General features: G+C 36.6%; 1 protein-coding gene and 1 pseudogene across 6 annotated transcripts; one reads left to right on the top strand and one right to left on the bottom strand.

The window, feature by feature from the left end:
* Window positions 1-2,738: 2,738 nt before the first annotated feature.
* NXPH2 (neurexophilin 2) lies at window positions 2,739-112,141 on the bottom strand. Of its 5 annotated transcripts, XM_079135693.1 has the most exons (4): window positions 111,573-112,141; window positions 35,531-35,723; window positions 12,102-12,234; window positions 2,739-5,180 (listed from the first exon to the last, which is right to left on the bottom strand). In XM_079135693.1, the coding sequence occupies exons 2-4, from the start codon at window positions 35,554-35,556 to the stop codon at window positions 4,437-4,439; spliced, it is 903 nt and encodes a 300-aa protein (XP_078991819.1). In that variant the 5' UTR covers window positions 35,557-35,723; window positions 111,573-112,141; the 3' UTR covers window positions 2,739-4,436. The 5 variants fall into 5 exon arrangements, with proteins under 5 accessions (XP_078991819.1, XP_078991820.1, XP_078991821.1 ...); XM_079135694.1 differs by lacking the exon at window positions 35,531-35,723 and having other exon boundaries at window positions 111,573-112,140; XM_079135695.1 differs by lacking the exons at window positions 35,531-35,723; window positions 111,573-112,141 and adding an exon at window positions 23,799-23,967.
* Window positions 112,142-133,095: 20,954 nt separating this feature from the next.
* Window positions 133,096-133,889, top strand: LOC306656755 (transcription initiation factor TFIID subunit 9-like; annotated as a pseudogene). Its single transcript has one exon. The product of its transcript is annotated as a transcription initiation factor TFIID subunit 9-like (transcript).
* The last annotated feature ends 10,290 nt before the right edge of the window (window positions 133,890-144,179 follow it).

Genomic DNA, 144,179 nt, shown 5'->3' on the forward strand with positions numbered 1-144,179 from the left:
AGGAATGAAGAGAAAGGATGGCTTTATCTAGGCTGGAAGAACAATAAGAATAACCAGGCTGTTAATCCTCATTAGGTTTCCATTTCTTTTGCTGATAAGCAAAACTTACTGTAGATGAATTCCAGAATTGTTTCTAACTTTTAAATGTTTGTGGTTCTGGGAGCTAATATTCAGTGGATACTGTGTTCAGCTGGAGCAAGGTTTTGGTATTGGAAATGGTGCAAGATAACTCTCACCTTGTGTGAAAAGAGTGTGTCTTAAATAATCATTTTATTACACTGGAGATTAAGAAAATATCAAGTAATAGATGTTGATTCACCTGTAATGATCAGTTTTATCTGTCACCAACACTGGATTGGGGATACTCTGATGTTTAGCTGGAAAAGCATTATTTCTGGATGTTTCTTTGAGGGTATTTCAGGAAGCAATTAGCACTGGAATCAGCAGACTGAGTAAGAATCCACCCTAACCAATATGGTGGGCATTACACAATGCATTTAGGGCTGGGATAGAATGTGAAAGTGGAGGAAACACAAATTCATTCTTTGCTTTCTGAGCAAAGACATTCATGTTTTCCTGTCCTTGAACATGAGGGCTCTTTAGTTGTTACACCTTTGGCTTTGGACTGAATCATAATTCCTGCTTTTCTGGCTTTCCAGTTTGCAGGTGGCATATCACTGGAACTTTTTGGTTTCCATAACTGTGTGAGCTAATTCAAATAATAAATATCATATATCCATACATAGCCAATGAGTTCTGTTTCTCTGGAGAATCTTAAAACACTATTACAAACTATGACACTTTGCCAGGTTCTGTGGAGGGCACCTTCTTTTAGAGAATAGATTACATACTATTTGTGGAGGAAGCCGAGTTGAATTAAGAAAAAAGGAAATTAAAACAGAATGGGATGTGTTCCCAGAATTCCAGAACTCAGTATGGAATAGAAAATTGGAATAGATATGAAATGATCCTTGAATACCTTCTAGAGGTTAGTCTAGAAGATGAAAATACAAAAAATAATAAAAAGGAAAAAAATCTCTAGTAGGAATTTATTTTCCTGTGATTTGCCTCTTACATTGGGTCATATTAAGTTTCCACTCATTGAAAGTTCTGATTAACTTTGGGTTAATTATAGTTTTATTACAAATAAAAATATAACTCTATCCTCTTATTTTATAGTTAGGTCAATTAATTTAATATTCTTTATGAGGTAAAATCAGACCTTTAGGCAATCAATATATTCAATACAACTTACCAATTTCCATGCAAACATATTCTCAGGTGCTGTAACCATCTGAAAACTGTCAAATGTAGTGTTCTACTGCTATTAATTTTTAGCCAGGCATAGCTCTAAAATATTCCAGGACTCTGATCTTTGGATATAAAGGCTCTATCTTTTGTTTTATTTTATTTTTGAATTGGGGATTGAATCTAGGGGCACTTTAATCACTAAGCTACATGCCTAGCCCTCTTTCTTTTATTTTAAGACAGAGCCTTTCTAAATTGCTTAGGTCCTTGCTAAATTGTTGAGGCTGGCCTCTAACTTGCCATCGTCCTGCTTCAGCCTCTGGTGTCACTGGGATTACAAGACACGTACTACTGCACCAGCCTTAATGGCTCTCTCTGCATTTTACTCTTCTACAGTTGTAGTTTGTAAAAATGTATTCTTAGGGAAACTGTAATCATGAAGATTTCAGAGGGAGAACATTTTAAGTCATTTTTGTTTAGTTTGGGTTTCGGGGTCATGTATTGTTATAAACTCACTGTAATTATTTTTGCTGCTTAGCATACCTGCTTCAAGCTGTCTTTCTGATGGAACATAAGACCTGGGCTTCGAAGTCAGGAGAAATGCACTTCAGTCAGGTTTGCCACTCACTACTGGAGCATCCTTTGCCTTCATGGGGACTTGGGTATAACTTTCTTCAAATGTGGGGATTGTAACAGCAGTGTAAGGTGCACTCTTTAAAATATTACCATCTCTTTGTTGACACTGGACTAGCCACTTTTATTTAGTTAGTTACTAATATGCCCATTAGTTTAATTTTAAATTCTCAAAAGTTGTGTTTCTTAATTTTTGAACAATTTGTAACTGGGAGCAAAATTAGCTTACATGAGTGTCCTTCTTCTCATCTGCAGTACGAAAAGGCAAGACTGGCTTTGTAGAAATGTGTGCATTTGCATGTTTAAATAGGGTCTGATTTATACTGCGCCAAGTGCCATCACTGACAATTACGTAGGCTTGGAAATAAAATTATGACTTAGAAATACATGTGGCATATGTTCTACTCCAATTTAAAAATATGCCTGTGGGAAACTTTAAAAAAATTTCATAAGCCCGACTAAAATCCACAGATTGTATAAATCAATTTACAGAGGTATTTTTCCTTTGCATGGAAATAATGTTTATATCTCTCAACATTGGAACATCAAATAGGCTTTAAATCTCATTTGATGTTGTAGTAATTACAATCACAATGGCAGCTCACATTTATAGTTTCTTACTAGGTGTCAGGCTCTGTACCATATGTTCTATGTGAATTATCCTTTTACTCTATAATCTCTATAGCCAAGATGCCCTATTTAATATGTACATTAAGAAAATATTAATGCTCCACTAATATTACACACACTCACACACACACACACACACATACACACAGAGAATAAATTCTTGAGAATAGAAGAATAAAGACTCTTTAAAATATAACCACCCTGAAATCATGTGACAGATCTAGCAAATTCTTTTTATTTACATAGAAATGTGTACACACTCTCTGTACACAGAAAATTCTAAGTATATATACATATATGGGTCCCACGTATTTTACAATAAATAGTATTCTACTTGTGTTCCTAAATGAAAATAAAAAGATGCCTCAAAATATTACTTACTGACCACAAAATTACAAAAGCACCTGATGAACTCAGAGCAAAAACTTCAAGCCTATACTACCACACACTAAGCCTAGTACAATTTTTACAAAAGACAAAATCGAACACTGTGCAGATATCACACAGGAAGAGAATGGAGATGTAAAAATAGAGAACAGAGCTGTTGGCTTTCTGAACAGTGTGGTAAGGGCATTTTTGTTGGTAAGGACTTATCTTCCTTTAGTCCACGATTGAATGTTTTACTTTAATTGACATTTTACAGATAAGAAGGGGGAAAGAAGTTAACATCTATTGTCAATAGCAAGCCATTTTACAAGCCCAAGTTCTAGAAGTCTCTTTCCTGGCCAAGCAGATCCTCTTTCTGTGCTAATCCAGTGATCATCCAGTCCTACCACACAGGGTTGCCATTGAACCGGCAGGGTATTTAGGAAGGGCATCAGTTATGAGTGACATTAATTTAGAAGTAATTTCAAAAGTCAAGTGAGCCAGGTATCTTGGATATCAGCACTTAATAATATAGAAATGTTCAAATATAACTCATTATTACCACATAGAATTTCATCCCTCTCTCTAACAATTAAATGCAAGAACTTAATCTGAGAGGTTAGAAATTATGAATCCACAATCCTGAAATTTCTTCCCTTAGCTTTCATTTTTATTTTTTACATTCTAGTCTAAGAATCAACCACTCTTGCTCAATTTCAGAGTTGTTCTACATATATATAAAAATCACACTATTAAATGAATAGAATAAGGGCCTAAGCTCTGGGATGAATAAAAAGTTTGTCACTTCTGATAATCTCACAGCATTGAAATTGGTAAAAGACTCTACAGACAACATGGTCTTTTATTATTGTTGAATGGACATACCAAATTTGCTTTCCAGTATTACTACTCAGGTGAGAATCATAAAGGTGGGGACCAACACAGGGCTAGGTGCTTGAATTACATTCCACTGAACTGTTCAGGTTACTCCACTGTGGCACTGAAACTTCACATATAGGTTTTGAAACAAATTTTACCCCTGCATCTCTCATATCAATACCGGCACCAAGGTGGGGAAAGAGAACAATTTTTTAAAAAAATACCTAATGTCAGAAACACAATTCATCTATCAAAGATGATCTTTTTAGGTATTTTACTAAATCTTTACTGAATTTGAGGTAACTTTCCAAAATATATTTCAAAGGCAGGTTCATTTCAAAAGCAATGTTTATCACATGCGTAATTCACTTCCTTCTTTTTCCCACGTGGCTCCCATTGATGCTGCTTTTACAGAAAACAGTATTTCTAGAACTTAGCCATCTTACATGAAAGTGATGGTTTTCATAAACAGTTTGACTCTTTAGATAAAGGTACTTATGATAGAAAACACATTTCACATTGGAATATGTTTCTTTTTCTTTTAATTTGGAAATGTGATAGGAAATGATGGTTCACTGACAGAAACAAAAGGGATCCTTTACTATGAAAAGTTGGACTTGTTTCTTGTTCATTCTAATTAAATATACATAGGTCTCTCAGTTCCATTATTGTGGACAGATTCAGCCAGAAGATAAGTATGGGGTCTCGCTATGATAGTTGTAGTCAGGACACACCTTCTGCACAAGTTTATAATCAACACTGTAAAAGGCAATGTAAATGCAGATGACCTTGAAGGGCTTGGAGCATAACCAAGACACATGGCTCTGAGTCTGCTCCTGGTAGCAAATCTTGGATGGGTCAAAGTTGCACAGGGCGGTCTTCTTTGCCCGGTCTGTTTTTTCATATTCAATGCGACAATTGAAAGATTTGGATTCCTTGGTCTCTAAGGTAGACTGGGGGGAAACTTCAAATTCCACCACTTTGGAAGGAGGTACCAAACTCACTGAAACATTGCCCAGGCCTGTTGAATTATGTCGGAAATAAACACTGAAGGTTCCATTTCCATGGTCGACAATTTTCCCTGTGATGAGGAGGTTGAGTTTGACAGTTTTGATGTTGGAATGAAAGTCACCCCATCCAAACATTTTCTTAAATTTTCCTGTTTTCACTATTGGCCGCCGCTTAGTTCTTGCTAGTGGCTCCTGAACCTCTGTGATGTTGGCCAGCCAATCCCAAAAGTTTTCCATGCTGTCTGCATACACCATGGGACCTGGCTTTGGCACTGGAGACTGTTTAACAAACAGGCGCAGAGGACTGATGATCCTTGAGTGCACCACGTTTCCAACCAATGTCCCTGGGGCATCTTTGTCTTCCCAATCCAGACCTTCTGTGGCATGTACAGCCTCTTTACCATCACAAAATAGCTGTGGGAAAAGAAGAAAGAGAAATAAACTTCAGGTAGGCTTTGAGCCTGTGCACAGACTGAAGGCAAAACATAAGAGAGAGCTTCAGTATTATTTGGAGTCTTGTTCGATAGCATTCACACACACAGCTGGGCTCAACAGTATTATGAGATGAGCATTTAATTCCAACTGTGAATATAAAAATTAAAATGGTAAGATTAAGAAGAGGGCATTTAATTTTGATTGGTTGATGTGATCTCACTTTCTGTTTCCGCATCTTCACAATTTTCTTTTCCAGATTGTGAAAAGAATCATGTTTTGGCCCCCATTTGATAAAAACTGTTAAATTTGTGAGGTCTTTTCTGTTGGAAGACAACTTAAATGCTGAAAATTTCTCCCAAGGAGCTATAAAGCATAAAAATACAAGATATCAATAAGTCTAGTAAATATATTTGAAAATACTAAGGCTATTATTATATTCAAAGGCTTAAGACTCAAAATTTTATAATTTTTTATATAATTCCACCTCAAACTGTTACTTAAAAGGCATGTGATTAGTATTGAGAAGTTTTACTGGTTTTAGTTAAAAATAATTATGCATTTAATAGTCTTAATAGAAACAGAAATTAATGTTAAAAGTATAAATTGATAGACATGATTTAATTCATTTTTTATAGCAATATTATAATCAAAAGACAAGATTGCTAGGAAAGCATCATGCACATGTTTTACTGGTTCTACAGCCTTTTAGTTCAAATCTTAGCCACTGAAATATAGTACATTATTTGCATTTGATTTTCCTTTTTATTCCTTTTGTACTATAAGGGTCCTTACAATTGCTAAAAGTCATTTAGTTAAGTCAATATGGATTTTTGAGGGGCATAATCATTACATTTGAAACTGTTGACTGGAGTGAATATTTATGGATGAGTTATAAAGTCTGGAAAATAGAGGTTTCTAGTGGAAACACAGATAGTCTCTTATCTCTAATGGCACAAACCACTCCTGTGATGATTCTACAGAGAACTGTCAGCATGATGAAAAGGATGAGGGGAGAAGAGGGCTGTGTTTATGTACCGTTGCTCCAGTCCTTTCAAACTTGGCAAAGCACTTGATAGAACTAGTCTTAAATTATTCCAGAAATTATTGCTTTCAATACAATTTTGGAAAAAAAAAAAAAAAAAAGACACAGCCTGGATTATAAATATTGCACTCAGCTATATGGTGTACTTTGATAACATGAGGTCCTCTTTTGTATGTCCATAAAATTTTAGAGGTCTAAGTTCTAAAAGAACCTTGTGAAAAGTGTTTCCATCTATACTTGTTCCCAGGATCACTTTAGGGGTGGAATTGTGGGCTTATTTTTTCCATGATGGTAGTGGTAAAGGGGTATTGCATATATATTTCTCTCTTTGATTAATTTTCCAAAGCCTCTTCTTCCCAATTTCTAGAGTTTAATAAAAAAGTCTTTTCATTAAAATTACTGATGTTGGCAGAAAGGCAAATTGATATGATGCATAAGCTTATTACATTTTTAAGAACCCGTATGACCTCTTAGGGACTTATATATCCTAAATTGATTACTTCTTTGTTTTTGTAAAGATGGCATATTCACCAGGGAAAGAAGGATAATCCTTAAGGATTTGTGGCTCAAAATATGTCTGATACTATAACTACAGTTTTCTAATGCTGAGCACTCTTAATTATGAAGTATGTCGATCAACTGATAGCAGCCCATGGAGTTCCGTGCTCTGGATCCAGTTCTGACTTGAGTTTCCTGAGAACTGATGCAGACCAGTCTAAAGACATGTCCTGGCCTCACTCCAGACAGCACCAAAGTCACATGAGCAGGCAAGAAGCCCCTTGCTGATCAAGGTCTGATTTCTCTTCTCTGTGATCATGATTCTTTTTTCCCAGAGTCTGTCACCTATTTTTCACCTGTCTCCAATAAGATTTGTCTTGCTTGGGAAATGTTGACAGATAACATCTACCATTCAGTCAGCATCTGGTGTATAAGAGCTGCTCTTTTGCCTCCCCATTGCTACTCCTTGATTCAGTATAGCTTTCAAATTTCCTCCCTCATTCCTGCTTTCCTTCCTCTCTTTTATAGGGCACATCCTTTCTGACATGCTACCTTCTTAACATGCCTTTAAAAACCCCTCCATTCTTATTTTTACCACCACTGTGCTAATTAATACTTCATTAGCACAACTAAGATACATATTTCCATCCAAAATATTTATTCAACCACATGTACAAAAACATTCATTGCTACCACCAGCAGCAGTATACTTTTTTCTTCTCCTCAAAGTGTTTGTTTTATGTTATATAATTTCCTGAAATTTTTCTGCCTGGAAAATTTCTCTTGATTCAGTGCTTTGCTTGATTTTCTCCTCACTCTACTGTTGAAAACCTATAAACATGAGTCCATCTTTCAATGATGAGTACGTTTGGCAATCACATAGTCTCAGCCGATTTTGATGCATTCTAGAAGAGATGATAGACCTCCAACATCTTAAGAGAGTTTCCCTTTATTTTTAGAACTTCTGTTGTGATGGATCTGAGACTGTTCAATAATAATAATGTGTGACCAGTTACTGAAACTTTTTTTTAAAGATCTGAAGATTTTCCTGAAATTCATTTATGTTGTAACAGAACTTCACCCAAACTTACTTAAGAAATAGGAGTTTGAAACAAAACAGAACAAAAGCTAACTGAACCTATCAAACAGATGAATTGAATATGAATTTTTTATAAAGACTTTAATTTCTCAGAAAAATTCTTCATGTAAGAACTTGAAATGGAATTCGATTTATAAAAAATTCACTCTAACATACTACTCTTCAGGTCCAAACCTGCTTAAGGAGCCACTGATTTTAAAGTTGGTCTATATAAAAAATAGTAATATTGAGCTAGTAGCACAGATTTATAACATTTCTCTCTTTTAATTAAAACACTAAATGGCAGTTCCTTAGATAAAATGCATACACACTGCATGTTTATTTATTATATGTATAAGTTTATGTAAACTTATACATAAGCTTCCTCCCTCTCTCAATTTCCTTTCCCTTTGGTGTACCTTGTTCTGGCAGCCCCTTGTTAAAAAATCATCACTTTATAGCATCAAGGCAGAGAAGGTACCCTTTCCTATACAAGACTAAATCACTGCATGACCTAAGTCTCCAAGGCTCATGATTAATCTCAGGAGAGCTAACGGGGGAACTGAAGGTTGCTGAGCCACACCCCGCACCCTCCCACACCTGACTGGGAATCAGCATGACATGGTAGAAAAAGCAGTTTTGGTACCTGATGACATCATCGCCCCTTGCTCAAGTGCAAACCAGAATCCCAGTTTTCTCATCTATATCTCCTTTGATGGTTGGTTGTAAGGGCTAATCAAAAGAATGGATGGAGCCTAATTCTTGGCAAAAGAAACTCAATGATTGACGGCTTCTCCATGGTCCAATGGGCAGCCTTCTGCCTTCCACTGTCTATGACCCACATAGCCAAAGGATTACATGGATTTTCAAACCTCCAGAAAACTAATTAATGGCTAATTGAGCAACTTGTTTAACACTGTGTGATAAATTAACAACCAAGTAGATGTCAACCTTCTCAACCCCCAAACATCAATCAAATGCTTTCTCATGGTTCCAGTCCCATTGGTCTCTGAGTCACACCCAGATCACAAACACAGGTGAACTCTCTTTGCCAACAAAATGTGTTTGTGGATCTTTGATTTTAACCTACCAAATGAGTCAGCAAAGGGAGCTGAAAGGACAAAGTGTCTGGCAGGTGCCCTCATTCCTGCACAGAGAATTTCTGTGATGTAACTGGGAGAAGACTGCAGGTGTTTTTGAAGCTGTTGGCAACTCTCTCTGTTCAAGGCAAGATAGATGTTATCTAAACACATGGCTGTATTCCCCTGCTTACGTTTTGTGCTTGCTGGGGCTCTTCATGCTAATTTCAATATCACTGCTGTCTTCTGCCCCATCATATTACAATAATAATGCAAAACATTTAACCGCAAGCACAAAATGGAGTTTTAAACAGGGGAAGAAAGAGGAATTGCTGTGCTTTATCTGTTTGAACATTCCCTGATTTCAACACATTTATCAAAGCTTAAGTAATTTATGTCTTGGCAGGGTGTATCAATTTCACAAAGCACACACATTAGCTAGATACAATGATATCATATTAGCTTTTTCTGCATCTTACAGAAGAGCTCAAAAAGATTAATAAAAGCTCAAACCTTCATCAATTAAATGAAGCAGGTGGAAGGAAGGGGTAGAGGAATAAGACTGTATTTCATTTCAGTTCTTTTGTTTTTTTGGGGGGGCTGACAGGTTCAAATCATTCATCATAACAAGCTGAAGTTGAATTTCACTGATAATTAAATGCATTTTTTCCCAAGAGGCAGAGAAGCTGCTATGAATTTTATAGTAGCAGATGTGAGAACTGTCACGAATTATGGAAATAATTTATAAACTAAAAGGCATCTTCCTCTGCAAACATCATATCAGAAGAGCCTTTTTTCAACTGTATTTGCTGTGTTTTTTAATAAACATTTTATTTTGGAATAATCTGAGTTTACAGAAAAGTTGCATAGTACAGAGAGTTGTTCCCACACACCCTGTTCCCAGTTTCCTCCACTGTTAACACCTAACACTACAGTACACTAGTAACGCCCAATGAATCAATACTGATACAGCATTATTAACTGACTCCTACACTTTGTTCTCCTTACTTTTCCCTTAATGTCCTTCATCTGTTCCAGGATCTCATCAAGGATTGCATGTTTCATTTGGTCATTGTGAATCCTTGGGGCTTATCTTGGCTATGACAGTTTCTCAGGCTTCCCTTGTTTTGGATGATCTGAAAGTTTTGAGGAGTACTGATCAGGCACTTTGTAGAATGCCTCTCAATTTGGGTTTCTCTGGTGTTTTTCTCATGGTTAGACTTGGGGAATAGGTTTGGGGTAGGAAGAATCCAGATGTAAAAGTTTACTTTCTTTGCTTCATTTCAAGCGTACGTGCTAGCAACATGGCTTACCCCCTCTTGAGGCTAATCTTCATATCTTGGCTTAAGTAGAAGAGATTCCTTAAAAAAAGTTTTGTTTTCAGAATTCTCATAAGGATTATAGACTTTTATTATCATAAACAGTTTAATTTATATTTAGTTCAGTGGTACTTGGTTAAGGATTAACATTTTAAAGTCAGAAACTTTATTTCAGTTTATAACTTCACAGCATCACTGAATTGTCTAAAACAACCTCAGTTGTTTAGGAACTCACAGATGATTTCTAAATTCTGGCAATTTACATGTTATAAACGTTTGTCAACATCACTACTAATATTGCTTTTTTATTTTTACTTAATATTAATTCCTTAAAAATTTGGTCCATTTTGATAATTAATAGCTCCATAAAGAAAAGTTTATTCTACAAACATCTTGTACAAATACTTGCTGACTATGTCAAATGACCCTTCTTGGTTTAGGAACTAGCCTATTGCACAGAAATTAATGCTATATATCTAATGAGAAAGTATCAAGCTTTAGATGGGGCTTTCTATCCAGGCCAAACAATTTACCAAAGGTAACAGTGAAAGACACCTTCACTAAGGACTCTTCTATATTCAGTGCTCTGGGTGGTAGAACACCATGAATGCTTGTTTGACTTCCCCTGGGTTCCATGACATTCAAAGCTTTGCCATACTGTGGGTTAACCCTTTTCTATAAATCCATCATTGTGATTGCTTTGCCTCTTCTTGGTAGCTACATGGGTCGTCAATTGTGGGGGAAAATGATTTTTAAGCATTTAGTTAATAATGAAAGGGAATTTGAAATCTTTAAACTCTAATACCTATTATGCCATTATCAGTGTGGGTAGCTCTGTACTACAGCAGTCCTAAGAGATGCTATTTTTTCCTACTTGAGGGGACCCTAAGGGAAGAGAGATCACCACTAGCCTTGCTGTCCTAGGCCAGGGCTTGACAATTCTAATTGACACATTTATTTAGCTCTTATTGACTCCTCATTTAATGGCAACAGGGGATAGGGGAGACCTGGATTCCTTAGGTAATTCCAGCTGAGTCCTTTAAGCCCACTGCTTCTAAATATGCTTCTCCTACTTAGCAGGAAAAGACTAGAAGAAATTATTATTCCGTATTCAGAAATAGCTTCACAGAAATATTATTTTATTTTTAAGAGGATTAAGTTTGTTGCTTACTGACTTTTATCTATACCTGCAATCATGGGAATGCTACTGGACTCCCTCACTGCCCTCACAGTCATTTGATTGGAAGAAAAGGAAAAGTGGAATGTCCTAGTCAAGTCTGTCCCTATTGTAGTAAACTCTAACAGGGCTGTGGTTGTGGCTCTGTGCCAGAGCACTTGCCTAGCATGTGTGAGGCACTGGGTTAGATCCTAAGCACCACATAAAAATAAATGAGTAAAATAAAGGTATTATGTCCATCTACAACTAAGAAAATATTTTTGAGAGAAAAAGAAGAAAGAAAAGAGGCTACCATACCCATCAGTGGCTGAATTTACCCAATCAGAAAAATTTTGCCAAGAGTTAAAGAACTAATTAAAGAAGCAGGGCAATGAGCTCATTCAGGACATGTTGGATCAAAGAAAGAAGGGAAAAGAGAGATGAGAACAGCAGTGGTAGAGATTTGATTTACTAGATGAACTTGAGGAAAATAGAAACAGACATTTGGCACAGTCACTTAACCATCTAGCCACAGCCTTCTCTGGGCCTGGTTTTCTTAATAGTGAAATGGTATAAAGCACAGAAGGGATGCACTTTGCAGATGGAGTCACCTAGTGGAGGAGCCTATGAGACAGACAGTTAATAAGCAAACAGATCTGTGGCAGGGTCTCTGTAAGAAAGTGAGCACTGCAGTGCAGAGAGGCAAGGAAACCCTCAACTGTGCTCACCAATGCCCTCACAAATGCCCATGCTTGTTCTTCACTTAACACACATTTTTCAAATTTATCTGGGTGCTTGTATGTATATTCTCGGCCTGGTATGATGCTGAACAGGACACACATAGTTCTGTCTTTATGCAGTCTGTACAAAAGAAGTGGGAAGAAACATTAAAGAAATAATCATACATAAATAATAATTTACTTATTTATAGTTGTCATAAGGGCCTACATGTATGTGTAAATGCATCTTGGTATAAGGGATGGGGAGTGCTGATACTCATTAAGGGAGCCGTGTAAACAACAGGGAAAGGATTAAACTGAATTGAGCAATTAATATCTTTATTCAGATGAGAGAAATGAAATCCAAGATTGACCAGTTGATAGCTGATAAAGAATGAATTAGTGACAAGAAAACAAATCGATCTCAGAATTTATATTCCCTTATCACCCGATCTAAATTGTTTATTGATTTGTTTATAATTACTAATAAGATGTGATAACATTATAAGACTATACTGATATTTTTTCTAGTGAAAGCCTCAGGATGAGTAGGCTGTGATATTGAGTCTGCTGAATTCTTGACTTGCAGCTTTGGTGCTAGGAAGAGAGGACCTCAGCAATACAGGCGTGTCTTTTACTCTTAAATCTCCAAAGAGCTATGAGAAAGTTCATAATATATATTCTTGGGTCGTGGGATAGTGAGAGCTTTGCCATGATTATGGTATAATTCTCTTTTTGGTTATGTAAAATTAATGTAATATATCAAGGCTGTTAATGATAACAATAATCAATAATGAACTATGTATTCTCTGAATGAATAAGAATATTCTTCAATAATAAATTTGTTTTTATGTTTATAGGTGTCTTAATAATCTAAAAGACAACAAATCTGGCTAATGTCCATGACTATCACAGGGTCTGATGAATGTTCTAAATGAAAGTAAAAACAAAACAAACTAATTTTTCAACATAGTTATAATATCACAGAGGCACTATACTTCATGAGAGTTTGCAGTTTTCTGTTTGCACTGAATATAAAATATTTATAGTCTATACAGGCTTACTGTGAAACACTTGGTGTAACATACAGTACACAATGCATAGATCATTTACCATCAAAAAAGGAAGGCTGTAACTATTTTATAGTACACCAAAAATACGTACTACTCTACCCGTCAAAGAAGGGGATTTTGAAAAATGAGCTGTGTGTTCCAATATGTGGATTTATAACAAGTTAGGAGAGTTGGCTTTTCCTTGACAAGAGGATTGGCATACACTGCAAAGAATAAGTCGATACAGATTTGTACAAATATTTTTAAAGGCAGCTGGTTTACTGTATCATCCCTAAAAGAAAGGGGGACAGTAAAATGCCATGGGCCAAATGCCTGTTCTCTGTTCTCCAAAACCTAGTCAGGTTAAGAGAATAAGAAGCGGAAGCCTGGGCCAGAAAGTTAAGATACATATTAACTTGAAGGACACTGACTTTCTCTTATGCACACTGGGACCTAAGGCAAGGTGGTGTTACCTGTAGAAAGCTACTTTGTCCATGTGTACCAGCACAGTTCTCCTTGGGATGATGCACATGCAAGCAAACTAAGCAAGTTCATTCTAATTCTGCAGCCTAACATAAAACTCCTTTCTGAGCAGGGCCTGGCATGGACCTAAGGGCACCATGGAAAGAGTATGTGTCACTCATTCAGTCAGCCACCATAGGACTAAACACTGTGAGAGAGGGGAGGCACTGCTTGGCAAAGTACCATGAGACACTGCTGTGATGTCATCCTGTTGCCACTGAACTCTTGGAATAGTTGCTGATCTCCTGTAAACTTTCCCCAATAAACCATGTGTCTCCCATGATGTCTCTGGGAACTTTCTTTGGCCCATTTGCAACATACCCCACTGCCCTGGCACTTTCCCTTCTTGGATACTTTGGAGGCCTTTATTCATATTCTTTAATAATGACAACCATTCCTAAGTGCCACTTGGGAAGAATGAATGCTTGATGAATTTGTTTGTAGTGGTAATGATGGAATCTGTATTGCTGACCATTAATTATTTCACTGGGGGTATTAGTTTAAGCCAAGAACCCTAAAATGACCACTGTTATGCAACCTGGAGGTGACTTGCAGATCCCTTTACAGCTGGAAACTTAGAACCAATAATGAGTGGTGATCCAAAGCCTTGCTTTTGTTGCTTACATACAGCTTACCTCAATGGATTGCTTTAACAATACTGTCCTATATCCTGTAGTTTAAACTAAATGACAATTTGTTCAGCAGGAAAATAAAAAATAAAAAAAAAAAAACAAAGACCTACGAAAAACAACCTTGCCATGATCGAACTCAGCATCCCATTAAATTTTTTGCTTGTAAATAAATCTTGGAAGGCATTTTCTCTAGGTAAAAATTTTACAGAATATTATCCCTGCTGACAAAACAGGAACATGTATCTGTTGGACAACATACAATCCTATATTGATGATTACTAGTATGGTTTGCCCTAGAGTCATATTTCTGGTGCTCCATTACAGAACTGTCAGAGCAGATTAAAAGAAGAACAACAAAAAAGGAATGAAGAATGACAGAATCAAACATCTTTCAATGTATTAATTATACCTATTAATATTTTGTGGCATGATGTGGCATTATTTCAAAATTTATTTTGCAAGTTAGAAAACAAATGATTGCTTAGGAGAAGAAAGCTAAACAATGGACATCCTTTCTGCTGAGAGTAGCAATTCATTTTACCTTCCAAATATCTTTTAATAGCTACCCTTTACATTTTTCTAAATTGATACAGGAACTAACAGGAAACATAAATGTGAAGACAGAAATCTTAGCAGTAAGAGCCAAAAAGCTAGATTGCAATGCTTGGCAGCAGTCTTATTGCTAAGGTTAAATATGGCAATTCTTATTTTATCTTGAAGACAGTAATCTGGAATATCAATGACACAAGTATCTGCAAAAAAAAAAAAATCAGTACACACACCAATGCACACTCACACATAATATGACACACAGAAATCATGCACATAAACACTTGTGTGTGTGTGCACACACCAGAATTTTCTATAAACATTTAAGAGGATTATGTGGGAAAAACTTAGACTTCATTTTATATTAGAAAGCTGAATAAAAAGGACTCTTTAAACAAGTTATAAACAGGTTGGAAGCAAATGTTAAAGATGTCTTGTGATAAGGGGCTGCTAAATATGGTATGATCACGTTTTCCAACTAAAACAGGGTCAGGAGGCAATCTCATTTAACACAGTTTATGCATAGTCAAGCAAGGGATTTTTTTTTTAATTTAACAGACTGAAATGGTCCTTTTGTTACTGAGTAAATGAATTAGCATGTTAAGTGGCCCCTGTCTGCTTTCACTGGGGGTCCTTTAAACCCCATTCAAGTTTTCAATGAGAGAGATGCTTCTCATGATAGGAACACATAAATACAACCAAAATACCTTGGCCTGAGAGAGACAACACAAATCTGTGTCTTGACCGCTAAGATTTGATATTTAAAAAGGAGAGTTATAACCAGGAGAAGAGCAATCAAATGAGGAGTGGAAATGCCAGATTATTCTATTTCCATGTCAGTTTAGGCAGGGTGTCAATGAGAGATGAGAAAATGTGTGGGGAAGTGGGGAGGAGGCAGCGGGCCAGGGTTAGAACTGTGTGTATGTACAGCTTTGTATCTTACTATCACATCCACTTGGTATTTCAATCTGTAGGTACCATTGATTTGGCAATAAGCCTACATTAGCTGTCCTGGTCAGCTCTGTGTCAACTTAGCTATTAAGCACTAATGTAGGCACTGGTGTGAAGGCATTTTGTAGATAAACTTAACATCTATATTAGTTGACTTTTTTTTGTTGCTATTCATAATGTTAGCATTTATTGGTTACATTCTTTCACCAAATGTGACATGTTAGTTTAAATAATTTTTCAAATTGGAGTAGACACATAGTGTAATATTTCACTTAAATGTAACATTCAATCTATTGGGGACTTTCACAGGATCCTATATAAATGTGCTGCTTGATTATGATTCAACTTAAATATGTTTCGTAATATTGGAAATAGTTTACAAACTGTAAAAAAACTACCTAATAAAAAATAAACACACATAACTTGTGTATATGAAACTGATAATTATGTTAAAATATTTTTGCAATAATTATTCTTGATATTTATATTGAGAATTAGAGTCTTCATAAATAATCCCATTTTATTCTTACATTTACCCTGAAAGGCATCTAGGGCAAGAAATAACCTTAGAGAGGTTAAATGACTTGTTCAAGGTCCAAGTATTAATAGGCATCAATAAATCAAGAAATTGGGGTTTTGGGGTAAAAAGTCAGTTATTTCTACACTAATGGTCTAATGGATCTGACACCAAAACACACATGCGTGCACATACACACACACTGAAATATTTCAATTAACGTAATAAAATGTAATAAATTTACCTAATAGATTAAAAATTGTCTTTATAATGAGGTTTATTCTAGAAAATAAAAGTGAGAAAAATTAAAGTTTGATAACTATTACTATTTAAATGTTTAAGTCATGGTTTTCCTCTACATAATATAAATAATATATATTTTCTATATTATCTTTATTTTTAAGAAAACTATAGTCAGTTGAATTATAGTTTAAAAACCCTGGAAGAAAACAAATCTTGCTATTATGATGAATAAAATCTAAATCCAAATTAATGTTGATTTTCTCTAGATCTCTTCCCTAAACCTTGGATAAGGCTTTCTTGTTATAGCATTTATCATCAAAATGCAGATAGAAGGCTCCTGAATGGTTCTGGCAGGAGCAAGTTCACTGTGTTGGGCCCACTGGCATGGAAGACTTGCCCTCTCAGCCCAAGGAGGTCCCATCTAACCTGGTCTTTGTTCCATGGTTCTGTACTCAAAGTTTCACTTTCTCGGTTTCTTCCCTTCTCTGTCCCATTCGGTCTACGCTGGCAACATTACTGGGGGTGTAAGGTTTTCAACTTCTTGTCAGTCTTCTGTGCAGTTCACAAGAGTCCAAGTCATCAAGAGGGTCCTCATATCCCAACTCCTGGGTTCTGCTAAGGTGGTGGATTAGATCCATGTGTCATATACCTAATGTCTCTAGCAAATGTTGTTCAGTCACACCTTTACTGTTTTCTCCAGAGCAATCAGTTGACCTAAGTAAAGTGGATTACTCCTCATAATGCAGGTGCACTGCCTCCAATTGGAATGCCTTGAAAGCACAACTGAGCCCTGAGAATGATGAAATTCTGCCTTAAAACTGAAGCACTAACAGATGCCTGAAGGTTTCCAGCCTGCTGGCCTGCCCTGTGGATTTAAGGCTTGTCAGTACATTGTCACATGAGCCAATTCCTTGAAATAAAGCTCTTTACATATTTATTTCTCCATTCTGTTGGTCTGTGTCTCTTGAGAACTCCCATGATTTTAATAATTATGTGTGTGAGTATCATTTTTTTATGACTCAATTATGCCCTTGATTTCTATATCCTCCACAGAACATAGTATGGTACTTGATGGTGACTTAGTTGTCACAGGTTTAGATTTTGAGTTAAATGTCTCTATCTGTTGCTCTTAGGGTAAACTTTGGAAGTACACGTCACCGCACTTGTCACATTTTTTTTATTATCATTTTTGTTGTATATGCACACAATACATGTACATATATATATATGTATGCATGTATATAGATATAGGTATATATTGTGTGTATGTATACACACATATATGCTGTATACACACACACACACAAACTACATAAATACACATACACTGATTTTGTTCTTTTTGGTTTGTTTTGCAGTGATGGGGACTGAGCCCAGGGCCTCATGTGAGGCAAATGCTCTACAACTGAGCCACACTCCCTCACAACTACTATAGCTTACTTATGTCTCCAGCCCCCTTTTACAGTGCTTGATTCAGAATAAATCCCCAATAAGAACAGAGAAAATAATCTGATTGACAGTGTATAACTTCCACAACCTTTCACTGTCCTAGACTTCACTATTTACTTCCTTAAGCTTTATTTTTAGGCCATTTTGGGAAATGTTTCAAATTCTAATTGAGATTTAGTCAATAAAGCAGTCAAGCAGGAAAAATAATGGAGATGAGAGGCAAGAAGTTAGACATTGGCAGAATGGAATAATAAGTCATGATAATTTGAGATAAGTACAATTTAACTTATATCAAAACATTTAAATAGAACAAGAGAAAAGGTAGGTAGTAATTATTTAAAAGATTAATTGACAAAGTGTAATAAAAATAACAAGGTCTATTGCTTTCCAGGGATGATTATCCACCACCTGTGGTCTGAGATTGACACACAGATCTCTACCTTTAGCCCAGATCATATTTATCTAGTTTTTGAATAAATGGATCCGCTTTAATTGAACCATGAAAAATATACGTCAGTTTTGCACTTTGTGAAACACATGTGGTTCCTCTGTGGTAGTAATTAATAATTAAAGATGAGGACAAAATTTTTAAAAGTTGAGAAGGAGAGATTCTGGATTCTACGTGAGAACTCAAGTGACCACAGCACTTCCCTGTAGGAGCTGAACCTGGCTGGAGTTTTGCTTGTACAACTAAATAGACTTTCCTACCTTGCTGACAACAGACACAGCTAAGTATAGCTGTGGGGAGCTCTTTCCAGTCCATCTGGTACCTGGCTGAAATGGGTTGTGGTTTCTTTATTGGCATCTGCAATTATTTACAAATGAGATACAAATCTCTTGTCTCTCTGGTGACATTCTAGTGGCTCTCCCTTCTTTCTCACCCAGACTGCTCTCCACACCTGCTTCAGAAGTCCTGGGAAAGGTCAAACAGAAATTTACAGGGATTAGATGGCTCAGGGGGAAGGCACAGACTCAGTCTGCCAGGCCATGTGGCTCAATGAATTTGTAATAATGCCAATCTGTCTGTGAGACCTCCTGATTTAAAGCCCATAAGTAATAGCTCCCTATTATCCAGAACAGGGATTTCATACTTTCAGTGCCATGGAACATTTTTCCCCCTTTTGTAGAATTCCAATGTATACAAGACACATGAATGCCATTTATAATGTATAATTATATGTGGGTTCAAATGCATAATAATTTTCATTAACAGCTTTTGAATGAGAATCATAATGATCTTTTAGCAAACATGAACTTGAAATCAGAGGTTATACATGATCACTAAAGTCACATCTCTCTCAAAATAGCTCATAGCAGCATCTCTTTCATAGCATCTCTTGACTACTGATGGACTTGTTCACTCCCTCCCCACATTTGGGTCCCCATCATTGTACTCCTATAATAATGTTTAAACTGTGTGCGTCCCTCCACTAGGCTGAACTCAAATATAAGGACATCTTATTCTTTGCTGTATTCCCAAGGCCAACACAATGCCTAAAATTAAGTACCCATAGTTGGCTGCATATGTTGCTGAAAATGTCATGAAGTTCCAATATCATTACAGTATTGATTGAATGGTTGGTTAAAATTTCCCTTGAGGTTTTATGTATTGCCAAATTATTCCTGGCTTGTACTCAAATGACTACATAATATTTTAAAATTATTAATAAATTTAAGAGGCTTAAGTGACTGAGGCTTTTGTAGGAAACATGGAGCATGTAATCACATTTGAGGAGGGAACAAAGTGAGATGCTGTAAGTAATTTTTGATGGGTCTTGGCAGTTCTGGACCTTAGGGAGTCAACAATATTCCTGGAGGTTCCAGAGGAGACTGGTTGCTGAGTTTGGTTGAGAGGCATAGTCAGATTCAGGAAGGGTCCTGGAAAGGGGAGGCTATGATTTGCCCTTGTAAAACAGAGAGAATTTACTGTGAGAAGAATTTTCTGATGTCCTGGGGAGAATTAGCACAGGACCCACTAAATTTATTAAGTTTTCCAGGAGGGTTCATGTCAAAGTAAAGAAATAAGGACAAAGTTACTCAGACAAGTCATAGTATTGTAGGAAAGAATGATTGTTTCAGACCAAAAGTGTTCTGGACATAAGTCACATAGGAAAATGCTCTATTTCTCTCTATACTTCATTTGGCTTTTATATACAAATTTAACAATTGAATAAGTAAACTAGGATATTTAACAATCAGTGGAAACCTCCCCAAAGTGTTACTGAGGTGGAAGGAGCAACCAGTGAACTAGGGGTCTTTACAGAGAAATATCAAGACATGAACTCATCAACTGGGTAATTAAACTCAGTCTACTTTGGTGCTGACTTAGCAAATATGATGCACAGACCATACTGGTGACTTCCTCTGAAAGTAAGAACCTGCAGTGAAATGCATGAGGCAGCACATTCAGGGAGCAGCTTGATATGGTGGCAGAGGGAGGAAGAAGTCAGAAAATAGTAACCAGTAACTGGGAAACCATCCTAAAACCTCTCCTTAACAATGTCATCCCCTGTGCAATGACAAGGTCTTATTTTTTGCTCTTATTTTCTTTCTGATATCCCTCTTGCAAATGTATTCTCCTCTTCTCTAGTGCATCTTCATTCACCAGTGCTCAACTCAGAACCTCAAGTTCTTATTCAGCCCTCCCTTGTTTTCATCCTCCCACATCTAATTCATTACTAATTCCTATAGTCTAGCCCCAAGTTATTTTATTTTTAACATTATTTCTTTTTCTCTTAAATTTATATTTTATTTTTTCTAATTAGTTATACGTGATAGCAGAATGTATTTTGACACATCATACATAAATGGAGTATAACTTTTCATTCTTCTGCTTGTACATGATGTTGAATCACATTGGTCATGTAATCATATATGTACATAGGATAATAATGTCTGATTCATTCTACTATCCTTCCTACCCTTGTACCCCTCCCCTCACTTCACTCCCCTCTGCCTAATCCAGAGTACCTCTATTCTTCTCTAGCCCCAATCCCTTACTGTGAATTAGCATCCACATATCAGAGAAAACATTTGGTCTTTAGTTTATTGGGATGGGCTTATTTTGCTTAGCATGATATTCTCCAGCTCCATTTGTTTACCTACAAATGTCATCATTTCATTCTTCTTTAAGGCTGAGCATTAATCTCCAGGATATATGAAGAACTCAAAAAACATAACACCAAAGAAACAAATAACATAGTCAATCAATGGACTAAGGATCTGAACAGATACTTCACAGAAGAAGAAATATAGTCAGTCAACAAATAGATGAAAAAACGTTCACTATCTCTAGCAATTAGAGATGCAAATCAAAAGTACTCTAGGATTTTATCTCTCTTTAGTCAGAATGGCAATTATCAAGAATACAAGCAACAGTAAATGAAGGCAAGATTGTGGGGAAAAGGTACACTCATACATTGCTGGTGGGACTGCAGATTGGTGCAACCACTCTGGAAAGCAGGATGAAGATTCCTCAGAAAACACAGAATGGAACCACTATTTGACTCAGCTATCTATCCCACTCCTTGATTTATACCCAGAGGACTTAAAATCAGCATACTACAGTGACGCATTCACATCAATGTTTATAGCAGCTCAGTTCACATTAGCTAAACTGTGGAACCAACCTAGGTGCCCTTCAACAGATGAATAAAGAAAATGTGGTATATACACACAATGGAATATTACCCAAATCCATTTTAAATCTAACTCTCTAACCTCCATTTACTCCTCTATGAGCAATAGGATCTCTCTCCTAATGTGTTCAGAGTTCTCTTGTTGAATCTTATCTTTTCAATCACCTTCACATACAGTATCCTGAGTGAGCTTCACACAACCAGACTCTGTCTCTCCACTGCTCACACTCTTCAGTTCATTTACTGCACAGGGAAATTCAGTCTCCTTAAGTGGTCAAAAAGGTTCTTTCACACTGACTCCTTCTCTGCCTTTTCAACAAGAAAGTCTTTGAATTTCTTTCAATTCTTCTTGAAAACCCTTGGAGAACTTTGCTCATGGCTCTCTTAAGGAATATTAATAATCTGCCTCATTTTACCTCTTCTCACTGGAAGTTAGCCGAGTCTCTAACAACAGCCTTACTAACACATATTTTGAGCATGCTGCTGTGTTCTAAGCACAGGGACACAATGGTGAATGAGGCATAGCTGTTAGTTTATTAAGTATAGTGTCTGGTGGAAGAGAAAAAGAGGAAACTTGTAAACAAATGCATTCACAAAACAGAGGAACTGTGAGACTGCAGAGAAGAAATCCAATAGGACTGTATCAGAGAATAGGATCACTTTAGAATGGGTGGGCAGGGAAGATGGATGATCTTGAGGAGGTAACATTGAAGCTCATGCAGGGAGAATTAGCTGGAGCTTTTCATTCAAACACTAGAGAAGTGCAGGGCAGAGGGGCAGTGTGTGAAAGCCCCAAGGCCTGACTAACCTTAGTGAACTGCAAGAGCTGGATGAAGATGTCAGTGGGGAAAAGGACACAAGGTGATATTGGAGAAGTCAGATCATTAGAGCATGAGATTGAGTGGGACACTTATTTGGAGGTGTTTACTAAATATCTAGCATTTTCATAAGGTGAACATACTTCAACTGCAAAATTATACAGGCAATGATACCAAGGCCCTTAAAATTAAGAGAAAAGTCTAGAACTGAGGTCTCCATATTCCCAGTTAAGTGCTATGTCTAGTATCACTATAAATAATGTTCAGTAACATGAAAACATGGAGGCAGACTTGAGAAGGGATTACATGGCACCAGAAGATGACCAGCACAGATTCTATCATGCACAGATGAAATGTGACTTCCATATATTATTTTACTGTCTTTTACTGGAATGTGTCTTCTGGAGTCTTTCTTAATTCTGTCAACAATTACTATTAATAGCATGAATGTTCCTTTTGTAAAATTACCCCCTTATTTTTTTCTCCATCAGGGAAGTGATTCCTCATTGAGACCAAGTTGTAATCTCTAATACAGGCACTCTTGGAATCCAAATAACCAGGTAAAGAGTCTAATTACCTTACTAGAAAGGTCATGTATAGAGTCTGTGAAATTAAATACAGAAGGAAAGGTGCTCGGCTGAATTAAAAACCCAAACATCTTTTCCCAAGTATCAGGCAAGTGAAGGAAGTCATCCTGAGCCCTTCAGACCAGTTCCACTGGCAGATGCATGTCCTTGAGCAATCCTAGTTAATGCTACACAGAGTTTGAGAACCACCCCAGGAAGCCCTGTTCAAGATTCTGACCCATAATATCCTGAAATATAATAAAATGGTTGTTGTTTTAAGATATCACATTTTGGGGTTGGTTTTTAATGCAGTTAATTGCTGAAACTTGGGAGCCCTATGTAACTCTATGCAAATGTAGAATAGTAGCCACAACACACGGGGGTAAAGATCAGAACTTTGCCCTAGAGATGATGCTGTCTGAATACTGAATGCCCTGTGGGAAACTGCCTGGATACTTAATTTGAGTCCTTCTAATTTATGCAGCTCACACAGAGTCATGTGGTCCATTTAAACTCTGACTCCAAGATGTCATAGTTATTTTTGAGGCAGATTCTTGAAAGGTCCATTATTTAATTCCGAGGTTTTCCTGAACACTGTCACCCAAGTGTAAACTGGTGATATGAATTCTATAAGAGGCTAATGTCATGTTTAATATATACCAAGTCACCAATTCTAGATCTTCATCAGCCACTGCAGAGCTTTGGTCAATTTATATATAATATTCCAGTGATATTCAATATACGTATAAGAGAAGCTCGAGTAACTAACCTCAGATGCTTAAATAGTCATCTCTTTGTTTTGTTTTGTCTAAGAATTCCTATCTGTTTTGAGTCTTCATCGGGTATCTTTTTGTTGTGAAGAGGATTCTAAAAGATTAATTTTGTACAGATACCTAAAGAGAAAAAAATGTAAGGCAAACATTGCCAACCAGGCCAAGAAAAAGTAGATGAAACTCATGATTGTTAAATTGCTTTTTTTATATTATACATTTACTTAATATACTCTACATAGCTTAGTTGATCATCAGCTATGTTTCACTTCTCATCTGGCTACGACCTAATTCTAAACAGTGTGTGCCTCACAGTACTTGGAGATTGGTAATATTCATTAAAGAATCACATAAGTAATCACAGAGGACAGAAGAAGAAGCAGTTAGAAGAAGCCTAAATCAGTTGTCAGAGTCTCAAGAAAGTCTTTCTCAAACAAATTAAACTGCTCTCCTGTTTTGTACAATATATTTGTATTTTATGCTTATTTTCTTTTTAAAAGAAGTCTCAAATGTGGAATTAATGGATTACTAACGTTTAAGACTTGCTGACCCCTTTTCCATATTTTCTCTTTTTCCAAATGTCTATGCTGGATGTGCCTTCATGGTTTGCCCCATGAATGTTCTGGCTTCTCATGCTTTGTCATTTAGCATAACTGAATCACTTAGAAGTGGCCATCTGTTCTGGTCACTATGGTCAATCACCAGAGGGCTAAAAACTGTAAATGCTGATCACTCATTTCCTCATCAACTATGTACCTGTAGGAGATAACTCCCTAATAAGAAAGTGTGCAGGTCACTCCTTTACAAGCCGTTGGCCAGGCTAAAATCATAAAGCAAGGCCATGCCAGGGAGTAGACTGGGTTGGAATGATAAAATCAGCTCAGGCATCCTGATGCCATGTGAGTCATAAGAATTAGGGACTGACTCCTGATGCAATCAATGAAAATCAGGACCAGGCCACTCAGAACTCACAAGCCCAAGAGTCCAGCTTTATTGTGCACATTTTTAAAGTACCCTCCATGAATCAGTAATATGAGGTTGTTGTATGAAAAAGGATTCTTTATTATGGGTATGTCTTATTGTTTTCATCAAATATGAGTTATTTTGGTATTATCTGCATGGCTGTCCAATAGCAGCCAGATGAGATATTTAGTGATCTGCCCTAGGCCTACATACAGAGAGAATAGGTAGACTGTGGCTAGGTGAAAGGAAGAGAATTCTCACCATGACAACTGCCCATCAATATGGTAGCCTGCTCCTGTGATGGTTTTATGGGTTGAATTGTGTCCTTCCGAAAGGCATGTTAAATTCGGTTAAAGCAAAATTAAAATGGAGACCAGCCCTGAAAAATTCCTGAGCAAACAAAACCAGCTAGACCTTAAAAATAGCCTTAACCTTGCTTAAACTGCAAACATAAGCAAAATTTAACTTGGGTCATTTCTGGTAAATGCCTGCGTGAAAGAAAAGCAAAACCTAAACTTAGTCATCAGAAATAGCCAACCAGCATAAAATTATAAGATCAGGGACTTCCCAGTAAGGTAAACCAAAAATGTCAATTTTATAACTATAACCAATTAAATAATTGCATTAGACTTCTGCGTTCACCCAATGCTTTGTCAGCAGAGCACTAAACCCTTTTGGAATGAATGCTTCCCAATTCATGAATTGTGGTTTACTCAAACTCTTAACATTTTTATTTTGCTTCATATTTTTCTCTTAACAAGTATTAACCCTGGCCTCCTGTGATGGTGACCTGATGCGAAAATAGGGATTTTGTAGATGTTAATCAAGTCAAGATGAAGTCATTAGGGTGGGTCCTAATTCGATACCACTAGTGTCTTTATAGGAAAGGTGAAGTACAAAGGCAGGAGGCCCTGTGCCTATAGACAGACACAATCTCAGAAGACAGCAACAGAATGGAGCCAACCTGTCCCCTGTCAAGAATGCCCGAGGCTACCAGAGGCTGAAAGAGTCAAGAAAGAATCCTTCCTAGAGAAGGTCACAGAAGGCTGTGGCCCTGCCAACACCTTAATTTCAGACTTATGGCCTGGAAACTGTGAAGGAATGAATTTCTGCTGTTTTAAGTCACCAGTGTGCAGGACGGTAGTCCCCATTTACCTGTAGTTTCATTCGTTGTGGTTTTGGGTACTTGTGGTCAACCATGGTCTGCAAATATTATTATTTGTCTCGACTTTTTTGAGAGTGATCACATTCACATAACTTTCATAACAGCATATTGTAATGATCATTCTTTCTTATTAAGTTTTTGTTGTTAATCTCTTACTGTGCTTAATTTATAAATTTATCATAGGAACATATGTACAGGACAAAATATACTATCCACAGGGTTCATGTATGTAGGGTTCAGTACTATCTGTGGTTTCAGGCATCCACTGGGGGTCTTAGAATGTACCTCCTGTGGATAAGGGGTCTACTGTACTTTGTTATGGCAACCTTAGGAAACTGACACAAATACTGGAGTTTGCTTCCTTGTCATTCAAGATGTTAAAGCACAGTGCCTACAGTTACAAGGGAAATTCATAAACTCATTTAGAATTAAGGTAGAATATTTCTATATTTTGATTCCCAATAATCTTCATTTTAAATATAGTTTTGTATGTTCTATAAATTCTATTTGTGGTTTTAAGACTATGTGCCTACTATTATTTTAATTATTTTGAACTGTTGCCAAAGTTGTAGCCTATTCAATAAAGCACCATGCAAAATAACTGGAAAAATTCCAGGTAACAAAATGATTAAATTATCAGTATCCACTAAGAAAATAATTTACAAATAGAAATTCCATGGATAGCAAATTAAAATGATTCCAAATTGATATTAATCTAGCCAAGAGGCCAGATGATAGAGCAATAAGCAAAAATAGTTTCCTATATTTTAATATTAACAGTATTAAAATGTAATTTGACAAAGATGCTGGTCATATTCATAAAGTTTAACATGTATAAAAATAAGCCAAATAAGAACTATTTGCTTCTGTAAGTTTACAGAACTTTACAAGAAAAACAAGACTACACTAAATAGAGACATATCATGTGCTAGTCTGAGAGGAATGGATAGTGTGAAGATAGCACTTCTACCTAAATACATGTATTTATTTCATGCAACTTGATTAAAAAATCCTGAGGATTTTTATTACAGACTATTAAAAATGATTCTAATGTCTATTCTGAAATAAATAAATATTAAATGACTCATGATATAAGTCTAACGAAGTTAAAATGCAAATAAACTGATAAATTATTTGATATATCTATGTATAAATGTGGTAGAAAGGTTCCATATCCTTATCATTTAAACAGATTATAAATACCAAGGAAAGAAGTAAAGTTCAATTTTGAAATATACACAAATGATAAAAACACACATTTCACAAGATATACAAATAGACAATGAATATTGTGATAGTACATGAATATCCATTTTAAAAGAGTGATATAACATTTTCCAAAATTTAGTTTGACAATTTCTTCAAAGTAAATCTACCAGTGTTGAAGACTGGGAAAGTGCCTAGAAGAATGAACACATGTAATCTTACCAGAAAGAAATTCAGGCGTATTCAATATCATTAAAAAATGAGACACCCTTTGAAACCAGTATTCCAAGTCTAGGAAACTATCCTAAGTCAAAAATGACGCCCAAAGGTATTGGCACATGTAATGACAGAAAAATGAAACTGAATGGACATCCCAGAAATAAAACCATGTATTCCAATAGATTTTTGATTGCCAAACTAAATAAAAAGGGAAATAGTTTTTCAACAAATGGGGTTGAAACATCTGACTATCTACATGGAAAATGAATGAATTTCTTAGACCATACACAAGAATTAACTCTAAGTGGATCATATACCTAAATTTAAAAGTTAAAAATTTAAGACTTCTAAAAGAAAAAAATTAAAATAATAATAATTGAGATCTTAGTATATAAAAAACAAGTCAGAAGTAAAAAAAAATTGATAAAATTACATGTCATCAAAATTAATAATGTTTGCTCTTTGAAAGACTCTGTTAAGAAAATGAAAGACAAGTCACAGACTGGGGAAACATTCATATTTATCCAACAAAGGGCTTGTATTTAGACTGTAATAAAGAACTCAATCAACCGCACAATAAGAAGATAAACATCTAATTTTTAAAAATGGAAAAAAAAACAGTTGAATAAAAGAAGATGTATTTCACTAAAGGCACAAGTGTCCAATATGCTCATTACAAAATGCTACAACTCTTTAGTCATCAGGGAAACAAATATTAAAATCCACATGAAACAGGACCTATGTACCCACCAAAATGGCTAAAATTAGAAAGACTGGCAGCTTCAAATAGTGGTAAAGATGAGAATAAATTAAGGCCATAATACATGGCTGGTGAGAAAATAAAATGTAAAAAGTAATTCTGGAAAAAATTATTTTATATAAAGTTAAAGGTATACTTCCAATAAGACCCTGCAACTTTAAGATATCTATCCAAGAGAAATGAGAATGTATGTATATATATGTGTGTGTACTCATTTCATATGTATGTGTGTGTGTGTGTCTATGTGTATATATTCACTTCTCTTTACATACAGACTTTATATATAGTCTTTAAATATAGACTTTTACACAATATTTACAGCACCTTTGTTTGTAAAAGTCCCAATTGTAAATAACCCAAATGTCCAAATAATGGACCATCAAATACAGAAAATTAAACAGTGAATATCCAAATGTAAAATAGTGGATAATTAGATTTAAAAATGAAATTTAATAAAACAGATAAAAATGTGTCATAGAGAAAATATTAATAAATAGTTTCATACAATGGAATCTTATAAAAAGCATAAAAAGAACAAAAATTATTCATACCATGCTCCCAAATGAATGAATCTCAAAAAGATCTTGGAAATTAAAGGATATTACTGTATGATTGCACTGATGTACAATTCTAGAACTGGCAGATCTCATCTGCAGGCAGATCAGAGGTTACCTTTGACCAAGCAGGTGGAGATGCTGACCACAAAGGGACTTAAGAGAATTGTTTGAAGATGTGGAAGCTCTATATCTTAATTCAGATGGTAGTTACACCAATGTGAACATTTAAAAGTTGATGAAAAATGTAAAAAAAAATGATCTCACAATTTATGCACAAGCATGTAAACTGTAGAATTATTCATAATGGAAAAATGTAGTACAGTGCATATATTTAATAGAGCATTAAATGTAATTTATTTGGGAATCTTAAATTAATGTACATAAAGAATAATAATATGAAAAAAAATACTGTTGAGTGGAGAAAAGTGATACACTTTTGTAAAAAATTGTTTACATATGTTACAAATAATTGGAAAAAGGGAAAAGATTAAAAAATGATAAAAATTATTGGCAGCACATATATCAAAATAACTGATTGTCCTAGGATAACAGATTCTTGGTGTTTCTTATTATCTTCTTTGTACTTGTCTCTATGTTTCACTTTCTATATTAAGCCTACATTGCCTTTCTAATCTGGAAAAATAAATCATTCAAGCTATTGGAGAAAAACAAAATAAAAATAATTGATAAAGTAAATCTTTTTAAAGGAAATGTAAATGAATAACATTAACATTCAGTAAAAAGTACAACCTCTACTAATCAAATAAGTACTAATCAAATTAAACAACAGATGCTTTTCTGACTAACAAATTATCCAAAATGAAATGTTTGAAAATACAATTATTTTTTAGAATAAAATAAGAATATCTACTGTGTAAAAGGATATTTTCTCGTTTGTTATGATAATACAAATTAATAGAAGATTTCCAGAAAGCAATTTATAATGTGCTCAAAGAGTCCTAAAATTCTTCATTCCTTGTGATTTAATAACTTTGAAGGTTTAACCTTAGGAAATTTTCTATAACATCAATCGTTATTGATGCACGCACAATGAGTTCATTATAATATCATTTATACTATGATAAAGTGAAAAATGATCAAAATCTAAAAAAAACTAAGAAAATTGTAAAGTGATTTTGATGTATTTAGTTAAAGCTCGTCTGGGGTTTTAAAATAACAATGAGTTTTAATAGGATGGAGTAATGCTTATTTCTGTAATGTTTGGTTAAGATAGCTACAAGATTGTAAAAGATACTATTTTGATTGCATATATTAAAAATGAATGGAACAAAATTAGAATGAATATCCAAAAGTCCTTAGGTTATAATAGGGCAGAAAGGTCACTGAAAATTTCTCCCTTTTTTTTAATACATTCCTGTATTTTGAAAAGTTAATAGTAAGTAGGTGTAAATTTAATTAACTTCTCCCAAGTAAGATTCAGAAGCTAAAATATGTCTAGACCAATATCAACTGTTACAAGTAACTTGCTATCTACCATAGAATCATTTAGACTTCTCGTTTCTGGCAAAATTGAAAAGGGTATAATTAATTTTTGGACTCAAGCTACTCCTATGCCTGGAGAGTAAACAATTCATTAGGCAATTAACAAACTTAGATTTGTATATGTGATGCCTAGCATAAAACCTGGCTCACAATCATTAATAAATATTCATTACAATGAACAGAAATGAAAAAAATTAAAGACATATGAATATGTGTATGTACATAAACAAACATATATATATATATGCACACATAATAAAAGATGTTCTCCCAAATTAATCAACAATATGTAACGAAGTTTCAAGTGTACAAGTAGAGAAAACTGGAATGAATACAAACCTATTTTGCAGTTGTCAGTAAAGTAAAGATCTTAGTCTTTTGTGGGCAGAAGGAATAAAAATTATCTACTGAAATAAAAGTGTTGTCCTACAGCCTGGGAGAAAACAGCAATGGAAGGTTTTCTTTTCCTCCCCTCCCACCTTATTCAATCACAGCTGGCCCCAGGGTAGAGTTGTGAAAATAGAGAAAGTAAAGAAACAGTACAACCTGGGTTACCAGTTGATACCTTGTGAATAATTCATTAAGAAGGCTCACCTTTAATAGTGCCTGGGAGGAGAGCAAGACATTCCCCCTTGGCTTTATGTATTATCTAGCAGTTACTCTCTGTTAGAGTAACTTGTGGACCTGAGATGGCCAAGAAGGCTTAGGGCAGCAGGGACAGGGTTAACGATGCGAGCCAAAGTTGGGGTTGGAGAAAGATGCTACCCTATGGTGGAGGTGGAAGTGAGGGCAGGTCTGGCTGTGCCCACTGTGAGAGGGCTTGATGCTGGCACAGAGGAAGCATCTTCTGCAGGGATTAGACTGAGTCAAAGCTTTGTGTGAGCAACTTTTCTACCTGATCCATCAGTCTCCTGCTGGGGTGCAAAGCACCAGCAGTGGAAATATGTTCAAATGTATTTCCTTGTTAATACCAACCTTTAATTAAAAATTCTGCAGGAGGCCAAAATACACTAAGAAACCATGCTTAGTGTACTCACATGTGGCAGGTCTTCCTCAATGCCTGCTCCATGGAATATTATGACATTTTCCCATTCAAGTGCTCAATATGTCCTTGTGCTAGCCCATGCAGTTTGAAGGTATTACCAAATTCTTTTTCCCTATTTCCCAGTAAGCCAGGTAAGACAAATGGTAATAACCTCATTTTGTAGATGAGAGATCAGGCCATAAAGAGTTTAAGCAACTTATCCAAGTTCCCCAACCAAGTGAGGCCTGGATAATAAGAAGAGCCAAGCACCCTTTATTACCCCTACAGGGATGTATCTAACAGTTCCTTTCAATCCAGCATTCGAACCATTTTTACCATTATTTACAGCTTTTCCTTTAATTGAATAGGCTGCATAATGACTAAGTCCTCAGTAAAATACATATTTAGCCTTATAAACTTAAAAAAAAAAAAAAACCCTTCACAATTCAACAATCTCGCCTATCAATATATGGTTTCTAAAATTTCTATTTTGCTGAAACGGTTTATGATATTGCTATCAATTACTGTGGGGTATCATGCCACATAAATATTTAATGATGCCATTAATTTCTGAAAGAGAAAAAAAAGAACTTGAGATTAGGTTTAAATGGATAAGCAATAATTTTTTTGCTATATTTTGCACTGATATTTAATTTGAGGTTCCTGGATTTAAGCTTCACAGCTATGACTGATTAGATTTTGACATGGCTCTTTAAGCATTTCTGTTCACCTTTAAATATGGGCTTCCTTCCCCTTTTATGCAGCACATAAAAATTGGAACATTCAATTCTCTCAAACCAGCACCTGCTGACCATCCGTCTGTTGGACTTCTTACTTAATGTCCTCCCTCCTGCTTGTTTTTTGAATGCCTGGGAGATTTCACTTTACATTTGCTAAGACTGGTTCATTAAAATACTAATTTTAAACTGTAATTATCTGTTGGTTCATATCAGTGGTTGAACCACAGTGGCGCTGATATCTTCTAACTGCAGGAGAATTTCACATCTGTTCTCATCCCCTGGAGCCTCAAGCAAGAGTTACTGTGGTGCAGTTGGAAAGACATGTAGAGAACTGTGTTTTAAGAAAAGCAGCAAAGGCAGGCAGGAAGAATTGTAAATATGGTAAATCAATTCAATTGTAAAACTATTCATGATAATACCTTCTAGGGGGAAAAAAAAGGCATAAGCAATCACATAGGAGCAGGCCAGGTAACCGTCCTGTTGTCAATTTGGGAGAATTTTAACTATGCAATTGCTAATCTAATTCCAGGAGAATATGCAATCTGTTGGCTCAAGTGGGTGGGAAGTGGGGTGGGGTGGGTGATTTCTTGTTTTACGATAAAGGTCAATGATATCTTTAGGCTGGAGTGGCATCAGCCAGCTGAGGGAATGCCCATTGGTTGGCAGAACAGAGTGCGATTCTCAGATTTAAGGTATAAATATATGAGGAAAAAAAAAAAAAAAGGCAAACAGGAAAACAGAAAGGGTTTCAAAAAGGAACTAGGGATAAAAAGATGGATAGGAAAAAGGAAGACAGCAAGGAAGAGGAAAGACATAGTATGGAGAGGAGAAATTGTATTTTTTTTTTTTTTTTTTTTTTGAGCAGTTATTACACCAGAACCTGAAGGAGGGAGGTTAAAAGAGACCATTTGCTGTGCCAGGGAGGTATTATCCACATTATATAGATGAGAAAACTGAGCTTGGACAGATCAGATTCTGGGTGCAAGAATGGAATGTGTGGGAATCCACTGCAAAATATTTCATTTCTAAATGAATGCATATTAATTATGCCACATATTCAGGGAGATCTAGCTTTTGTGGGGAACAGGCCCTGTAGGCTGCCTATCAGGGGATAGTAGAGGTGAAGGCACACTGTCTTTTACTCTGGTTTAAGGCAAAGGAGGTGTGCAGGAACATTGGGCAAATTCTCTGCAACACAGAGGTCACCTACCATTTTCCAGAGACTATTCTTTTTTTTTTTTTAATCCATTAAGTTGCAAGTTTTCGATTCTGTGCATACTTCAATAAAACTGAGACAGTTGCATTAAAACAGATTGGAAATCACAATCTACAGTTTATATATTATTATATTAATTAACATTAGGTAAAACTATATAATTATTTAAATTTTTACAGGTGTTTCACATCTGGACTGATGGGACAAAATGAGTTAATATATTTTATAAAATTATAAAATATTAGGTTTTAGTCTTCACAAGATTATAAAATTGATCCACAGCCTCATGAGTAACTACCCACTCACTATCAGGAGCAACTACAGAAGATTCTCCCTCCATCCCTCACCCTACCATAACCTGAATAAAATTAACCTGAAGGAAAAAGAATTAGTGGCGGAAGCAGAGTAACAAATTAGGCCAGAGGGGTTGATTATTTATTTGACATAGTATTCAGGGCTTCACAAATAGTAAAAAATGGTGTTGCCTTTGTCTATGTCTGAGAAGTAAACTGCCAGGTACAAACAACAAAAAAGAAAAACTAAAGAGAAACCTTTAAATTTCTGAGCAGACATAAGCTTTTTAACACTGGCAAAGAAAAAGAAAAACAGAGAAAGAAGTTTAGGAAAGGAGGAAGGGCAAAAGCATATCTCCTCTGTTCTGAGTGTGGAAGGAGGTAAAGCAAGCAAGGGCAAAATCAAGCTTAACAAGAGTGGAATCAGGGGATGCTCTACTTGCAAATTAATTTAGAAATAATTTGAGAAAAAATTGTGCTTCAGTTCTTATTTATATCTGCTGGAGAGAATGGGCCACATACTCTCCCCTGTGTTAAATAACACATATTTAACCCAGGAACTTAAAGTCCATTTTTCTTTTATATCTCCAGGACCCAGGGACTAGATTGTTAATAATTTAGCTAATTGAGTAAAACTTAATGCTTCGAGTCTTGAAGCAGGGAAATAAAAATTCAAGATTTCCTGTAGATATGGGATGCATAATATTTAATGCTTCAGAGATCATTAGTAAAAGAAAATATTACAGCCATATACACCCTCTGAGAGTCTAACTAATGAACGTCTCCCAGCTGCTGTTGGAAAATCAGCAGCAGCATCAGTACCAATTTCAAGACAAAGCACAGCTGACAGATGTTTGAAGGGATAAATCAGGCTGTATGAGGATTAAAATAATAAGTCCCTAGTGCCTTTTAAAGGCAGAGGTGCCACAGCTATCTATTTCCATCCACGGGAGTACAACTGAGAGACGGATCCTGGGGGTCATTATTGAGAAACCCAGTAGGTGTCTGAGTGGTATATTACTAAAACCTAGCACAGGTTCTATCTTCACTGAGTTTTATGTAAGAACAACCTTTGTTGATACCTCTCTGTTTTAAAGCAAGTCTCAGGGTATCTACTTTGGTTATAACATTCGGGACACGATGTAACTAAATGTGAACTGGGCAAAATAATGAAAATCAATGACGCTGATTCTTTTATTTTTTATGTACATTTTAATGAATGCTTAGCAAGGTGAAATAGTTATTACAAAAAAATTATGGCAAACAACCTCCTAATTGAGAAACAGAAATTTATCGAGAATACATGTCTACTCCTAATCCGCCTTTAACAAGGTGGGTTGGGGAATGTTTTTTACAGTACAAATGGTTGGGGGTCATTCCAAATGTATGGACCCCCTGGGGAGTCACAGGCTTTCCCTACACCACATGTCTGGACATGACTTTGTTACAGCACATACTGACTGCATTGTCATGGTTCCAATGCACGCTAGTTATCCTCTCTTACACAAATTTGTGAACTTATTGTGGGCAAAGTCAGGATCTGAGTTACCTTTTGTCTCTGAGTCTGAGATTATGCCTGAAATGCAGCATAATTAATAAAGGTCTAGCATTTTCTAATGTGCATGAAATTTGCCTAAAGTGGTCCTGACTAAAAAGTGTCCTCAGGCTAAAATATTCAATTCTAGAAGATATGTAAGAAGTCATGGGGAAGGCAATAACTGACAGACAATCCAGGCTCTCTAAACTCTGGCTTCATGTTAGAATAAGTACTCCTTAAAGTATAATCCACAAACTCTTAGCAAACTCCAAGATAAATACTTCTCTGTTCAGAAATTTTTGTAACAATTTGACACTGCAACATACGAAGTTGAGATTTTTTTACTTTATAATAGCATAGGATTGGAACTTAAAAAACAGCAACTACTGGTCACTTATACAGATGGTTTAGAAAATAATTATCCTACAAAGTTTGTGCCACCTTAGACCAATTAAATCAGAAGGAGAGCAATGTCTCAACATCTCCAGGGAATTTAGTTCCTCAGGAAATTCTAATATGATATTGGCTGGTCCAGCATGGATACTAACCGATTGGAATGGAAGTTGGTCAGCATCCACCAAGCAGAATGGAGGCAGGTCAATCAGTTCTATTGCACCAGGTTAAGCTCCAGGTCATCATTTCATGTTCAAGCCTTCACAAAGAAGTCTACTTTGGACAGGTGCAACCACAGTGAAGAGGAAGATACTTTCCTTTTCTCTGTAGCTGTACCTGAAAGGGATTCTAAAATGGAAATTATGGGTATCTGATGGTCATGATGTAGAGTAAAACTCCCTCATGGAACTGATAAAAGATATACTGCGTGGGGCTCAAATTATATCCCTCAAAACATGACAGCTATGGTAGAGTTGGACTATTGTCTTGTTCCTTAATATGAAACAAAGGGATGTCAACACTACTTAATTTCTGCACTCGGAGTGCTACAACTACAGCATGTGGATTTTATTTCACAGGGTAGGAGCCATCAACATTTCCCATGCTTCTCAGAGTAAGCACTATTAAGCATTATCAACCTTATATATCTCTTTCAGATTTGTAGGACTCTGAAATTCATATAACAAATCTTCACATCATAGAGATATTAAATATCTTTTCCATAAAATAATATTAAGATATTGTTTTTCCTTTTCAATTTGAAATATGTAATTATCATAAACATATACATACTTAAGTCATATTTTGGACATCTTGAGACAATAAATAATGATTCATTTTAGAGGTAAAATATGTTTTTATAAGTTAAGATGAAGCATTACATTAGGACTACCCTTATTTTGGTAATCTAAAACTCAAGAACTGTCTTCTGTCTATGAATTCCAAAGAACATCTTGAATGTGTTCCATATCACCACTGCAAGTTGGCCATCCTGTCCCTGTCTGAACATGTCTAGTGACAGAACTAACTACCTCCCAAGGGAGCCTATTTCATCTTTAAATCCTCTATTAAAATTCACACTTCTACTAAGCTGAAATTTATCTGCCTGCAACTTTATTTGACGGCCCTAGTTCTTGCTTTCTGGAGTCTTACAAAAGAAACACAGTTATTCCTCCATATAATAAATATCTGTGGATAATAAACATTCAAATATCTGTGAATGTTTGCATCACAAATCACCACTTCTCAGACCAAATGCTTCCACTTCCTTCAATCATAAACCATCCTTGATTCCCATAACAATTCTCATGACTTTACTCTGATTATGAACTCGTTTCTTTATGTTCCCCACAAAAAATGTTACTAGTTAATTCCAGAAACATTTGTTGGAAGCTCAAACTGTAGGAGGGATCCAGAGTTGAAAAAAATCAGGATTCCTGCTATATAGGAGTTTGTAATCTATTATGTCAGAGTGGGGGGAAATGTTTTAAGGGAAAAGAATCTATTGCTTGTCTAACCATTAAAGAACAGATTATGACAACTCATAAAATAATAAGGAATATTTACTGAGAATTTTCTCTGTGCTATGGACTATGTTATTTCATTTGGACCCTGTAAGAGCCCCATGAAGTCAATGGTATTATTCCATTATCCACATTTAACAGATGAGGAAACTGAGGCTTCAGGGACTAAGTTGGCAATGTCAATAAGGAGTAACAGAGCAATGATCTTTTGTATTAAAATGATTTACTGTAGAAAAGTGAGGGTGTCCTTAAGCCTGATAAACAACTGACCAGATTAACAACCTCTTCCATGGGTCCTGATAACCAACTGACCAGATTAAACCCCTCCCATGGGTCTTGCTGAGGCCCTTAGCACACTGAATGCTCAAACTGTGGGGTTTTCTCCAGTATCCATCTACTTCTTTTGAGCTTTATGGGAGCTAGCTATTTGTTCCCATCCTGTTTATGTCAGTTATATATCACTTTATGTAATTTAATAAATTATTATATAAGCTGATGAAATATGAGAAAAAAGCTGTATTAAATATCAAAATTAAATTGAATGCTTGGAGAAAACTTGCATTTGAATCTCTTTGCAAATGGTTATTGAAACAAGTAAGGGGGAAAATTATAAAAGGAAAAGATAAAAAATTCTAGAATAATTTGGACTGATTAAGAATGTTTTTAGGTATTCATTCCACTAAAAAAGGAGAAGCAATAGCTAGAAATCTTAGATGATTTTTAAAGGATGAGGAGGCTTATGACAAAATTAAAAAACTCCAGTTAGGGATCTCATCATCAGAGCAATAATATTCCACATATTATAACCAATTGGAATACACAGCAAGCAAATGAGAACAGAGGCCAATCACAAATCAGATATGGCCATAGAGTAAGGCTCAATCCTACATAAAAGATCTGTGATGAATGAATACTCAGAATGCAAGCTAAAACATTTAATGTACCTTGAATATTTTTGTAACCCATTTGTGGTCCTCCTCTGGTGAGGCAAGCTTCTACTATATTCCAAGATGGAGCTAGGGTCTGAAACATGGTTGACCTCAAAGAGTATTCACCTGACATCTGTGTATACTGCCTGCAAATGCTTTATGCTATCACTTTCCTCTCACTAAATACCACAGTCTATTAATACAGTTGGGGTTGCATAAGCATTCTGGAAAGCTTATGCACATTTGGAAAGCTTTCGCCATATTGATGATTCACAACTTTAGTTTATTTTCAACTAAAACTTTTCCATACTTGCTATCCATATATCCTTTATCCTCTGGTGGGGGTGTCCTTTTTGAATCCAAGTGCCAGACCTTGAAATTATCCCTTTTAACTTCCTTCTTTCTGGATCTTGCCCATCATTTTAGTCTGCTCAGATCCTTTTGAATCTTGTCAGCCAACATATCCCTTCTCTCTCTGAGACTCATGTCATCAGCTAATTTAATAAGTAAGACTTGTGTCTGCCCTTTTAAAATGTGACCTTGTCAGAAGGCTCCCTGGGCAGTCAAGCTGATTGCTATAGATACTTCTTCCGTTTCTTTCTTACTGGAGTAATTTATGATGGCAGTCACAAATCTGAGTGTCCCAAGATGCCAGGGCTGTCTTCTCTTGAAAAGGCTCATACATGGCTCTGTGTCGCTTTGTCGGCAATTGCATTTAGCTTAATACACAGGGCACTTCATAAATACATTTAAATTAGAGAATTTCATTCTTTTCAACAAAGAAGGCAAATCTGTGAAGTGGCAATAAAAAAAACTGCTTCTACGTCCCCAGCTTTCAAACATACTGCCCACTTCACAACTATTATGAAACCAGGAACCCACACTTAAGAGTAAAATAAACATAGATAAATCCAGGAGTTTTAGAAAGTTTCTGACCATATAATTGTGCCAGTATTATTTTTCTTCAAGATTTGGGTATTGTAAACAACTGTACTGATTGCCTAAATCTAAAAATAATTTTATTAATGGAGGCAGATGTAATGAGATTTAATATGCAAATTAATTCTGCATTCACAGAAAAAAATATTAAATTAGCCCATTTAGCAATTTGACTGAAATTTGTTAAACAAATTTCGAAGCAACTTCCTTTTCCTTCCACAATCTTACTGAAAACTTTTGAAAGACAATAAATGTCTTTTAGTTTTGAATATTCTACAAAGCAGTCCAGAAATAGGCCCAAACTAATGTGAGGTATAGTGCTTATTATTCTTTGAATGTTCTTCTAAATTAAGGAGACAAGTTGCCGAAAAGTTAACCACTGTGAACTGGAAAACCTCCAATTAAGTAGCTAGATTCCAGCCTCTCCTTGATTCAAGGGCTCGAGGACACTTATCAAAGCTTGGGGAAATCAAGACTGAACACAAGAGATGCTTTGGACAACAAAATACTCTGATTCATTCTCTCCATGTTGACAAAATAGACTGTGCCCACAAACCTAAGCTGTGGCCACACACACACAGACCAGTTTGAAACAAAAACAAGGGAGCATTTAAATTTAGACCAATTCTGACAGCAAAATCTGTGTTGCCTGGCGCATTACCAGATGAGGAGTTCCAGAAACAGGCACTTCAAATATCCCCCTGGTCCATGTGTGTATTCTAGCAGCAGGGCCTGGCAGTGGAGTTAAGTCCAATTAGCCAGGAAACTGTTCAAGTTCCACAGGACTGTCTCTGAGTGCCCCTGGGGGATGCTGGGTGCAGCAGCTCCTTCACTCTCTCAGGGCAACTGGGCAACTGCATCAGGGAGGAGAGGAGAGTCCTCAGCAACCTGTGGGCTCTGACTGTGTTTTCCCTCTTACCCTTGACCCTAGAGCAGCCTTTGCAGACTCTCCACAGCTTCCCCAGTACTGGGGATTAAAATCAGGGGACTTCTACCACTGAGCTACATCCCAGCCCTTTTTATTTTATGTTTGGGACAGGATTTTGCTAAGTTGCCGGGGCTGGCCTCAAACTTGTGATTCTCCTGCCTCATCCTCCAGAGTTGCTGAGATTACAGGTGTGAGCTACTGCACCTGGCTTCAGTCACTTTTAAAAATTTTTTTTCCTTGTTTTAAAATATATATGACAAAACAAATTTTTTTACAGACTATTTTTTTTAAGTTTTAGGTTCACAGCAAAACTAAATGGAAAGTACAGAGTTCCTGTATGCCTCCTGTCCCCACAAATGCATAACCTCCCCTATTTTCAACATCCCCGCTAGAACGATACATTTATTATAACTGATGAGCCTACATTGACATTGTCACTGTCCAAAGCCCGTCATTTACAGTAAGGTTCACTTTTAATGTTGTACATTCTATGGGTCTTGACAAATGTATAATGACATTTTCACCATTAGGGTATCATGTAGAGGAGTTTCACTGCTCTAAACCTTCTCTGTGCTCTACTTATGCATGTGGCCTGCTGCCTAACCCCTGGCGACCACTGATCCTTTTACTGTTTCTGTAATTTTGCCCCTTCTGGAATGTCACATTGAATCATACAGTAGGTAGATTTTCAGGTGGATTTTTTCCCTTTGTAATATACCTTAAGATTCCTCCAGGTCTTTTCATAACTTGATAGGGAGTTCTTTTTAGCACTGAATAATTTTCCATTGTCTGGATGTACAATAGTTATTTCCACTTACTGAAGGACATCTTGGTTGCTTTCAGTTTTAACCATTTTTATGTGTATCAATTATATTCACAAAGTTGTGTAACCATCACTGCTGTTTTCCAAACTTTTCCATCACAAACTCTTTTAGCCATTAAGCAATGACTATTACTCCCAGCCTCCAGAAATCTAGTTTCTGAGTTTCTTTATTATTGATATTCTATATAAGTGAAATCACACAATATTTGTCCTTTTGTTTCTGGATTATATAACTTAGCATAAGGCTTCCAAGGTTTATCAATGCTGTGGATGCATCATAATTTCATTCACTTTTTATGGCTGAATAGCAGTCATTTGTATGTATAAACCATGTTTTATTTATCCATTCATCTGTTGATGGAAACTTTGGCAACTGTGAATAATGCCACAATGAAGATTGGTGCACAGATATCTATTTGAGTCCCTGTTTTCAATTCTTTTCGGTCTATATCCAGGAGAGGAATTGTTGAGTCATATGGTAATTCTATGTTTAGCTTTTTAAGGAACTGCCAAACTTTTCCCAGTAACTGCACCATTTTACATTCCCACCGACAACACACAAGAATTCCAAACCGCAGCTTTTTTAGAGACTCAGTGATTAGTTCAAATGAGAATTAACTTGAACTTATCTGGCCTTTTGAGTAGCCAGCATATTTATTCCACCTGAGACTCTATAGGATACATTTTACTATAAGCTTTTATAATTTACCAGTCTCCAGTTCTCCACTGGAGTTTCCCTCACTAGGATTTTGGTTTCTACGCCATGGGTGTCCTTCTGCTAATGGAATCCCAATTCTCTCTCATCCTCTGGTTCGCACTCTGAAGTAGTGCAAGCCATTAGGTTCTAAACTCACCCCAACCACCCAGGCTTAACACTTATCCCAGCCGGCAGCTTCACCCACTTCCTCAGTCTTTGCCTGACTTTCCTTGGGCCACTTGGCGTTTCTTGCTGATAGCCTCTTTGCTCCTCAGTTAACATACCTCTTGCTGCCAGCATCTTAGGACCAGGTTCCCCTTCTTAAAATGAGGTGAGATGCTCCTTTTGACCCTAACATTGCACAATATTGTCTTGCACTGGCACAGAAATTAGAAAATAAATTATAAAAAGGCTAACTAATTAATGAACACTTTAACAGAAGTTTCCTTCTCATTTTCCTTCATGTGTACCTTCTTTTCATTCATCCATCTGCCTCTATCCTACTTGAGTCAGTAATTATTTCATGACAAGAGCTTCCACACTTATGTCTTTGCTTTTAAATTGTACTTCAGTACACTTCTGTCAGCTGCCTAGTATTTACAGTACAGATTATTTTACTTGATTCTATTAGTTGTTAAGTTCCCATTCAGTATAATTCAAAAGTGTGATTCATGAAATTCTGGCCTTCTGCAATGGCCCAACCCACCTTTCTCCTACCATTTCCTAACAGAAGTCTCCTGTCTCGCTCTTGCCTGCCTGCTGTGTACCTCCCTTTGCATCCGGTTCATGACTTAGTCTTTGTGCTTCTCATGCCCCATGGTCCTTTGCTAACAACCCTCCACATTCTGTTCAAGGATCCAGTTTCCTTGATAACTGTGGCTAGAAGTGAAATGTATATGCCCTGCTCATCTCACGTAGTTTATAATATCTGGCTTATACTTTGCTTGATCTGAAAAGCTTTCACAAGCTTAGCATGCAACTAAAAGAGGGCAGATGGCTGGAGGCCAAGTGGTCACATATCCAGCATTCACCAAAGGCTAAGGTCTCATTCTCAGTCTGGTAGAGTGGGGAAACATGAATTTGGATTACACATTCTGGTGAGATTGTCTCTCAGGAATGAATACACATTACCCGAGATGATGAAACTGATGGGTTTATGTGTGCGTTACAGAATGCCATTAACTTAATTAATTTATAATGACAGTATAACTTACATGAACTGAAGCATGTATATTATATAAGTACAAGAGCTTTTCCCCAATGGAGAGATTTACACTGGAGGCCAATTTATAATGGGAATATCTAGTGAGTAGGAAATCAAAAGAAACTGATGGCTTGATGAACCACAATGGGGATTCCTCTGTCATAGAGGCTGACCTGCTCACGTTATTTGACCAATGATTATGCCCCATATCTGGACTTTGGAGTTTCCCCTTATCTGGGTTTGATCATTGTGTAAGTCAGCTTTTCATCACTGTCACCCAAATATGTACAAGAACAACTTTGTGGAGGAGAAGTTTATTTTGGCTCACAGTTTCAGATGGTGGACTGACTACATTGCTCTGGGCCCAGTGTGAGGGCCCAGAAATCATGGTGGAGGGTTGTGGTGGAGGGGCACTGTTCCATTCATGGTGGTAAGAAGGCAGAGGGCAGGGGAGGGTCCGCAGGAAGATAAATCCTCCCAGGGCACACCCCCAGTGACCACCTCCTCCAGCCACATGCTTACAGTTACCACCCAGTCAAACTAGAAGAGACCAACTAGATCACAGCTCTCATAATCTAATCATTTCACCTCTGAATATTCCCTCATCAACACAGGAGTTTTGCGGGGGACACTGCATATCCAAACCATAACAACCATCTTCTGTTAACATGCAGTCTTACAGTTTTACTTTCAACAGCCAACAATGCCATTCAGCACATTATCCTACACCCTGAGGCTCTAAGGTGACTTTGGTACAGCTTTGCTTCCCCCAAATCCTGCAGCAGCACATGATTTTGGCTTATATCCAAACCAAGTTCAAACACTGAAATGTGCCTAAGTGTCCTTTCCCATTTTAACCCACTTCTTTCCAGAAGACAAAGTGTATCTTCCCTCCTTCTCTATGTTCTTGGGAATTACTTTGTTGTTCTATCATGTAACCACTAACCCAGAGGCTGTCCTAATAAATATTCTGAATAAATTACTTCTACTTTTTTCTTCTCCCACTATGTCTGCCATTAGCGATTGTCTTGAGATAATTTTAAATGTTTGTTGTTCTTGATGAAAATGTTCTCAATGAAAAAATGTTAGATCAATTACATGATTCTTAAATAGTTGGTTACAAAGTAATCCAAGGAGGTTATCTGTGACAGAACACTGGACTGAGAGATCATTCAGGGTCTGCTAAGTGGCTCTTCTTTCCTGGACCTGTGATTGGGCTCTTGATTGCTGCCTTTCTGATTTGGGTCTGACCACCTTGAATTCAAGTAGCAAGACTCAAACGTTACAGGTCAACTTGCTGAATGTTCATGCATGTGTTGTTAACCCAAATTATCTGAAGAGAGACCCTTAAACATTGGAGGTAAGATTCATTTCCCTGGCTATCTTTCGAAGCTTCCAAAGGAAGGAAAACGACATAAACGTCAAGAGGGTTTTGCCTTCTACTTTGCCACATGGTGCTGGTCATCTGCCATCCATTTATTTCTTGGTTTTAGTGAGGGAAATGAAAGGAATAGGAAAGAAGAACAAAAGAAATATAAAATTCGTTCTAAAGACCGCTTCAACAGCACCTAGATTCAAGTGTAGAAATCTTTTTTAAAAAATTGTAAAACTGGTGTATGCAAAATCTTCATTTGCCCAGGACCCTAAGAGAATCTCACTGCATGTTCTGTGCTGGAGTCATGTGTCCAGATCAGTAGGCTGGGGCTGGACTGTGGGCACAAAGGAGCCTTTTGTTTTGCACCAAGTCACAGCCTACCCACCAGGGGAATCCACTGTGTTTCTTATCGAACCTTTTTGTTTTCAGTGTGAATTACTGAAATATCCTCAGATACTGCATCTTATCTTCTCACAAGATAAATTTGAGTTTCAACCAGCACATTCCTATTCAGTGCTGCACTTCAAATATGTAAATAGAAAAAACAATCCCAGAACAATAATAAAAACCAACCAAACAAAATCCAGCTACATTTAGTGGAACAAAACTATGCAGAAAAACCAGTCAGAAGGGCTTCCCTTTTTCTTTGTTACTGTAAAAGGATAGGAGATTAAATATATGTCTTAACTTATTAGATGTACAAGAGAGCACTCATTTGGCCTTATGCTGGAATACATCACATTTATTTTCTGTGCCTGTCCCTCTCTCTTTCCACGTATGTTTATGCTGGGGTAGAAGACACATTGGATCACTCCTCCATGATATTTTAGTACTATTGGTTCCCTGTTTTAAAAGGATTCATTCTGTCACTTTTTATTCATTCAACAGATACTTATCCTGTATATGCATTGATGGTGGACATGTCCTCATTTAGGAGGACATGCTGATGGTGAACATGTCCTCATTTAGGAGATCTTCATGTCCTGACATGGAGTCTCCCTCCTCATATAAACACAAGATCTCCCCTTTCCCAGCACCACAGGAAGCACCTTGGGGGCTTTTGAAGAAGATACACAAGAGGAGACTGCTGTAATCTTGTAACACAGAGTCAGGAAGCATGCTTTGTTCACCTTCTCCAAAACTGAAAATAACATACTTTTCTGCTACTGTCCTGATAAAAAAATAAGGGTGAGGGACTAAAGAACCAAGTCCACCTTTTGGGAAAAGGAAGTCGATTCAATTGAACTACCTGCTTCCAGTATGTCTTCCTGCCAGATTTCCTATTTTTTTCAACAGATTTACACACACACACACACACACACACACACACACACACACATAATACAGGAACAAAAGTTCAGCACCTGAAAAATTAGGCAATGTACTACAACAATCTTTCATTCCAAATATTAAAACATCTAAAAGTATATGTATGCCTGTGTATGTATATATGTATGTCAAATTGATGTTCATGAGCTTTAGCTCTGTGAATTCTTTATCCACAGCAATGGAAAACTGAAGAAAGCATTATATATGTGCCACACAGCCAGTAAACCTACTTGTAAAGTTAGTTAAGAGGCTTATTAGTACATTTCCTCACACTTTTTAATGTAGATTTGTTGTGGCCAAACAAATTAATTTGAGAAGTTAGAAAAGAGATGTTGGACTAATACGGAAAAAACCAGAGAGGGTTATTTTCACTATATTAAGATGATAACTGAATGATTCCAGTTTATCTTAATTTACCAAATTCTTTCCTTCTATGATCATTTACTTTTGATATAATCACTCATGGTTTCCCAGTACATAGCTAAAAATATTTCATAAAGATAACTGCTTCCAGCAATATGCTAGACCAGGTGTTGTTCTGCAGGACTCATCTGCTGTTGTAAGTTCCTAGTTAGAGCATGCCTTTGGATGATCATAAAAACTGAACTAGGAACTGTCCAGAACCAGGACTAGATGGCAAATGATAGGGGGCAGGTGAGGGTTGCCTTGAGGTCTTATACCTACGGTAACACAGTAAATTAGATATTGAACTGTGGGCCGACCCAGACAAACTGAGCCTGAGACTCTCCAAGGGGCCAAATGGTCCCCTATTGATGGAGACCCTCAACTCAGAGCAGAAGTAGATACAAATACTCTCTTGAGGAAAGCATCCCCTTAGACTCCCACAAAAGAACAAACAAAAAATTTGCAAAGGTCACCAAGCACAAGAGGAAGCAAGTTCCAATGGTAAGAGTCAGAGGAAATGACAAGGAACAGATTTGTCCCTCAAGGACTGCAGAAACTAGATCTGTCAGATACAGAATACATGCTTAGTTGTGTGTGAACTATTTAAAGAAACAATATAAGAATTTAAAAAAAAGAAACAGTTGGGAATTAGTAGATATGACCATGTAGACTTGTGAAAGAATCAAACAGAAACTCTAAAAATGAAAAAAAAAAAAAAAAAAAAAGGGAATAAAAAAAGACAAAAGTGCCAGTTGGATTGAGATAGAATTAGTAACAGAGAGTTGAAGAAAATATCATTAACATAGAAAGACAAGAAGATGGAAAACAGGAAAGAAAAGTTTAAAAATATGAAGTGAATGTGGGATTCTAGCATATGTCTAATGAGAATTTCAGAAAGAGAATAGAAAGGGTGGAGAAGAAGAAACAGTTGAAGGGGTAAGGCTTGAGAATTTTCTAGAACTAATGAAAATGGCATGAGTCTGCAGATAATAACACAATGAGAATGAGCAAAACAATTCCATGTGTAGGTGCATCGATGAAATTTCTGAACACCAATGACAAACAGGAGATGTAAAATCTGGAAGTGAAATCTAAAGCATAATATGAATTATTCATCAGTGAGGTGACACTGATGTTCTGATAATTGTAGGTACACTCACCCAAACATGCTGAAAAGAATTGTGTTTCATGGTAAGTCCTATAGTTCCTGTGTTATTTTACTTCAGTACCTGTGTGTTTGTTAAAATTGACTACAGGCTGGTACATAAGTTCTTATCTGTTAAATGGAATTAGAATATGATTTTTTATTCTCAACTCAATTTTATTTTATTTTATTTCATTTTACTTTTTTTTTTTTTTTTTTTTTTTGGTACCGGGGATTGAACTCAAGGGCACTTTACCACTGAGCCACATTCCTAACCCTATTTTGTATTTTATTTAGAGACAGGGTCTCACTGAATCGCTTAGCCCCTCACCATTGCTGAGGCTGGCTTTGAACTTGCAATGTTCCTGTCTCAGCCTCCTGAGCTGCTGGGATTACAGGCGTGTGCCACCGGCCCGGGTTCAACTCAATTTTAAAAAGAGCAGAAATCATTTTTTTTCAGAACACAGTGGAGTTCAGTTCTTCAGAGTAGGTTTTCTCAACCCTGGCTACAACTTAGAATTGCTCAAGGAGGTTTTATAAAATACCAGTGCCTGGGCCCTTCCTCCAGAGATTAAATTGATCACTATGGGAGTCCATATACATCAGCACTTTTTAAAAATATATGAAATAAAACATAGTGCCATAGCAAGATTAATTACCACATGACCACACTCATATGGTTGGTTGTTTACAAGAAGCTTTCTCCCCTGAATCAGAGGGCAGAACACAGGTGTGTGACAGGCAGGTTTCCCAGGGGAGTGCAGAGGAGCCCAGGCATCCCTGCAGTGGGCCAAGGGGGCCTTATTCTGGCAGCAGAAGGCTTTTCTGCTTTACTACTGTAGAATCACTTCCTTTTTATTTTCCTTCATTTTCTGAATTGATATCTGAAGTCATAGTAATTTCCGTTTCTCTTCTCTGGGGGTTCAGTTCATTTCTTAGGATCTCTCCCTGATCCCAACAGTCACCTACTGTTTAAAGAACAGGTGGTGAACTTCACATCCAGGCCAGAAACTTTCCACATCAGCTGACAGTCACCTCTGCACACGAGGTGAGGGTGAGGAAGTAGCTGGACTGGCTGTTTCACAGTAGGTTCTTAACTTGATACCTTAATATTCCTTGATATAATAATATCTAATATTCTTTAACTTAATATCTTGGTGTTTGCCTCATGATCTGCTTTTTGCCTTTGTCCTTAATAATTTGTATGTGGAGTTTCTTGGGGAGCTTTTTTGAGAAAAACAGCTTTTATCTCCTGTTTAGTTTTTGTATACTGCTTTCCAAATTTCTTGACACTTTTTGGGTAACTACTAGTTCCACTTTTTTTTTTTTTCAGTATTGATATAACTTTGCATTGTCTGTATCTTAGTAAGACTATGAAGGATAAGAGGTAGGTAGGTGTTACGCAATGTATATTTATGTCCCTGTAAAATTTATTAGGTTGAAATCCTAACCCCTAATGAAATGGTATAAGAAGATGAAGTCTTTGGGAGGTAACTAAATTTAAGTGAGATCATGAAGGTGGAGCCCTGTGAAGAAATTAGTGTTATAAGAAAGGGAAGACGAGAACTTCCTCTCTGTATCACATGAAGATTCGTCCAGAAGACAGCTGCCTGCAAAGTAGGAAAAATGCTTTCAAAGACACCAGACCTGCCTGAGTCCTGATCTTGTCTTCCCAGATTAGGAGAGATGAGAAATAAACATTTGAGAAATAAACACCTGTGGTTTAAACCACTCCTTTTTACAGCAGCCCAAGAGGGCTAAAGGTATCCTTTACTTATCCTGAATAGCCCCAGTGATATGTGCAAAATTTAGATATTTTACCAGTCCCACCAAATTAATCGCGCAGCTACTGTCCCCTCCAGAGGACACAGTGAAAAGCAGTGCAACCCAGTGGAGGGAATGCTGGACTCAAACTCTTGAAATGACAGCCTGCTCCACACTCTTGAACAAACATCTTATGTAACTGTGATCACCCATCTTTCCCGGGATTTTTCCTCCCATTTAAAATGGAAGGGCAATTTATTGATATTTGTCAAAATTAAAAATGATTTAGTTTTTGAGTATATAATCCTTCCCTCAAGAATTTATTTTGTAGATGTAACTGCACATGTGTGAAATGGTAGACGAATGATATTATTTATTGTGATACTGCCCTAATACTGAAACTATTCAAGCATGCAAATCAACAGGAAAATAGTTCAATAACCATAGTACATCCACACGACTGAGTACTATGAAGCTTTAAAAAAGGAGGCACTTTACAAACAATGATAAGGAAAAATCTGTAGAACATATTACATTAGATGACAAAAACCAAAGTGAAGAAGAATGCATATCACCATACCTGCCTGATGACTCGGCAGTAGCAGCCTGAGTCTTTACCTCACATAAGAATCACCTGAAGGTGGTATAGCACCTCAAGGCAGCCTACAGGATTCTTATAATCAGACAGCAGAAGATCAACAAATGTCAGGAAATAAGTGGAAAAAAATTAACCCTAGAAATCCTAAATATTATCCTTAGAAAAATTAGCGAGGCTATTATATAATATGCCAAGAAAGATTTTTTTGGAAATTAACAAAGTTGATGGTCTACCACATATTATGGTGCAGTTAAAAAAACTAAGATATCAATTGGAAGCGTAACCAAGAAATTTTCAGTTGCTCCGAAGAAAAAAACCAACCAAACAAAAGAGACAGAAAAATTAAAAAAAAAAAAAGTTTAGAAATATAAAAAGTGGAGCCCAGTGAAGATCCAAGAGATGCAAATGAATAGAAAAGAGGGAGGACAAAAGGGAAATAGGAAGGGAGAGGAAACAATGGTGGAATAAAAATATCTTAGACTGAAGAAAAATAAAATTCTTCATACTGAAATCCTCATCAGGATATGTGAGGTAGATGGAAAAAATACCCCATATTTAAACATGTTCTGTTGACATTTCTGGAAAGAAAATTTTAAGAATTTTTAAAGAGAGAAAAAAACAAGGTCATCATCAAAGGAAGGAAAAAGACATCAACATGCAGATGCCTATGGGCACCACAGAACTCTAGAACCCAAGGGGCAATGAGAAGACAACTCACTGGGAGAAAGACTATGCACTCAAAATTCCTTATTTCAACTATTATTTTATGGAGCATTTCCAGTCATAGACGTTTTCATAAAGTTTGTCACTTTCACACATTGTCCAAAAGCAAACAACAGAAAAAAAGCTTGTGTATTATCTATATAACCCACAATAGCCACAAGAGTAGCAAGGAATATGATTTAAGAGAAGAAAACTCAAAAAGAAATTAAAAGAGAGACCCTCCCACTTGGACTCTGTGCTTGGGCAATTGTCCTTGGATTGGCTGGAGATTAAAATCTGAACATTATATTTCTTTCTCCATAAATTCAATAGCAAAACTTGGTTCTATAGTAGAAATTAATAAAAGCATAATTCCATTAATGCCTTTTAAGTTTGTTTTAACGCTTGAATTAACCTATGAACTAAACATGGAATACATAATTACAGTCACAGAACAAAACAGCAGATGGAGAGAAGTGGAGGAGATGCAGTCCAAACTGGTTAGACTACATAGTTCCTAAATCAGCAAGTCGATAGCTAGTCTCTAAAATTGAAAGAAAAAAAAAAAAATAACAGAGGGAAATGCAGTTTAAGCTATAATACATAATACAGAAGCTTTTACATTTTTCCTTGTGGAGTGAATTAGGGATACAGTACAAGATCGCCCAAATTTCAATTTTTGGTCCTTCTGTATGATTCAACTTTAAAAAAGTATACTAAAGACTTCTCTTATCAATAAAGGATTACTCAAATAAATTGAAGCAGAACCATGTAAGTATATAATACATAGTGCTTGGAAAGAATGAGATATGTGTATAGATAGACAAGTATTTTGTAAAAGGCTGTCCCCATTAAAGTCAATATAAGTAATGAAATTTACAGAGTAGTATAGAATCATTCCCGTCAAGTAAAAAAAAAAAAAAAAAATCTTGAGATGTCTGAGTACATATGTATATGTTAATCAGATAAAAATATCAGAAAGAGAAACTGAGTATACTGGGAAGGAAGGAGTCTTTAAGTATGTATTTCTAAAACTTCTGAATTGTTTTAATGTGCAATATGTAAACATTAAAAATAATTTCTACACTTTTAACATTGTAAATGTAATGTGTTATATAGCAAGTCAGAAAAATCCCATAAGTATATAGATGTATAGTGTTACTTTCTTACTTTATTCATTTAGAACTTTGATTAAATGTATTATTAAAAGATGAACTTTTTGTTTGTGTAACCAAATAGTGCCAATATTACTTATTAAATAAACTCTATTTCCTATGGAATGGAAACTGTGTCCTTATCATACAGTAACTTCCCACATGTACTTCTATATGTTTCCTGGGTTCATTCTATTCCACTCCTCTATTTGCTTTTTCTTGTGCAAATACCATTTTTTTTTTTATTGCATTAACTTCAAAGTAAATTCCAATCTCTGGTATTCTATGTTCCTCCTCATTATTCCTCCTCCTTCATATATTCTTGGGAATTCTTATATTTATTTTTCTATATGAACTTTCAAATCGATTATTCAGCCCATCACAAAAAAGTGAATCTTTCAAAATTTTCTTGGAATGCATGAAACATGCATTGTTACTAAAATAAAATAAAAAAAAAATAAAAAAAAAAAAAAACAGCATGGTTAGATCAACAGAAATCAATTACCTCCATTGGAAGGACAGCCCAAAGCCAGTTTCCTATTGATGGCATGAAGAACAGAAGCCACGGGTGTTATTCTCAGTGACTGAAAACAAGTATGCTTATAAATCATCTCATTGCAACAAAACAAGGGTGTTCAGGGATGGCTGTGCTCACTGACCAGGGCTCATGGCACACTGAATGAGCAAACGCTAGCGAAGCTCAGGCATTGCTTAGACAGCCTTGAAGGGGTGGTGAGGGGCAAGGCCACGTGGTTAATGGTGAGGGCTGACTGTCCCATGATGGTTATGTGATGACACAATTCCCAGTCACATTCTTTTTCACAGACAATAAACTACTTATGTGACTTCAAAATTGATGGCCCAGGCCATTGAGGCATGCAGCTGCCAAGAGAAAGAAAAGGCTCTGCCAGTGAGGAGCTTGTGGCTCTCAGGAGGAGGTGGAATCCTCTGGGCAGATGGTGGCATGCACCACAGGAGGGCAGGCACTCCTACTGTGGCACAAAAATGCAGCTCAGAACCCTGCTCTCCCAATTTCAAGCTATTGGATCTTGTGCTCTGTGAGCTTCAGCTCCTTTATATATGAAACATAGATGAGAATGCTTTTGAAGACTGTGTGTGTTCACTCAGCAATGTATGAAACAGCCCAAACAATGCTCGACACATTGTAGGCTCTCAAGAGGTGCTAGATATCAATGACAATCAGAAATGTGCAGCAGACAGAAATAGATGTGAAATTGAAGAATATCTACTGGACTTTATAAAATCATTTTGTATTGTGTAATTAAAAGTTTCCAGATGGAGAAAGCTGGGTGGAAGGCTGAGAGGACACAAGAATTCAGTTAGAAAGAATGTTGTATGCCAGGTCAAGGAATTGTGATTTTGTTTTGTTTGCAGTCTTTAAAAAAAGGGCGGGGGGGGGGGGGGGGTTAAAATAATCAGATTCATGTTTTATAAAGACCCTCCTGGTAACAGTACAGAAAATATACTGGAGATATTCGGAGGTATGACTGTATATTAATATAGCATACAGAAGATTATTTTATTTCAAAGGAAACTTTTTTCTTGAGTCACAGTGGGAGAGAGATGATGTGTGCAGAAAGCATGTTTAATACCTACAGAGGTGACACAAACTATGTGAGTTAAGGAATCCCTTGTTGGGCTCACTCTTGCTCTCTACTCTCCCAGCAAATCTGAGACTGATAAAGGCTTAAACTTCCCCAGGCTAAGTAACCTTGTCAGCAAGTGGATAATGCCTGTAAGTTTGCAGGATTCAGATGCAGCAGGTAGATATGAAAGTGCAGTGTGCTTTGAGTATTTTGTCTTTATTGAATTTGCAGACCTACAATAGCAATGGATGGAGCGTGGCTATTTTTGCTTCAAAGTCAGCTGCTTGATTTAGCAGAAAGAGCAGAGGCTGCAGAGACAGCTAGACTGGGGGATGAATTCTAGTTGCTACACTTAGATTAGAGGAAAGTAAGTTAATTTCCTGCAGAAAGTCAATCTCATTTGTTAGTGTCTCTTTTATGAAATTCCCATGGTAGTGGAAGTAGATGAAACAAACATATATGAAAGGATGGAATGTGTAGTGAAGAACAGAGTGAGCAAGGGGAAGAGAGGATCTGAGAATGGATTCTGATTTAAGACAGTCAAGGAAGGTATTTTTGATAAGGTCATATTTGAGGACACACTTACAGGAAGTTAAGTTTTGAAAGAATTCCAGGTCTAGCAATCAGCAATGCAAAGGGTTGGAGGTAGAAGAAAGCTTGGCTTTGGAAAAGGAACATCAAGGAGGTGTGTCTTGTTAGAGTGACACCAGTTAGTGAAAAGTGGCAGAGAAGAGCCCAAGGAAGTGGTGCAGGGCAGACCATGTGCAGGCAGCATAGAGACTCATCCAGCAAGCATGGGCATGCATTCAGGCCAAAATCTCCTGGACTGGTCAGAAGGATGGGCAGTCACTCAGCAGAGCAGAGGCACCATCTGTCTTATTTGAGGATCACTTGGACTACAGTATTGATTGTAGACTGCAAGGCACATCAAAAGAGAGCATTCCAATCTTCAGGAGATACTACAAAATCTCATAGAGTATTGAAGGCCTAGTCTAGGCTAGCAGGTGGGAGTGTTATGGTGTGGTTATATTCTGTATATATTTACAAGTTGGTGCTGATAAGATTTAATGATAAATGGCCAAGGAATGATCTATAGCTAAAAGAATTTTGGCTCATTTCTAAGAAAAAAACAAAGTGGACAAAGTGCCTGCAGCTGCTCAAAAACATTAGTTCCTATTCCCCTTCTGTGTTAGTCAGCTTTTTCTCACTGTAAACAGAGTATCCAACGAGAACAAGTCATAGGAGGAAAAGTTTATTTGGGGCTTGTAGTTTCAGAGGTTCAGTCCTTAGTTGACTGACTCCTTTGCTCTGGGCCAGAGGTGAGGAGAACATCATGGTGTAAGGGCAGAGACAAAGGAAAATTACTCAACTCTTGGCAACTGGAGAAGCAGAGGAGGGAGGAAGGGGGCCACAAAGAAGTTGCACCCTACTAGGATATGCCTCCAGTGACCCACCTCCTCCAGCCAAGCTCCACCTACCTACGCCACCCAGTCAGTCCATTCAAACTATGATGCACTATTGGTTTACAGTTCTCACAATGCAATCATTTCACTTCTGAATATTCCTGCATTGACACAAAGTTTTGGGGAAACCTCATATGCAAACCACAACAACTTCCCTTGAGGTTCTTTGGCTTCAGCAGCTCCAGGCCCCTGCAGAACCTTGGCCTGTGCAGAACACAGTCAAAGCACACCAGGTGCTTTTTTAGCCTCCTGGGTCGTCTTCCACTGCCTGTTTTCTAGGTGAAACAAAATGAAAAGGTTAAGTACCACATCTTTTTATATGTGTCACCAAGGCAAGCAGAGGCAAGAAGAGCTGCTTGAAACAAGGTATTTTCCTTCCCAAAACAAAACTCTGGAGATTCATTGTAGATTTTCCTATTAAAGCAAAGTGAAGCAGCACAAGCAGGCAGTCAAGCAAACTGTGTTTCTCATGGCTTGAAGCCTTTATCCAAGTAGCTTTAATGAAGCCTTAAAAAGCAACAACCAACCACGGCAGAAGATTTAGTTCCAGAAGGAAGCAATAAAAAAATGAAATTCATTGAAGATTATAAATACTGGAAAACTTGTGGAAAAAAACATGGGTAAGTGTGCTCATCAGATTACTTGGCATCTGAGGAAAGAATCAACCCATTTGGCTCAAACTCCATCCCTGAAATCTAGTTTTCACATTAAAGCAACTGTTAGGGGAGCAGCTTTGGTTTTGCTGGTATCCTACTTTTACAAGATGGATTTCCACATAAAATGCTGGATCTTGCCCTTTCCAAGTGTAGGCCATCCACAAGACCTTCAGGTTTTCATTAGAAAGGGAAACTATGTCTCCTGGGTCTCTGCCTCCTGTCGTCCTCAATACTCAAGCTTGATTCTCACAGTGCCACTCTAGCTTGAGCATTATTTTTTCCACTCATCAGAGGTGAATAAGTGAAGCTGTTACATCATGAAGCTGGGATGCAACTGAGCTGAGGCATAGCCCAAGGCCTGTCCTCTCTGTTCACAGCTGTTCTTCCAGCACTATCACTGACTGGTATTTTGCACTCTGTGAGCCCTGATTATTTCACCATTATGCCTAAACCATTCATTTCATGGTTTATTAACACTTTCATCAGGAACAGTTTTAGGCAAACATAGTATCTTATCAACTTCAGGGAGAGTTGCCTCCACTCAGCCTGACTCTATTCCCCACCAATCATTGTCACATACTCAGAGTCTGCAGTGTGGGAAGAGGACACAAGACACAATGACATAAAGTCAGATCTAACTTCAAGTAACCAGTACTGTCAAAGGGATGCTTTTCTGTGCCTGTGTGTGTGTGTGCATGTGTCCATGTTTGCAAACGTCGTAGGGAGCCTCTATCCATCCCCCTGTGGGGCAGGATCATTGTTCACTACTGGATACTTGTCCCTTCATCCTGACCATTTCCCCCCCTTGAATTACTCATTGTATTCATTGAGTTTCTATCTTTAAGAAAAGCAGAGGCTTTTCTTAAAGCCTGAGGTGGTGGGGACACTGATTAATTCATGATTAACTGCTTCAGTGCTAAAGTGATTCAGTGAAATTGTGAAATAGTCACAATTATGTGTGTGACCTGTGTGTGTTTTCTTGTCTGAATTTGTCTATTAGTCACTCAAGAGGAATGCCATTATGAATTAATTAATTAGCTAATTAATTAAACAAGTAGCAATGGAGTGCCTATTATGCAGCAGGCATCATGCTGCATGCCCTTTGAAAGAAGCCGTCATAAATAACATCACACACAGTTGACAATCAGTCTGCGAGTGGAAGAGACTCCACCTGTGGCAGCGGCTGCTGTGTGCTGAGCTGTCCCTTCTGCTTCTCCACAATAAAGGATGACTCATTATTTTCTGTGTTAACAATGGGAGCAGGGAAAAAGACAAGCTAAGATGCAATATGATTAAAACACATTTAATATTCTCTTGAAAAAACATAGCATGAAATACAAGTATGAATTATGCCTACTCCATAGCAAAAGGTTTCAGAGGTCCATTGATTATGAGAATATTTTATCCTTCGCTGTTAAACCTCTGCAAGTTTTCAAACTGTACAGTTACTGAGGTAACATACTACAAATATTTACAAAGTGGCTGATGTTTAAATTTTTCATCTGATACTTTGTGTTGAATGGACACTGAACCAGAATCCCAAAACAGATAAGATAAACTCAAATATTTGCCTATCCTCTGAACACGATTCTTCTTTATGTTGCATTTTGCTCATGTTTATCCCAATATGGGATAGATGTAAGCTCCTGGGGTAGAATGGAGAAAGGAGATGAATCTGAAAAGTTATAATTTCTTTTTGTTTTGTTTTTGTTTTCTTTTTGCGGTGTTGAGGATTGAACCCAGGGCCTTGTGTTTGCGAGGCAAGCCCTCTACCAACTGAGCTATATCCCCAGTCCTCTAATTTCTTATATGATACAGGTTCTGATTCAATAATGATTATTGAGCTGAACCCAAATAATTCATTAATAGATACTAACATCATGACTTTTAGGTAAAGTTCACGAGCAGAGACTTTTTCAAAGACGGCTTTAATTCAAGATTGGGCAAAAGAATATTATAAGATTATGTTATATAATAGCTGGCACTGTGAAGAAAATGTATTTTACTCTTGAATTAATCCCATACTTGTCTCATCATATATGTATATAGTTGTTTTTCATATTTCAAAATGATCTTCTAACGAATTGTATTTCCCAGCTTCAATGATCAGTGGCTTTTCTCTGACAGCCTCTCTATGCTTTTTTATTCTCTTGCATAAAAAACTCATTTACTGTGTGTAAAGAGTTTTCGAATGTGCAGTAAGAAGTATTTCCATTCTTTCAGTATGCCTGCTTCTAGTATTTATTGTCATTCACATTATCTTCATTTATATTCTTGTTTCAGGATGTATGAATTTGTTTCATCTTGGCTGCAAATTTCCTGACAATATCTTGATATTCTAGGTGTCTGCATATTAACTTTATCTCTTCAGCAGCATAATACCTACCAAAGTATGGCCGACTTAAAGTTTAATTAACATAATGTTGATTTATTTCCTCAGAGATTATTAACCAAGATGTAGACACTGTGTTACAAAATTGAACCATTACTATACTACCTTAATATCCTCAGAATTTCTAGAGATTAAAAATATTCAATGTATAGTGAACTAAATTGCTTAATTTGTATCCCTTTTCAAAAAATCAAAGAAAAAAAAATATATATGTCTTCCATAACACCAAAGCCCAATTTTACTGGATAAGTCATAGATTTGTGTGTTTATCTTTTAACAGACCATTTTATAGAGCATTTTTAAGTTTAGAGCAAAATTAAGCAGTAAGTACAGACATTTCCTACCGGCAATGAGCAGATGAAGAACCAATGGAAATGTGTTTTAAAAAAAAAAAAAACAACTCCTGTGTTAACTAATTGTCTTCTGGATGCATTGCTGTGGTCCATAGAGAAGGCTGGAGAAGGTAGCAAGGAGATGCTGTATCAGCTACTGCAGCCTTAAAACAAAACATGTCTTCTTAAAACAAAGTTGTGTCTGGACTTCAAAGTTGTTCCTAAGCAGCTTATTTTATTTTTGTTTAATCAAATTAACAAGAGAGTTTTTCCCTGAGGCAGGGGGAGTACAGAGATTTCCAATACATCTCTTATCCCCTCATGTACATATTCACCTCCATTATCAATGTCCCCCACCAGACTGGTACATTTGTAACAATCAATAAATCTGAACTGACATATGACCACCCAAAGCCATGGTTTACATCTATTCTCAGCAGTGTACATTTTCTGGGTTTTGGACAAGTGTCTAATGGCATGTACTTATCATTATATTATACAGAATAGTTTTACTGCCCTAAAAATTCTCTATGCTCTGCCTATTCATCCCTGCCTCCCTTCCAACTCCTGGCAACCACTAATCTTTTAACTTGCTTTTCCCAGAATATAATATAGTTGGGATCATACAGTAGACAGCCTTTTCAGATTGGTTCTTCCATGAGTTATGTGCATTTAGAACTATTCCATGTCTTTTCATAGCTTAATAACTCATTAATTTTAGCACTGAATAATATACCCTTGTCTGGATATACCATAGTTTATCCATTCACCTACTGAAGAACCTCTTGGTTTCTTCTGAGTTTTTTGCAATCACGGATAAAGCTATTACAAGCATCCATGTGCAGCTTTTCATGTGGCCAAGATTAACATGTGTGGACTTCTTCAATTCATTTGCATAAATACCAAACTATTCAGAGTGGTTGTACCATTTGTATTCCCACCAGCAATGAAAAAGAGTTCCTGGTGCTTTTAGCACCAGCATTTAGTGCTATCAGCATTTTAGATCTTGGTCACTCTCGCTGATGTATAGTGGTGTTCCATTATTGTATTAACTTGTACTTCTTTAAGTATATCTTTTTCATGTTTACTTGTGATCTGGAAAAACTGTTTGTTGAACTGTCTGTTCAAGTGTTTTGTCCACTTTTAAAATCAGGTTGTTTACTTACTGTAGAATTTTATAAATTCTTGTATATTTCAGGTAATATTCCTTTATGAGATGTGTCTTCTGCAAATATTTTCTGCCAATTTGTGGTTCATCTTTTCATTTTTACTTTAGTGAGTTTTACTTCATATTCTTTAACACAAATTATTTCTACCCACTCCTTGTATTCCTATTTTTGAGTATCCTGCTACAGTGTCTGGAAAACAGAGGCAGATGTTCCCACATAATGTCAAGTGAGTGAAAATGTAAAGTTGTTGTGAGAGGCTCAAGGCTCTACAGTCAGGCTATCTGGGCTACAATCCTGGCTCTCACATATCCCTCTTAATATCTCTGCTATGAGTTGCACTGTGTTTCTCCAAAATTCATACACTGAAGTCCTAATACCTAATGTAACTGTTTGGAGATAGGGCCTTTACATGAAGGTCATAGGATGGGGCCTCATCCACTAAGAGTGGTGTCCTTATGAGAAGAAGAGAAACCAGTGAGCTCTCACGTTCTCTTCCCATGAGTGTACAGAGGAAAGGCCACGGAAAGACACAGCAGATGACATCCATCTGCAAGCCAGGAAGAGGATCATGACCAGACACCAACGCCACTGACATCTTGATCTTGGACTCCCAGCACCCAGAACTGTGAGAAAGTAAAGTCCTGTCATCTAAGTCACCTAGTCTGTGGTGCTTTATTAAGGCAACCTAGAAGACTAACACAACCTCTACAACTTAGTATTTTATCTTTGGAGTATAAAAATAACACATATCTCAAAAGGACTATTTGGATTTAAAAGAATGACATTTAAATGACTGAGCATAGTATCTGACATGGAAATCTAAACAAATGTTAACTATTTGTTTAAATAAGAGGGTTCTTAATCCACTGGCAGTCAAAAAGAAAGCTTTTACTGGAATCAGTTTTCTCCTTAGGGCATAAATAATGCTTATAAATACAGAATATAAATTTTGAAATCATATATGAAAATACTGCCAGAACAACAGTGTAGATGCATTTATTCTCTGATAAAAATGTTTGTCATTATCAAGAAATCAAGCAAATAAGAGAAGCAAAAAATTATAAATTAAAAATGGGAAAATAAGTTAAAAATCCAGACATGGCTTTATAAAACATTTTAATTACTTATGTTGTCATTTTTTAATCTAAATGTTGTGAATCACGTAGACAAAATCAAAGTTTTGCTAAGGGCTTACAATACTTCCTGGCATTCCACTTTCTTATACCTTACTGAAATTCTCTTATAAATCATATTAATTTTTTTTTAGAGTTAAAAAGATCTGGACTTTGCTTCTGTTTCTTTTCACACATATTAGCCAAATTACTAGACAAGATTATCTTCTGGAGAAAGACATAGGTTATGAAGTATGTCTTCAGTCTTCCCCAATGTATTCAGAATTCTCCTTACACATTGCCAGTGATTTCATTAGAGAACAAGTTACACTTGTTATTCTTAAAAAGAAAAATGTATTTCCTCCTTTAAAAAATGAGACTGACATTGAATTCTACTTACAGTTCTATTCTTTGCTAGATGTGCAGAGCTCTAATACCTAAAAAAAAATTTTGTAGCTTTACTTTTTTATGGTTTTTAGTACAGTACAGTTATACATAATATTGGGGTTCATTTTAACATAATTATACAAGCATGGAATATAATACATTTGTTCGGTTTCATTCTCCAATTCTACTGGCTTTTAAAGAGTAGGAATAACTATTTTTCTTTGTTTTATATAGGATATGCTTTGCATGCTTATAGTAGGAGGCTGTGAAATATCTGTTGAAAAAAATTAATGAATATGGGTTCAGTATTGCTCTATTTTTGCTGGGGAACAAATCACTGAAAATAGTATGACTGGATTCAGGAAGAGGTTTGGTTAAATTGAAGCAGTGCACTTTTACTGAGCAACTGCTCTCGCCAGCTCTAATCTAGGAGCTGATGATGTAATGACGGACAAAGAAACCCAAATGCATAAATAGAGCTTCTAAAGAAGAACACTGTGGCAACTGTTGGGCACAGTTTCCCCAGGACTTTGATAATTGAGGGTAAGAATCAACACTGATGAAAATACTGGCTAAAGATGTTAACCACTGTCTGCACTTGGTAAGTGGAGTGGAGTTTCCAAGTTTTCTAGTGAACATGAGGCTGGGCCTTAAGTCCATGGGCACCAAATATTATAGATTTTAGTAAATTGGTAGACAGACCTGCTATAAAGGGAAGTCAACCTGCAGAGAGGACTGGAAGGTTCCAAAGTCAGGACTGGAGACCCAGGACTGCACATTAGCATTTTGTGTATACAGCAACTAGGGCCATAAGACCATCACAAGGAGGAGAGAGGAACATGGTCATAATCAAGTCCAGTTTCACAGTTCCTTATAGTCCCTTCCTTTTGAAATTATACATTCTTTTTGTCCGCGTGTTATCATTGTTTCTAGCTGATTCCTTCATTATTCACCAATTGTACATCGCCTCAACCTGTGACCCACAAATATGCACCTCTGCCCAAATCTGAGAATGACTTCTGTAGAGTGGACAGGTGTGAATGGACAGAGATCAAGAGGAAACAAAAAAGAAAGATGTGTCTAATGTGGCAGTGCAGGTTACAGAACTGGCTGATTGCTCTCAGACACCTCAGTTTACATCCAGGAACTTTGGACAACACTGCTCTGCCGAGGTTGCTGTTCTGACATACACTATATCAGAAGCCAAGAAAACAAAAATGTTTTTAGAATCCTGTAAAGAAAAATCTGGTCCACAGGAAGTCAGGGAAGAGCAGGAGGTTGGGAAGCCTCTCTGGTGACCCATTATACCTCTAGCACTGTGAGAAGATGCACTATGCTTCTACTTTGAAAAGGTAAAGAGAAAGAGTAGAAACACTAATGTGTTAACCTGTGAATAGGAGGATTCTCTTCAGATGACTTACGAAATTCTGCAAAGATCAGACTTGAGGCCAGACATCTTAGGTGAGATCTTGGTTTCTCTCGAGTACACTGTCCCAACCTTCCCATTTGTGGACCTCAAAGCTTTGCTCTACTGGTCCAGGTCTCTTGATATGTCACCTTGACTTTATAAGCCCATACTGCACCCTTTTGACTTCTCTTTCTGAGTGCTGATTCCTCTAAGTGTTCCTCCTGCTAATACTCTGATTCTGGTCTGTGGCCTTGACCTCTTATTCAGTCCTAATAACTGTCTCTTTGTAATTTAAGAACATGGCTCTTACTTCTTTCACTGCTCATTCTTTCTATTCCACTTTTAGAGGTGTGCTCACTGCTCTTGATTATGTACATTATGGCAATTTGACTCAAAAGAAAAATTCTGAGGCAAATCATACACATATAATAATATAAAGTAAGCTTCTAAGCAATTTAATACCTTTCTGCTTTTTCAGGTACCATCTTTGACTTCTTGTTCCTTAAATCTTCTCTTATCCTACTTGAAGTACCCAAATCTTTAAATGCCTTACATTACCTTACATGATTTCTTTCCTCTCCTTTTTCCTGGTGGTGGAGAGAACACTTGAGAAAAGTGAACTTTTTGAGGTAACTTGTGTTGTATGTTCGTTTCCATTTATCTGTATCTATAAGGATTATAATAAAACATTCTGAAAAATTAAGCCCTTAAAGATTTTTTCCTTTGATTGAAAAGCTTCTTTTGATCTTTAGAATGAATGTTCCAGTGATAAATGTCTTTTTTTTTATGGTAAACAAATGGGATACATGTTGTTTCTCTGTTTGTACATGGAGTAAAGACGTACCATTTGTGTAATCATAAATTTACATAGGGTAATGTTGTTTGATTCATTCTGTTATTTTTTCCCTCCCCCCCCACCTTCCCACCCCTCTTTTCCCTCTATACAGTGCTTCCTTCCTCCATACTTGCCCCCTTCCCTAACCCTGACCCTAACACTAACACTAACTCTTTCCACCCTCCATTATATGTCATCATCCGCTTATCAGCAAGATCATTCGACCTTTGGTTTTTTAAGATTGGCTTATCTCACCTAGCATGATATTCTCCAATTTCATCCATTTGCCTGCAAATGCCATAATTTTATCATTCTTTATGGCCAAGTAATATTCCATTGTATACATATGCCACAATTCATTCATCAATTGAAGGGCATCTAGGTTGGTTCCACAATCTGGCTATGGTGAATTGAGCAGCTACGAACATTGATGTGGCTGTATCTCTGCAGTATGCTGATTTTAAGTCCTTTGCGTATAGGCCAAGGAGTGGGGTAGCTGGGTCAAATGGTGGTTCCATTCCAAGCTTTCTGAGGAATCTCCATACTGCTTTCCAGAGTGGCTGCACTAATTTGCAACCCCACCAGCAATGTATGAGTGTACCTTTTTCCCCACATCCTCGCCAACACCTGTTGTTGCTTGTGTTCTTGATAATTGCCATTCTAATTAGGGTGAGATGGAATCTTAGGATGGTTTTGATTTGCATTTCTCTTATTACTAGAGATGTTGAACATTTTTTCATATATCTGTTGACTGCTTGTACATCTTTTTCCGTTAAGTGTCTGTTCATTTCCTTAGCCCATTTGTTGATTGGATTATTTGTATTCCTGGTGTAGAGTTTTTTGAGTTCTTTATATATTCTGGAAATTAGCGCTCTATCTGATGTATGAGTGGCAAAGATTTTCTCCCACTCTGTAGACTCTCTTTTCACATTGCTGATTGTTTCCTCTGCTGAGAGAAAGCTTTTTAGTTTGAATCTATCCCAGTTGTTGATTCTTCCTTTTATTTCTTGTGCTATGGGCGTCCTGTTAAGGAAGTCTGATCCTAAGCCAACAAGTTGAAGATTTGGACCTACTTTTTCTTCCATAAGATGCAGGGTCTCTGGTCTGATTCTGAGGTCCTTGATCCATTTTGAGTTGAGTTTTGTGCAGGGTGAGAGATAGGGGTTTAATTTCATTCTGTTGCATATGGATTTCCAGTTTTCCCAGCACCATTTATTGAAGAGGCTATCTTTTCTCCATTGCATATTTTTGGCCGTTTTGTCTAGTATGAGAAAATTGTATTTATTTGGGTTTGTGTCCATGTCCTCTATTCTGTACCATTGATCTACCTGTCTATTTTGGTACCAATACCATGCCATTTTTGTTACTATTGCTTTGTAGTAGAGTTGAAGATCTGGTATTGCAATACCCCCTCTTCGCTCTTTCTGCTAAGGATTGCTTTAGCTATTCTGGGTTTCTTATTCTTCCAGATGAATTTCATAATTGCTTGCTCTATTTCTGTAAGGTACGTCATTGGGATTTTAATTGGAATTGCATTGAATTTGTATAGCACTTTAGGTAGTATGGCCATTTTGACAATATTAATTCTTCCTATCCAAGAACATGGAAGATCTTTCCATCTTCTAAGGTGTTCTTTAATTTCTTTCTTTAGTGTTTGTATAGTTCTCATTGTAGAGGTCTTTCACCTCTTTTGTGAGATTGATTCCCAAGTATTTTATTTTTTTCGATGCTATTGAGAATAGGCTAGTTTTCCTAATTTCTCTTTCTGAAGATTTATCACTTATGTATAAAAATGCATTGGATTTATGAGCATTGATCTTGTAACCTGCTACTTTACTGAATTCACTTATGAGTTCTAAGAGTTTTCTGGTGGAATTTCCAGGTTCCTCTAAATATATAATCATGTCATCAGTGAACAGGGATAGTTTGAGTTCTTCTTTTCCAATTCGTATCCCTTTAATTTCTTTGGTCTATCTAATTGCTCTGGCTAGAGTCTCAAGAACGATGTTGAATAGAAGTGGTGAAAGAGGGCATCCCTGCCTTGTTCCAGTTTTTAGGGGGAATGCTTTCAGTTTTTCACCATTTAGAATGATATTGGCCATGGGCTTAGCGTAGATGGCCTTTACAATATTAAGGAATGTTCCCACTATCCCTATTTTTTCTAGTGTTTTGAGCGTGAAAGGATGCTGTATTTTATCGAATGCTTTTTCTGCATCTATCAAAATAATCATTCTTAACTTTAAGTCTGTTGATATGATGAATGACATTTATTGATTTCCTGATGTTGAACCAACCTTGCATCCCTGGGATAAAACCCACTTGATCGTGGTGCAGTATCTTTTTAATATATTTTTTTATGCGATTTGCTAAAATTTTGTTGAGAATTTTTGCGTCAATGTTCATTAAGGATATTGGTCTGAAATTTTCTTTCCTCGATGTGTCTCTGTCTGGTTTAGGTATCAGGGTGATATTGGCTTCATAGAGTGAGTTTGGGAGGGTTTCCTCCTCTTCTATTTCATGGCCTACTTGGCGGAGTATTGGAAAGAGCTCTTCTTTAAAGGTTTTGTAGAACTCGGCTGAGATCCCATCTGTCCCAGACTTTTCTTTGTTGGTAGGCTTTTGATGACCTCTTCTATTTCATTGCTTGAAATTGATTTATTTAAGTTGTGTATGTCCTCCTCGTTCAGTTTAGGTAATTCATAAATCTCTACAAACTTGTTGATGTCTTGGAGGTTTTCTGTTTTGTTGGAATATAGATTTTCAAAATAGCTTCTAATTATGTTTTGTATTTCACTCGTGTCTGTTGTGATATTTCCTGTTCATTCTGAATTTTAGTAATTTGAGTTTTCTCCCTCTTTCTCTTTGTTAGTGTGGCTAAGGGCTTATCAATTTTGTTTATTTTTTCAAAGAACCAACTATTTATTTTGTTAATTTTTCCGATTTTTTCTTTTGTTTCAATTTCGTTGATTTCGGCTCTGATTTTAACTATTTCCTGTCTTCTATTCCTTTTGATGTTGGTCTGCTCTTCTTTTTCTAGGGCTTTGAGCTGTAGTGTTAAGTCGTTTATTTGTTGATTTCTACTTCTCTTGTTGAATGCGCCCCATGAAATAAATCTTCCTCTAAGTACTGCTTTCATAGTGTCCCAGAGATTTGGATATGATGTGTCTTTGTTCTCGTTTACTTCTAAGAATTTTTTTATTTCCCTCTTGATGTCTTCTGTTATTCATTCATCATATAATAGTGTATTATTTAATCTGCAGGTATTGGAGAAGTTACTGTTTTTTATTCTGTCATTTATTTCTAATTTAAATCCATTATGATCTGAGAGAGTACAAGCTAGTATCTCTATCTTCTTGTATTTGCTAACAGTCGCTTTGTGGCATAAAATATGGTCTATTTTAGAGAAGGATCCATGTGCTGCTGAGAAGAAAGTGTGTTCATTCTTTGTTGGATGGTATATTCTATATATGTCGGTTAAGTCTAAATTGTTGATTGTGTTATTGAGATCTATGGTTTCTTTATTCAATTTGTGTTTGGAAGATCTATCCAGTGGTGAGAGAGATGTGTTAAAATCTCCTAGTATTATTCTGTTGTGGTCTATTTGATTTCTGGAATTGAGAAGGATTTGTTTGACATACATGGATGAGCCAATGTTCAGAGCATCGATATTTATGATTGTTATGTCTTGCTGATTTATGCTTCCCTTCAGCAGTATGTAATGTCCTTCTTTATCCCTTCTGACTAGTGTTGGCTTGAATCAAGGTAAACAAATGGTCACTTGGCTAACCAAGGGTAGCTTAGAAAGAAGAACTGCAAGTTCTAGGTGTTGAGAAAGAACAGCTGACTTTAAACAGGGGTCGCTACATGAACTTAAAGAAAAAACATTAATCAGATCTTCAGGCCAATCAAAATTAAGAGTGACAGTTAATATGTCAAGTTACAGAACCACGAATGAATGTTTTCAAAAGGCAAGAGAAAAATTTGAAAATAATGGAAAGAAATGTGAAGTCCTACATTTAAAATTTGAAAAAAAAAAATCCTGCAGAAATTGTCATTTCATGTGAAAAAAAAAGTCTGGTTGTTTACTTGTTCCCTATCTGTGATGAATAAGAGGATACATTATCTAAGAAAGTTCTTATACAAACCCATCAAAGAGGTGACCTTTATCTATTGCTTTCAGACCACATCTTAATATTCATGTTTGATTCTAAAAGGAGTATTGAGGAATGATTCACTTCTAGAAGACAGTTTTCTGAAAGTGTCCTGAAAACATAAGTCAGGAACAGCTAAGGGATCTGAAGGTATACACTGGGAAAAGAGAGGCATAGGGAAACTTCAAATGCTATTTACAAATATCAGAAAAAATGTTAAGTAAAAGAAGAATGAGACTTTCTGGGCAGTTGTAAAGGGACAGTGTAGAATGAATAGAAGTTATTGAGCAGAAAAATTCAGATTAGTATTCAATTCAATAGAAGTTTAGATATCTATCATGTTCTGAGCATTGGCAATGCAAAGCTACATAGGGCTGAGTCTCTCTTAGCAAGTTATATTCAAAGGAAGAGGGAAAGAGGTTAAGTGAACTGTTCAGTGTTGATAGGTGGTAGAGAGGAAGAACTAGTCAAGCCAGAAACACTTCTGGGAAAAAGGTGTGCTTGAGCAGAATCTTTAGCAAATGCACACCTACTCATAGAAGGATGAAATCTAGAACATGGAAGGTGAGCCAAGGGATGGGAGTGTCAGTTACAAAGGCAGCAATAAGCCAGAGGGAGATGACAGTAGGGGTAGAAGATTTGGAAGAGGTAGAATGAATGAGACTGGCTGGCTAATAGATGTGGTAAAGGGAATGAAAGGGAATAAACCCAGAAACATTCCCCAGATCCACACTTGGGTTTGAATGATAATTAATAAATAGCAAATGGGGTGACCAGGTTCGTGCATGGAGATCAAGAGACAGGAGAGTTCAGTGCTGGGTAAACTGAGCTCTCAGTGGCTCAGAGACATCTTGACAAAGATGTAGAAAGTTTGAAGCCAGGCAGACAGTGATTTATATGCGGTCATAAGTATAAACATGTTGTCGCTCTGGAAAGTCCATGAAAAAGACCTCTGAACTTGGAGCTGTTGGTTTGAGGACTATCAGGCCATTCGATGCCTATGTCTCTATGGCTAAGAACTGAGAGCTGGAGGTTGAGAACGGCTTTTACGGTTGGGATCCCTTCATGGTGTTGCTTCTTGCTTTCCAGTGTCTCCAGTCCCCATGTATTTTCATATGTATTTTGAAGCATCCATCTCTGGAATGTCTCCACCTCCGTGGGACAGTCCCTCCCATATCAAGAGCAAAGTTTAGATTAGTTAGAACTGGATGCTCCCTCCAGTCCTTTAAACTGCCAGCATTCTCATCAGTAGTATCTGGAAAATACATGATTTTCAGGCAAGTAAAAACTGAAGAGCTTCTCTGAATCATTATATAGCGTGGCATTGTCTGAAAGACATAGCCAACCCAATTTCTGATTAATAACTCAATGATTAACACAAAAGAGTTGTTCTATGGCCTTGCTAAACCAATCATCTTCATTTTCATATGTGGATATAGCCAAGTGTAGTAGAGAAAAAAGGTAGAGTGCAGTATTTGGGTTGCTAATCTGACTTTATTACTTTCGAAAGCTTCATCTATAAAATGGGAATGTTATGAAGCTCAGGGGGCCGTTCTGATAATTAAATAAAAAATACTTAGAATAATTCACAACACTTATGAACTCACCCTCAAATGATAATTAATATTTAAAATTTTATTTTGGAAAACACATTTTCATCTCTCCTCATTGTGTGCAAAAATCTTTATCTAGCCTATAGAGATATACCGATTACATCAGTCCATAAGGATAAAAGAATTTGAAGAAAAAAAGAAAACATTGTTATTACTCAAAGGATTTTCATGGCACTGATAAATGGGTCTTTGTCCAATATAGATTTCCTTGATCACTTCAATGCTCATTATAGAAGCACCTCTGTTCTATTCTCTTTTGCAGTTTTGTTCCTACAACAAAGGAAATCAAAGCACCCAAGTTCAATGCAATGCAGTGCAACTCTGGGCTAACTACACCGAAACAAAGAGACAGAACCAAGGGGACTGTTTGCAGTCGCTCCCCTTGCTCTGCCTGGTTAGTGCTGTTATCGCTCAAGCCACGTGTGCTGCAGCATCAAAGGGTGCAGAATCCGATGTGAATTGGAACATTGTCTCTCATCAACTTCTTTGCAGATGGATGGTCCTATAATACGACCCTCAGAGACCTTGTCTGGTTGTGACTCACACAGACTCAATAGACAGTACAATGGGAGTCAGCAAGCCCTGAAAGATAGGTTGGCTCCAATAATGCTTGAACTCCAGGGAAACAATCTGTTGTTTTAAGAAAGGAACCTTCTTAAAGCAATGGGTTAAATTTTACAACAGATGTAGGAAGAGTGAATAAGTTTGCATATTATTGTTTCCATAGTCAAGGTTTTATTTTCTGAAAGGCAGAAACTATAAAGAATTCTATCAATAATAAAAATAAAATGACAACAATAACGACTTCCACTACCACCACCACAATAATAATACTAATGTTTAATCCAATAAGCTGTCACTAAATGAGATTATGAGTATAAGGAAGCACTCGATGGAGAAAGAGGGCCACAGGCCCGGTGTAAATGCAACTATTACACACCTGTAAACAAGCAGAGTATTTGATACCAAAAGTATACACATGAGTGCACACATGCACAAAAAAGGGACAAAGAGTTACTGGCTGGGATGATCAGGAGAGGTTTCACATGCGAAGCAGCAAAGGAAAGCCATGAGCAACTCCTGTGGAAACAGAATATGGGATAAGCTAAGATATAGAAGGCTCAAAAAATGAGAAAGGGAATGGCTAAGGGAGAAAACGGTGAGTAGTCCCACGTGCCTGCCACACAGGGTCCCCACAGCAGGCTCACATGAGACAAAGCCAGAGCAACACGGTGGGAACTTACAGAGGGAGCTTGGGGCTTTGAGGATGTGTGAGCTTCCTCTGCAGTACTGATGTAGAATCAATGGGAAGTCATCTGCTCTCAAGTAGGGAAGTGACACAGGAACAAAGCAGTGGTGCAAGATTAGCAGAGGGGCAGTGAATCTGCCTCAGGTCTCTTTTTTGGCATGAGGCAGGATCTGTGTCTATGTATAAAGAAACAAAAAGTATTCACAAGCAAACAGAAAAGCAGTAGCAAAGCACAGAATGAACTTTTAAAATACAAAGAGGAGAGGAAAAAAGCAGGGAGAACACACAGAAGACAAGTGGGAAGATATAGTTCATGACCCTGGAATTATTTGGATATATAGACTTTGGGGGTGCTTCTAGAATAGCCATGGTCATTTTCCCCTAATCCATCTATCTCTGCTCACTATAACCCAGTGGTACATGTAGATAAAATGGCATTCTCTCTAATTCCCTGGGAAAAAGCAAGTTGATTAGCTATACTGGGCTGAGGTCAGGTTAGTATCTTCACATGAGGGTCCAGAGTACTTGGATGATCTGGCCTGCTGGAGGCCATGATTGAAATGATGGAGGAACAAAGGGCAAGACTAGAGATTTTAGTCATAGGTGTTGGTTATCTCAGGAAGAGAGGGTCCTAGAACTTCATCAGTCTTTTAAAAATATCTGTCCTTTAGGAAAAAAATTAACTGCATGAGGTAAAATTATTATTTTTTTCAACTTTTTGGCTGGAGGTGTTCTGGAATGGTGATGTGTTTATTCTGTTTCATCTCTTAATTGACATGCCACACAGGTGTCTAATTGTTCCTGAACTTTGCTTGTTTGCTTGTGCACCTTTTCAGAAGATTATCAGAACGTGATGAGGGGTTCTAGTCATCCTGAAATGAATCTGCTAATTAAATTAATTTTATCTTGGTATGTTGCTTGGTCCAATTAAGTTACTAAGGCAATCACATCAGAATAAATCAACCATATTGTTACATAATTCTTTTTAATAAACAGAGTTATAATTATATGAAGGCAATTCTGAGGATACCATATGCTACAAAGCAGGGAACCTAATTTATTTCATTGATTTGGAGAGACAAACTCACTCATGTGTGATAACTTTTATCATCCAAAATTTTAATTCTTATTGCGTTATAAAGTTTAAAGTCTCTTGCTTGCTTTATAGATCACCGTTAAGAATGAGTTCACAATGGGGCTTGAGGGAAAAAGGAAGGGTATGTTTTAGGTCTGAAACAATGTTCATGAAGCCATGCTGTAAATTCTGCTAAAACAATGTTGGATTGCTCTGCACTTTTGAAAATTCATTTTAAGTAGAATGTGAGTGGGGGCTGGATGAGAAAAATGCACCTTGGAATGATACTTTAAAGTGGAAAACCATGTTGGGACAATTCCTTTGCTTCCCACCTCCCGCTCCATGCTTTCCTGGCAAATAATAGGTGTTACATCAACTCCTGGCAAAAATGACTTATTTTAAAATACAACAGAATAGAAATTTCACTTGACAGATCTGAGAAAGGGAATGAAAACTCCTGTTTTTGAGGACTTGGTCTGATTCTTTTTAGCTTTGTTGTGGATGGAATGAATGAAATCTGTGGAGGCACTCATCCACAGAAAGACAATGTGCAGTGGCAGTTATCACCTCTGGCCAAGCCAGTGGCAGAGCTGTGGGCATTACTGGCTCCAGAGACCGAGGGCCTGCACAGCCTCATACACCAGCATTCATTCAGCCACTCAGTCAAAGGAATGTTAGGCCAAAGTCCTTGAGAGACACCTCACTGACTTTCTCTTTGAAGTGATTTCAGAGAATGCTGGAGAAAGAGGAATTTACTCTCTACTTTTCGTTCCTCATATTTGTCACAAAGGAGGTTCTAAAATTGTTTGACCCTAAAATCTCAGTGATTTCAGGATAAGATATCCAAACAGAGTTCTCAACTGGGAATGTCAGGTCTTGTCATTTACTAATTTCTCTGTTTACAGAAGGAGTGGTACTCATAAGTCCCAAAATAACCTAGAGAAAAATGTTCTAATTTAACTAAGAAAAAAAGCCCAGACTAAAACAGAGAAAGTAGTGAAAATTGACATGAAAGCAAGGCACTTCAAGGACTATGTACTTCATAGAGTGGTTTCATTTATTTGTATCCTGGATTACTGCTGGAAAGAACAGGTATCACCTATATTTTCTCCCATTTCCTTCTGGTCCCTACATAATTAATTAGATGAAAAATAGACAGAAGTAAAGGATCCCCAAAGCAGAGAAAGACCTGTGTGGCATTCGAGTTAGGTATTACTGGAGAGAATGTTACCATGGTAAAATGTATTCTTACTAGTTCATGGTTTACACCGTCCACAAAATCACACATACTGCTGTTTAGCAGACTGGCAAAATCAGTCCATGCTGTTAGTAGCCCATAGCTCTAGCTAACTGTCATCACTCCAAATAAGAGAGATCAGCACAAAATTTGGCTCGAATTGAACAAAGTTGTTAAGAAGGTATTAATCCTAGGGATAATGAGTCTCAGGCTAAGACTCCAGATTATTTTATTGATCCTCAATAGCTCTAGATTTGGGTGTCTTATAGTCTTACAGATGTGAGATGCCTCTGAGCTGACACTCAACTCTATCTTCAAGGTACCTTGCTGGAGCCCTGAAAAAGGTGCAGATTTTTCTCTGGAACCCATATGAATTTAAATATTGAGGTCCCCTGGGATGAAATGAGGGCTTTTTAACAGAGAATACTGGTGAAAAATAGGAGGTGCTTTTGAATAATGAAGATACAAGTTTGGGTATTCTGGGAACGTAATGAGGTCTTTCCATAGGAATGTTTTCACTAATATTTCTTCTGAGTATTCATTTCAAAAACCCTGATATGGGTTAATACCATTATTATGAGTCAGATAGTATGAGATTAAGGTTCCCAGATATACCAGGAGTGTTCAGAGACAGAAGTAGATTCTATAAATGTGAATGTGAAGGGAATAAAAGACATCAGAATATCAAACAGATAAGAACACCAAGTCTTCTACCTAGCTAAACTGCATCAGCTTACAGCAAGCAGATGTCTCCCCTTGTTGTTGGGTCCAGTACAAGCCAATTTTATTTGATGAATTAAAACAAATAACAAAAAAAGTAGTCAATTTAAATCCTGAGTTTTGCAAGGTCAACAAAATGTTTTTGAAGCTCAGTCCATCAGGATTCAGAAAACATGGATTAAGAAAAAACGGAAGAGATCACAATAGAAATACATTAGTGACTAAAAATAACAAACATTAATCAACCTTGGGTATGACAACCACAAACAGCAATAATATTTTTATTATGCATTTCCACTTCTCTATCCATGTGTATTAGCATAATTTAATACGATAATTTCTATGACAGGAATATTGCCTCTGGTAAATATCTGCAACTCACATTTTAAAAATGGCCAAAAGAAAGGAATTAGAAATGTATTTCTAGAGATTTTGAGAGTATCTAAGTAGTTCTTTTGATTGGTTCTGAAAAAGGCAGTTAGTCTGCATTGATTAGATAAAGCTACACAAGACAAGAAGAAAGGAAATGACCTGTACCAGGAGGTATTTCCTATAAGTCAGGGTTATCTCGGCAACTGGAAAGACTTGAAAGTAATGTCCGTTGACTGGTGAGTGGATAAACACAATGTGGTATGTCCATACAGTAAAATGCTGTACAATTATAAAAAGGAATGAAATAATGCCAAACACTATTAAAGCATGATAAACTTTGAAAATGTTATGTTATGTGAAAGAAGCTAGTCAAGAGCAACCCATACTGCATGACTACATTTACATGGAACATCCAGAATAGGGAAATCTAGAGAAGCAATTCAGGGGTTGCTTAGGCTGGAGAATGGATGGGGAGCAGATGGAGAGTGATTGCTCAGTGAGTGTGGAATTTCTTCTTGGGGTGGTGGAAAAGGTTTTAAAATTAGAGTGTAGTGAGGCCTCACAACTATTTCAATGTACTGAAATAGAATTATGCACTTTGAAAGAGTGAATTTTATGGTCTGTGAATCATATCTCAATGAAACTGTTATAAAAATGACTGAAACTATCCTGTTATTTCAATCTATTTTTTACCTTGTCTTTAAATGTCCTTCTCGTTATGAAGATTATTAGTAGAAAAGTTACTCGAGGGCAATAAAAAATATGCTTTTAGTACGTAAAATGTTATGGATCTGTATGTATTACAATTGATTTTTCTTAAGAATTTCATCTTCATAAATAAAACAAGTTACAGATTTTTTCCTCTAACTAGTACAGATAGTTTCTGAATTGATTACTAACTTCATAATGGATCTCCTTTAGGTTAAAAAATAAATAAATTTATAAATAAAAGTGAGAAGGAAAAGGACCAAAAAAAGGGAAAGAGTAATTGTTATCTTTGGTGTTAGCTCTATTTCACATTATTTGTTACAGGCTCATATAATAAGCTGGTTGTCCCACTAGTACCCAAAATCACCTCTTAGTCTCTTCTTTGATTAGCTCCATGATCTGGCATTGGACAGGTGTCCAGTTGATCCTAGCCTCTGTGCACTTGCTATTCCTTTAATTTGCACTCCTAGTTTTATCTACACCAGATCTCCCTTTTTCAGGTGCCCCAGTCCCTTCTCCTCCTCTTGAGCCTCTCCTGCCTTATGTACCTGATTGAACGTGCTTCCTAGTCACTCTCTCTTGGCTCTGGCCCTTAAGGTCTGGTTTCTTCCACTGTGAGGGTATTCGTTCTTCTAGGCTCCCGCTCTCCCTCCATGAGGACCAACAAGATAGGTTCACTTTTTTCCTTGTGAGGTGCTGGGTCTCTGTGTAGACTGCTGCTTCCAGAGGGCTCTTCCCAAATACATCCATGTCAAGAGGAGTGAGATGGTTGGGTGCACCAGGGGAGCCCGGGATTCTTAGCCAGGCAGCCTGATGGGTGTAAGTGCAGAAATGTGTGCCCAGCTGTCGGCTGTCCATGTGCGACTGGCAAAGCTATGGAAATAGCTACAGCTGCTGCAGTGATGAAAACAGCAGCCTGAATCCCACCATGCCTCTACTCCTGCTGCCCAAAAGACTAACAGGGACCCTGCTCAGATTCCCCTGTTGGTTTGATTCAAGCTAGCATTAACTAGGAAAACTCAATGAATAATGATTCTAGGTTTATGCTAGAAAGGAAGAGTGAAGAGTAATTCCCTGAAACAGAATCAGGTAGGTCATAGCATTTGCTCCAAATACTAAAAAATTGTTTTACAACATAGTTGTGCCAGCAGGGCATAACAATGTCAACTTGCCTAACCTCCCTCCAACATATAAATGGATAAGATTTATTTTTGTTAGCAATTATCATTGAAGTTAAGCATGCTTTAAGGTGTGCCTTGGCCAATGAAGTTTCCATTTTCATGCATTGTCTGTGAAAGTCCTTTGCCTTTTAAAAAAAAAAATTGAGTAATTTGCATTTTTTCCTACCTTTGGAAAAGGAATTGAAATATAAAGGGAGAGGGAAGGAGAATGGCAGGAAAGTAAGTATAACTATAGTGTCTTATTTATTAAATGTGATATGTTTCATATGAGAAAATCTTTGCAAGCTACTCTTTTGATTGACGATTAATATCTAGTATAAAAAACTCAAAAAACTTGGTACCAAAACCCAAAGTAACCCAATTAATAAATAGCCAAATGAACTAAACAGATACATCTCAAAAGAAGAAATATAAATGTCCAATAAATATGCGAAAAAATGTTCAACACCTTTAGCAATTAGGGAAACACAAGTCAAAACTACACTGAGATTTCATCACACTCCTGTCAGAATGGCAGCTATCAAGAATACAAACAATGATAAATGCTAGAGAAGATGTGGAGAAAAAGGAACATTTTTAAACTGTTGGCAGAATTGTAAATGAATACAATCACGATGAAAACCAGTATTGAGGTTTTTCAAAAGACTGAGCATGAGCCTGGGTACTGTAGTGTATGCTTGTAATCCCAAGGACTTGGCAGGCTGAGGCAGGAGGACTGTAAGTTGGAGACAAGTCTCAACAACTTAGCGAGGCTCTAAGCAACTTAGGGAGACCCTGTCTCAAAATAAAAAATAAAAATGGCTGGGATGTAGTTCAGTGGTTAAGCGCTCCTGGGTTGAATCCTCAGTACCAAAAAAGAAAACAAACAAAAAAACAAAAAGAACTAGACATGGAACATAGGACCCAGTTATACGGCTCCTTGGTGTTTATCCTAAAGAATTATAGTCATCTTACTATAGTGATACATGCAACCAACGTTTACAGCAGCACAATGCACAATAGGTGAACTGTGGAACCAGTCTAGGTGTCTGTCAATGGATGAATGGATAAAGAAAATGTGGAATATATACACAATGGAATTTTAATTAGCCAGGAAGAAGAAGGAAATTGTTATTTGAAGGAATACAAATGGAATTTGAAACATTATGATAAGTGAAAGATGCCAAACTCAGAAAGTCAAGGGTCATATGTTTTCCCTCACATGTGGAAGTTAGAGAGGAAAAAGGAAGGCAAGGTAGTGGTCGAGATCTCATAAAAATTGAAGGAAGACCTGCAGAGTAAAGGAAAGGGACTAGGGGAGGGAGGAAGAGAGGGAAAGGGGACACACTAGGGAACAATATTGACCAAATATATTGTTATATCATGTGCATGGATGAACATCTAACAACAAATCCCATTATGTAGAATTACAATGCAACAACAAAAATATGGAAATAATAAATGATATGCTCCATAATTACCAAATGATTAAAGGATTATAATATCACTTGGTTACATACAGGTCTTCCATTCCTGTGGGACAGCACAACTGCCTCGTCCACCGAGAGATGGTCAAGATCGCCATCCACAGATCCCAAAATTCTGGTGGTAATGCTCATCATCCTGGGGACAGGAGGCAAGGAAGATGGCAGCACAGAAGTGAATTCTTCTTTCTTGTAGTTCTCTGAATGGACTAAATTGACACTCTGAGCACATTCTAACAAGGAGTGGGGGATACTGCACATTAGCTTATAATAGCAGCCAAGTCCACCAAATTCTCCATTTTCATTAATTTTGTCATAACAATAGAGATGCTCCTCTGTGCCTATAGAGACTTCTTCATGGCTCCCATCAATTCCTCTGATATCTGCCTGTGCTTGGCCCTCTCTGACAACATAAGAAAGAACAAGCTACTAGACAGAAACACCACAGTGTATGCAAAGAGGCACTTCTCAGACTGCAGGTACCTGGAGATACATCTTCTGCAACCTGGAACTCCCTTGGGGAGATGGATCAAGACTTTCCCTGCTCCCTTGTTGTACCTGGCTCCAGTCATATGAAGAACTAAAGGTGACCTGTATCTGGTTTTATGGTGAGTTTGTGGTAGCTTTCTGGGTAACAGGAAGCTTTGGAGGCCAACCTCTGCCCAGTAACTCAACTGCCAACCCAACAAAGATTGCCCAGTAGGTGAGGATATTGCTAATTCTCAGGAAGTGCATAGTTCTTGTAAATAAAAATGCTGAACTGAGCATCTGAGAAGGCAGCATAAGACTCCTGCTTTTTGTTGCTCCCACCCTACATTCCCTTGGCCTCTCATACTTAAAGCCACATGACATCATTAGTTTCACTCCATTCATTTCACATTAGAATTTAGTCCCTAGGGTTGTCTTTACTCCATAGAAATTCCCAGAACCATTAAATACTTCCTTCTGTTTTTTCACCAAGTAGATTTTCTGCAAAGATGTATTTTTAAAGCAGAAGACAACAAAGGCAGGTGACTGTATGATAAATACAGCACCTGGCCCCATTCCTAATAAGTGAGTATCCTTTATCTAAACCTTGCAATAAACTTTGTATTATATATAAATGCCAACCCAATTTAGGAGCTCATCAAATACAGTATACTCACCTAGGGTTAATGAGTCCACTATGGAGATAAACCTCAAGTTATTTGAGTATTTGTTGAGAGACATTTAAGTTGTTTTTAATTATTTACTATCACAACCAGTGACATGATGAACACTGCTGCACATTTATCACACATCCTCAGTTTTGTCAAAGTTATGACAATTAGACTCCTAGTAAGCTTGATGGAGATCTGGCAGGGAGAGAAAACTGAAGACCTTACCTACCAAACTTCATAGATATGAGGTATCCTAGAGCTGGTTGAGGAGGGGTGGTACATTAGGACAAGCAGTCAGTGAGGCAGATGCCCTGATTCTGGGATTGTGCTTTTATACCAACTGGTGGACCATTGTGGAGGACCACAGAGGTGCCAAATCAAACTCTAACCTCAAAGGCTGCTAAGGGACAACACATGGTATACTAGTCCCAGATGATGACCTGTGCCCCTTATGGCTGTGAGACTATCATGGTTTTACCGGATCCTCTCTGAAAAATGTCACTGTTGTGATTCCGGAGGAACTGATGTACCCTGGCTGGCTTCAGAGAGAGAGTGAGGTACAGAAAGGCAGGTGTAAATCTCATCCACACGTGTATCAGTGCACTTCAGGACATTTTGTCTGAAATCAGTCAGACATTGGCTAGGCTCATCCTTCCTGGGACAGGAACCCAAGCAGAAAGGTTGGGGGACTACCTTGGCTTCATGAGGCTGATGCAACCTGCTCACAAAAATGTATGCTAACAACTCATGAACCCATTTACAGACATCAATGTTCCACCACAATTTGTCTAGACAGCTCCCTTTCCTCCAGGTTCAGTTAACTGGTATAATTTACCCTGCTTGGGATTTGTGTTTACAACCATTTCTCTCCTAGATCTCTGCCCGCCCCACCCCCACCCCAGTACTAGAGATTGAACCCCTGGTATTTACCAATGAGCAACCTCTCCAGCCCTTTTAATTTTTTTAATTTTGAGACAGGGTCTCATTAAATTGTCCAGGATGGTACAGATCTTGCAGTCTTCCTGTCTCAGTTTCCCAAGTACCTGGAATTATAGACCCTCAGCCTAAGTCCCTCTTTGCTCTGACCATTGCTTCCGCACTTATTTTTCTAGGATGATTTTTTTTAACATAGTCCCTCTGATATAAACTTGTGAGGTTAGGTAAGCAGGTTTGGAGTCTGATGCTAAGAATTCTTTGTATCAGCTTTATCATTTACTATAGCAAATCATGTCATAAATTTAATTTATGTGACTGTTTATGGATGTTGTTATATGGCAGGTACTGTGCTAGAAGCTAGTGATGCTATAGTGTCTCACCAGGGAAAAGGGATGATAAGCAGTGAAAATTTGCTTAGCTTCTCTGGCCTCAGTTTTCCTTGTCTGTTACCCAGGAATGAAATGATTGTAACTACCTCCGAGGACTACGTGAGAGCTGCCGTGAAGCTCTTAGCCCCGTATCTGAGAGTGAGAGCTCATTAAAGTTATCTGGCATCATCATTTATATCCTCTGCAGGTCAGCACTGTAATGAGGCATCCTGGTGTCCAGAGAGGCCACTTTCTTGACTGCCTCCCCATCACGGTTCACTCTTTGAGCAAGAATAATAGTACAAACAACAAAAAGGTATAGAAAAACACAGAACCAGTCATTCATATATAGTACATATTCCAAACACAGTACATATTCCAATATAGTGCATAATCCGGATGTAATATGGAAATGGCTAGAAATGGGCTAGAAATTTACACACATATATGCAGAATAATATACAATAGATGTGTTTATTATTATTAGAAGGAATTACTATATCTCAATAGCAGCAGTAGAAACTTCTTACTACTGGATTAACTTCTAGAAATCAAAGATTGCATGTTACTGCAAACCCAAGACTAAGAGAAATTAAGGTACAACTTGAAGTTAGATCAAGAGTGGCATTTTTATAGAGAAAATTATGCATTGTGATCAGCATGCTTAATGTCTACTCTGTGATTATACAATAAAATAGAATAAAAAGGTAGTTTTGCACTTTTGTTTCTTTACTACTTTTCTTTAAAAAAAAGCTGTGATTTTTTTATGACTTAGTTCATCTGGTCCTAAACTGTGAGGTTTCATGAGTAAAATTACTAATAATAAGACCTTAAATATTCCCATATGCTTCTCAAATTACTTTCATATACTTTATCTTTTATCAATATGTTTTGAATTTTTCCAATAATGGATCTTGAACATTTGGAGAGTAAATTCTTTACTTTAAAAAAAAAAAATGAAAGAAAACAATACGAGTTCAAGAACTGGAGATTTCCCTAAACATTGTCTTTTTGTCTGTCTCTGCATTCTAGGTAGGATTCTTGGTTTAAAAACAAGAAGGCAGGGCAGGGTGGGTATGGTTCATGGTAGAGCATTGCCTAGCAAAGGCTCTGATCCCCAGTACACACACACAGACACACACACACGCAGTGGCAAAATTATTCAATGTTTCCAGGGTAGTTGCTAAAACTGCAAGGGAAAAATATTTCATATCACAAATAGTTAAAAGTATAATTTAGAGTGTCACATTAAAATAATAAATTTCACTCATAAAATACTTATTTTTTGGAAACACACAGTCTTCTTGTTTCCTATAAGGGAGTATTTAAATGAACCAACTTTCCTCTGCTAACTTAAGAGCAATGAAAGTGCTTCCTGATATCCACATTAAACCAATAGCAGGGAGTGTACTGTTTATATAAAGGCCTTGTCTAGTTTTGCATTTCACAGGAGCTTCATTTTGGAATATGAAAATTAAACAGTTCTTAAGAAAAAACTATCTCGTAAATAGTCAAATTGTAGAGTTCAAAATATTATGGTTGAAGCCACAAACTTAGGGTCACAGGTGTCTGTTACCCATGAACCTCAGAGAAGATAGACAAAATAACCTTTCACTGATTAGGAGGCAACAGAATTTGAACTTTTATTCCTCTTGGTCTCAAACAGAAAATACACAAGTGATACACATTCAATGATATGCAGGGTGATGTAAGGCTCAAACAGGATAAAAATAAAAATGCAATCTTTTGTTGCTTCCAAAATTCAGGTCTTCTTATTTTATTCTCTTCCATGATGAAAACTGAGGTGTTGTATTCTTTTTTTTTTTTTTTTTTAACAGTCTACCAACTACTATGCTCAAAGGAAGCATTTTGAGAATGTGAAAGTTGTATTCTGCTTTTATTATCTCTCATGGAGTTAAAAAAATAACTTGGAAAATATGCAACTAATTTAATTCAGAACATGAACATACAGTCCAAATATACCCTATGGCATAAGCAAATTAAGAATTAAATAATTCATCATTTTGAGATATCAAAATAAAATAAGTTCCTGAAATAAAAAGAACTATATGTAGTAAACAGTCAAATTGTAGAGAGAGTTATAAATATTATGGATGTAGTCCAGCGAGTGTTGCTACAAATATGTATGAGAAGAGTGAAATCTCATGTTTTATCTATTCATTCATTTACTTACTGACTCAATGAACATTTATTGAGTGCTGATACAGACCAGGATTTATACTTATGTATGAGAGGCAAAAAGGTGAATAAGACACAGTTCTTACCTATGAAGGCCTTACAGTGAAGTGCATGATGACAAATCTATTGGACAATAATATGACTGAAATTAAATTAAAAGGAAAGAGGAGATATATATGCAGCTCCAGTAACTCCAATATAACAACAGAAAGATGTAAATATTACAAGCTGTAGGTCAAGCAGAAATACGGAGGCCCTCGTTGCAAATTATAACAATAGTGGTGAGTTCTACTGCCCTAGACTATTTTGTGGCTTTTCACATGGTATAGCATAAGACAGATCTTTTAGTTCAAGGACTTAGTGAGCCTGACTGAGTAAGAACATTTTGTGTTCAGACAAATACACCTTCCTGAACACAATAAAAATAACCGGAAAGAAAAAAGCATTTTCAGGTTATTTAGAAGGCACACAGAAAAACCTACCAAGAGTTAATTGATTGCACTGAGTTAAGCAAACATTTTACTTTATTAAATATTTCCTAACAAATACTTTGTTACTTTAAAAGGTATAAAATAAATCCCCATGGTAGACACTAGGCTTAGCTATTAGAACTATGACAAGTCTGGAAATGTGTTTGCTGGGTGAATGGTGTGTAACATAATTATAGGGTAATAACATAAAGCTTTCTAGTTCTAGGAAATACGTTCCAAAGTCTAAGGCCCCAGGCATCCGGCTAGATAAGGCAAGGCGACCTTCTTAAACACTTCTTGGTAATGTCACGCTATCATTGGTTATACACAGATTACTTTCCTCATTTCAACCCTTTAGTTCAGAGATGATTAATTAAAAAGATAAATTGAAATTATAATTAGAGTTACTGCACTATCTTATATTTTTAAAGATGGTGGGCCCATTAATTTACTAAGTTGTTCCAATACTATATTTGTCTCATTCCTAGCTTTGAAAATTTCATTTTTAATAAATAGCAAGTTTGTCTCTCAATCCATTTTTTTTTTCAGCAGAAGCAAGGCTATTCTTATTAAAATCTTTCCCATCTTATGAAGAATATTTCAAGGAAAATGTAAGTCTGTTTACACCTTTCAGGGAAACAATTCTGTTTTATTAAGCCTCTTTCAAAAGTTGCATTATACTAATGCTCCATCAGCAGAGGAGGCAGAAAGACTTCTTGTTAAATCAGGTAAGTTAGATGGTGGGATGCCAGCATAGTCCTCAGTTGCCTTCCTTTAAAAGGTATACTCTGCTATTTTGACATCATTGTTATTCAACCTCTTAACACTCAAACTGGAAATAAATGGGTGCCTCATCATCTTCCATTCCCTCTTCCTGGGAACAGATTATCCTTCCTCAGTTATTCTCACATCAGGCTTCTTCCTTTCACTCTGGTCTCAGCTGACATGTCACATCACATGGGACTTCTTATACTACCTCTATAAAACTGTGTCTGCCATCCCCAAGCACCTCTGTCCTATTTCTCATTACCCTGGGTGATTTTCCTTAAAAGCATCTTTCACTGCTCAAGTCTCCTGATGATTGACCTCCTTGTTATTTCTGCCTCTCCCACAATATATGTTCTTGAGAGCAGGTATCTGGTTGTCAAATGAACCAGGACATAGAAGGTACATGGGAAGAATTATTTGTGCAAGAAATCAATGAGCAGTACAGATCACTTATCAGAGAATACACATCATCTCTCTGACTGAGCTCCCCACAGAAGCCCAGATGAAAGAGATAACATGTAGAGGAGATAATTTCAGGAATAAGCTCTTTATATACCTTTCTTGGTCATTTAACATATACTAAAAGTGACTTAAAATTTGGAGTGTGTGTACTACAATGTATATGGACTAGATTATAATATCACTCAAATAGCTATGTACGTTGAGAAGCTCTTTATTATTATGGCTCCATCCTGTTAGATTTTATAGAAAACAACCATAAAATTTTATTTTCATATTGGCCATAAAACCATTGTAAACATTTCTTTTTTTAACCTCCTTAAAATACCTTAAATAATATATTTTTTTAAAATCTGTAACAAGGGAAAGGTTTGTTTCTCAGAGAAATTCCCTCTTCAAAGGAGATATAATTTAATCAGATTTCCTTGTTTTCCTTGGTCATCAGATAAAAAAAATGACAGATTTTATGATAAATTATAACACCTATATTAACTTTAATGGTTAAAGGATTTGTTTATACTCTTATAAGTATTTAGATTTTAAAAAAATTACTGGTACTATATTTTTTTTTCCCCAGGGTATCTTCAGTTCTTATCAGAAAGGGTGTAAGTAATGCTGAATTCAAATTGTAATGTTAAATCCTAAATCTGTTGCTCAATATTAAATACACAAATACTAAATTGGATAACAGACATCACTGAGATTGTGGACAGAAACTTAAGGAATTTTTGTGATACCTAAATTAGTTTGAGTCTGGTTTCAAAGATACGTGGAACAATGAAATGGAGGCATAAAAGGGATTAAAAATAAAATTTGAGAATACAACACAAAGGAAAGACAATTCTAGAAAACAACATGCTGTTAAAGGCCTCTATATCTGATTATGTTTTAAATTCTCCTATAAGGAAATATAAAGAGAAAAAGTACATCTATGAATTCGTTTCCACTCAAATTTCATTTACTAGAGATAAGGGTTCTCACAAATTTGATTTTCCCTCAACATCAGCCTCCTTAGCCTCTGGAAGAAAACACTATTCCTGTGGGGTCAAGGAGACTGGATGAGATAATAAAACCAAGGCATGCACAAGAGTTCCTCTCCTCACACATTTTAAATAAATTTTTAATTTTAAAGGTTTTAAACTTACAGGAAATCCCAAAGATAGTAAGTACTAAGGTCCTATATCCTCCACACCTAATTTCCCATAATATTAACATCTTATATCAGTATGGTATATTTGACATTAATAGTCCAATTCTGATATATTATTATTAACTAAAATCCATACTTTTTCATATCTCCTCAGTTTTTCCCTAATATCCTTTATCTGTTCCAGGATCCCACCCAGGACACACATGACATTCAGTACTTGCATCTTTTAGGCTCCTCTAGTGAGTTTCTCAGACTTTGTTTCTGAGAATATTAGCAGTTTGAGGAGTACAGTACCAGGTATTCTGTAAAATGCTCAAGTGAGATTTGTCTGATGTTTTTCTCATAATCACATTTGGGTCATGTGTCCAAAGACTGCCGAGATTTCACAATAGTATATCAAGGATACATATCATCAGCCTGACCTCCTGTGGAACTTAAACTTGATCAGCTAGCTGAGGTAGCAATTGTCAGGTTTCTCCTGCAGAGATTTATTTTTCCCCTTTCCATGCTGTATTCTTTGGAAGGAAGTCACTGCACAGACCAGGTGTAAGGAGTGAGGTTTTCCATAATGGGGGAATATCTATATAAATCATTTTGGAATTCTGCATGAGAGATGTTTATTTTGCCCCATTTGTTTACTCAATAACTAGTATTAGTAAAGACTCATGGGTATTTATTTTACACTTTCTAATGTCATACCAATTTATTTTGGTGTTCACCTTTATCCATTCTGGCCACTGGAAACTCTTTCAGTTAGCTCCTGTGTCCTGTAGCCATACCCCTATCATTGAGGGTATGGGTTTTCATGTGTGTGTGTGTGTGTGTGTGTGTGGTTTTTTTTTTTTTAATGCGGTGTTCTGGTTTTGAGTACTGTCTTACTTTCCAGCATTACAAGATTCTCCAAGTTTATGTTGGATATTTCATGCTCAAGTTTTAGAATCAGTCATTTCTCCAAAGGACTTTGATCCTTTTTATTAAAAAAAAAATGTTGAAAAATAAAAGCTGGATTCTAGGCATGCTCACTGCTGCAAGGGTGTGGTTTCCTCTAGGCCCTCTAGTAGGTAGACCATGAATATATGTTTGTACTAAGTTGAATGTATTACCATCTATATCTACATTTTTGCTAAACAGGAGATCATACAAGAGTCTCCAAACTCTAATTTATTACCAAGTGGATAATTCTAGCCTCCTCCTGCTGTAAATTCCAATTTCAAAAGTGAAAAATCAAGTTCCCACCATGTATCATTCATTTACTTAATTGATCCATGCTGGTATACATATAAAATGATGTAAGAATAGCTAACTCATACTGCCATGTAACACAATGTTATCAATTAGAGTGACCTGCTTAGGTATACTATCTAGCTTTATCTCCTCATTTATAAAGTCATGGTGGTCAGCAACCTTTTCCCCTCCCCATCCTTTTCAGTGAAGTTTTTCCTCATATGTTTATAATACAGTTAGATTCTTCTGTCATATTCTGCATTCCACCCTGGAATGCCTTGATTTTTAAAAAAAATTTTTTGGGCAGCTGAGCGAGGTGGTGCACACCTCTAATACCAGTGGCTTGGGAGGCTAAAGCAAGCGGTTCACAAGTTCACAGCCAGTCTGAGCAATTTAGCGAGGTTCTATGTAACTCAGCGAGACCCTATCTCTAAATAAAATATGAAAAAGGGCTGGGAATATTGTTCAGTGGTTAAGTCCCCCTGGGTTCAATCCCCCATACCTAAGAAAAAAAAATTGGTCTAGGGATGTAGCTCAGTGGTAGAGTGCTTGTCTAACACGAACAAGGCCTTGGGCCCAATCCCTAGTGCCACACACACTCACACACACAGACACACAAATTGAAACTTATACACATAAACGTTTACTCCTTGTGCTGCAAAATTGTATGGGTTTTAACAAATACAGTCACCAATCTACCATTACTGTAACAGACAGAACAGTTTCACTGTCCTAAAATTGCTCGTTCTTCACCATTCAAACCCTCACCTGCCTGCAGAGCTTTGGCAACCAATGATCTTTTAACTGGTTCTGTAGTTCTGTCTTTTCTGGAATATAACATAATGTGAATTAGGTATAGAGTATTTTAGATTGATTTCTTTCATTGAGTAATATACATTTAAGATTTATTGACATATTTCATTTTTAATTCACTAAATAATATTTCATTGCATGGACATACCATAGTTTAGCTGTTCACCTATTGCAGGATATCTGTGTTCTTTCAGTTTTAGGTAATTATAAATGAAGCTACTATAAGCTCTTGTATGCAGGTTTTGGTGTGGAAATAAGTTTTCACATCTGTTGAATAAATACCTAGGAGTTCAATTGTTGGGTCAAAAATAAACTATGTTTAGCTTTGTAAGAAGCTGTCAAATTTTATTCCAAAGTGGCTGTACAATTTGGCATTCCTATCAGCAATGAATGAGAGTTTGTATTGCTCAGTATCCGCTTCAACAGTTGGTATTGTCAGTGTTTTGGATTTTCAGCATTCTAATAAGTGCATAGTGGTATCTCATAATAGTTTTATTTGCAATTCTCTGGAGAAAAATGATGTAGAGCATCTTTTCATATGCTGATTTGCCATCTGTATATCTTCTGTGATGAGGTTTCTGTTCAGATCTTTTGCCCATTTTTAATTGTTTTTTATTGCTTAATTTCGAGAATTTTTTTTTGCCTAAGTCAGGCATGGTAGTGTGTGTTTACCATCTCAGTTGAGAAGGAGAATCACTTTAGCCCAGGAGTTCAATATCAACCTGGGCAACATAGTGACACCTTGTCTCAAAAAGAAAACAAAAATGATCTTTTTATATTTTGCACACAAGTCCTTTACCAGAGATGTAGTCAGCAAATGTTTTCTCCCAGATTATGATTTTTATTTTCATTCTCTTATGCATATACTGAGAAATTTTTAATTTTATTAAAGTTCATGTTACTAATTTTCTTTTTCATGAATTTTGCTTTTGGCTTTGTATCTAAAATTTCATCAACAAACCCCAGATCACCTAGATTTTGTCCTGCTTTCTTCTAGAAGTTTTATTGTTTTGTATTTTATACATATGATTCATTTTGAGTCAATTTTTGTGAGATGTGTTAAGATCTTTCCAGGCCCATATGTTGCATGGGGATGTCCAATTGCTCCAGCATCATTTGTTAAAAAAAAGAAAACTCTGTTCTCCACTGAGCTGCCTTTGCTGCTTTGTTAAAGATCAGCTGACTATATCTGTGAAAGTATAGTCACCCAGCTTTCTATTCCTGGGAACTGTATTCTGTTCCACTGATTTATGTGTCTATTCTTTCACCAAAACTATAATACTGAAGCAAAATAGTAAATCTTAAAATCAGGTAGTGTGAGTCCTCAAGTTTTGTTCTTCTTCAGTAATGTGTTCGATATTCTAGGTCTTTGCCTTTCAGTGTAAACTTTGGAACCAATTTATGAATATCTACAAAATAGCTTTTAGTGAGTATTGCATTTTAGTGAGTATTGTAGAACTAGGTAAGAAGAAATGACATCTTAACAATATTGACTCTTCCAATTCATATACACACACCACTTTCCACTTATTTAGATCTTACCTGTTTTCTTGCATGGGTGTTTTGTGGGTTTTCATATAGATCCTGCCATATTTTATTAGCATCATACTTAAGTACTTCATTATTTTTGATGCTATTATAAATCATGTTTTTTTAAATTTTAAATGCCAATGGTTCTTTTCCTGCATAGAGAAAAAAACCTTTGTATATTAGATTTATATTCAGAGACCTTTTAATAACCACTTAATTGACTTAAGCTAATAAATCACTTATTAGTTTTTGCTGATTTGAGGAGGATTTTCTAGTTACACAATCTTGTTATCCATGATTCAAGACAGTTTTATTGTTTCATTTCTAGTATGAACATTATTCCTTTTTCTTGTTTTTATTTCACATTAGGTAGAATTTCTAAAACATTTTTCATTTTGACCAAAATATATAAATATGCCAGTCTTCCATTAACAGGATAAGAACTTTTCTCTGAGAATGGGCCCACTGACGGTAGTTATGTTTAATTTTTCCTGTAAAAACCACACTCTCTTTCAGATTTTTCAGTGCCAGTTCCTTTAAGTACCCCCTAAATGAACATATTTGCAAAGCAATCTGGAGGCAGAATTTGCCTAGAATTTTTGGAAATCTTCTAGCCTTTTTTTCCAGTTGCTGTGCCCATCCTTAATTTTTCAGCTGCTAGCTAGGCTGGCAAACAATTCAAGTGGATTAAGAGGTAATTGATTGTATTAAATTATAGCCTTAATTTTGGCCCAATAAACAAATGAAGTAACACTCAGCAGCTAAGGGACCCACTCATTTTAATACTAAACTCTCACACTAAACTAAGTAATGTACAACATAGTATTCTTGATTTTGCAGATGTGTGACTGTCTACAATCTGAAGCAGTATGACTTAAATAGCAAAGACTAAAAGTGTGGGTTTAAGTCTACCACAATACAAGACTACCTGGAAAGAGCAGTTTATGAGAATTGTGTTGAATCTCTTTACAGAGATTCCATTAATTTAAAAAAGCTATAAAGTTCTATGGGGCAAGAAAATATGCTTTATATTTTCTCATATTCCCCACTGTGATGGCTTTGTAATGGGTCAATTTGGCTAGGCTGAACTACATTTCTCAGAATTTTCTTTCTTGCATGTTAGAATAGGAGGGCCAAGAGAGATTTTTTCTGAGCTTTGGAAGGCAGAAGGAGGGAAACCACCGTTTTGTAGCTTACACATGTTGTGGAACTGCTGGGCTGACATGAAGCAGCAGCTGAGTCTGTACTCATTCCACCTTCTCTTGGGTCTTTCTCCACCTTCCTCTGACTCCTGGCCAGGTGTCAGTGTCTAACTCTTTGACAAAAGGCCTTAGTTCTGAAGATTATCCTTGTAACCAAGTTCAGAGTTAACAAAAACTGACATGTATTTTGGTCCATCCATGTGGGGTTCGAGCTCATTTTTGTCAGTTCTAGCCTGCTAGTGGTCTCCCCTTCCTGGCTGCCTGCCCTGGACCTCACTTTAGCATCAGACGTGGAGGAAGCAGCCTTACAGAGTAATTAATCAGCCCTCAAACAGCCTAAGGGCCAAATGCTATAATAAATCAGTGATGTACACAAAAACACAAACAAATCATTCTCTCATATAAATAAATGTATATGTATGTATGTATGTACCATCCTTCCTCAGTATCTATGGAAGATTGGTTCCTGGACTCCCCACTCCAAAGACACCAAAGTCTATGAATATTCATGTCCTTTATATAAAATTACATAGGATTTTCATGTAACTTGTGCACCTCCTCATATATACTTTAAATCATCTTTAGATTGCTTACAATACATAATACAATGTAAATGCCTTATAAACAGTTGTTATACTGTATTGTTTAGGGAATAATAACAGGAAAGTCTACACATGTTCACTATAGATGCAATCATCATAAGGTCTAGCTACAAGTACATGAATGAGTTGCAGGTGAACACTTTCACACGAATGCTGGAAAGAGGCTTAGAATCCATGAAATAGTAGGAAGCTACAGCAGGGCACATGATTTAGCATAGTGCTTGGTGTACAGCAAATTCAAGTTTTGCTCTTGGGAACTTTTTGGAATTTTTAAATATTTTCCATCTGTGGATGCATAACTTGCAGATATGTAGAACCAAGTGTGTGTATGTGTATATATATATATATATACATATATATATACACACACACACATACATATACACACACACATGTGTGTGTGTGTATGCATATCTATATCTAAATATCTATTGATCGTCTCCCACTGATTTTGCCTGTCTGATTTAAACCAGACAGATATACACACCAATGAACTTTCCCTGAGAGTCATGTGAGTAGCAGGAATGGTGGCCCAAGGACACTACAGTTAAATATGATTCTCCGTAGCTGTGTGACTGACAAACAGAGAATCCAAAGATGAACCAGGGACAAACCTGTTAAGACTCTCAGACAGACTCAAGTTTTTAGGGAAATTTCTATCATCTCTTAAAGTCACAAACTAAACCTCATAAAAGAAGTCAAAATCCTTTTACAACAAAGAACTCCAGAAAAATCAAAAACTATCACTGAGTATGACTGTACTACTTTTGAAAAGTCTCATTGATATTTTCAATATTATTACCTGAGCTCTATCTATAATAATATTAAACAGTATTACCAAGGAACTATCTGGGGGTCCTAGGCCTCTGCTTGAATTTGTCTCTAGCCTCAAATCATATTCCTCTACCCTTGTGAAATTAACACTGAATCACAGATGTTGAGATCTGAGTGTAATTTTAAAGTTCATGTATTTCTTCATTTGTAGGGAAGAAAACTGAAGTTTAGCAACACTGTGACTTGCTTAGGGTCACTCAGCTAATCAACAGGAAGAGCCAGGATTGAAATTCAACTCTCTGCCACCAACCAAGAGTTCTCTGTGCAATACTCTTTCTGTGCTTCACTCATGTCTCCACCTGACTGAACTCCTGAGATAAGCCTTTTGTTTGAAACAAGTCCTGCTTACTATATATCCTAAGTTTGTCAAGTCATATGCTTACCAATGCAAATTTCCAGCTCTGAAGAAGTAACGGCTCATAATCAGAGAGCACACACAGCATTGTAGACTTATGCCCTGACGACTGGTTTACACGTCTAGAAAACTCTGAGGTGAACAGACTGTACCCATATGAATTGTACCACACCAAGATTATTTTCAAAAAATTCACTCAGTGACTTAAGTCAGGCCATTCTCACTTCCCCATTCTGAGGAAAGGAGAGCTGGTCCAATTTCTGCATCACAATATGTTTATGTCATAAAAGTGTTTTCTTTGTCTAGCTTCAGAGACGGCCAAACTCGTGGTTCTAAAACATTTTGCAACTACCCACTTCAAGTGATAAACGTATGGTCATGCATTCTTGGGTGGAGGAATAAACGGGTTTCTGAACACTCTTTGCAACTCCTTTTGAACCCCATAAGATTACGGTTTTTTATTTTATTTTATTTTATTTATTTTCATGGTACTGGGATTGAACCCAGGGGCACTCTACACCTGAGTTATATCTCTAGCCCTTTTTAAATTTTATTATTTTATTATAAGGTAGGATCTTGCTAAATTACCAGGGCTGACCTCCAAACTGTTATCCTGATGCCTTGGTCTCCTAAGTAGCTGGAATTACAGGTGTGTACCAATGTGTCCTACTGGTATGTGGTTTTAAAGAGCATTTTTCTTTACCTTTCCTTTCTTCCTCTTTTTTAACCAACATATCCCTTTAATAATGATTTATAACTATCACTGATTATGGGTGTGTTCAATAAGGTGGTACATTTCATATAATGGTTAGTATTTCACCTGCATCAGGACAAAACCTTACCAAAGAGGCTTAAATAGGCATGTAGTCAAGAAACAAGAAGTCCTAAGGCAGGCAGGCTAGGGTTGGTACAGAGGCTTGGTAATAAGAGATGTAGTCTTTGTCCGTTGTTTCTCTCTGTCATTTGTAAAACATTACTCCATGCGTGCTGCCTCAGGTTCACAGTGTGGCTGCTGCATCCTCTAGTCTCAAGTCTAGATTACAGGTAGGAAGGTAGAAAGAGGGCAAAATGCCAAAGGGTAAAAGGCATACCAGCCCAATTTATTCTTATTTTAAACAAAATAGTAGAAGGGTTCCTGAAAGTAGCACTTAGTAAATTCCCACTTGGGTGCCACTGGTCATGCCTTTGTCTTATAAGCCACCTGAACTGGCATTTTATAAAGAACAAAGAAGTTATAAATGGAGATTGTGACAATTAGCCAGCAGAATCTGCTACATATTTTGTCAATTTTCTCCTATTAAGTGTTTGACGATCATTCTAAATAAGCGTTCAAATTGAAAGTCTACTTTTAAAACTTTTTTTCCCAAATAAAAAAATTAAAACTCATTGAATTTGTTCAGTCCCCCCAAACTGGGAAAATTAACAGTATTTGCCTGAGGTAACACACCAATAAGACAAATAGGTTCCCCAACTACTAGTGAGCAACAATAAGCTCATCTGTAAATCATTCCCCTTTATTCCCTGATGCATATTACATTTGAGTCTGTCCCATTCTCAATGTCTGCTCAAGTTTTAAGATCACTTATCCTGACCTTTTAAAAAGAAACATGTGTTACAAATGTGCTCACCAAGGGTGAAATCCTGAGAAGTTACACACAGAGTCCAGGGAACCACACCTCATTCACTGCACAAAGGTCTCTGCTCTGGAGGGTGAATGTTGTCAAGATTCATAGGTAAAAACCATAATGCATCTAGAAGAATATTTTCCAATGCTAAGAAGAACCAGATTCTTTTAGGGTAGTGTTACTCAAAGTGTCATCTCTAACTGAGCATAGTAGCACATGCCTGTAATCTCAACAACTCGTGAAGCTGAGGCATGAGGATCACGAGTTAGAGGCCAGTCTGGGCAATTTAATGAAGTCCTCACTCAGTTAGCAAGACCATATTTCAAAATAAAATAAAAAGAACTGAGGATGCAGTTCAGTGGTAAAGCACCCCATAGCTTCCTCAAAAAAAAAAAAAAAAAAAAAAAATTGTCATCCCTTAAACATCAACAGAAACCCTTTATATGCTGATTCAAATTCAGATTCCTGGTTCCTACCTTAAACTTGTGGCAAGAGCCAAATAACCTATTTGTTAGCAACTTTCCCAGGTCATTGCATACTAAAATCTTATAACTACTTTCTTAGATTCACATACAGATATATGAACTGGGTGAAGAGACTGAAAAAGTTTCCAGACAGACCACATATGAACCTTCTTTCTGAAGCCAAAATCTGGTGGGAGAACAATCATTTCAACACTGCACAGGAATGGAACTCAGGACAAAATCTTGAGCCACCTTGGCCAAGCAAGAATTCAGGACAAGAGCAACTCTTTTGTCAGGCTCTGCAGGTACAGGGTCTGCACATGCAAGCCTCCACCTGATGAGTAACCTTGCCAGGTACATGTCCCTCCTTCAGGGATGTTCACAGTGAAGAAGAGAGCTCTACCTGAAGCTCCGGGTCCCTGAAGATCCAAAACTTACATCCAAACCTACTCCCTCCACCTGGCCCAAACTTCATCACCATCTGAGCACAACCAGCCTCCTCCCATCTTTCCAACCTGGGCTCTCTTGTCCTGAATTAATTCTTACAACTATGCATTCTCAAAAATGTTCTCTGTCTGCCATAGCTAACCCCTTTTCCAAATGATTTTTGTCTGATCTGTGTTGACTAATTTCACCAATCACCTATGACTGTCGATTAGACACCCAGTTCCCTGTCCAGGCCCCCATGCCTCAGGGGCCAGAGTATCCTTCCAGTCACATTTATGCATCAGAGCTTTTTAATGTTATTTGGCTGCATTTCTTCATGGTTTTGAAATCTCTTTGATTTACTAATACATCTGCTGTGCCTCCTGTTGGTTTTAAGCAAGAAGCTGAAGCATGTTCTCAGGCACAGAAATGAGTGCTATTCTGAGAGAGCATGTTGGGAATCTGAAAGGGGTTTCCTGTGCCATTTGAAGCTGAGAAAGGAGGATCCTGTCTTGGGCTTTAGTACTGAAGTACATCTTCTTCCACCCCCAAAGTTCACTAAAATAAAGTTGGGAAAGTGATTTTCCGGCCCCTTGCAGATATAAGAATATTTAACTTTCAAAGATTCTGATTGAAGTATATATTTAAAGCAAAACACCTTTCATCTTATGCATTCAAATGTATGTATTATCTAAAGATATAAAAGACGGTTGGTAGATTCAGTTAAAGAGAAACCTAGAAGTTCTGAGATTTAGAAAATGAAAAGGCAGGGGTCAGAACTAACCATGTAAAGCACTGGTAGGGGTTCAGAGAGGATGTCAAGAGAGTAATGCTCAACACAGAAATGTCGTATTTCAGAGAGCACAGGGTTACAGAGGCAGAAATCCTAGATTAGTTAGCTGGTTGAAATCCAGAGAAGCATAAGGGTCAGGTGCAAGTGTGACTTGGAGAATTTCTTTTCCTGGATCAGAGAACAGTAGATACAGAACTGAGAAGCAGCCAGGGCAACATGAGTCCTGAAGGAACAAACTTAGGAGGAATTTCTATGGGAAATCAAACTAAGCAGATTCAGAACTGAGTGTAAGTGAGAAGACGGAAGGAAAGAACAGATGTGAGGACAAAGATACAGCTCTTGCTTTTTTTCTGATATACTTTCTAGCTTATCTCTGACATATCTGGAGAGAAGGGCCTGAAAGTGCACTCCAGTGTTTCACAATTAAGGGTAAACCTGAGGTCACAGAAAACCATAAGCTACTACATTTGTCACATCATCAAAGGAAACAGATTATATGTCAATACTACTATACCTCCCATAATGATTCAGACATTACCCAGAAGCCTCAAGCATCCCAAAATTTTAATAAAATATCCTCAAATCTCTCACTGATAACAAAGATCACAGCTTTTGCCCACTGCAAGCACTGATAAAATATTGCTGTTCCATTGCAGGCATTTCATTTAATAATGTAGGCTGCTTAGGTTTCACATCACCTCAGCATAAATCCAAAGACAGACAAATCAAAACCAAATATTATGGAGGAAATCTGCTGATGAACTTAGTCACATGCCTTCACCATTTCAATTCTGGTCCACTATGGTAATGTGATACAATATGAAGGAAGGGTTTATTACACCTAATATGTTTCTTGTTTAGAATGCAGATGAAAATTTGTTCATGGATGAAACTGTAAGCCCCCTCTTTGACAGCCTAAGGTAGGTGGTAAGAGAATGTCTTCATGAAATAGAGTTAAGGGCTGTGTCCCTCTTGAAGTGAAGCAGTCTACAGATGATACTCTTCAAACAAAGGAAGATCTGCTTCTGGAAACTGTCTTGTTTAGTACCATGAGAAGAGGCTCCACTTCCCACAGAGACTTTCTTGGCTTCTCAAGTCAGGCCATGCTGACTTTTTACATGGCGCTATGCTACATTGAATCTATTTTCATTTACAGCAGGAGAGTTTGGAGATATCCCATTTTCAGAAGACAGTTAAAGTATTTGCAGTTAGACAAAGTGGTAACTATCAAAATCATTTGGTTTTTGAAAATTTTCACTGTCATTAATGAAATAATCACCTTAAATAAAAATGAACAAACATTTGAGAGTGATTAAAATATGAAATGATGGTAAATTAAGCTATATCAAGAGTGTTCTTGCTACACAAATAACAGCAAATTAAATTTATTACCTCACCAAGAAACATGGGAATAAAGAAGGACATTAATGCAGACAAGCACTAAAATATCAGAATTAAATACCAGATCAGAAGTCTTGATCTAAATTTAAAATTATTGACTGCTTTAACTCTTATTTGCATGGTATTTTTCTATCATGCAACTGAATCTAAACATTTATTTCCCATGTTAATTATTTATTTCTATAGTCATGCAAGCATCAATATATTAAATGAGTCAACTGTATGGCATATTGTAGAAGTAATGTGTGAGTCAATAAGGAAGATGACATTCTAAATTATAAAGTGGATTTTGGTGAATGAACATCAAATTTTACTTTGTGTCTATTGGATTTACTTCCAAAAGAGAATTAACCAGTTCTCTTTCTTTACCCCAGTAGTAAGCATGGTTAACCTTGAAAAAGTCAGGAGAGGAAATATTCTATTTTAATACGGCACTTTAACCTAGGCATAGAAGTCTCATTCCCAAACAGCCTAATGATAATATTGTTAATAACAGGGGACGTTTTCTGAATAAATTCAGAGTTCCCAAAGGAAAGGGTTTTACGCACACTTTGAAGATCAATGACAGTGAGCTAAGGGGACTATAGGTTCAGATTTCATATGCTGCCCAAATGTGTTCCCTATAATCTGTCACAGGTAGCTTTCCATTGGCTCTGAAGCACAGCCTGTCAGGGGAACTGCTGTGTGATTTCTTTCAACAATTCATTCATTCATTAAAGTATTTATCTGGTGCCTACTACATGGATGGTTTGGGATATTACAGAGGTTGACATCCACATTTTCTGGGTTCATAGGTTTCATTGGACGGTAATATACAAAGAGGTGCACCCACTATTCCAATACCATGAGATAAATGCTGCAGTGGAGGTATAAATAGGGTGTAGAGGAGACCAGAGAGAAGCACTTAACACTTCTTTGGGGGAGATGTCTGCAATGCTGGAAACTCTATTTATGTCCTGTGGTATTCCCTTTCCTGAGGCACTCACTGGCTGTGTAATCAGTGTCTCTGTAGCTCTTTCCCTAGGGGCTGGCTTATGTTCCACCCACAGGAGCCAAAGCTCCAAAAGCACCATGAATTTATAAAGGCAAAGGACATCTATGAGACCATCTGGTCCAAGGGTTCTCAAAGCTGGCTGGATCTCAGTATCACCTGGTGCCTTGGCCCTGTCCCAGAGATGTTGATGCAACATGCCTGAAGGTTCAGAAAATGCTCCCTCACTGTGGCTGCTGTAGCTGGTCCATGGACCAGCATTTGGGAATCACTGAATTCAACCACCTGAATTTTCAGAAGGAAAAGTTTAGAGAAAATTCATACCCACAGAATTAAAACAGTTTCACCAAATTAGTGTTATAGGCATATTGGAACTGCAATGGTGAAATACCGGGCAAATGAATGTTTAGCTCCAATACTGTCAAAAATATTTAGAAGGCATATGACATAAGCCATCTATAACAGAACCATGCGTAAAAGAATACAAGGTCAAGAACTATATAATGAGAAAGAAATCTCGGTTTAATAAAGATGCTTAGTGTAATTGAGCTATAAATTAGCACTGCATGTCTTAACAGGAAAAATTTTTTAAATAAACACCAATTCAAAACTTTCATTCCTTAAACAAGGATACTTGAATTACCAGAACAAATATTTGTCCTTAGGAATGCACTTTAAGGAAAAGCTTAGCCTAATGCCATGCCTACAGTAAATGCTTAAACTACTTAGTGAATGAATGAATGAAAACATGAATAGATATAGCACCAAAAAATGTTGTCCCATGTAAATCTTTGGAGCTAAAGGTACATTAGTAAATACTGGTTTGTTTAGGCATCTGTATGGGGAAGGCTTAGTAGCACAATTTAGCTTAAGACAGCCTCCTCTAATGAAAAGATACAGCCTTTTATGTGGTGGAAAATTCAGTAGGAGAGTGTTATCTATGTGTACATATGTGTGTTGGATAAAGGCAGGTGCAGGAATAAGTTGGTCTGTCCAGGGTGCCCCAACACACCCCAGGGCTACTGGATGGTAAGTGGAAGCTCATCTTACATATGTATAAAGGGACTGAGCTGCATCCCACTATAGTTCTCAGACTTTATCCCAGTAAATATGGTCATTACTTACGCATAACTATAATTTCATAAAAACACATCATATTTCAAATTTTAACACCAGCAGTGATTCTGTTTACTTTTCAATTATAATATCCACCTCCAGGGGATAAGGTGCAACTTTTTAAAAAAATTGTTTATTTTGATTCATTGTAAACAAATGGGGCAAAACTTATTTCTCTGGTGGTACATGAAGTAGAGTCATACCATTTGTGTAATCATCCAAGTACATAGGGTAATGATATTTGTCTCAATCTGTTATTTTTCCCTTCCCCCCACCCCCCCACTGCTATTTCCTCTATACAATCCATCCTTCGTCCATTGTTGCCTCCCTCCCACCCCCCATTATGTATCATCATCCGCTTATCAGAAGATGCAACTTTTGTGGGACACCTTCATAGATATATTTTCTTAAAAAAATGAGAACTGCCTTAAAGGAAAAAAATAAAAATACATTTCTATGTAGAAGAAAGTGATTCATACAATTTATAAAAATAAAATAACTTATACTTTCCATTTTAGTAAACTTGAAATTCCCAACTTTTCAATAAAAAGTGAATTTAGCCCCTAAAAGTTAAACTTAATAATTTTAAGCTACTTTTTAAAATCTCAAATACACTGACTCAAATTTTACATTCAAAACTATTACTCTTTAGTTTTGTTATCCAAAATATAACTTGATTTTGTGATAAAATCTTTGAAGAACAGGATTCAACTATATTTTAATTATAACAAATATGCATGTCAAGTGTGATTTAGTTCACATTTTATTAACAGCTTATATTTATGATTGCTAGTTTCAGTTTTTTTCTGCTGCCTTAGGAATACATTCTAAGGAAAAGCTTAGCCAAGTTTTTTTCTCTCTCATTACTGCATTTCAAAATATGGAAATTAGAAGGCTTTACTAAAACTTCCTGAGCCAGCCCCAACAACTGGTAAGATCTGTACCTGAGGCAAAATAAAATGTGTGACAATTTCTAGTGTAGAAAGAAAGCTTGTCCAGAGTGAGAAATATCAGGGGATCATTCATCATCTATTTCCCTTAAAAAGGAAAACATGTCCAATAGAGATGTGTGCACTGGGCACAGAGCCTAACAGAGCCTGGCACTCAAAAATATTGGTTGAACTGAATGAACTGAAGGAAATTTACCTGAGTTAGAAAAACAAAAGTGTTGGTGAAAACAAAAGGTTCTATGCCAAGTGATAACTCCCTTCCCAAAGAGGTCACTTGGTCCAGCTTCTCAGATAGGCAGAAAGCATCTACACAAGAGATTCTCAACTAGAGCACTCTGCTTCCTAAGGCACATGCAGCAATGTCTGGAGACAAGTGGTTGCCCCAATGGGAGTAGGTGCTACTGAAATCTATGGGTTAGAGATCAGAGATGCTAGTAACAATGCACAGGATGGCCCACCCTGAAATAAAAGCCCCAAATGGCAGCAGAGCTGGGGCTTGATAAACCCTGCCTACAGCATGACCACAGTGTCTGTCTTTCCTCTTGTAGTGAAGAGCTCCTGACCACATAAGAAGTCTTCTCCTCTGCTGGACAGCTCTCCCAAAGCTAAGAAGACAACTTTATTTTGAAATTTTGATTTATAAACACTTATCAAAAAGCACTAGAGAAAAAGAAGAACATTTTAAAGTAAAAATTAAAACACAAAATCATATTTTAGGTTCAAAATTCCTTTTCTAAGTCTTTATTTTACATATATTTTCTAACCTACTTAAACTACAGAAGAAACAAAAAGCACATTAAAAAACAAATTTACACATTTAATATTTTGTCGGTTGTTATTATTTTTAGTTCTTCTGGCATTTGGTAACTTTTAAGATATTATGCCTATTCTTAATTCTATTACCATCTTCCTACTTAAGATAAGGAACCTGGTATGCACACTTAAATTCGCCTCTTACATTTCTTTTACCTCATTTTTACAGCTCATCAATATTTATTATATTACACTTACGCTATATTTAAATAAATCAGACTTGGTTTAAAAACCCAGTTCAAACACAGCAAACTAACAATAACATTTATGAACTTGAGAATTATTTCAATGGAATGCCCTGCAGAGCTACCACACCTGCACCACAGAAGGAAATGGGACCCCATGCCTTCCAGAGTCAGAGGCTAACTGAGTCACACTAAGACTTGACTGCAACAGTGATTTACACCATCTCTTTGTTCTATACTCCTTTCTTGCTTTAAAGCATCTCTTTGAAAACTGTTCTACATGGAAAGCACAGTAACTCCTCTGAGATCCTTGCGATCCCAAATGTTATTTTGCCTTCTCTGGTTTTCTCTCTGTTCTGTACTCGCCCCTATTCCTTCATACTTCATTGATAATTTGGCTGTCAGTTCAATATCTCTTCACCCTTACAACTTTGATGGCATTATTCCACTGCTTCTAACATCCAGTGTGGTTAATGAGACGTGTTTGTTTTGTAACAGTAATCTATCTTGTTTCTCTGAAAGCACTTAGGATTTTCTATTTTATCATTTGAATGCAGAAATTTCACAATTTTTTTTTTTTTAGTCAGCCTATTCAACACTTTTTCTGTGACTAGTGTCCTTCCCCTCATTTCCTCTGTCATCTTTTTGTGGGCTCTTTACTGGGCTTTCTGTACTTATCCTCTGTGTCTCAACTTTTCTCTCATATTTCCCATTTTAGACATGGGTAATTTCCATGACTTTGTAGTGCAGCAGCATGCTCTTTGTTCCTTTTCATTTCAGGCTTTTCCTTGACTTTTTATTGTAGACATTTACATATTTCATTTCTAAGAATTACTACTTGTTCCCCAGTTTATTTTCTTCATTGCGAACAGCTTTAGTTCAGGACATAATATCTTCTTGACTCTCGGAGAAGACTGCTTGAGGATTTTTGAAATTAAAATCTGTTCCTTGTGTTACTGGTTTCTTCCAGGATAAGTTGTACTTTGTTCTCTCTCTGGTTTTGCTTTGTTTGCTTCTTGTTTATTCTTCCTCTGAAGATTTCTTTTAAGTGTCTGGAGGTCTGGTTTTCTATCCACTTATGAGTGGAAGACCGTGTTGATTCTTCTGGAAGGCTGGAATGGGTCTTCTCTGGAGTTATTTTGTGTCTTTCTCTAATGGAGCTCCTTCTGCAGTAGGAGTAGTGATCACAAGTTCTTTAATGGGAGCAGAGTGTTGATTTCTTAGGATGTGGAGCTGTTCATCTGATCAACACCCCCACATTCTTAAGCCAAAGCATATGACCCATCCCAACCAGACCCTCTCAACCAGGACATGACCTCTTAAATAAAATGAAGCAAGACTAGAACAAAAAAATGGTTAGCATTTATTCATCATCTTAGCTACTAGACAATTTCCTGATACCTAGGCCCTCCATTCTGTTCTAGACACGTACGGTTCTCCAACCTTCCCTGTGACCTATAAACTTATTCAAGGAATTTATTTCTGCTTACATTAGAGTCAGGTTTTATTGCTTGCACACAAAAAATCTTAGCTAGTACAGGTGGAAAGGAAAATTGACACTTGTTCAGCTAATGATATGCCAGGTATTTTACATTTTTGTATGTAACCATCATGAACACTTTGAAACAGCTATAATTACAATTATTTTATGAAGCAAGGAACAAAGATTAGATTTATTAGTTTGACCAAGACTCCAGAAAAGTGCCAAAATTCAAGTTAGTCCAACACCAAAACCTATGCTTTCCACTCCAACCTCAAGTATTCAGGGAACATTAAGGATACAGGCTTATCTGCAGTTAAGAGTATGTGATGAATATTGGATGAGAGGTTTAATGCTAAGAAAGCCAGGAAGAGGAATTTAGATTTAATGTGTTAAAAAGAGAGAATCACAATCTCATTCTTAATAGTGGAGTGGCATAGTAAATCAAAAGCGAATCTAAGAAAGATGATTCTGTGATACGTGGAATGAATTTAGAAGGCTCATGCTGGAGTAAGGTAGACCAGCTCAGAGGCTGAGGTAGTGATGAAATAGCAGAGAATGGAGATGAAGGGACAGTTTACAGAGGGATTCTGAGGGAAGTTTTACAGGATTTTGTGACCGAATTGATATTACAGGGATGAGGAAAGATAAGCCAAAAATGCCTACAAGACTTCTAGCTGCAATGAGGGAAGCTGAATGAATGCATTTACTTCGTCTTCCTCTCCAAATCCTAAAGAAATTAATTTGGAATGCAAAAGCAAAAATGAATGCATTGGGGTGCTAAAATGAAAAAAATGAAGCTAAAACAGTCTACAAAATTTGAGGCTGTCTGGAAGACACAAAGAAGAGTATATCCGAATTGTGGATAAACCAAATGTGCTGAGCAGCCTGTAACCAAAGGCAAAGGAGAACAACACCTGATCAGGAAACTGAGGCTTATCCTCACCACATGCCCCTAATCGCCACCAGCAGGAATGGGGAGAGAGGCAGACACTAGGGCAGCTACAGGGGACCGCGAAGTCTCCCACAGAAAGAAAGCAGGTGGGTTCTGGACACTCATCCTTTACCCTAGATTTAATCCAGCTTGGATCACGTAGTAACTTATCTATGGAATTTGCCACAGAGGCCTTCTATCTACATTGCTAAACCCAAAGACAAAATGAGGCCAGTCCCTTAGCTTTCAGTGTTCCAAAATGATCAACACAAACTTGGGGGAAAATACAGTGTGCAAATTCACAATTATAGGATATATTTTTAAAAATTAAAGTCATAGTACATCTAATTTCATGCTAAATAAGTTCGAAGATAAGTCAAATCTGTATACATTTCTTTTAAAATTAGTAAAAGGGATTCAATAAAGATTGAAGGAAATTTATGAATAGATAGGTAGCGATAAAAAAAATAAAAAGTTCATTAAAAAAAAAAAAATTCTCCCTCAAAGTAGGAAGGCTTAAAAGGGTTTTCTCAAAGGAGAAAACAATTCCAATTTTAATTTTTCCCAAAACTCAGTGGGAAAAATGTTGAAGATTTTCTGTAACCTACTGTAATCCTGGTGCAAAACCTGGCATGTTTCACATTTGCTGTATTTCACTTATAAATAAATAGTCAGCATTCCTAATTAAATACTAATGTACTAATGTAAAAACAGACTTATCAGTATATTAAAATACAGACAATTCAGACTTACAGAAAACAGATTAATGTTGGGAAAATTGCTCATAAATAAAAAATATACCCAGGTTTAAATTTAAGAATTATATGATCATGAGAGATGCTAAAAAGGCATCTAAAATCAACCTGTCTTCTTGATATAAAATCATTTTAGTGTGAATATGAAAATATATTCTTAACTTGATAGATTACTTATCAGAAACTAAAAGCAACTTTCATATTTTCTTATGTCTTCATTAAAGTTGGAAACTAGTAAAAAACACCCAATTTCAGTTTTATTCAAAATATTTTGAAGGTTCTATCCATTGTATTAAGAAAATTTTATTGTGAGACATAATGTTCCACAGGAAGAGCCAAATATTATTTGCAGATGATATGACTGTCTAGACAAAATCCAGGAGAACCAAATAAAAATTATTAGAATAATCCAGTTCAGAAATAGAACAGATATAAGCATAAATAAACAAAAATAAGTAGTTTTCTTCCAGCAAAAATCAATTTAAAATGTCGGGCATAAAAATATCCATAACAAGGCCATAATGTATAACACATCTAGGAAAAACAAAAGACCAATTGTGCAAAAATAATATTAAAATAAAACTACAAAAGTTAAAAGTCTGTAAAAAAAAAGACAACTGAAAAACAGGATTATTTAAAAAGGCAATTCATGAAATAAAAAATACAAATGGTTATTAAATATTAAAAACATTTTACATCCCTAGTAAACAATATATTACAGATTTTTTTAAACAATGAGGTGTTTTCCTATAATAGGCCAGCAAGTTTAGAAAAATCACCAATATTCTGGTGTGGATACAGGCACATATATACCCTGTATGTAGTACTATATATTGTTATAATCATTTAGAAAAAAATTGTATTATACAAATCCAAATTGTACACTCTCAACATTGAGCCAGCACTTTCAATTCCAGGAATATGTTGTATAGATAGACTTACAAATGTATTTTATAATTAAAAACATCAAAATATTAATTAAGGACTGACTACATCATGGTGCATTCATGCCATGAAATACTATGAATTTGCAAAAATACAAATTGCTCCATAATAGTATTTAAAAGGCCAAAACATATCACTGCATTAAAAAGCACATAACAAAACACTATGTTGTACATGATATTATTATGATAAAAGCACACATATCTATTATATCTTGGGAAAACACATTATACTGAAAATAGTGATTATTTCTGAATGTGAACTACATTGTAGCAGAAAGCAGGTTAGGGGTGACCATGGCTACTATAAAAATGTCTAAATACTGAAAAAAATCCTAAACAGAAATCTTAGGTCGAATTCCTTGAAGTATTCACTGATACAAGTATTTGGGTAAAAGCGATTTATAACTGAAGTGCTTCCAGAAAAGTCTGATAAGGAAGCAGGGTGGTGGGCTGGGGGGCAGCTGAGGGACGAGAAGAAAGACATGGAAGTGTGTTATCTGAGACAAAGTTCTGCAGACAGTTGCTTCATCCTACTCCTGCAGGGATACCACAGTACCCATTACACCTCAGAGCTAGGGAAGGGAGCTGGGTTTTCCACAATGTGGCACATTAGGTCATCAATGAAGTTTTCCAGAACTGAATAGCACTTGTGGCTCTGACTACATTTTGTCAAAGAGCATCCCCAAAATGGATCTGGATAAAAAGCAACAGCATCCACAATAATGTTACTTTTATAATAAAATATGTATTTTCATAAAAAGTAAGAAAGAGAGCAATAGTAGTGTGCTACTAGCCAAACAAAATTCTATATAATGCACTTGAACTCTGTACAAGTATGGACACTGACTAGGGTTCAACATATCCACCCCAGCTTTGTCTCATTTTCTCATGTTTCTTAGAAAACCAGGATTAAGTGGCCTTTGAACCTCCAAGTTCCCTGTCTGCTTCTCGTGTTTTCTACCTGAGGTGCTAAGGACAGGTCTTGAGAACTTAGGGGAACTCTGAAACCCTCTGCTGATGCTATATGGAGTCACATGCACTAGACACCAATTTAACATGAAAGCTGGGTATAGGCTGAAACATATGGCAAGCAGATTCTGTGAGGTTAAATGTGAAATAGATTAAGAAGCATCTTCCTGGGTTGGGGCTGTAGCTCAGTGGTAACTAGAAAGACAGCACTCATCATGCATCCACAGTCTGCTACAAATGGATGCTGCCATGAGTTAATTAAGGGCTGAACGAGGCAGACAATTCAATCTACTATTTATACGGTTACAGTCTGTCTCTGACATCTTTGGTGCTTTTGTTTCTTCAACTGTAAAACAGATACAAGTATGGTTCTACTTACCTTTCAGGGCTGATGTGAAGATGACCACGGAATCAAATATATGGAAGAATTTTATAAACTATATAGTACTTTACTTCCAAGTCACTTGTATAAAGACCCAAAGATCAAAAACAGGAAGGTGACAACTTTTGAGAAACAGAATTCATAAATGTTGGAAGGCACTTGTTCAGAAAAGGTGTTTGGCTTTGGACATGTTGAACATGAGTTGGTAGTACAATGTTCAAGCCAAAAAGAACAGTAAATTACAGAAATATGGTTTGGAGCCTAATCAATGGGATAGAAACTAAGAGTCACCAACACAGGAGCAACAGATACAGTCAAGAGTATGGAAAACATGTCTTTGAAAACTTCACCTACCTTTCCACTTCTGTGACCCTAGTCCTTAAACTACTCCCCAGTCATCTCCAGTCTGGACTATACAAATGCAAAACATCATTAATACATATTATTGCTCTCACTACTACAGAATGCTCAATGGTTCTTTTCAATCTCTTACTTAATATATATTTGCTTACTATATATTAACAATTCAAAATATGCATCAACCACTTTTACCACTTAAGTCTATACATACAAATAAGGAACAGAATTCAAGAACAGAAATCATAGGCATTGTTAATCGCCATTTAAAAATACATGTAGGATCCTCTCCTTCAAAAAATCTACATGATTTATAATGTCACTGTTTTGGGCAGATAAAGATACACATTATGCAATTCAAAACAAACTGATTAGCTTTAAAAATTGTCATTAAGATAATCTTAAAAATCATAATCTTGTGTATTCTTGCATAAACATATGCAAGTGTTTTTATGGCCTTTGAATCATTTTATTTGCCTCCAAAACAGCAATATCACAAAGTTAAGTTTCATTGTGAAAGACATTGTGCTCTTCACAGTTGAACTGAACCTCAGGACTAAGTCTTTCTGTTTCACTTAGATTATCTCCCAAGTTTAGGAAAGTTGCCGATTTTCTTCACATTTGACACTTGTCTTATGCTATGAGTTTTTATTTTATGGTTTTATTTGACTAGCATGTAAAAGGCCCTAGGTTTAATCCTCAGCACCACAAAAAATAAATAAAACAAAATTTTGTAACACACCAACTCCTGAACTCTTTGGCATTAAAGGGATTTCTGCTTTGAATAGGCTGTACTCTACATTGAGGCATACAAAAGCCACTTGCTAGTTTTCTGTTGAAGAAACTGTAATGTTACTTAATAATTAGAATTTAACTGAGAGTCCATTTTCTTTTTATTTATATTCAAACAATGAATAGATGTTAGTCGTTTACAAATTTAAAAAGGTAAAAAGGGGGAATCCTAAATGCACTATTTTAATTTAAAATTTTATTCATTTTGATACGTTAAATAAGTGCTCATCAATTCCCTTTGCTTAAATTTTCCTTTTCCATAAGTAGAGATAACAGTAATCAGTCTCACAGTATTTTATATCAACTTCTAAGTATATTTATCATTTATGATGTGGTTAACAGCATAAACCCACATAGACTTTATATTTTAATCAATTATACTTGTGTGTAAAGAAATATTTTAAATTGTACAGTAAAGATGTAATTCATAAAAAGAAAAATCCAGAATTACTGTTATATCTGTAGAAATAATTTTTCATGTACTTTAAAATCAATAATGATCTCATTTTATGGATGAGGGATCTGAGGCTGGTAAGTGATTTCCCTGAGCCAAGCACATACTCACGTGAGCACACACACCCAAGATATCACACTCACACACTTGGACTGGGTATATTTTGTTTACTGTTGTATCTTTACTGCTTGCTGTAGTCTCAGCACAAGGTCTAGGTCAAAATAGAGAGTAATATTTGTTGAATGTTCAATTCATTTAGAAATAGAACTCATATTTTTTGATATTATAGTCGCTGCTCTTTCCAAGAATGGAAATATTTAAAATACCCTTTTCTATCTTCTAGTCTTATTGTGAGAATAGAACGTGATAACTTGTGTGAAAGAAACTTATAGGTGGGTAAGAATAGGTAAAGCATTATTATACTTGTGGTTTGAGTTTATAAAATGTCCTGATTCTCTTACCATAGATCCATATGTCTAATAAAGAAAAGATTGACAAAAATGGTGATTTTAAAGATAACGATCTAAACTTCTTGAATGATCTGACAAAGAAAAAGGATATTCCTATAACAATGGTTAAAATAACAAAACTCATTTTTAATGGTTGTTCTATAAAGAAATAGAATTCCTTTTATATTATACTGAACCAAACAGTTGTTTGCGGGTTTGCATTTAGAGTTTCACAAATTAAAGTAGCATAAAAAAGATGTTTTCAGTCAATTAAATCTTAGAATTTTTTCCATAATATAAAAATCTATACTGTAAATTACTTTAGATCACTTTTTTATTGAGCAGAACTTTAAAGAATGGAGTTGTCATCCACACCACTGGTCATATCACCAGTAACACAAAATTTAAATAGATTGTTGGTAAATAAAGATTCATAAAAACACTGATTAGGGTACCCGAATTTGACACAATGAAAAATGCTTCTGATAAAATAGTGTTACAAAGTCACACAACAGTACAATAAATAGGTTAATTGGAAAAAGATTATCTAAAATAATTTTATTACAACTTAGGTTATAATTACATGCAAGACATAACTATAGGATTCTGTTAGTTTAGTCATTAAGTCAATAATACAGAAATTAGGTTTTTAAATCACCATCCTGCACACTATAAGCATACCTAGAGAGCAACCTCACATGGGTGAGTGCTCAGAATCATTTGGACCAATTTTTTAAAGCAGCTTTAAAATAATTGACTTCCAAATCAAGATATTAAATGCCAGCTTCTAACCAGCAATAATGCTTATGGCTAAGATAGAAATGAGATTCTTCACAGAAACGCTGACACAGCCTTAACTGTAGGCATTTGAGTATGTGGCTATAATTCTTTTTTTCAAATCTTATCCAGCAGGTAAAGGATTCTACAGAATATGTAAACACTAGGAGACATCCTGGAGCTTTTATAAAATCACAACCCTGGGACACATTTATTCACCTTTGATTGTTACCACTAAATGACTAAATCAAGATGCATTAAGTCCTTAATAGTTAAAAGGTAGGTAATATATTACAAATGTATGTTTCAAAACATCATTGTTGTACATGACAAAATTAACATTTAATTCATTCACTCTTCAGTAACTATGCATTTTAAGCTGACAATGTAAACCTCTGAAAGGTTTTTCAAAAAAGGTTTCTACCTTATTTAGTATTCTGACCACTAATCAGAAACAATAAAAAGAAAAGAAAATTCAGAAAAAAATATAGAATGAAGATTTTAAAAAGCTTTTCTTTTCAATTCAGAAATCTATTAAGCAATATAAGTTCCCCAGAGGAGTCAGCTCCTATCTAAGGCATTTAAAACTAGACCAAGTATCATAATCTCTCAATAGGCTAAGGAAATGCAATTTTTACTGAGAGGTGGGTGGCTGGAACCAAGGACTTAATTATCTAATCTTAATTCTTATTTTTTAAAATTCTAAGACATTGTTGCTTGTATGTTAATTTTAAAGCCTAGCTATCTCTCAGTCATAACTGTGATATGGAAGTATTTTTTTCTCCTCCGCATTGTCATCTAGCCAACAGATGACTATTGATCCTACCCTGGGAAATGCTGTTTTGATGTTTATAGATCAGGATTGTATGAAGGAAATTGTGATTTTTGAGTGGAAGATGGTTATGACTTATACTTCTGGTAAATATAAAACAAGGAATAACTATGACTATCACACTAAACAAACATTAAAATCATTACTTGGTTAAAATAAATACAAATGCCCTTTATTCATGTAAGACAATACTGAAAAACAAGGATGAACTTAAAATCTCACTCTTACATCAAAAGTGTTCTTATTTTATAAGATTCTAAAAATTTGCTTATTTACATCACTTTTAGCTTTTATTTTATAAATTTGGCACTGTATCACAGAAAAATGAGTTGGAATGTTCAACAAACCTATTTTAAATGACTCCTACATTTTATCTCAAACTAGAGCAAATCATCCACTTTAATTCAAACTTAACCTTTTTACTTTCTGCATTTAAAAGAAAAGTTACCCTTATGAGTTACAAATTAACAAGCAAATCTATAAGAAAATGACAACTGGTAAAGCCATTATCTTGTATAATGTCATGAAACAACACTCATTTTGTAACAATATTAATTCCAAATATTTTTCCTTCATTGAGTGTCAGAAAAGAAGTAATGTTCTATCAATATTCTTATAAAGAATGCTACTGATGTACAACCACAAGAATGGAATCCTAATTAGAATAAGTTATACTCCATGTATGTATAATGTGACTTTACTGTCATGTATATCTAAAAAAAATAAAAAATAAAAAAAATAAAAAATGCTACTGATATCAAGAAAAGAATACATTCAAAGTGGGTATATAAATTTTGCAAGTGTCCAGTCATCTCATTTATTAGGTATAGCAACCTATCTGTTAAAAAGGCTGAACATAGGCCAGCAAAATTGGGCAAAGACAGGAAGCATACATACATTCTTTGTAGGCTACCTGCAACATTTATCAGTTCAGTTTATTGTTTTCTTAAAAGTTTTAAATGACATAAAAATAAATAAAAACATTCTAGTTGTTCTAACAATATTATGTGGTTAGTGACTTATTTGGTCCTAACTCCCTGTTACTGCTTTCAGATGAAACAGGCAATTTTCATGTAATTAAATGTTGAATATGCCCAAATGAATCCAATATTTATTTAAAATATTTAGCTTTTCTTTTTTTTAAAGTATATTCTTTAGGCTGGCAATGCAGATGGAAGACTAAAATCCAATTTACAAAATAATGCAAGTCCACCCCTCCCCCTCCAACAAGTTTTAAAAATATCTATACAGCAGAGAGCAGGTCTTTTGAGTATTTATGGTTCCTAGAATACTAAAAGACTAGTTTTCAATTCTAAAATAAAAAGATTTTACCCATTTGCTTTTGGGATTTGAAAAACAAGTTCAATATCAGCTGGAAGAGGTAGAACAAAACTATGAACCATCCAAAAGAACAAATTATGATCTGTCCTTTTTGATATCTACTGGGTTGAGGGGGTATAGTGGGACTGGGCAAGGTTACAATTTAGATCTTCCCTGCTCAGCTACTCTGTTTTCCTTTCACATCCTAACCCCCTTGTGTTATAAGGCTGGAAACAGCTCTAAGAATGTGGAGAATGTAAACAGCCTTTTATTGTCCAAGAGGATGGCAGTGTAAGGCTTGTGGGCTTATCACAGGGCTGCAGCTCCCCACCTCACTTACCATGATAAAGTGCTCCAGGAAAAAAAAAAAAAAAAAAAAAAAAACAAACATTACAACCCCAGCACAATTCAAAAATGGATTAGAATTTGACATAAGCTTCCTTAAAAAGTAATCAATCAATCCATGCTGTAATATTAGAATCTAGCTCTTAAGGAGGGTGTATAATCCCTTCAAGATGTATTTCCTAGTACTTATTGAATGTGGAGGGGGAAAAATCTAACATTTCCAAAATAGTAGCTGATAGAACTTTTTCCCAACACATGCCCAAATATATTTCCTCATTGTTTAAGAACCTAACACAGCAGTTATGGAACAAATACACAGTCCATGATCTTTGAATGCAAAATTAATGAACTAAGATTTTTCAAGGTATTCTATGACCCTACAGTAGGTACTTGATTTCCCCCCAGGCTTTTTCTTACACCACACAGATGCTGCTTGGTCAGCTGCCTTTCACTGAAATTCAGATTAAAATTTTTAAAAAGCAAGTAATACTAAAGAATAATGTGGCATATAGTCTGGATGCATAGGGCTTTAAGTGTAAAATTTAACATGCTATATTGTAAATAACCAGTATATACTGGCTCATTCTAGGACATTCAGGAATATCACTGCATTTTCTTCTTGATGCCACTGAAGAATGCCTAAGTTAACACTGTGCAGGTAAAGTTGATCTCTGTTGTAACAGAATGGACCATAGACCCTTTCGTGTTGTCTCTCCTACTCCTTTTACAGTCCTTTACACCCCTGACACTTGGAAAGCGCTTCTGCCTCTACAATATTGTACATTTCACAGAGAAACTTTCCTAAGTTATTTGATTTTCCCTCTAAAAGGAAAGGGGAGAGATTGTTTATCTGTATGTTCTTAGGTCCTTTAATCTGGTTTTAACAGCCAGAGCTAAGTGGGTAAAATTTAAGCATGAGGATCAAAGAAACTGTGGCATGGGGAGAAGCCCTTTAAATAGTACTGGATCAAGCAATACAGGTGCCAAATGACCAGGAAAAATCCATCAAAGAGTCAGACCAAGCCAAAGCAGTCCCTTTCTACAATATTATTCAAAAGTTGCTTCTGAAAGTCTTACTTTGGATCGGTCTTAAATTAACTAGCAAAACATACCATATACACGTATATAGTATAAACCCATATATCGGGAGGAGAGCAAGACGCGACTCGGAAATCGAAGAGAGTCCTAACACTAATAGTCGCCCAGTGTCGCTGGCAAACTCCGAACCACCTTTCAATATCTTTCCTATTCCTCAACATCCCCCCGGAGCCCTCCAGACCGGTTAAAGAGGTGTCCCGGAAAAGACTATTTAGAAATGTCTGAGAGGGGTCTCCTGCGTGGGGTTGGGCGCCAAAGTTATATCTCGCGTTCCCAGCTGGCAGAAATCCTCATCCCAGTCCTCAGTGCCAGACAGAAAAAGGAGAGAAATTCAAGCTGCCCCCTAAAATCAGTCTTTTGCTTAAGTTTCTCCCATCAAGGCGCCTCCACCTAACCGTAAGAAATAGGACACATGATGCTCCGTTTTGGAAGAAGTGTCTGAGGGCATCTGGGCCAAACACGTGAAAATAAAAACCGCCAAGTCTCTCAATCTTTGGGTTGCAGGAAGGTCTTCCAACCCATCCTCATCATACCCATCGACTCCCGCCCTCTTACTCGCCGCTTATCAATAAACCCTTTTCTTCTTCAGCACCTCCCTTCTGCCTACTTTACCCCAGCCCTCAAATCCCAACCCTGCTAAGCCCCTCTTTCGCCTTTAGGTCCCCTCTATTCGAGTCCCCACTTCTTCCTTCCCCTTCTAAGGCAAACCAAAACTTCCTTCACTCCAAGCTCCCCCAGCCTCATTTCCCAAGCAGCCCGAAGCTCCGCTTTCGAGTCGATCACCAGCGTGATTTTCCCGCCGAAACGCATCCCCAGCGCGTGGAGCGGAGCAGCGGGCCAGGCACTCACCAGCTGCAGCAAGCCCGGGACCACGACGAGGGGCAGCGGCCGCAGGCGCATGGTGCCGGCTAGCGCGGCGTCTCAGGAGCTGCGCGCCCTCGCCTGCCTCTCGAGCATCTCCACTTCTGGGGGCAGGACTGAGGACGCCAGGGACAGAGCGCCGCACTTCCCTCCTAGAATCCGAGCGCAGCGCTGAGCCGCGCGGCGCAGGCCGGGTGGGCGGGCGAGGAAAAGGGGAGGGTAAGCGGGCGGGAGGTGCCTCTCCAGGCCCCCGCGCGCCCCTCCTCGGAGGGGGCCGGGAAAGAGCGTTGGGCCGCAGAGCTTCCGCACGCTGTGCGGGGTTCCAACCGCGGCCGGTACTCAGGCTTGTTTGGGGTCCAGGTGAGCTCAGGGGGCGCCCAAGGGCTGGAGGCAGCGACTCCGGAGCTTTGGTGCCTGGTTCAAGCGCAAGGCTATTCTAGGGATCCGGCCCTGCCAGGCGGCTGCCTAGCCAATCTGGACGTGCCTGGCCAGCGGGAGCACCAGAGCCCTGCGAGGCCCGGTGCCTACTTCCGCCCCCTCCCAGGAGAGGGCCGGTCCGGGCGCCTTGACTGTACCAGGCACCCTGCCCACTGACTGGCTCTTGCTTTGGCTGCGAAGGCTGATGGTGTGGGGGGTAGGAAGGGTTCTTCTTGAGTGGATGCAAGAAGTAGAGCTCCGGGAAAACACCAAGGGAGTTCGTCCGAGAAGGCGACGACAGGGTCCTGGGGCGGGGCGTGGAGCTGTGAGCAGAAAAGACTGGGGCGGGGAGATGGGACTGGAGCTCCGGACTCCAGAAGAGTATCCTACTCTGCAGCAGCTCTTCGCTCGCAGAGTCGCCAGCAAGAGGTGCAAGATGTTGCTGGCACAGCTGGAAGGATATTTGGAGTTGGCAATAATACAGACCTCAAGGGACCTCGTGGAGTGGTAGTGGCCGGGCAGTGAGAAATGAAGCTAGGTGTAGCGGTTCCAGCTTACTGTGGTTTGCGAAAGGCATAGACAGCTGGTGAGCAGGACCCGCAGAGATGCGCTGCGGGACCTTTTTGCCCCGGAGAGGGAGGAGTGGAATAGAGGGGAGAGCACGCCGCAGCCTTCCACTCCAGAGACCTTGGAGAGAAAAACCTTCGAGGCCCAGCAAGTCTGCAAACCTTGACTGTGTGCCTCAACCTCTGGGTTAACAACTCTCCATTGGAGAGATCCTTAACCTTAACTATCTTTGTGCTGGACATTCGAGTGGATCGGTCAAGGGCAATGGGGCTCTCAGACTCCCACAATTTTTACGATGGCTGAGAATTCAGTCGCCATCCATCAACCCCGTTATTGAACAGATGGAAAACCTAAGTTCCGGGAGGTAAATTCACTTCTCCAGGGATGAGAGTCTAAGCTGCTGCTTCAACAGAAAACACAAGGCAACGCTAACCCTTACATCTAGGCAAAGCACTTACAGAAGAAAAACATGTTAAAGCAGAAAAGTAAAATTGCAATTGTTTCCAAGTTTTAAAAAATAAAACAAAAAGAGTAGTTTGGGTTTGTAATCTGAAGACATTATCCCCATCCCAGCCCACCCAACCCCACCCCCGCCAAAGAAAGAACAAGTTTCATTCTCTTCCTCACACCACCCTGATTTCAAAATAAAATGAAGGGGTTTGGTCCAGAACTATATACTTGAAGCAGGCAGGAGGATTGATTTGAGTAGGGCAAATCCTACTCATCTTTTCAGAGGTTGTGTTGACATTGTGCAGAGGGGAGGGAGGTTATTCCAGTGCTCTGGAATCCCAGTGTGTTTTGGTAAGTGTGTTGTCCCTGAGGTTAATAGTGGCTTATCCCACCAGTACCATCCTTTTCCTGAATGGAAGAGTTGCAACAAACACGGACCATGTGACTTTCCTAGCCCATGCCACGCCTGACTTGGGGGGTTCTAGGACCTACTGCAAAGGATACACCACCTTTATAGTACTTCTGCTGAGTTTTAGACTCTTCCTTGCAACAGACTCAAAAATAAATAAAATCACTATTTGAATATCTAAATGTATAGCTCACCCACAATTTTTTTTTCACCAAAGCTTAGAGTCCGGTTCCACCTCTTCTAGAAAGTTAGACTGTCCTAAAACCACAGTAAAATACTTCCGAAATTGAAAGAAGTCTTTATTGGTTGAACATCTTGCCCAACTCTGAATAGGGTTTCATTTTATTTACAGATAACTGTAGGAAACAAAAAGGACTTAAAGTGTTTGGCAAAAATAGAGGAACCTCCTTTTGAAAAGGTGCAGTTAGAAGGGGAAGGAGGGCAAACAACTGTGCAAGATGAAGTACCTACCTTACTTAGACTAAATGTCTGTGCCTGAGCCACAACTGATTCATTTGTAAATTCAGGAAATAAGATCCCTTCTCAATTTAGTAGTTTTTAATTCTCTTATCACCAACTCTCTAAAAGAGGAATGCATGATTTAAACATATCAAAATAAGTAATTAAGTGGAATGGAATACTGGAATACTTCACTCTTTTCTTTCAAATTATTCATATTTCTTAGATCATTTCTGTGCTTTTAGGAAAACTTATACATTAAAATGTAAAAGTGGAACCTAAATTTGGATATGTGTTCTTGTAACACCAAGTTTTCTCACAAACCAGCTTACTGAGGGGGGTGGAATTCCAAGATGAAATTTAAGGGTCACAAGAGAACTTGTGCATCCCAGTGGTCAGGCTGTGTTAAAGAGAAATACAGAGGATCTCACTGGCTTAAGTCTGTACTGCTGTTTTGTTGTTGTTGTTGTTTTTAATAAGGTGACTGCTGATCACTTTCTAGATTGCCTAAAATCTACTGTACAAATGACAGGAAAATGAAAGGAAGAGTGAGGAAGGATTAAAAAAAAAAAGGGAAGGATGGAGGGAGGCAGAAAGATAGGTAGAAGCATTTGATAGGTGTCTGTGTCCTCCAGAATCATGTCATCTCACCAGGAAACATGCAATAAAATCATGCGGCCTAACCAGGAAACATACCAGAAATATGTAAGTACGGCCTGGTATGGGGGAGGAAGGGAAGATCATCTATCATCATAGGTCAGCAGGAGTGCTGGGGAAGAGATGAAATGCTAGTGGGCTCAGCTTCCACAAATGTCCAAGATTGGTCTACGTTGGAGAAAACGGGAAGGCAATTCCATAAAGGGGGGAATAACATGAGCAAAAGCAGAGTGGAGGGACTTCAGATGGCATAGCTGATGGATGGATAAAAAAGCAGACCAGACTTGATAAGAAATGTATTGAGGAAACATGAAAGGAAAGGTAGGTTTATGGACTAGACTACAGTGATCTGGAATGCCAAGTTAAACAGTTTAGTCTTAATCTGCAGGAAATAAGGAGTCTTGAAACATTTTTGGAGTAGACAATCATACATCCAGAGGCATAAAGATGTATGCAGTGGTAGAATGCAGGATGTCTTGAGGAGGAGGTGGCATGAGAGAAGGTCATGGTAGTGGGAAAGAAAGGAGTGGAAAGACGTGGGTGCAAGAGCTTTGTAAAGGAACAGTGAACTGAACTTGGAGTTTGAATATTTTAAAACTTTCCTAGCAGATTAGAAAAAAAAAAAAATTTAAAAACACTACTTTCTCTTTCTTTGGTCAACCTAACTACAGAGTCAGATCATTGCTTTTCCTTTCTGTAAGGGTGATTTTCACAGTGTGAGAGAGGAAGAAAGATCGTCTCATACAGACCAGGGGCAGAAGCTAGAACCTACTGAATTTTACTGTCACATGATCCCACAGTAGTCTTAAAAATGCAACTTGTAGGGATATGTTCAATGCTTGCAGAGCAGATTTGTCAACTTGGGGCTTATCTGGACCATTAACTTTTTTCTTGTGCTTTTTCCCTCTAGTTACTTTCTTACCATTTACTGCTCATTAGCATCATTACCAGAAGGTGGATAGGAAAGGAGAATGCAGTGTGGCATTTCGGAGTTGCAAATGGATATGAGATATTATCCAACTTGTCCACTTCACATTTAAGGAAACAGAGGCTCGAAAGGTTATGTGAATCGCTTCAGGTCACCTAAAGAGGCAGGGGAAAATATGTAACTCTATTCAAGGTTCTAAGATTCCCGGTGCACTACTTTTTCCAATTCATCACTCTGCCTCAGGTATTTTTCAACTCGCCAGCAGTTATAAAAGTTTTGATGTAGTGAACGAATGAACCTCTAGCTAATAAGAAATGTGGGAATGATCTATGGATGCTAAAAGCCACAGAATCTATATTCCTATCCGAAAAAGAGTTCCCACTATACTGAGCCTGAAGCATTGATCTGGCAATAATTTTAGAAAGGTGAGCAGGAAGGTGAATGACAAGGCATAGGGCTACTGCGCAGTGCATGGAGAAGTGGGATTCAGGATTTGAGAACAAGGCAGAACTTCCCCAAAGGACAGAGAAAATGCACAGGGAGCTTTCCAACCTCTTAGACTTCTGCAGTAAGAGGCTAGTGGGCTTTTCAGTAGCAATTCTTAACAACTAAAATCCTTTTGAGTCCTACTCTTCTTCAGCAATTGAGTATCCTTGAATCACTATTTCACAAAATATAATGTATTGCATTAAATCTCAACCCTGATTGCACAATGGAATCACTGGACACCTTAAACATCTCTGAGGGTGAACTGGAACAGTAATATTTTTCACCCAGGAGATTTCGAAATACAACCATGGTTGAAAACTACTGCTTTACCAGGAGCTTGTTATTTTTCCCCCCTCCCTTTCTCCTTTTCTGCCTCCTTCCCTCCTCTCTTTCTTCTTTCCTTCCCAAATAGAATTGGGGAAGAACTGTTGGAATACACTGAAGCTTTAACAGAATATCATCAGGACCTATTCTTGGTTCTATAGGACCTTCTCAGGACAGAGCTGGGTATTTTCTTTAGAGATATTTGGGTGCCGTTGGAGGATTTTTATAGTTTCATGGCATTGTTTATTTGATGTTCCAACACAAAGTTTTCACCTGCAGTGACACTATTTTTATCCCCGGTTTTGGTAACTTCAACATTGCCTCTTCTCTCTTCTCCTGGACGTTGGAAGGAGGTAACAGCAATGTGTTGGTGGTTGACACCACTGTCAGCAGCAGAGGAGAGGCTAGAAGGGAAGAGAGACATGCAGGATCCCAGTAGGTCCTGTGATGAGAAGATAGCTGGGTCAAGAGCACTTTACTCAGGACTGACAAGGCAGTAGAGAGCTTCTTCCTAAAAGCTAATGTTACATCTCTACCAAATAAGACAAATTTTTTATACACTTTCCCTATTTTTCCATGTGTATTCCTATGCACTGTCCATGCATGCATGAATAGTTAACTGAACAGTCATCTTTTCTACCTCTACATCAAATATGATATTTGTCATTACTGTGGGAATCACTTAACCTGCTTTGAATGTTGCTTCATATATGGTGACAGGGCAGGGATACAGAGTCATGGAGACATATAATTATAATATCTGGCTTAGCTTATACAGGAAAAAAATTAAAGCCCAGAGAAGGAAAGAGAGATTTCCAAGGTCACATGGTCAAGTATAGCACATCAAGACTAACCCCAGGGTCAGTGGCTCTCAAACTATGCTAGGCTTCCTCTGTGGGATGGCATGGAGCTGTGGAGTGCGAACTTCCTGTGTCCCAATAATTATGAAAGGGAAAACACACAAAACTCTTTCATAGGCAATCAAATGGAAATTTCCTGATTTGAGGATATGTAGGATTCCTAGGAGAGGCAAGACCATAACCTAAGATGAAAAGAGACTGGAGTGGACTCCCACCCCCACCACTTCTGCCCATGATTTCCTACCATGTACTAATGAGGCATTTTTGGCTGCAAGTGCCCAAACACAAACCACAGTGGAAAGGAATTTTATGGTTTACATGAATTGAAGTTCAAAGGTTGAAGGCAGTTTTAGGCAATTTGAGGCTAACTTTAAAGATTCATGAATTGGACTTGGAGCTGACCATCCAGCGTATGTGTAAGTTCATTCCAGTGGGCTGAAGCAGAAGACACAGAAAGTTGAAAGTTGGTCCTGGAGAGTGGAGAACAAAAATCTATCTTCTAATTTTTATAAGAGCTATAGTTCTTCCATCACCACCAATTTTCTACAGAAGGAATTTGAAGTTATTTCTTTAGTTGTATCATGAACTTCTTTCAGATGCCTTTTCCCCTTAACATAGGCTTTCCTTCCTCACATGCCTCCAGTTATTCTTTGAGAGATACTTGGCTGACTCTCAACTCCTGACTTCTCATACCTAAGCCTTCTGTATCTGCCTGGACAGCACCTTAATACCCTTTACCTTTTTAAATACAGACCCATTCTTGCTGATGTAGATGAACTGACATTTCTGCATGTGGACTATAGTTCAAAATCACATGAGTGGATCTTTAACTACTTCTTACCTGGAAAGGAAAGTGGAATTGTTCCTTAAACCCCAAGGCCATCATCACTTGTCAAAACATAGTAGCCACTGCTATCTCCCTGCTTAAGGTAATCATGACCCATCTTTTGTTAATAGGCAGGCTTTTAGTTGTTAAAACACTGCATCATGAAATACTGTAACTTTTAAACTATGCCCTTTGGGAGGATCAATGAGCACTACAAGGTGTTGCATTTGGAGTCTTCTTCATTCTTTCTGTGAAATGTAACTGGCATGTTCTACTTCATGATCTCTCTGGATCTCAGCATTACCATTCAAATACTATTTTATTTCAGTCTGTGTTTTATTTCAGTCTATGTCAAATGTGTGATACCTTCTTACCTGCATAGAGAAACCGTGTTAGGAAACAAGCAGGCTAATTTTCCTATCATGTTAAAGTACAAGTTTTATGTTAAATGTCAACTTGGATTTGATTTTTTTTTAAATTACAATTTCTAAGTGTCTGGGGGCTTCTATTTTCTTCTTTTGCTGATCTAAAATGAATTTGTCTAATGTTTCCCCGGCAGAGTAATCATTGCATCAAATGCCTTCTCTTCACTTATTGGAATATCTTTAGTGCTATCTACTGGTCAAATGAGGCACTACCTCATAAAGAGTGAATATCTGGCAAATTGTCTTGGCTCTTTTAAGAATAACTTTGGGCAAGGTCTGAATGTTTTAGCACATTCAAGAACTTCTGTCTAGGATGATATCATTTCTAGGGATTGTTCATTGTCTTCTAGTTCAGTGGATCCTTTGATTAGGAGTCAAACAAGTTGTAAAATAAGTGAAATGTGGTAGATGAGCAGGTGCCCATTTGTCCTTCCTTGAAATGCTTCACTCTGAATAGCTTAAATCTGATTTACTTTGCTGAATAATGTAAAAAATAAGCCATTAATGTAAAATGAACTTAGCTATGTATAATCAATCCATAATCTTATTTCTTCATGTATCCAGATAGAAGAGAAAATTTACAAAAATTATTTTTAGTTAATTCAGATAAAAAGTACTTGCCAATAACAATAGCATTAAACAGAATATTTGAAACAAAAATGTTAAGTTGTGAGTTAAAATTCATCCAATGTATGCGAACCAAACCCTACTCTCTCCTCAAGTGCCTTGTAAATTATCCAGAGAAGTAAATTATGCTTTAATCAAATTTACAGAAAAGAACATGTCGGGAGGTAGTGTGAAACAGTGAGTGTTTGAGAGCCAAAGCCAAAAACGTGGCAGACACAGTCAAAAAAACAGTGACATCTTTCTTATAATAGCAAAATGAAAGATTGTCCCACTTAGGACAAATAGTTATAAAGGAAGAGCAAAGGTTTAGAGATGCTGTTGATTATTGGACAGTAATAAAGAGGAAAGCCTAAAGTGGTGACCTTAACTTAGGCCAAAATCCAGATTATGAAGCTATACTTAGGCCTCATGTAGATTAAACAATAAAGAGGGAAGTAAAATGTCCAGTCTAAATTTTTATTTTCTTAATATGCAACTTATGCGTCTAACTCAGTGATCTTAAATTGTTTATTCAGTCATTTAGAGTTGTTTGCATCAGTTCATACTACTTCAGATTACCTTCCATTTTACATTGTAGTGTTGAAAACTGAATATCCTAACTAAACCCTATGTGATATGTTTTATTTATTTAGTTATCATATGTTATTAACTAATAATAGGTATAAAATTTTGATTGATATGAAAAAGAATATAATTCAAAAATACTTAGCTATAACTTTAAACTATTCTATCTCAAAAATGAAATATTTTAAAAAATTGTATTTGTAAACTCCATGTAGGAATCTGACTAATACTTATTTTCTATTGTTCTTAGATTCATCTTTATATTTTCGCTCACCTTAGGTGCCATATATATACTTTCACATTTAATCATTACAACAACCTTATAAGGTAGGTATTATCTGAGATTTGCTATGACAAAGCTGAGGAAGAGCAGAATTGAGTAATTCACCAAAGATCCCTTGGGTTCCACAAGGTAGGACCCAGAATTTGCATCAAGAAACTCTGGAGATTTTTCTCTGACTCATTACCCAATCTCTTCTTCAACCATACTGCTGTTTTCATCTCATCAGACTGTCTGAACTCCTCATCATTTGTCTTTCATTGTAACCAGAAGAAATGAGAACAAACAACAAGTGGCATGAAGCTGCTAAAGAAGGTGTGTGTGTGGGTGTGTGTGTGCATGAGAGAGAGAGAGAGAGAGAGAGAGAGAGAGAGAGAGAGAGAATCTGGTACAATCCTTAACACTGGGTGGAATTCCCTCTAACTGGTTAAATGTGAATTTTGCGAATGTTGATTTCAACCAGGAAGGGGACTTGTTTATTTTTCTTTTCAGAAATAACCACTGTGGTGGGTTGCTCTGTGTAATCCATCAAGCTCAGAGTTCCTTCTTTTTCCATGTTTAGTCCTAGGTTAGAGAAAGCCAACAAGAAACTTGCCTGAGATTAATTCTAGAATGCAGAAGCTTGACAGCAGCATTCCTTCATAATCTTCTCAGGCAGCAATGGTAAGAGCTGACCACAGCAGGCCCTGTGGTTTCAACCTGTCCTCATTTTCTTCTATGTCATCTGGTTCTTCCACCCATGTCCCTGGTGCCAATAGCCCAGCCCTAGATTGGGTTGTGGATGGTTGTGAGCGGGAGATATATAGTACACTTGCCATTGATCTTTTCATGGACCCCATGTGGCACCTCAGAATATTCTGACAGTTCCAACTTTTCACCTGCCCCCATGCTCCAACAAGACCAATTGTCCAATGCTTCAACCCCCTTCTGAATTTTCACTTTCTCTGTCACCCAATAGTTGTGTAGAGTCTAATTCCTACTAAACAATCCCTGGCTGATCAATAGCCCTGCTTGCCTAATGAACCTTGACTAACATAATCTCCAAGTGTTAGCCTCTCATTTATTTATAGTTTACAATTGTTCAGAATGATCAAGTCCCTCATTCTCCTTAATGTCAATTGACTAATCTCTTGGGGCTATAATGCTTTCTTCTAGGAGAAGCATGTCCCTTATTGGTTTGTAATAGAATTCTTAACCAGTGACTGTTTTCTGAGTGTCTTCTCCTCTGCCTGGACCTTCAGTTGCTTCTACCTCATTTTCTCCCCGAGAAAAAAGTCCTACCTTGTCAGGCTTTTTGGATTTCAGAGGTGATAATTGAAGTGTAAAGGGTAGAGAAACAGAACCAAAACATAAGAGGTAGTGAGCATTGTAGGAGCTTGGCAGAACCATTAAGAAGAGAGAAATGTAGGTAGCTTTAGCATAAATGCGGTGGAAAGGAAAAAAAGAGGATTCCAAAAAAAAAAATATTGAGTAGACTATAAATCCCTTTCAAGATATACAAGAAAATTAAGAACTTGAGTTAATTTAAAATTAGTTTTTGGTGCAAGAATTGGGTTCTTCAGATTGTGGCCCATCTCTGGGACTGAACCATGTGGACTGTGATATTTTTAAGAGTTATACATATATAAATAGGTTTCATGAATGGTCTCTAAATAGGTAATACAAAAATTAATATAAACCTCTCCAGTTCCCTAAGATTTCAAATTTTTTTTCTGACTCCAAATTATTCTCATATTATCTGATGAGGAGATCTGCATTCCACCATCTGTGTTTCTTATGAAACAAGTTCTAAAGAAAGTCAAAATATTAACAAGAAGGAAAAATCCTGAGTTTAGATAAGTTTGAGAAGCAACAAAACAAAATTGAAGTGACTTTATTCAATAACAATTTAAATCCTTAATTTTTTTTTGAATTTTTTTTTTTGTCTCTTTTGAGGTTCATATGATCCAAAATATACTTTGAGAAGAATAAAAGAACAACATAGGAGCCATGTCTTCTTGCACAGGGGAGAAATTAAGTGAGGTCATGAATCAAATCATGTATAAATTCTTGTCTCTACATTGATCATGGGAAAGGGATAAGGGGAGCAAGCATGAGTTGACTTGAACTTATGTACTTTGCCTGGTAAACAATGGCCAGCTCTTCAGATATTCTTTTATATTCCTTAATTATAGTAACCATATTTCTGATTTGAGAATATTGAAATCAATATGGTATGGAATAGAAGTTTTTTGTGTGTGGTATAATTCACTCTTTATTGTGTGCAGTGTCATGGGTTTTGGCAAATGCATACAGTCATGTATTATACTGAAGTATTTTAATTCCCTCCCAGTTTTCTTATACTGTCCCTTTGGAGTTAGCCCATCTCCACAAACAAAAACCCTGGCAACCACTGATTTAGTTCCCATTTCAATAGTTTCCTTTTTTCTGAATACTAAAAAATTTAATCTTTGGGATCTGATTTCTACAGTGTTGCTTGAATTAATATCTCCTGTATTACATTTGACTGATGTTTGGTGTTTATTCATCTATTCTCCCATTCTAGGAGACCTGGAAGTTCTTTCTAGCTTTTGACAATTATGAATAGAGTAGTATGAATATACATTTGTCAGTTAATTTGGGTGGATACCTTGTAGTGGGATTGTTTCATCATGTGCTATGTGTATGCCCAACATTCAAAAAAGCTAACAAATGGTTTTTCAGAGTGCCTGTACCATTTTTAATTTTTCCAGCTGTGTGTGAGAGTTCCAGTTGTTTTATATCCTCATCCACATTAGATATTGCATGATTTGAAAAATTTTAAATCAGAATGAGGGTATAGCTCAATGGTAGAATGCTTGCCTACCATTTGTGAAGACCTGGGCTCAATCCCCAGTACTGCAAAATAAATGAATAAATTTAAAATAAATAAATGTATTATTGCTGTGAGCGAGTTCAAATATTCTCATCACAAAAATGGTATGTGAAGTAGTGCCTATGTTAATTAGCTTGTTTGAGCCATTCCACATTCAAAACATCATGTCATACACAATAAATGTATATAATTATTATTTGCCAATTTAAAATTTGAATAAAATTTTAAATCATTTTAATACAAAAGTAGCATCTCATTGTGTTCAGTTTGCATTTCCCCAAATACTAATGGTGTTGAGCAACTCATTGCCATCCATGTATTTTCTTTGATAAAGTATTTATTAAAGCATTTTAGTCACTTTTTATTGCAGTGTTTGTTTTCTTATTGAGTCTCCAGAGTGTTTATATCCTTTTGATACAAGTCTTTGAGTAGTCTTTGGTACAAATCTTCTACTCAGTAGTTTGTATGCTCATTTTCTTTACAGGATTTTTCATGAAACAAAAGTTTAAAATTTGAAGTCCCAATTAATCAGTATTTTCTTTAATGAACTGTGTTTTAGGTGTTGTATCTAAAAACTCTTTGAAAGATCCCAGAAAACACAGATTTTGCCTAAAAGAAGTACATGATAATTTGCAGCTGTTAATCTCCTTTTTTAAAAATATGGTGTGAGATAAAAAGTCTTTTTTTTCCTACATAGATGTCCACTTATTCTAGCACCATTTCTTAAAAAACTATTTCCACTTTATTGTCTTTGAACATTGGTCAAAAATTGAGGATATTTGTGCAGATCTAATTCTGGGCTCTTGATTCACCTGTGTGTGTCCATGCTTTTGACAACACAACATTGCCTCAATTAAAGTAGCTTTAGTCTGTCTTGGAATTGGATAATGTGAGGCCTGTGATTTTGTTTTTATCTTTTTCAGAGTTTCAGAATTGGTTCTTCTAGTTCCTTTCTCTTTCCATGTAAAGTTTAAAGAATCAGTATGTCAACATCTACAAAAAACTTTTTGAGATTTATATTGGGATTTCATTTTTAATCTACAGATCAAACTGCAGTGAAGTAATGGAGAATAAGGTTGTAATTATCATTTCTTGATTAGAACAGTAAACCACCAAGCAAAATCCAACCCTTAATGCCTTCTTCCTCTTAGAAGTTTCAGTTCAAACTCACTAGCTGGATATTTCAAGTTCTCTACCATCAGCAATTGCCTATTTTCCCAGTATTATTTTTACTGCTTCTCAACCTGGATTCTCATTTCCAGTTAAAGCAAATCACTGCCCTTCCAACACACCTTGGCATTCTTATGCCCATGAATTCACTCCTTCATGTCTTCCAAAATTCTGATACCTCTTTTATTTCTATTCAAATCCATTTTATTTCTTTTTATTTTATAATGCTTAATTGGCAAATTCAGATTGCAAGATGTTCAGTGTGAGGATGTAATATAAATATGCATTGTGTAATGATTACCACAAATTTATTAACACATTCATCAACATCCATGCTAAAATAAGATCCCCTGAATTTGTTTATCTTAAAACTGAAAATGTTATGCCCCTTAAACATCTTCCTATTTCCCCCATTCACCAGCCTCAATCCTTGGCATCTGCTACCATTCTACTCTTGGTTTCTATGAGTTTGAATCAAATCCATTTTCAAGGTTTATTTAAGAGACACTTCCTGGTTTGTCCAACTCACAGATTTGTCCTGAGTTCTGAGTTCTTTCCATAGATACAGTGAGAACCACTCATCAGCTTCTTCTTAAAAAATGTAGTGTACTGTTAGTGTCTTTTGTGCCTGAGAATGTCTAATCAGAAGCATCACCTGGTGAACTCCCTGGAGGTAAAGGCTGTGTTTCTGTTATTTTAAATCTGCATAGGACATAAGAGTAGTTACTGTAAATCATTGATAATGAGTATTAATTAGAATGAACTAGCTTTCAATGTTTGAAGTACTAATAATAAAATATTAAGAGTTCTAATAGGACTAAAAACTTAAATACTTAGCTGGGAAGTGTTTGGACTTAAATAGGGCCCTTTAGGTAATTCATTCTCATAGTTTTAAATGGTCTCTTTCATTTTCTCCTCTTTCCTCTTCATCCTCCCCCCTCTTTTGGTATCTGGGTAGGCACACCTGGTTCTTGGGGTCCCCTGTGTTGGGTCCTCTATGTAGGGCCAAACTTCCTGGGGTTCTGCTTACTTCATTCTTCTGATCAAATATTTTCTCTCAACTGTACCATGTCCTCAAAGTTCTCTTTTTTTCTAAGTGATGTGTAGAGATCAGAAAAAGAGTAGGTTTTTGATCTGAAGGATTAATCTTTGAAGATACACTAACAGAATTCAGGTAAGAATTTTTTAGTGGAAAGTATGGGGTCTTCAAATCAATATCTCAATATAGGCTTACGTTCAAATCTAACAGTTACCATCTTTGCAAAATTGGGTAATTTTTTCAGTTTAAGTAAGAGCACATACAGTATTTCTAGAACATGCTGGAGTCGGTAGGGGCAACAACACATCAGATTCTTCGGCCTGGTTTTTCTGTAATCCTTTTCTGAGAATACAGTAATAGCTATTACTTATTTGCCATTTTCTGTATGCCAGACACAGTGCTAAGTGACTTATACACATTCACTCATAATCCTCAGAGCAATCTAAATATTTGGTATTATTATGTCATTTTTCACAAGAAAAAGCAGAGACTTAGTTTAAAGAATATTTTTAAGGTCTTTGTGTGGGGAATGAACCCAGGGGCACTCTACCACTGAGCTAAATCCCCAGCCCTTTATATTTTTTATTTTGAGACATGATCTCACTAAGTTACAGAGGCTGACCTTGAATTTACAATCCTTATGCTTCAGCCTCTTAAATCCCTGGGATTACAGGTGTGCACCATTGCTTCCTGCTTGTAAAGTCTTAAAGAAAGTGGTAAAATTGGCATTTGATGGTCTGATCACTTCTAAGACCTGAGCTCTTAGTTACTATATCATCCTTGTCTTGCTAGGGATATGCACTGTCTCCTTAGATATATTTATTACCATATTTAAATTTTTCTCTTTCCATTTTTGATTTATTTTTTTCTATTTCTATTTTATATTTTTCCCATTCTGTTTTCCTTTTTTTTCTAAATTTAATGATTATGGTGCCATTCTTCAATTTTTCTGTAATTATCATTTTCTACTAGGTAAGATGAAGCTATAACTTTCATTATTTCCCATCCTCTTATCCCTTAATATGGTTACATCAAAGCCTTGGTTAAATATTCAGCTTTAGTACTATTATGACTATTATAAGTAACCTTGAAATGGAAATAGGAAATTTAAAATATGGCAATTTTTAAATAAGAAAGAAATAAGATAAATAAGATAAAATAGATTGTAGTGCTTGACTATGGGGATCTATGCATATAAGAAAGTAGCAAATAATCATTGGAATACTGTTTTTCACAATAAATCTTATTTTGAAATCAAGTATCTTTTTTTTACATCATGTGTCTTTGAAGAAAATAATTTCATAAAAAGGAGGAAGAGAAAAAAGAGGAAAAGAAGAAGAAAACCCTGTCATTGGGACGGTCAACTTCATTTCTCTGAAAAGCTCTACTGAAAGTTGTTCACAAGAAAAAAAAGAAATTTCCATGCTGTCCATAGAAAGAGTCAGGCCCAGAAGAATGCCCTGGGAAGCACACCAGCAAAGGTCACTGAAAGCAACAGAACTCAGATAAATGCCACTGCAGAAGCAGGAGCTTAGTGTGTGAACAGACAAGCCCTTTCCTACAACCTCCAACTCCATCCCAGCTAGAGAATCCCAAAGAATGACTGGAGACCCAAGAAGAGAGGTTCACTTTTTGCTAAATCTAGTTGGCCCCTACCTAAAGTGTTCTGAATGACTTCATATTCACAGTGCTTCCTGACATATTGGTTGTTAGGAGTCAGGACAGTAAAAAGCCAATGGAGTGCTTTGACTATATAAGCATTTTGCTCAACTAAAATATATTTAATAAATTTAAAATGAGGGAAATAAATATGTACTTCTTACAGAATGAACAAATTCATATGAAAAGATCACATGAAAAATCCACACACGTTAAAATATCCCTCTCATAAGTTTCTAGATGGCGAACACCCCCCGTTCTTGACTTTACACTTTTCCCAAATTGTTTAAATCTTCTCTTTGTACAAAAGCTGTTAGTGGTCAGTCCTCTTCCTGGGGTACCTTTCTTGGACACTCCAACCTGCTCCAACCTTCTCTGGTTCAATTTGTTTCACCTATGGAGAATGCACCTTGGGATTTGCTTTAAATGTTTCTAATTGTCTCCAGCATTTCATGATGCCATGCCTTTCATGTGGGTTTCTGTTTATCCACTCTGCGAGCACTAAGTAGGCTCTTATCACACCAGAAACACTATTCAATGTTGGAGAACTTTTCTTCATTCATGTGTTTCTTATTTTTCTTTTTTTCTCTCCTCTTCCCTTTCCCTCTCTCTTTCTTCCCTCCCCATCCTCTCCTCTCCTCCTCCTCCTTCTCCTCCTCCTTTTTTTTTTTTTTTTTTTTTCCTGAAAGGTCCATTACTCAGACTTTGGTCCTTCTAGACTGATCTTTTTCTTATTAATGTCACATTTCATCTCCCTGTAGTTTTTCCTTTACTCTTTGGAGATTTTCTTAATTTTCTTACAAACCTTCTTGAATTTTTAGTTTATGTTATATTACTATGTTAAAAGAACTTTCGATCTGTTATAGTTTGTAGATGAAATATCTTCTCTTATTTTTCTTAGACTATGATTTTAATTTTGAAATTTTCTTCTAGAATCTTTGTTTTGGCTTGATTGTTTTCCCAGGATGGCTTTGTTTTTGTAAGCTCTGGTTTCAATCTTTCATGTTCAGAGGTCTCCTAATGGCAGAGTAGTCATTGGCTTTCTACTTATATTGAAGACTATGTCACTGAGAAGCTGATTGTAACCACCATTGGTGGATGCGTGTCAATTCTGAGCTTCACTGAAAGTTGATTTGCCTGGACCATTTCCCTGGAGAACCCATGCCAATACATTTTGCCCTGATCAGGATGCTCAGAAAATTTTCCTATCTTTGCCATGGAGACTACAAGTCTTGCTTCTTGCTTCCACAGTTGTAGTGGTGTTAACTGGTAACATGACCCTGAGGGGAACACCAAGATGCAGTATGTGAATGTTCACTGAGTCTCTTTGTTGGATTATGTGTTTCCAACCTTACAGGATGTCTGATATTTGTCTAGAGAGGCTGTTTTACAGTTTCTGAGAGTGAGGAAGGGGAATCTGTTCATCTATGTGGAACTGGTAAGAGGATTTGGGGAATATCTGTTTCTTTTGTTTGTTTGTTTCTTTTTTTTTTGGTTCTGGGGATTGAACTCAGGGGCACTTGACCACTGATCCACATCCCCATCCCTATTTTGTATTTTGTTTAGAGAAAGGGTCTCACTGAGTTGCTAAGCACCTCACTTTTGCTGAGGTTGACTTTGAATTCATAATCCTCCTGCCTCAGCCTCCTGAGCCAGTGGGATTACAGTGTGCACCACAGCGCCTGGCTTGGGAATATCTGTTTTTACTCTTCCTCTTCCTTGATTAAAATTTCAAGAGATCTCTGAAGCCAACTTTTCCTGAACATTTTCTTGGACCTGCAAATCTGGTTTCTTCTCAACTTTAACATGATTAGTTTAGGATTCAGCTCTCTCAAAATGGCTAAGGCAGTAATCATAAATTTGTCTCTTTTCTGTTTGTTTCCAGTTCTTTTCTTTCCATTGTACTGGTCTGTATGAGTTTAGTATTTAAAATTAAAGAAGTAATATATAATTCCATTTACGGTTGTCATGGAGGGGTTTGCAGAAGGAGCACAACTATTGTAAATGTTCTTTTTTTTCCCATTTTTGACTAGAATTTATTTTTCCTCTTGTCTCAACCCTCTTCTCACTGAACATGGTCATCCTGCTCCCTTCACACCCAGAACAGCTGCTTCATGGGTCCTACTTTGCCAGGCCCCTATACTTATCTGCCTCAGCGGTCCAGTTGTTTCTCCCAGGTCTGTGTCTGAACCCTAAAGAAGTACTAGGATCTTTTCCTCTGCCTCATGGGCCTGTGTCCAGGTAGATCCAGAGATATTTTAGCCTCTGTTTCTAGCCCTATAAGCACTTTTCGATCTGCAAAATCTTCTGTAATTCATGTCCAGAGGTCTGAAGAGAGCAGAATGAAGTCTTCCCAGAGCACACAGAAGACAAACCAGCCCCTAAGAATCTCTTTTCTACCCAGCCAAGATACTGTTAGTTATGAAATTTCGTGTGTGATGCCTTTATAGTTATTAAGGTTGATATTCAAAATTCTAGAAATGTACTTTCCACTTGGCCATATTTTCTTCTTCTTCTTCTTTTTCTTCTTTTCATCTATTTATGTGGGGAAAATTTTTTCTAACCCTTCCCCTTTCATTTTTGGCCAATATCTCACTTTCAAATAAGTACACCTTCTGTAACTTTGGCACCTTTCCACACTTACATTCTATTTTAAAGATAGGTACCCATTCTATTACCTTAAAAGTATGGTTTAATTACATGAAGCATAGTACTTTGAAAGTTTATTAACATATACAGATAATTTTTGGTACTGGGGATTGAAACTGGAGGTGTTTACTGAGGCACATCCTCAGACCTTTTTTAATTTTTAATTTATTTAGAGACAGAGTCTTGCTAAGTTATTTAGGACCTCACTAAGTTGAGGCTGGCTTTGAACTTCTGGTCCTTCTGCCTCAGCCTACTGAGCTGCTGGGATTACAGGCGTGCATCGCTCTGCCCGTCTCATTGATATTTTTCTAATTATAAAACTGATGTATATTCATTGTGAAACATGAAGTTCATGAATTTAAATTGTCTTTTACAACTAACAATGGTAATTATATAGAAATGATTACAAAATTTATCTAATTATTTTCTTTGGTCTTACTAGTATTTAAGTTCCAAGTGTACTATAATATCAGACATTTACTCAGAAATAGTTAACTTATTATGAAGTAATAATACTTCATTCAACAGATATTCTGTGAGCACCTATTATATTTCAGACTGTGTGCTGGGTATTGGTGAATCACTGATGAAAAATGAGAATTTTAGGGTAAGAAATTCTCTTTTTAGGGTAAGAAAATGTTCTCTTTTTGTGTTTTGATTATTGGTTCATCTTTTTCCTTCTCCCCTTAAGAGAAGGATTCTTAAATGCAAAGATGTAAATGTAGTTCTTATCATTTTACTTCCTTTAGTTGTGATATTGGGAGGCAATTAGTTTTTCCATCTCCCCAATCTTGTAAACTCATGTTAGGGGTTCTACCAGCAGGTGCTGTTCTAAGTTACCAGCAAGGTCTGCCTTAGAAGATCAGACAGATATCTTAAACCAACAAGTTTCTGACTGATTCCTAGCTGTAAAGGGACTTGTTCCAAAGCATCCTCTGTCATTACCAGTGAAAAATCAATAAGCAACTCACTAGGATATATAATGAGGGGAAAAGCAAACGATGAAAGAAAAATAAGCAATAGAAAATAACCACCAATACTTAGTATGAGAAAGTCACCACTTGCAATACTATTTATATTTCTTAATTTATTCACCATCTTAATAGTTAATGTTTTACAATTCCCTAAAAAAACAAAATAACAATTTGTTTCAGAGTTCAGTAAAATCTGACCTGAAGACCCCCCAAAATAGGCTTACTTGTGTAGTTACGTTTATGGTTTTATCAGCACAGGGCAAGGACTCCTCTAGTGGAAAACATGTTTGCTCTCTCATTCCTTCTAGAGGAGTAACAGAAATAGCTGACAAGAGTGCGTTCTTTTCTACTGAACCCTTAATTTCACATAGCTGAATTCCCTCAAACATCAACTCTGGGGAAGTTTACTAAATCTGGCTGTACCTCAGAATCATCTGTGGAGAGTTTGAAAACTTCAGATGTCCAGGTTCTGTCCCTGGATATTCTGAAAAGCTTATACATGAATGTCAGTACTGAAGAGCCCTGGACAGCATCATGAACCTGGATGAAGAAAGAAGGCATGTCTGGGTTTGCTTCTAGGAGGCCCAGAGAATTGGGTGAAGGCTGAACTAAGCACAGTGCCCAAGCTCAGAGGACAAAAAGAGAGGATATCAGTTCATGCTGAAAATTCATAGAAAGGATAAAAATGCCTTTTGCAAATCACTCAAAGTACTGATGTAATATATTATTAAAAAAAAAAAGAAAAATGGTCGAGGCCACAGCAGTTCAATAAACACATGAGACACATAGGCAATGTTTAATTTTCCAGTAGGTGCATTAGCAATCTAAGACACAGGTAGAAATAATTTTAATAATATATTTAATTTAACAGACTATATCATGGATATTATCACTTTAGATCTTAATATGAAAAATGATTAATGAACTATTTTATATTCCTTTATCGTGCTGAGTCTTTGACAACACATCTCTGTTGTTCTAATCTCAACAGTTGCTTGTTATGACTGGCTTCCATTTTGGACTGTTTATTTTTAGGAGGATACTTTTCTAAATTCATTGACAATCAGTTGGCAGAGTCCCAGGGAAAAAAAAATAATCTGTTATCTAGGTCTTAGGAAAGATGTTTTAGAGAGTTATGGATTCAATAGCAAATGAAATTTTTAAGAAAATTTATGGGTGAAATAGAAATCCAGTCACTATGGAAGCATGTGGTGGAGAACAATTGGAGAAGATAATTTAGAAAATTAGAAATTCATTAAAAAAAATCCAGCAGTTGTTGAGCTTTTACTATATGATAGGAGTTGTTCTATATTTAATGTATTTCCTTATTGTTATGATTTAGATGTGCGGTGTCTCCCAGAAGATCATGTGTGAGACAATGCAAGAAGGTTTAGAGGTGCAATGATGAGGTTAACTGGCTGGTCACTATAGGCAGGTAAGGTATAGCTGGAAGAAGTAGATCACTGAGGGGGTACCTTTGGAGTTCATATTTTGCCTCCACGAGAGACAAGGATGAGAGACTGCTTCCTGGTTGCCACCTCCTGAACTGCTGTCTTCTGCCATACCCTTTTGCCATGATGTTATGTCTCCCTGTAGGCCCAGAGCGATAGAGTGAGCCCAGGCTGACCATGAACTGAATCTCTTAAAACATTAGCCAGAATAAACATTTCCTCCTCTAAGTTGTTCTTATGAGGTCTTTTGGTCATAATGATGAAAAAGTTAACTGAAACACTTGCTTAATATTTTCAAATTCCCTGTGAGGGTGAATGAGTCCAGGGTGTTATGTCCAGCGATGGTGTGAATCATGAGCATCCTCTAGAGTTTTGTAGTGTGGTAGTCTTGAGTTAGTACTATTACTGCTCCCATTTTACAGATGTGGAAAATGAGACCTTATCTCTCATTGTATTCATATTGAAAGAAACTTTGCTCCTCCTCCTCTTTGTAAGGTGACCTGTTTTTACCATAATTTCTCTCTGATTTAAATTACTGTTTTTTTCAATTATAAAAAAAGAAGAAAGTAGAATTCCATTTATAGGAAAAAGAAGACAGTAGATTCATATTACCTCCTTTTACTTAAATTTGATGATACTCTATCCTGCTGCACTGCCCCAGGACAGGATTTATTACTGAAACTGATTAATTATTAATGACTTCTCAAACCCCCAAATTGCAAATAAACAAATAACAACAAGAAAAATCACATAAATAAGAACAGCTATTTCTACTTTATTTCACAAGGAAAGTGACTTTTTTCCTTTTTAATTTCTTAAGGCTGGAGCACGACACAGTCTTCTGGATTCCCCCCTTCAGTTTTGTGGCTAAAGGACAAGAAAGAATTTGGGGATGTGTTAATGGAAAGTTATTTTAGAGCCAGTGCACTAGGTTCTGCTCATTCCTAAGTAGTTTTTAGACTAATTCAAAGATAAAATAGTAGGATCCCTTGAGATAGCTTACCCCATCAGATGTGCAGGTCTTGAAGGGCATGCCACAGGCATCTCCACTAAACACATTCTAGTGGATTAAAGGGCTCTCTCCATGGGCATGGTATCTTTCTGAGTTACTGCATGCCATCAGTGGACTTTCTCAAATCATCTAGGAAAATATACTGAGAAGGAATAAAAGTGTGTGTTTGTACATTCAGGAAGGGGGATCTTAGCAAAGTGAAGAAGAAAAATTTAAGCTTTTAAAAACATTTGGGGAGTGTGACAGGTGCATGCGCCATGGTGCTGGTGTGGTCACTGTGACGATGTTGTAATTGAACATTCTGCTCACAGGTACTCCAGGAGTTGGAAAAATTACACTAAGCAAAGAAATTGCATCAAAATCAGGACTGAAATACATTAATGTGGGTGATTTAGGTAGAGAAGTTTGATCACTGGATATGATGAAGTCTGGGGAGATGACTTCTTCCAAGAACATGCAGAAAGATGCACAGAAGATGTCACAAATCCTGAAAGGTATGGGGATTACAGAATAGAAGCCAAGAGCTATAAATCAGATGTTGAATTTGCCTTCCAATATTCAGAATTACAGATGGTGCTTAAATTTATTCCAGCCATGCTAAGAAAGCTACTGTTAATACAGATGATGTGTAATTGGCAATCCAGTGTTGAGCTGACCAATTTTTTACCTCTCCTCCCCAGAGAGATTTTTTATTAGATATTGCAAGGCAAAGAAATCAAACTCCTTTGCTATTGATCAAGTCATATTCAGGTCCCAGATTGCCTCCTGATAGATATTGCTTAATAGCTCCAAACTATAGGCTTAAGTCTTTACAAAAAAAAAAAAGCATCTCCATCTGCAGAAAGAATAACAGTTCCATGGTTAAATGTTGGTTCAGTTAATAGCAGACCAAGTACTCCCACACTAGGCACATCAATGCCATGTCTATTTCAACTAAAGTAGGGACTCCAGTGTCTCTAACAGGGCAAAGGTTTACATTACAGATGTCTGCTTCACAGTCCCCTGCTATAAAAGCCTCATTTCCTGCAACATCAGCAGTTCAGAATGTTCTGATTAATCTGTCATAATTGGGTCCAAAAAATTCTTATTACCATTAGTATGGTATAATCACAAAATACTTCCAAGGAATCATCAAATGCAGTGAAAAGAAGATGTGAAGATGATGATGATCATAACAACAACGATGATGATGATGATGACGATGATAATTTGTAATCTGGCTTTGATACATGTAACCTGTATACTGGATCTTGGTCTTGAATCCATTGTACTGAAATTAAAGAAGCATGCTGGATATTTACAAGTTGTGCGTTAGAAAACTTAAATAGTATTTCATGAGCAAATAACAGTTACTATTCTTCTCAATTAAAATGTTGGATATTCTTTAATAGGACCAGTAATGGTTTTTCATCAGCCTTTATGTGTAAAAATTAAAGTTGTTCGTTGATATGAAAAAATATTGATGAAAAAAGAAACAAGAATTTCCTTTTAATGTGTATTGTTTATAGCTATTGTTAAAGTGTTTTCTTTCTAATGATGAGTTGGTATACTTATGTGTTGTTAGAACACAACTTCCTGTTTCATCCACTCTTAGTCAATCATTCATGGATTCAAATAGTACTTAAGAAGGACTTGTCCTGGGCTAGCAGCATTAACATTGCAAGATCATGAGCCAGTCATCATATCTCTTGGGTTTCATGTCCCTAATGCACAAAGATATCAATAATAGAATTACAGCATTGTAGCGAGGATTAAAAAATAACAGTGTTAGTCACATGTGCCTCCTCATATGTGTGAAGTGGTAGATCATAAGACATGGAATACATCAATGGTCAATGGGAGATTTTTGTTTTTCCACAAAAATTTTGAGGCTAGTTAGAGAAAGTAGACAAATGTACAACAAAATAAGAACACAGTCCATACCAAGTGTAAAATCCGAGGTATAACTAGGACTTCAGAGAAGAGAGAAATCTATTATTTGATTTTGCTGATGTGCATGCATCTCCCTTGTTAATCTGTAAGCTCCAGGAGGGTAGATTTCTGCCGTTTTCACTCACTATTGCACCCCCCACCTCCCAACACAGGGCCAAATTCATGGTAGGTGCTCAGGAATACATTTGAATAACAATACAGAGTGATAATAATTAGTTGTGTGTTATATCCTATCAGTGCCTTAGAAATGCAGGCAGGGCAGAAAGGCTAAGGAAACCCAGGGAGGTTTGATGGAGAAGCAATCCTTAAAGAATGAATGGAATTGAAAGTGCTGAAGGGTATTTCATGAACAAGGGTGCAAAAGTTAGAATAGTATCTTGTGTGGGATGATACTACATAAGGAAATTTGAACATAACAGACTGTGTTAATATTTACAAAGATATAAAACTGTATTTCTGGGCCAGGCTAAGTACAGTCGGTAAAGAAAATCCCCCCTCAAAACTGTTTTGTCCTAGAACCCAAACTCTAGAAACCACTGGACATACAGGAGAAATCTCCCCCACAGATTCCCCTGTTCTCATTTACATTGTGAAACAATTGCTGTGGTCTGTGAGCAGAGACAGAGCTGCTGCCTGTTATGCATGGCTTGAGGCCAGGAAATCTCTGCCCAGCTGGGGAGTCCTAGTCAGAACAGATCGCCTTTAAATGCGCAATCAAAGCCAGGTCAAATGTGTTCCAGAACAGACTGAGAAATGTGAAGCCAAATATGATAAATCGTGGTGAGTAGTTGGCTGTGAGAGAAATTGGCTCTGCATGTTTCTCCACACATTGTTCCGGGAGTCATTTGCTTGTTGATTGTTGGGTGCATTTTAAAAGCAAAACTCTTCTCATCTGATGAACATGGCCAATAACCCTTCCCTGTATGCCAGTTATTCCTATACTGTAAGGAGGTGCCAATTAACATAAGCATTTGGTACGATCTGGATTGGTCACAATTAGGTGCAATCCAATTTCTGTGATATTAGCTGGAAATAACTCAATTACCCCCTCACCTCCTCTAATTCACTTTTTCAATTTCCTTTTTATTTCTATGCTGTGATTTGAGATCCTAAGTTTTCCCCTAGGCACCACATAGTTCCAAATTCTCTCCAGCCTAAATTGTTTCTTTTCTGTTATTTTTAAATCATAACTTTATTCACATACATAAGTGCCTAGAGTGGCTTTTATGTGAGGGCTGCTGAACCTGATTCTAATGTAGAACACTCTGATTTTCTGTTATATCTAGACTTGGTTGGGTCTTCAGGTAAAACTAATTTAAGGAACATATGATATTCAAAGTAAAAAATGTTACAGTTCCAGGAATACATTTCAGAGTGGATCCTTAAAAGGGATAGTTTATTGAAAAAAAGAAATTACTCTAAGATTAAGTTAAACTGGGGTAGATGCATTCATGAACCTGGCATCTACCTTTCCCAAGAGCTGGAAGACTCTGGCAGGTCTAGTTTTGGATCATTAGAAGAATTTAAATACACAATGATTCCAGATCCTTGTTGTGCTCCTCTTTCCCCATGCTCATAAGTTGATATTTGGGACAGCTGCTACTCTTTTGAGAATAGTATTGAAAAATTGCACAGCATTTTAAATGCAGACAGAAAGAGAATGATGCTTAATAATTTTTTAAAATGAAGAAAGCTTTAAGAACATAGAAAGAAATGGTAAAGACAAGAAAAGAGAGGGAATAAATTTCAAAACAATATTTTAGGAAGTTTAGGGATTTTGAAAACAAGAATAAATATTATTTACAGTTTTTTCCATTTGTGATTGTTTTCAGGAGTAACTTGCATTCTCTCTTACATATACTTAGATATTTTTCATTTTCTCTATGGTGTACTTAAATTTCGAATTATATAAATGCAGCATCAGGGAAGTCATTAGGCCTATGAAAGCTGTTAGGCGTGGCTATGTTATATTTGTACTGTTGCTTATCCATGTTAGAGGCTGTGAACTGTGGTCTGTCTGAACAAGGTATGCTGAGTGATAAAAGCATGGGATTCTGAAGACAGTACAAGAAATATAAAGTGTTTTATTGATAATTGCCTTTTATATTGCTTACATGTTGAAGTGATAATTTTTGGAGATAAACAAATTTAAAAATTAATTTCACCTATTTCTCTTGTACTTTCTAATATGACTACTAGAAAATTCTCTTTATAAAAGTTATTTGTATATTTTTTTGTGGGTTAGAATTATGCATAATGGTGGGATTCCCTGTTACATATTTTTACATGCCTAAAACCTAATTTGGTTAATTTCAATCCCCAAGACCTCATTTCCCTCCTTTCCTCCCTCTTCTCTCCTCTACTGGTTTGCCTTCTATTTTCATGAGATTATCTCCCTTTTCCTCTCTGGCTTCCACATATGAGAGAAAACATATGACTACTGACTGTGCCCTCAGTCTGGCTTATTTTGCATAACATAAATACTCGCAAGTTCCACTATTTTTCTACGAATGACATAATTTCATTCTTCCTCATGGCTAACTACAACTCCATTGTGTATATGTACCATATTTACCTTATCCATTCATTTGTTGATGGACACCTAGATTGGTTCCATAATTTGACTATTGTGCATTGTGCAGCTGTAAATATGGGTGCGCATGTATCACAATAGTACACTGATTTTAATTCTTGTGAATAAATACCAAGAAGTGGAATAACTGGGTCATATAGTGCTTCCATTTCTAGTCTTTTGCGGAATCTCCATATGGAGTTCCATACTGGTTTTACTGATTTACAATCCCACCAACAGTGTGTGTTATCTTTTCTCCCATATCCTTCACAGTATTTTTTATTACTTGTATTCTTGATGATTCCATACTCACTGTAATTAGATAAAACTTTTGTGTGGTTTTGATTTGTATTTCCCTGATTGCTAAAGATGTGAACATTTTTTCATATATTTGTTGGCCATTTGTATTCATTCTTTTGAGAAGTGTCTGTTTAGTAATGGAAAATTCTCATGTTCATATGTGACTCACATTCTGTTTCTGTTAAATAGCACTAGAGGGTGAAAAGCATTTAACTTAAGATCTCTAAAATTCTTTTCACTTAATGTTCTATGATTCTGGAAGATTATATAAACCATGTGCCAAGATACAAGCTAAGACAAGGATAGAGTGTATCATTCTGGGGTTAGTGTGATGGCAATCCACGTTGGTAAATAGGAATAATGTAACTTGGCAGAGGTGTATGAAATCATTCAATGGAAAGGTTTGAAAAAAATTCAAGGAAAATGATGAGGGAAAATGTAGGAAAAATCTAAATAACTTTGGGGGACATTATGTTAAGTGAAATAAAGCAGGCACAGAAAAACAAATACCGTATGTGAAGTCTAAAAAGTTTGAACTCATAGAAGCAGAGTGTGGAATTGTGTTTGTCAGGGGATAGAAGCAATGAGGAAGGAGTAGGGAGACCCTGTTTATAAGGTATACAGAATTTCAGTTAGGAGGAGTAAGTTCTGGAGATTTGTACAGCACAATCTCTGTTGACTATAGTTAATAATAATGTATTGAGTCCTTGAAATTGCTTAAAAAGTATATCCTAGTCAGGCGCGGTGGCAATCCCAGTGACTCTGGAGGCTGAGACAGGAGGATTGAGAGTTCAAAGCTGACCTCAGCAATGGCGAGAGGTGCTAAGCAACTCAGTGAGACCCTGTTTCTAAATAAAATACAAAATAGGGCTGGGGATATGGCTGAGTGGTCGAATGCCTCTGAGTTCAATCCCTGGTACCAAAAAAAAAAAAAAAAAAAAAAAAAAAGGAGTAGATCTTAAATGTTCCCATCACCAAAATGTGGATATGAGTTGATGGATACATTAATTAGCTTGAGTTAATTGTTTTATAATGTATACATATATAAAAACTTCATGTTGTGTACCACAAATATACAATATTTGTCAGTATATAGCTGACAAAATACTTATTTTGTTAATAAAAACAAAACAATATATTAAAAAAATAGTAATATAAAATATAGTGAATATTACTTTATCTGACTTCTATTTAAGCAGTTTGCTTGAGTAATGGAAAATCTCTATTTTTTTGTAGAAGATATGTTACATTGGCTGAGGCCCACAGATACACTATTTCTTTTATGACTAATCAAGTGCCCAAGCAATTATGTACCTACCCACCAAGAGAAACACATGCTTACCAGGATTATTTGTGTTGACTTGCACAATTACTTATGCCAGCTGCACTTGTAATTCTATAACTTAATAAAATACTAAGTGGTTAAATATAAGTGTGAAAATATAATTATTATTTCTATGAAAAATCAGTTTAATGCTTTGGGATCAATAAATTCAAGTTGTTAAAACATGCTGTCAAATCACATTTTGTTTTGGGGGAACTGCAAAAATCTATATGGATTCTGTACTCTATTTCACAATATCATTAAGCTCTGAGAAGAAAGTAGAAATCAGATAATGTAGTAAGTCAGTTTATACAAGAAAGACAATGAAGGCTTTTAATCTCTCTTTGTCACTACATCAGAAGATAGGGTGTGAATTTACTTTTAAGCATATTGAAACAAATGCTTAGTGGATTTATGCATCACATTGCATTATTCCCTGCTACTACCACTTTAAAAATGGAATTAAGTATTGTGTCTGACCGTGTAGGATAAGACATCTTCTGAATTAGTGTTGAATATATTCCATTCTCTCAGCTTTCTATTTTTATGTACAACAAGGCTCCACTTCAATCCTCTTTCTCTCCCAGGCACAAACTTGTGGTGTTCTCTATGAAATTGTCATGTTACAGGCTAAACTAGTAGTTCTTGAGGTTGACATGTATCCTATCCCTCATCCAGCCTTAGGCTAATGGCACATTTTTATTCTTATTACCCTTTCAGGTTTTCTGTGTACTTGCCCAACTTAATGAATCACCAATGATACATATAGACTTTAGTTTCCTAACATTATGCTTCCTTTGGCTGCAATATTTTAATTATTTTAAAATCAGGATTCAACCCCTTATCAGCTCTATGATTTTGCATCTTAATCATTTCTACCCATTTACCATTAAATGCCATAATTTCATTCTTCTTGGAATGAAAGTAAAACTCCATTGTGTATGTATACCACATTATTTTTTTCATTCATTCATTTTTATTCATTCATTTTATTCTTTATTTTGGGGATCTGGATTAGATCCATAATTTGGCTATTGTGAATTGTGTTACTATAAATATTAATGTAACTGTATAGTTATAATATGCTGATTTTAGTTCTTTTGGATAAATACTATGGAGTGAGATAGCTATATCGTATCGTGATTCCATTCCTTTCCAGAGTGGTTCTACTAATTTGCATTTCTACCACAATGTATATCCCTTTTCCCCATATCCTTACCAACATTTATTATTTTCATTCTGTATGACTGTCATTCCTAGTAGAGTGAGATGAAATCCAAGTGTAATTTTGTTCTGCATTTTCCTGATTATTAGAGATGTTGAACATTTTTTCATATTCGTTGGCCATTTTTGTTTCTTCTTTTGAGAAGTTTCTGTTTGTTCTTTTGCCCATTTATTGATTAGGTTATTTTTTTCTGGTGTTAAGTTTTGTGAGTTCTTTAATATATATTTTGGATATTAATCCCATCAGAGAAGCAGCTGGCTAAGATTTTCTCCCATTCTGTAGACTTACTCTTCATGCTCTTGATTGCTTCCTTTGCTATGTGGAAGCTTTTTAATTTGATGGCAGCCAACTTATTGATTCTTGGTTTTATTTCTTAATCTTTAGGGGTCTTGTGAAGGAAGTCAGTTCCTACAAAACATGATGGAGTATTGATCCTATGTTTTCTTTTTGCAGTTGAAAAGTTTTTGTGCAAATTCCTAAGTCTTTATCCACTTTTATTTGAGTTTTATGCAGGGTGAGAGACATGGAACTAATTTCATTCTTTTACACATGGATATTCAGTTTTCCCCGCACCATTTGTTAAAAAGTCTGTCTTTTGTCCAAAATAAAATTTTGACATGTTTTTCAAGTATCAGATGGCTGTAAGTATGTGGGTTTGTTTCAGTCTTCTATACTGTTCCATTGTCTTCATGTCTATTTTGATGCCAGTACCATTTAGCTTTTGTTACTATAACTCTGTAGTACAATTTGAGATCAGGAATTGTGATGCCTCCTGTATCATTCTTCTTGCTCAGAATTACTTTGGTGATTCTGGGTCACTTATTCTTCCTAATGAATTTAAGAACTCTTTTTTTTTTTTTTTTTTTCTTGTTCTATGAAGAATATCATTGGGATTTTGATGGGAATTACAATGAATCTTCATTTTGCTTTTGTTAGTGTGGTCATTTTGACAATGTTTATCTGCCTATCTAGGAAAATGGGATATCTTTCCATCTCCTAAGATTTTTTTCGATTTCTTTCTTCAGTGTCCTATAGTTTTCATTGGATATATCTTTTGTGTCCTTAGTTAGAATAATTCCCAAAGATTTTAATTTTTTAAAGTTATTGTAAGCAGAATAGTTTTCCTGATTTCTTTTTCAGTAGAATCACTGTTGGAGTATAGGAAACCTATTTATTTATGAATATTGATCTTGTATCCTCCAACTTTGCTGAATTCATTTATCAACCCTAGAAGTCTTCTGGTCAAATTTTTTGGGTCTTCTAGATATAGGATTATGTCATCACCAAACAGAAATAGTTTTACTTCTTCTATTTCTCTTTATATTCCTTTAATTTTCTTCTCTTCCCTTATTGATCTGTCTAGATTTTTGAGAACTAGATTGAATAGAAATGGTAAGAATGAACATGCTTGTCTTATTCTTGATTTTAGGGAAAAATGCTTTTTTTCCCTCTGTTTAGTATGATATTGTCTTTGGTTTTGATATATATAGCTTTTATAATATTGAAGCAAGTTTCTTCTATCTCTAGTTTCTCTAGTGTTTTTAACCTGAATGGGTGCTAGATTTTATCAAAGGCATTTTCTGTATTTATTGAGATAATCATATGGTTCTTGATCTTAATTCTATTTATATGGTGAATTACATTTATTGATTTACATATGTTGGATCAACCTTGCATCCATGGGATGCAGTTCTTGTGGTCACTGTGTATTATCTTCTTGATGTGTTTTTGAATGCAGTTTGCTAATATTTTATTAAAGATTTTTGCATGTATGTTCATCAGGATTATTGGTCTAAAGTTTTCTTTCCTAGATGTGTCTTCGTCTGGTTTTGTTGTTAGGTTTATATTCGCTTTTTAGAATGTATTTGGGGGTGTTCCCTCTCTTTTAATTTCATGGAATAATTTGAGAAAGATGAGTGTTAGTTCTTCTTTTAGGGTCTGGTAGAACTTGGCTAAGAATACATCTGATCCTGGGCTTTTCTTTGTTGGATGGCCTTTAATTTCTGTGAAAATTTCATTACTTGATATTGGTTTTCTATATTTTCCTGGTTCCACATAGGCAGATCTATATATTTAGAAATTTGTTGATGTCTTCTGGATTTCCTACTGTATTGGAGTATAAGTTTTCAACACAGTTTCTAATGAGCCTTTGGATTTTAGAAGTGTTTATGGTGATACCTCCTTTTTCACCTCTAATTTTGTTGATTTGGGTCTTCTCTCTCTTTCTTTTGGTTAGATTGGGCAAGGGTTTATTAACCTCATTTATTGTTTCAAAGAAACAACTCTTTATTTCATTGCTATTATGCATTGTTTCCTCAATTTCATCACTTGTGGCTCTGATCTGAGTTATTTCCTGTGTTCTACTGGTTTTGGAGTTAGTTTGTTCTTTTTATATGGCTTGAGATAGAACATAAGCTTATTTTTTGGGATATCTCTTTTTTCTGTGGGCACTCAATGCTATTAATTTTCCTTATAGAGCTGCTTTCATACTGTCCCAGAGATTTTGATTTGTTGTATCTCTGATCTCATTTTTTTCTAGAATTTCTTGATTTCTGCTCTCATTTCTTCTATTATCCATTCTTCATTTAAAAGAATATTGTCCAATCTCTGTTGTTCATGTGGTTTCTATTATTTTTTGCTATTGAGTTCTAGTTTCATTGCAGTATAATTCGATGAGATGCATGGGATTTATCATTTTTTTCATATTTACTAAGACTTATAATGTGACATGATCTATCTTGTAAAAAGTTCCATGAGCTGCCAAGAAGAAAGTAAATTCAGTTCTTTTGGAGTGAAATAGTCTGTAGAAGTCTATTAGGTCTGTTTGATTTATGCTATTATTTAGGTCAGAACTAACTTGATTTTATATCAAAGATGGCCTATCTATTGATGATAAGGGTGTGTTGAAATCACCCAGTATTATTATATTGGGATCTCTCTGGGATTTTATGTCAAGAATGTCAAGAAGTAGTTTTTAAATGTAATTATATACACAGACAGTTGGAGCACATGTATTTATTATCATGATATCTTCTTGTTTGGTTGTTCCCTTTATGTATATGTAGTGCCCTTCTTTGTCTCTTCTGATTCTTTTTTTTTGCTTGAAATCTGCTTTGTCAGCCATGAGAATAGCTGTTGCTCCTTGTTTTTTGGACTCCATTTTTATAAGATGTTTTCCTCATTCTTTTACCTTCAGCCTATGAGTGTCTTTACCTATGAGATGAGTCTGATATAGATAACATATGAGGCAAACAACATACCTTATTTTTTGATCCATTCTGCTAATCTATGTCTTTTAATTAGGGAGTTGAGGCCATTTACTTTCAGTGTTATTATTATAGATATGTGCCATTTTGGCTTCTTTTCTATGTTTAATTCTGTCTTGATTTTCATTTAGTTGGTGGCTCTTCTAGTGATCCTCATTTGGGAGATTTCAGGTTTGTTTTTGGGTTCCTTTGTGTGCATATAAATTTGAGTATTTTTTGTAGTGCTGGCTTAGTGGTCATAATTCTTTTAGTCTATCCTTATCATATAAAGTTTTTATTTCTTTATCAATTTTGAAAGATAGCTTTGCTGAATGTAGAAATCTTGACTGGCAATTGTTTTCTTTTAGAGCTTGTACTATCTTGTTCCAGGCCATCAACTACAGGGTCTGAGTTGAGAAATGGTTTGCCTCTAAGTGTGACCTGACATTTTTCTCTGGCAGTCTTTAATATTCTTTTCTTAATTTGTATTTTAGGACTTTTGATTTTGATATGTCTTGGAGAATTTTTGTACTGATCTTGTCTATTTGGGGCCTCTATGTCTCCTGTGTGCAGATGTCTAACTTTTTTCTAAAATGAGTAAATTTTTTTCTAATATGAGTAAATTTTTCTGTTATTATCTCTTTGAAGATATTCTTCATGTCTTTAATCTTGTCTTCATGCTTTCTTCTATGCAGTGACTCTCAGATCTCTACAGCTGTCCCAGAGGTCCTCAATATTCTGATCACGACCTTTTATTTATTTTTTATTGCATACTGAGTATAAGTGTTTATATACTCTGCCTTCAAGGACTGCAGCTCTGTCTTCAAAGCCTAAAGTACTAGTTTTTGTGCAATCTAATCTGTTGGTGTTTTAGTCAGTTTTTTTCACTGCTGTATCCAAAAGATCT

This window comes from Sciurus vulgaris, assembly GCF_902686455.1.
Source record: "Sciurus vulgaris genome assembly, chromosome: 3".
NCBI classification, from domain to species: Eukaryota; Metazoa; Chordata; class Mammalia; order Rodentia; family Sciuridae; genus Sciurus; species Sciurus vulgaris.

Excerpts from the sequence above, each read along its gene's own strand:
- NXPH2 (XM_079135693.1), bottom strand. The coding sequence starts at position 35,556 with ATGCTGACCAACTTCCATTCCAATCG. Across the intron at positions 12,235-35,530 it reads ACCAACTTCCATTCCAATCG|ACTGCATAAAGACAGAACTA; the intron begins GTTAGTATCCAT and ends TCTTTTGTACAG. Across the intron at positions 5,181-12,101 it reads GGGCATTTGTGAGGGCATTG|CTATTTTGTGATGGTAAAGA; the intron begins GTGAGCACAGTT and ends CTTTTCCCACAG.